At 45.6% G+C, this 143,540-nt stretch overlaps 2 protein-coding genes across 2 annotated transcripts in view; one reads left to right on the top strand and one right to left on the bottom strand.

Moving 5' to 3' along the window:
- p2ry10 (P2Y receptor family member 10) overlaps positions 1–5,821 on the bottom strand; it is a 10,526-nt gene extending 4,705 nt beyond the window's left edge. Inside the window, exons 1-2 of the mRNA XM_055927900.1 lie at positions 5,537–5,821; positions 4,966–5,127 (exon numbers count right to left, since the gene is read on the bottom strand). The gene's annotated coding sequence lies outside the window, so the exon portion shown is untranslated. The remainder of the gene's footprint in view (positions 1–4,965; positions 5,128–5,536) is intronic.
- Positions 5,822–46,177: 40,356 nt separating this feature from the next.
- LOC129858566 (lysophosphatidic acid receptor 4-like) lies at positions 46,178–122,001 on the top strand. Its single transcript, XM_055927899.1, has 5 exons — positions 46,178–46,636; positions 118,529–118,955; positions 119,143–119,433; positions 120,201–120,427; positions 120,686–122,001. The coding sequence occupies exons 2-5, from the start codon at positions 118,671–118,673 to the stop codon at positions 121,038–121,040; spliced, it is 1,158 nt and encodes a 385-aa protein (XP_055783874.1). The 5' UTR covers positions 46,178–46,636; positions 118,529–118,670; the 3' UTR covers positions 121,041–122,001.
- Positions 122,002–143,540: the final 21,539 nt, after the last annotated feature.

Raw genomic sequence — 143,540 nt, 5'->3', positions numbered from 1 at the left:
AAACAGACAGACAGACAGACAGATGATTACACAGATTAAAACACTATCGGACATTTTTCTGAGGACAGCAGCAGACGGTAAAATGTTGTAGCAAGGTAAATCTAACAGCAGCAACAGTTCCTCTGTTATCTACAGAACCATTCTATACTCCCCCCCCTCTTCCCCAGCCTAACCGCCAAGACTGGCCAACTCCCTTCCTGTGTTTATAATCTCAGCATAATAAGAAACGTCCTCTCACTGTCAACTGCGTTTATTTTCAGCAAACTTAACGTGTGAATATTTGTATGAACATAACAAGATTCAACAACTGAGACATAAACTGAACAAGTTCCACAGACATGTGACCAACAGAAATGGAATAATGTGTCCCTGAACAAAGGGGGGGGTCAAATTCAGAAGTAACAGTCAGTATCTGGTGTGGGCACCAGCTGCATTAAGTACTGCAGTGCATCTCCTCCTCATGGACTGCACCAGATTTGCCAGTTCTTGCTATGAGATGTTACCCCACACTTCCACCAAGGCACCTGCAAGTTCCTGGACATTTCTGGGGGGAATGGCCCTAGCCCTCACCCTCCGATCCAATGCACAGAACGAGCAGTATGGCTGGTGGCATTGTCATGCTGGAGGGTCATGTCAGGATGAGCCTGCAGGAATGGTACCACATGAGGGAGGAGGATGTCTTCCCTGTAACGCACAGCGTTGAGATTGCCTGCAACGACAACAAGCTCAGTCCGATGATGCTGTGACACACTGCCCCAGACCACGACGGACCCTCCACCTCGATGATAAATGCGAATCTGCCAGTTCTGTCTGGTCCAGCAACGGTGGGTTTGTGCCCATAGGCGACATTGTTGCCAGTGATGTCTGGTGAGGACCTGCCTTACAACAGGTCTACAAGCCCTCAGTCCAGCCTCTCTCAGCCTATTGCGTACAGTCTGAGTACTGATGGAGGGACTGTGCGTTCCTGGTGTAACTCGGGCAGTTGTTGTTGCCATCCTGTACCTGTCCCACAGGTGTGATGTTCGGATGTACCGATCCTGTGCACGTGTTGTTAGACGTGGTCTGCCACTGCGAGGACGATCAGCTGTCCGTCCTGTCTCCCTGTAGCGCTGTCTTAGGCGTCTCACAGTACGGACATTGCAGTTTATTGCCCTGGCCACATCTGCAGTCCTCATGCCTCCTTGAAGCATGCCTAAGGCACGTTCACGCAGATGACCAGGGACCCTGGGCATCTTTCTTTTTGGTGTTTTTCAGAGTCAGTAGAAAGGCCTCTTTAGTGTCCTATGTTTTCATAACTGTGACCTTAATTGCCTACTGCCTGTAAGCTGTTAGTGTCTTAGCGACCGTTCCACAGGTGCATGTTCATTCATTGTTTATGGTTCATTGAACAAGCATGGGAAACAGTGTTTAAACCCTTTACAATGAAGATCTGTGAAGTTATTTGGATTTTTACGAATTATCTTTGAAAGACAGGGTCCTGAAATAGGGACGTTTCTTTTTTCCTGAGTATATATGAGAGAGAGAGAATATTCCACGATCTTTCCACCAAACATACCCAGAACATGGTTGCCATGCTATCAGAATCTAATATATTTATGTTCTAGATATGTTTCATGGGAACCTTTATGTGTATCAGTTGTCAGGACGTCGTCTGATGTTCCCAAAGAAACCCCCTTCCCCCATAAAATCTTTCATATCACACCCCGTTACCTTTACCCAGCCAATCAGCACCCTGATTGGTGAACCACTGATCCATTAATAGCTTTCAGTAATTCCTGATCAACATGTCCTGATCAATACCTCACCTGGTATTTGAACTCACATCCTCTAAGTTCACGGCAGGTTTTACTGCCTTACATACTGCCTCACCATGTTCCTGTCAGGTATCGGTTCATTTTAATATTCTGTCATCATTGACTTGTTTCATCAATATAAGGTCTTTCAGTATAGTTGTATAATGTTGGTGGTGGTAACCTGTTTAAATGATACTCCTGAATCACTATGATCAATACAAGGTTTTATTAAGTTTTCTTTTGAGATTAACTTCAAAGTGCATTCAGCCTATTGCTTAAACCCATCACATTGTTACATCTACATAAGTCCCTCGGGAGAAGGGGTTTGCTTCTGGACAGGGCCTAACTATACTGGCCCAATGAGCACAGGAGGGCTTAGGGTTTGCTTTGGGACAGGGCCTAACTATACTGGCCCAATGAGCACAGGAGGGCTTAGAGTTTGCTTTGGGACAGGGCCTAACTATACCAACCCAATGAGCACAGGAGGGCTTAGGGTTTGCTTTGGGACAGGACCTAACTATACCAACCCAATGAGCACAGGAGGGCTTAGGGTTTGCTTCAGGACACAGGCCTAACTATACTGGCCCAATGAGCACAGGAGGGCTTAGGGGTTGCTTCTGGACAGGGCCTAACTATACTGGCCCAATGAGCACAGGAGGGCTTAGGGGTTGCTTCAGGACAGGGCCTAACTATACTGGCCCAATGAGCACAGGAGGGCTTAGGGTTTGCTTTGGGACAGGGCATAACTATACTGGCCCAATGAGCACAAGAGGGCTTAGGGTTTGCTTTGGGACAGGACCTAACTAAACTGGCCCAATGAGCACAGGAGGGCTTAGGGTTTGCTTTGGGACATGGCCTAACTATACTGGCCCAATGAGCACAGGAGGGCTTAGGGTTTGCTTTGGGACATGGCCTAACTATACTGGCCCAATGAGCACAAGAGGGCTTAGGGTTTGCTTCAGGACATGGCCTAACTATACTGGCCCAATGAGCACAGGAGGGCTTAGGGTTTGCTTCAGGACAGGGCCTAACTATACTGGCCCAATGAGCACAGGAGGGCTTAGGGTTTGCTTCAGGACACAGGCCTAACTATACTGGCCCAATGAGCACAGGAGGGCTTAGGGTTTGCTTTGGGACGATCATATCAATGATGAGAGAAGAGTCTAATTGAAACCTGACAAGGCCATGGTTGCGTAGCAGGAAGATCTGAATGCCGTGAACTAAGAGGTTGTGAGTTCAAATCCCAGGTGAGGACTGTACAGGGCTACCACAGGAGAAGAGGGGAAGGACTGTTTAACTTTGAAGTAAATAATCATTTCTGTATAAATGAACATGCACAGTGTAATCAAATATATACGTTGAAAGCACTGTGTGTGTCCCAAACTCTGCCACCAGACAAAGAGCTGTGAATGAATCAGTGGTTCACCAATCTCGGCCTTGATTGGCTCTGCAACAGTGACAATGTGTGATTATTTTATTTTGGGGGTGGAGAAAGATTCTTTGGGACCATCAGGTGACGCCCTGACAACAGATACACAGAAATGTTCCAAGTCCCATGAAACGTGTCTAGAACATCAATATTTTACATTCTGTGAACATGGCGACCACGTTCTGGATAAGTTCTATTTGACATTAAGGGAATGGTCCCTTAGGAACAGTCCTTGCACATCACCGGGACATTCATATAAAAACGTTAGTTAATGAGACTCTTAAAACTTATTCAGGATTGGTGTCCCGTCCACGGACGGAAGAGCTAACGTATGCTAATGCACATAGACATATCTGATATGGGCAGAAAGCTTAAATTCTTGTTAATCGAACTGTACTGTACAATTTACAGTAGCTATTACAGTGAAAGAATACCATGCTATTGTTTGAGGAGCACAGTTATGAACATGAAAAGTTATTAATATACAAATTAGGCACATTTGGGCAGTCTTGATACAACATTTTGAACCGAAATGAAATGGTTCATTGGATCAGTCTAAAACTGTGCACATACACTGCTGCCATCTAGTGCCCAACATCTAAATTGCAGCTGGGCTGGATTAATACATTATGGCCTTTCTCTTGCGTTTCAAAGATGATGGTACAAAAAAATACAAAAGAACATTTTTTTTTTCTTTGTATTATCTTTTACCAGATCTATTGTGTTATATTCTCCAACATTCCTTTCACATTTCCACAAACTTCAAAGTGTTTCATTTCAAATGGTACCAAGAATATGCATATCCTTACTTCAGGGCCTGAGCTACAGGCAGTTAGATTTGGGCGTGTCATTTTAGAAGAATATTGAATGAAAGGGGCGGATCCTTATTAAGGGAACATTCTCAAAATTTGTGAGGACGTTTGTTGTTAGCTGTTGTATGACAGTTGAATCAGGACACTAAAACCTCTATACACAATCAGTACTGTCTAGTCACATAGTCCAAGACCTGACCAACACACTGTGATCTACAATCAGTTATGTGACAATATAGATGTAACTACATGGCTCTAACCATAACCAGAATACAGCACAGCTCTACATGAACCCCTTTTCCTACTACAATACGAGACAAAACACATTGGGATTGATCATTTTAAAGTTCCTCATCTTCTTTGTCTTTGTGGATGACATTCATAATACTTTCCAACGTCTTTTCTCTACTGTGTCAAACCAACCAACCAACCTCTTAGGTTCTGACAGAACACCTCTCAACCCCTTTCTGACCCTGTGTCAACCCAACCAACCAACCTCTTAGGTTCTGACAGAACACCTCTCAACCCCTTTCTGACCCTGTGTCAACCCAACCAACCAACCTCTTAGGTTCTGACAGAACACCTCTCAGCCCCTTTCTGTCCCTGTGTCTTAGGATACAGACAAAGATAAAGTCTAGACTTAAATCACGCTCAGTAGGTATGTTTACAGAAGACCTGGAAAGACTTCTACTGGTGTAAAAGCTCAACATGCTCAGTGGGTATGTTTACAGAAGACCTGGAAAGACTTCTACTGGTCTAAAAGCTCAACATGCTCAGTGGGTATGTTTACAGAAGACCTGGAAAGACTTCTACTGGTCTAAAAGCTCAACATGCTCAGTGGGTATGTTTACAGAAGACCTGGAAAGACTTCTACTGGTCTAAAAGCTCAACATGCTCACTAGTTGTGTTTACAGAAGACCTATAGGTTTACCTCTAGTTCCACCAGGTAGGTTGCCTCTCCAGGTGAGTCAGTCTGATGAGGTGCAGGTAGAGGTGAGGTGAGAGGTCAGTTCAGAGCCCAGAGGATGACGTCAGCAGATTGGTGTGAAACAACTGTAGAACAACTGACAGGTCCTCTCGTCTGTTGCTGTCACTGCAGGAGGCAACAGTTTATGTCATGCATGGCTTCCTGTGTGTCTAAATGTGACAGTAGCTGTTCTGATGTCCCATGCCGTAGGAGCGTGTTGTCGGTCGCTAATTTCTGGTGCAGAGCAGCTTTAACAGCGGTGTCGAGGGTTGTGTGGCGCGGTCTGTGTGTGTGTGCTTGTGTGTGTGTGTGAGCGCGCACATGCATGCATGCATTTTTTGTGTAGGAAGTGGCTATCAGGGTTCTCGGGTTTTGCCCGTCTGTGAAACTACCATTGGTTACGTCAGTCAGACCTTAGCAACACCTTAACACAACACTACACACTGCTGGGGCAGACCCTAGCAACACCTTAACACAACACTACACACTGCTGGGGCGGGGCGTGCGCCTGTAAGAACAGAGAGATCGTTGTTACCTTCATTCAGGTGTAGCACTTTGAGCTTCAGTCCAGGTGAGAGCAGAACACAGAGTGGGAATCCCCTCCACGTCAACTACACCCAGTCACTAACTACAACACACCCTGATCCACCAGTCACGAACAGCCTTCTCTGAGTCACACAGATCCTATCTGACAGAGAGACAGATAGCTGTAGAGGGTTAGGGTTAGAGAAAACTGTACAAAACGGTTCTTTACTTCCTCTTATGAAATAAGCTACTTCCCTTTTCCAACTGTCTTTATCAACTATTAAAACTGACATAGATGACTGCCTGTCTGCTTCTTATTTCAGTTTATCACACTATATATCTCACTATAGTCCCTACACTGACAACTACACTGGCAACTACACTGGCAACTACACTGACAACTACACTGACAACTACACTGACAACTACACTGACAACTACACTGACAACCACACTGGCAACTACACTGGCAACTACACTGACAACTACACTGACAACTACACTGACAACTACACTGACAACTACACTGACAACTACTCTGACAACTACACTGACAACTACACTGACAACTACACTGACAACTACACTGGCAACTACACGGACAACTACACTGACAACTACACTGGCAACTACACTGGCAACTACACTGGCAACTACACTGACAACTACACTGACAACGACACTGACAACTACACTGACAACTACACTGACAACTACACTGACAACTACACTGACAACTACACTGACAACTACACTGACAACTACACTGACAACTACACTGACAACTACTCTGACCCAGTGACAGAGGCTGCTTCTCAACTCTCAAAAGTTGATTCCTCTCCTCTCTCCTCTTCTCTGCTCGTCCTCTCCTGTCTCCTCTACTCTTCTCTCCTAAGCTGTGTTTGAATACCCATACTAACATACTATATACTACATACTTAATGAGTATATACTACATGCCATATACTATTTGTTAATTTTTGTATGCTGTAAATGAATGGTATCCTTTCAGTTGACCGTTCTAGAGCTTTGCCTGTATTCTGGAAGTTGATGCTGTTGCTATGCAACCTCTTGCTAGCTAGTTAGCTTAACAAATGACTAGTTAGATATTTTACGACTTCGGGTGTGTTCTTAAATTCAATTTGGAGTACCAGAGTGCGCTTGTAAATTCAGAGTGTTGTCAGATTGTCTGTTTGTAAATTCAGAGCGTTTGGCTCTCGGAGCGCACCCTGGATGCTCTGGCCGACGAGTACGGTTGATTTGAGTGTTTTGACCTTACAACGGCAGTCAAGCACCCAAGCTGACGTTGGATAGCTTGCTAGCTACTTCCATACACAAATTAATCCACTCTGACCATTTTACTCGCCCTAGCAGAGCTGGTTAGGCAGTTTTCATTTTATTCAGAGCCTTGGTGAATGTAACTGTGCTGCTGGCAACAATTTAAGTACGCTTTTTTGCCGACGTTTAATGACACTGACCATATTCAACGGGTGTTGAGCGCTGGTACACATATTCCCGTCATTTTCTGTGCTCTGGTACACTGAGACGAGCTCTGAAATCGGAGTAGATAGCCAGAGCGAATTTAAGAAACACTCGAATCTCCATTGAGACGGCGACTATACCATTTAGCTAAACTAAGAATGACGGGAATAATCAAGTCAATAAAACGTTAAGTAGTTAGTTAGCCTAGAGTTAATATACTGGCAAGTTTGATGTATATAAGTAGCCAACTAGTGTTAGGTAGCTAGCTAACATAACGGTACATACTGCTGTAATGCTATGTGGTTCATAAGGACAGTGTAGCTAACAAATTGTCAGCCAACATAACGTGTAAGGTAACGTACTTGAATTCATTACTTTGTTACATTGATCAACATTTTCATTTTTGACAACTACACTGGCAACTACACTGACACTGTAGTTGCCATTTTCTTAATATTTGTCATAATTAGTTAAAGCATTGAATTTGTATCTGCTGTCATTGTCCTTTGGCTGCATATTTCCCGCCCTTTTCGTAAAATTTTCATTTTTCTTTCCAAGATGGCATAGCAGTCAGACGTCCTTTGTCCTCGTCTTGTCGTGTCCCGTGTATATATATATATTTACATATTTTCATATTTTCTTCGCATATCTTTTTAACCTGTTAAGGCTAGGGGGTGCTGTTGTCACTATTTATGGTAATCGTGTAATTTTTGAAACGGTTTCCTAAAAAATTCTTGATCGTACAATATGCATATTATTATTATTATTGGATAGAAAACAGTCTATAGTTTCTATAGGAGTTGAAATTTTGTCTCTAAGTGGAACAGAACCCATTCTACAGCAATTTCCCTGACATGGAGTCAGATTTCAGAAATTTTGGCCACTGTTCTGGAGTCAGTTTTAAGGCCAATGTTATTCCTATGAGTATACGGACACTGCTTACGTCTTCCCCTGGATGCCTTTACGTGATGACGATTTGAATGGGGTCGATTGCGCAATCACAGGCACTATAAATAAAAAAACCTTGTAGCTAGTAACTCTTTTGCAGCTGCGTCTTGCGCCTAGAGGACACCGACCCGCACTTGTTCCAAGCATTAGTGTGGCGAGTAATCTTTCTCAGGTCATGTTTCTACTCGTTATAGGAGTTAAAAACATCATAAGGTAGTTAATTTAAAGCGTTTTATAGCAATTTATATCCGTTTAGTGCGATTTTGGGACATTTATTTCTGAAACGCTGTGAATAGCTGGGCACGCTTTCAGTTCATGCTGAACGCAGTTGGCATTTCCACATGGCAAGAGGACAGCTTTCCACCAAAAGACGATTAGACCCAAGAAAGGATCCTTTGCCCAAGATACTGATGGAGAACAGCTCAAAGTCGGAACAATTTATTATGATAAATCGTGTTTCTGTCGAAAAATGTTAGTGGCTTAGGATGCCATGTTTTTTGACGTAGCTTCGCTTGGTGCAAACTGTATTGAAAAGTAAGGATAATTTAAAAAATGTAATTCCGCGATTGTATTAAGAATTAAATTGTCTATCAATCGCTGTCCACCCTATATTTTTTAGTCACGTTTATGAGTATTTATGTATACGACTAGATCACTGTCTAATGTGGCGCAGGACATTTTCTCACCAGCTGGGCTACATTTCACATTGTCTAACCATGATTTTGGTGGCTAAATATGCTAAATATGCACATTTTCGAACAAACTGTATATGTATGTTGTAATGTGATGTTACAGGGGTGTCATCTGAAGAATTCTGAGAAGGTTAGTGAAAAAAATAATATATTTTGGCGATGTTTACGTTATCGCTCTCTTTGGCTAGAATCAATGCTGGGGTAATGTTTGCACCTGTGCTATGCTAATATAACGATTTATTGTGTTTTCGCTGTAAGACACTTAGAAAATCTGAAATATTGTCTGTATTCACAGGATCTGTGTCTTTCGATTAGTGTATGCTGTGTATTTTTACGAAATGTTTGATGATTAGTAGTTAGGTAAACACGTTGCTCATTGTAATTATTCTAGTCCATTTGTGACGGTGGGTGCAATTGTAAACTATGCCATCTACCTGAAATATGCACATTTTTCTAACAAAACCTATCCCATACCATAAATATGTTATCAGACTGTCATCTGATGAGTTTTTTTTCTTGGTTAGGGGCTATAAATATCTTAGTTTAGCCGAATTGGTGATAGCTACTGGTGTTGGTGGACAAATAAAAGATGGTGGATTATGCTAATGTGTTTTTAGCTAATAGATTTACATCTTTACATATTGTGTCTTCCCTGTAAAACATTTAAAAAATCGGACATGTTGGCTGGATTCACAAGATCTGTGTCTTTCATTAGCTGTATTGGACTTTAATGTGTGAAAGTTAAATATTTAAAAAAAAAAAAAAAATTTCATTTCGCGGCTCTGCCTTTTCAGTGGGGGTGGGGGGGGTGTGCCGCTAGCGGCACCCCAGTCCTAGACAGGTTTAATATATATATTTTTTTCTTCTAAAAACTCAACTTCAAAACATTCTCCTGCCTCACTAATATATATTTTTTTAAGTATTATTCACCTCAAATCTGAAATCCACAATAGAAGCTAGCCAGAAGCTAGCCAGAAGCTAACCAGAAGCTAGCCAGAAGCTAGCCAGAAGCTAGCCAGTTCACTGGCTAATTGTTAGTAATCAGCTAACCACGGTTGGCGGTCATCAGCTATCCTTTAGCTCGAAAAGCTATCGTCAGTTTTGTACAATGCAACTCAGGCCAGAGCATACCGGACCTGTTTTCTCTCCATATCCCCAGATTTCTACCGCAAGCTCTGGACATTTACACCTGTATCTTGCAGCTAGCTAGCTGCTATCCGAGTGACTATTGGCTTATGTCGGCCCCGGAGCAAACATAAATTATTCCGGAGCTAGCCAGCTGAAGATTTCCATCAGCCACTCCTGGGCTACAATCACCTATCCGGACCCGTTTTACTGCCGATACGGAGCCCCACCAGTCATCCACGACTGGACTACCAACGTTATCTGCCCGAGGGAGTTATCCAACTGGACCCTCCGTCGCGACATAACCTGAACGCCCATCTGTGGCCCGCTAATCGTTAGCTGTCTTATCAGCTGCTATCTGAATAGGTCTATCGGACAATTTTCTTGGGTCACTCTAACTCTATCTATTTTTCCATTTGGAATGGTCCCCTCTACCACACGGAACCCCACTAATCTACCGACGGAAACGCACGAAACAAAAACAGACCTCCATCCTCTGCTTGCTAACGATAGCCCGGCTAGCTGTCTGAATCGCCGTGACCCCAACCAACCTCTACTCACTGGACCCTTATGATCACTTGATTAACCATGCCTCTCCTTAACCTGTTGGGGATGGGGGCGCTGTTTAGACTATTTATGCTAATGTGGCTAATTTTTTAAACGGCTTCCCACAAAATCCTTGATCGTACAATATGCATATTATTATTATTATTGGATAGAAAACAGTCTATAGTTTCTATAGGAGTTGAAATTTTGTCTCTAAGTGGAACAGAGCCCATTCTACAGCAATTTCCCTGACATGGAGTCAGATTTGAGAAACGTTGGCCACTTTTCTGAAGTCATTTAAAAGGGCACTGTCGTTGCTATGACTATACGGACACTTCTTACGTCTTCCCCTGGATGCCTTTACGTGATGACGATTCCAACGGGCTCGATTGCTCGTTCACAGGCCCTACAAATGAAAAAAACCTTTAGCTAGCAAGTCTTTTCTTGCTGCGTAACGCGCGTGGAAGACACCGACCCTCTCCTGTTCCAAGCGTTAGTTTAGCCTGTTATATTTCTCCGGTCATCTTTTCACTCGTTATAGGAGTTACAAACATCACAAAGTAGTTAATTTAAAGCGTTTTATAGCAATTTATATCCGTTTAGTGCGATTTTGGGACATTTATTTTTGCAACGATGTGAAAAGTTGGGCACGCTTTTCAGTTCATCCCGAACGTAGTTGACATTTCCACATGGCAAGAGGACAGCTTTCCACCAAAAGACGATTTCTCCCAAGAAAGGATCCTTTGCCCAAGATACTGATGGAAGAACAGCTCAAGGTAGGACATTTTTATTATGATAAATCGTGTTTCTGTCGAAACATTTTAGTGGCTTAGGACGCCATGTTTTTTGACGTAGCTTCGCTTGGCGCAAACTGTATTGAAAAGTAAGGATAAATTAAAAAATGTAATAACGCAATTGTATTAAGAATTAAATTGTCTATCAATCCCTGTCCACCCTATATTTTTTAGTCACGTTTATGAGTATTTATGTATAAGAGTAGATCACTGTCTAAGTGGCGCAAGGACGTTTTCTTTACCAGCTTGTCTACATTTCACATTGTCTAACCATGATTTTGGTGGCTAAATATAAACATTTTCGATCAAACTGTATATGCATGTTGTAATGTGATGTTACAGGAGTGTCATCGGAAGAATTCTGAGAAGGTTAGTGAAAAAATTAATATCTTTTGGCGATGTTGACTTTTATCGCTCACTTTGGCTAGAATCAATGCTGGGCTGCTAATTGCTATGTGCTAAGCTAATATAACGATTTATTGTGTTTTCGCTGTAAGACACTTAGAAAATCTGAAATATTGTCTGTATTCACAGGATCTGTGTCTTTCGATTCGTGTATGCTGTGTATTTTTACGAAATGTTTGATGATTAGTAGTTAGGTAAACACGTTGCTCATTGTAATTATTCTAGTCCATTTGTGATGGTGGGTGCAATTGTAAACTATGCCATATACCTGAAATATGCACTTTTTTCTAACAAAACCTATCCCATACCATAAATATGTTATCAGACTGTCATCTAATGAGTTTTTTTGTTGGTTAGGGGCTATAAATATCTTAGTTTAGCCGAATTGGTGATGGCTACTGGTGTTGGTGGACAAATAAAAGATGGTGGATTATGCTAATGTGTTTTTAGGTAATAGATGTACATCTTTACATATTGTGTCTTCCCTGTAAAACATTTTAAAAATCGGAAATGTTGACTGGATTCATAAGATCTGTGTCTTTCATTAGCTGTATTGGACTTTAATGTGTGAAAGTTAAATATTTTAAAAAAATATTTTTTTTGAATTTCGCGGCACTGGTTTTTCAGTGGGGGGGGGGGGGGTGTGCCGCTAGCGCCACGCTGATCCTAGACAGGTTAATGTCAATATGTCAATATGCCTTGTCCATTGCTGTTCTGGTTAGTGTTAGTGTTTATTGGCTTATTTCACTGTAGAGACTCTAGTCCCGCTCACTATAGCATATCCAACCTTTCAGTTCCACCACCCACATATGCGATGACATCACCTGGTTTCAATGATGTTTCTAGAGACAATATCTCTCTCATCATCACTCAATGCCTAGGTTTACCTCCACTGTATTCACATCCTACCATACCTTTGTCTGTACATTATACCTTGAAGCTATTTTATCGCCCCCAGAAACCTGCTCCTTTTACTCTCTGTTCCAGACGTCCCAGACAATCAATTCTCATAGCTTTTAGCCGTACCCTTATCCTACTCCTCCTCTGTTCCTCTGGTGATGTAGAGGTGAATCCAGGCCCTGCAGTGCCTAGCTCCACTCCTATTCCCCAGGCGCTCTCTTTTGATGACTTCTGTAACCGTAATAGCCTCGGTGTCATGCATGTTAACATTAGAAGCCTCCTCCCTAAGTTTGTTTTATTCACTGCTTTAGCACACTCTGCCAACCCGGATGTCCTAGCCGTGTCTGAATCCTGGCTTAGGAAGACCAACAAAAACTCTGAAATCTCCATTCCTAACTACAACATTTTCAGACAAGATAGAACGACCAAAAGGGGCTGTAGTGGCTTCCTTTCCTCTTTCCACTGCCCACTGCCCAAGTAGTGAGCACAGCTGGGGGCAGTGTACGCATACAGTCCACACTCAAGGTTTCCAAACGGACAATATATATAACAAAAAAATGATTCTCCAATCAACTTCAAGCATAGATTACTTGATATGGAAAATACATAATATGACCTGTCTGTCTGTCTGTCTGTCTGTCTGTCTGTCTGTCTGTCTGTCTGCCTGCCTGCCTGCCTGCCTGCCTGCCTGCCTGCCTGTCTGCCTGTCTGTCTGTCTGTCTGTCTGTCTGTCTGTCTGTCTGGTCAAAAAACTATACCGCTGCCGCATCTGGCAAGGACTCCTTCGCCCAACTTCCTGCCTTTATACTAACACACTACACAGTACAATGAACGTGCAAGAGTTGGGGGGGGGGGCAAACTGAGTTACACTGAGTTACACTAACAACAAATGAATATATCTCAATCAGGTAAATATAAATCATAAAGGTACGTACGTAATATTTCATCATATACATGAATATGTAATATATTTACACAAATGTACATGTATGTTTTGTCTTTTATACAATCCAAGTCCAATTCTGCTCTAACAGGGGCGGACTCTCTACTGCAGAGTTCTGTCCTACTATCCAAGTCTGTACCCAAACAATTTGAACTTCTACTTTTAAAAATCCCCCTCTCTAAAAACAAGTCTCTCACCGTTTCCACCTGTTATAGACCACCCTATGCCCCCAGCTGTGCTCTGGATACAATATGTGAACTGATTGCCCCCCATCTATCTTCAGAGCTCGTGCTGCTAGGTGACCTAAACTGGGACATGCTTAACACCTCAGCCGTCCTACAATCTAAGCTTTATGCCCTCAATCTGACACAAATGATCAATGAACCTACCAGGTACCACCCCAAATCCGTAAACATGGGCACCATCATAGATATCATCCTGACCAACTTGCCCTCTAAATACACCTCTGCTGTTTTCAACCAAGATCTCAGCGATCACTGCCTCATTGCATCCGTAATGGATCAGCGGTCAAACGCCCTCCACTCATTTACATTTAAGTCATTTAGCAGACGCTCTTATCCAGAGCGACTTACAAATTGGTGCATTCACCTTATGACATCCAGTGGAACAGCCACTTTACAATAGTGCATCTAAATATTTTAAGGGGGGGGGGGGGGGGGTCAGAAGGATTGCTTTATCCTATCCTAGGTATTCCTTAAAGAGGTGGGGTTTCAGGTGTCTCCGGAAGGTGGTGATTGACTCCGCTGTCCTGGCGTCGTGAGGGAGTTTGTTCCACCATTGGGGTGCCAGAGCAGCGAACAGTTTTGACTGGGCTGAGCGGGAACTGTACTTCCTCAGTGGTAGGTAGGCGAGCAGGCCAGAGGTGGATGAACGCAGTGCCCTTGTTTGGGTGTAGGGCCTGATCAGAGCCTGAAGGTACTGAGGTGCCGTTCCCCTCACAGCTCCGTAGGCAAGCACCATGGTCTTGTAGCGGATGCGAGCTTCAACTGGAAGCCAGTGGAGAGAGCGGAGGAGCGGGGTGACGTGAGAGAACTTGGGAAGGTTGAACACAAGACGGGCTGCGGCGTTCTGGATGAGTTGTAGGGGTTTAATGGCACAGGCAGGGAGCCCAGCCAACAGCGAGTTGCAGTAATCCAGACGGGAGATGACAAGTGCCTGGATTAGGACCTGCGCCGCTTCCTGTGTGAGGCAGGGTCATACTCTGCGGATGTTGTAGAGCATGAACCTACAGGAACGGGCCACCGCCTTGATGTTAGTTGAGAACGACAGGGTGTTGTCCAGGATCACGCCAAGGTTCTTAGCGCTCTGGGAGGAGGACACAATGGAGTTGTCAACCATGATGGCGAGATCATGGAACGGGCAGTCCTTCCCCGGGAGGAAGAGCAGCTCCGTCTTGCCGAGGTTCAGCTTGAGGTGGTGATCCGTCATCCACACTGATATGTCTGCCAGACATGCAGAGATGCGATTCGCCACCTGGTCATCAGAAGGGGGAAAGGAGAAGATTAATTGTGTGTCGTCTGCATAGCAATGATAGGAGAGACCATGTGAGGTTATGACAGAGCCAAGTGACTTGGTGTATAGCGAGAATAGGAGAGGGCCTAGAACAGAGCCCTGGGGGACACCAGTGGTGAGAGCACGTGGTGAGGAGACAGATTCTCGCCACGCCACCTGGTAGGAGCGACCTGTCAGGTAGGACGCAATCCAAGCGTGGGCCGCGCCGGAGATGCCCAACTCAGAGAGGGTGGAGAGAGGGTGGAGAGGACTCATAACTCATCACTGTTAAACGCTCCCTGAAACACTTCAGCGAGCAGGCCTTTCTAATCGACCTGGCCTGGGTATCTGGAAGGATATTGACCTCATCCCGTCAGTAGAGGATGCCTGTTTTTTTTATTTAAATGCCTTCCTCACCATCTTAAATAAGCATGTCCCATTCAAGAAATGTAGAACCAGGAGCAGATATAGCCCTTGGTTCACTCCAGACCTGACTGTCCTTAACCTGTCTAGGATCAGCGTGGCGCTAGCGGCACACCCCCTCCCCCCCACTGAAAAACCAGTGCCGCGAAATTCAAAAAAAATATTTTTTTTAAATATTTAACTTTCACACATTAAAGTCCAATACAGCTAATGAAAGACACAGATCTTGTGAATCCAGTCAACATTTCCGATTTTTAAAATGTTTTACAGGGAAGACACAATATGTAAAGATGTACATCTATTACCTAAAAACACATTAGCATAATCCACCATCTTTTATTTGTCCACCAACACCAGTAGCCATCACCAATTCGGCTAAACTAAGATATTTATAGCCCCTAACCAACAAAAAAACTCATTAGATGACAGTCTGATAACATATTTATGGTATGGGATAGGTTTTGTTAGAAAAAAGTGCATATTTCAGGTAGATGGCATAGTTTACAATTGCACCCACCATCACAAATGGACTAGAATAAATACAATGAGCAACGTGTTTACCTAACTACTAATCATCAAACATTTCGTAAAAATACACAGCATACACGAATCGAAAGACACAGATCCTGTGAATACAGACAATATTTCAGATTTTCTAAGTGTCTTACAGCGAAAACACAATAAATCGTTATATTAGCTTAGCACATAGCAATTAGCAGCCCAGCATTGATTCTAGCCAAAGTGAGCGATAAAAGTCAACATCGCCAAAAGATATTAATTTTTTCACTAACCTTCTCAGAATTCTTCCGATGACACTCCTGTAACATCACATTACAACATGCATATACAGTTTGATCGAAAATGTTTATATTTAGCCACCAAAATCATGGTTAGACAATGTGAAATGTAGACAAGCTGGTAAAGAAAAAGTCCTTGCGCCACTTAGACAGTGATCTACTCTTATACATAAATACTCATAAACGTGACTAAAAAATATAGGGTGGACAGGGATTGATAGACAATTTAATTCTTAATACAATTGCGTTATTACATTTTTTAATTTATCCTTACTTTTCAATACAGTTTGCGCCAAGCGAAGCTACGTCAAAAAACATGGCGTCCTAAGCCACTAAAATGTTTCGACAGAAACACGATTTATCATAATAAAAATGTCCTACCTTGAGCTGTTCTTCCATCAGTATCTTGGGCAAAGGATCCTTTCTTGGGAGAAATCGTCTTTTGGTGGAAAGCTGTCCTCTTGCCATGTGGAAATGTCAACTGCGTTCGGGATGAACTGAAAAGCGTGCCCAACTTTTCACATCGTTGCAAAAATAAATGTCCCAAAATCGCACTAAACGGATATAAATTGCTATAAAACGCTTTAAATTAACTACCTTATGATGTTTTTAACTCCTATAACGAGTGAAAAGATGACCGGAGAAATATAACAGGCTAAACTAACGCTTGGAACAGGTGCGCGCCGGTGTCCTCTAGGCTCATGACGCAGCTCCCAAAGAATGACTAGCTTCAGGGTTTTTTCATTTGTAGGGCCTGTGAACGCGCAATCGACCCCGTTGGAATCGTCATCACGTAAAGGCATCCAGGGGAAGACGTAAGAAGTGTCCCTATAGTCATAGCAACGACAGTGCCCTTTTAACTGACTTCAGAAGAGTGGCCAACATTTCTCAAATCTGACTCCATGTCAGGGAAATTGCTGTAGAATGGGCTCTGTTCCACTTAGAGACAAAATTTCAACTCCTATAGAAACTATAGACTGTTTTCTATCCAATAATAATAATAATATGCATATTGTACGATCAAGGATTTTGTGGGAAGCCGTTTAAAAAATTAGCCAAATTAGCATAAATAGTCTAAACAGCGCCCCCATCCCCAACAGGTTAACCAACAAAAAAACATCCTATGGCCTTTTGCATTAGCATCGAATAGCCCCCGTGATATGCAACTTTTCAGGGAAGTTAGAAACCAATATACACAGGCAGTTAGAAAAGCCAAGGCTAGCTTTTTCAAGCAGAAATTTGCTTCCTGCAACACAATCTTAAAAACGTTCTGGGACACTGTAAAGTCCATGGAGAATAAGAACACCTCCTCCCAGCTGCCCACTGCACTGAAGAAAGGAAACTCTGTCACCACCGATAAATCCACTATAATTGAGCATTTCAATAAGCATTTTTCTACGGCTGGCCATGCTTTCCACCTGGCTATCACCTACCCCGGTCAACAGCCCTGCACCCCCCACAGCAACTCGCCCAAGCCTCCCCCATTTCTCCTTCTCCCAAATCCAGTCAGCTGATGTTCTAAAAGAGCTACAAAATCTGGACCCCTACAAATCAGCTGGGCTTGACAATCTGGACCCTCTCTTTTTAAAATTATCTGCCGAAATTGTTGCAACCCCTATTACTAGCTTGTTCAACCTCTCTTTCGTGTTGTCTGAGATTCCCAAAAGATTGGAAAGCAGCTGCGGTCATCCCCCTCTACACTCTTGACCCAAACTGCTACAGACCTATATCTATACTACCCTGCCTTTCTAAGGTCTTCGAAAGCCAAGTCAACAAACAGATTACCGACCATTTCGAATCCCACCGCACCTTTTCCGCTATGTGATCTGGTTTCAGAGCTGGTCATGGGCGCACCTCAGCCACGCTCAAGGTCCTAAACAATGTCTTAACCGCCATCGATAAGAAACAATACTGTGCAGCCGTATTCATTGACCTGGCCAAGGCCTTCGACTCTGTCAATCACCACATCGTCATCGGCAGACTCGATAGCCTTGGTTTCTCAAATGACTGCCTCGCCTGGTTCACCAACTACTTCTCAGACAGAGTTCAGTGTGTCAAATCGGAGGGCCTGTTGTCCGGACCTCTGGCAGTCTCTATGGGGGTGCCACAGGGTTCAATTCTTTGGTCGACTCTCTTTTCTGTATACATCAATGATGTCGCTCTTGCTGCTGGTGAGTCTCTGATCCACCTCTACGCAGACGACACCATTCTGTATACTTCTGGCCCTTCTTTGGACACTGTGTTAACTAACCTCCAGACGAGCTTCAATGCCATACAACTCTCCTTCCGTAGCCTCCAACTGCTCTTAAATACAAGTAAAACTATATGCGTGCTCTTCAACCGATCGCTGCCTGTACCTGTGTCGAACTGCTTTGCTTTATCTTGGCCAAGTCACAATTGTAAATGAAAACTTGTTCTCAACTTGCCTACCTGGTTAAATAAAGGTGAAATAAATAAATAAAATAAAAAATCTGAAAACGATGTGAAGCCACGCCCATTTCCTGAAGAATTACATTATGTGCCCTTAAGGGAATAGTGTCTTCTGCGTATTTTGGCTAATTTAGTACGACATCCGGAAACTTTTGATATACTATGACCAATAAGCATACTATATTTTCAATTCACGTCACAAATAGTATGGTCAGTGAGGTTAGTATGAATTCGAACACAGCTCTAGTCTTCTCTCCTCTGGCTGCTGCTCTCCTCTCACCACTAGAGGTCAGAGCTGAGCTGTGTGATGTCCCCTCTCATGACTAGAGTTCAGAGCTGAGCTGGGCTGTGTGATGAGTTGTGTGATGTCTCTTCATACCACTAGAGGTCAGAGCTGAGCTGGGGGATGTCTCCTCTCAATTCAATTCAATTCAATTTAAGGGCTTTATTGGCGTGGGAAACATATGTTAACATTGCCAAAGCAAGTGAAGTAGATAATAAACAAATGTGAAATAAACAATAACAATTGACAGTACACATTACACTCACAAAATTCCTTTGAGAAATGAAGAAGTAACACTGTTCAGAATGAGGGTAGAGGGAAGTGTACTCTTTGTTAGAGGCGCGTGACCTGAAGGCACGCTCCACTTTGTTTTCCTCTGGAATTGAACACCATATATCCCGTCTCAATTTTATCGATTATTTACGTAAAAAAATACCTAAAGTTGTATTATAAAAGTAGTTTGAAATGTTTGGACAAAGCTTACAGGTAACTTTTGAGATCTTTTGTCATCACGTTTGAGGGTTGAATATGCGTCTTTGTTTACAATGGTACAATCCTCAGATAATAGCATCGTATGCTTTCGCCGAAAAACCTATTTGAATTCTGACATGTTGGCTGGATTCACAACCAGTATAGACAACAGGTGGAAATTATAGGCAATTAGCAAGACACAGGTCGTCACTTCCTCTTGAATTTGCAGACGTGTTGCTGTGCGTTTTTGTTGCTGTGCGTTTTGTTGCCAACCTTACTTTGCTAGCTGACAACTTTATGTTTTTTTTCTTTCTTTTTAATTACCGTTTATATTTTTAGTTTTCCATCACAACTTTTTTCCCTCATTCAACTTTTTCACTCCGGACGCTTTTTCTGGACATGGTTCGTCAGCACCTTCAACAGCCGAAGCTAAGTAGTAACATTAACATGATGTCTTCTAATTGCAGTCGCTGTACTCATAATATACAGGAGAACGATCGCCTTACGGCGAGGATAGCTGTGCTACAAGCTCATAGACTTAGAACTAATCACCCAACGCTCATACACTGTTTACCAGGGGGCAGGGCTACCAACGTTAAGGCTAATCTGAAGATGGTGCTGGCTAAAGCTAAAACTGGCGAGTGTAGAGAGTATAGAGATATTGTTATCCACGTCGGCACCAACGATGTTAGGATGAAACAGTCAGAGGTCACCAAGTGCAACATACCTTCAGCGTGTAAATCAGCTAGAAAGATGTGTCGGCATCGAGTAATTGTCTCTGGCCCCCTCCCAGTTAGGGGGAGTGACGAGCTCTACAGCAGAGTCTCAGCACTCAATCGCTGGTTGAAAACTGTTTTCTGCCCCTCCCAAAAGATAGAATTTGTAGATAATTGGCCGTCTTTCTGGGACTCACCCACAAACAGGACCAAGCCTGGCCTGTTGAGGAGTGACGGACTCCATCCTAGCTGGAGGGGTGCTCTCATCTTATCTACCAGCATAGACAGGGCTCTAACTCCTCTAGCTCCACAATGAAATAGGGTGCAGGCCAGGCAGCAGGCTGTTAGCCAACCTGCCAGCTTAGTGGAGTCTGCCACTAGCATAGTCAGTGTAGTCAGCTCAGCCATCCCCATTGAGACTGTGTCTGTGCCTCGACCTAGGTTGGGCAAAACTAAACATGGAGGTGTTCGCCTTAGCAATCTCATTAGGATAAAGACCTCCTCCATTCCTGCCATTATTGAAAGAGATCATGATACCTCACATCTCAAAATAGGGTTACTTAATGTTAGATCCCTCACTTCAAAGGCAGTCATAGTCAATGAACTAATCACTGATCATAATCTTGATGTGATTGGCCTGACTGAAACATGGCTTAAGCCTGATGAATTTACTGTGTTAAATGAGGCCTCTCCTCCTGGTTACAATAGTGACCATATCCCCCGTGCATCCCGCAAAGGCGGAGGTGTTGCTAACATTTACGATAGCAAATTTCAATTTACCCCCCCCAAAAAAATGACTTTTTCGTCTTTTGAGCTTCTAGTCATGAAATCTATGCAGCCTACTCAATCACTTTTTATAGCTACTGTTTACAGGCCTCCTGGGCCATATACAGCGTTCCTCTCTGAGTTCCCTGAATTCCTATCGGACCTTGTAGTCATAGCAGATCATATTCTAATTTTTGGTGATTTTAATATTCACATGGAAAAGTCCACAGACCCAGTCCAAAAGTCTTTCGGAGCCATCATCGACTCAGTGGGTTTTGTCCAACATGTCTCTGGACCTACTCACTGCCACAGTCATACTCTGGACCTAGTTTTGTCCCATGGAATAAATGTTGTAGATCTTAATGTTTTTCCACATAATCCTGGACTATTGGACCACCATTTTATTACGTTTGCAATCGCAACAAATATTCTGCTCAGACCCCAACCAAGGAGCATCAAAAGTCATGCTATAAATTCTCAGACAACACAAAAATTCCTTGATGCCCTTCCAGACTCCTTCTGCCTACCCAAGGACGTCAGAGGACAAAAATCAGTTAACCACTTAACTGAGGAACTCAATTTAACCTTGCGCAATACCCTAGATGCAGTTGCACCCCTAAAAACGAAAAACATTTGTCATAAGAAACTAGCTCCCTTGTATACAGAAAATACCCGAGCTCTGAAGCAAGCTTCCAGAAAATTGGAACGGAAATGGTGGAAGTCTTCCCACTAGCTTGGAAAGACAGTACCGTGCAGTACCGAAGAGCCCTCACTGCTGCTCGATCATCCTACTTTTCCAAATTAATTGAGGAAAATAAGAACAATCCTAAAAAAAAATTTGATACTGTTGCAAAGCTAACTAAAAAGCAGCATTACCCAAGAGAGGATGGCTTTCACTTCAGCAGTAAAAAATTCATGAACTTCTTTGAGGAAAAGATCATGATCATTAGAAAGCAAATTACGGACTCCTCTTTAAATCTGCGTATTCCTCCAGGGCTTAGCTGTCCTGGATCTGCACAGCTCTGCCAGGGTCTTGGATCGGGAGAGACACTTATAACATGTTATTCAATAAATCTATGTTTTGTTCGAAAAATGTGCATATTTCAGGTATAAATCATAGTTTACATTGCAGCTACAATCAGAAATTGCCCCGAAAGCAGACAGAATAATTACAGACACCAACGTCAAATAACTAAATACTCATCATAAAACATTTCTGAAAAATACATAGTGTACAGCAATTGAAAGACAGGCATCTTGTGATTCCAGACAATATTTCCGATTTATCAAGTGTTTTACAGCGAAAACACAATATAGCGTTATATTAGCTTACCACAATAGCCAAAAACACAAGCAATTTCCCAGTATCAAAAGTAAGCGATCGTAACAAACAAGCAAAAGAAATATAATTTTTGACTAACCTTGGTTTTCTTCCTCAGATGACAGTCCTATAACATCAGGTTATACATACACTTATGTTTTGTTCGAAAATGTGAATATTTAGAGCTGAAATCAGTGGTTATACATTGTGCTAACGTAACATCTTTTTCCCACTACGTCCGGATTTTTCCTGACACTTTTTCTGACACATATTCTGACCAAATAGCTATTCATAAACATAACTAAAAAATACACGTTGTATAGGAAATGATAGATCCATTAGTTCTTAATGAAATCGCAGTGTTAGAATTCTAAAAATAACTTCATTACGATATGCAGCTTCGGTATAGCTAGAGAACCCAAACGTTGGCCGCCCACAACTAGTTCACATGTACGACAGATATATGAAATAGCATCATAAAATGTTTCTTACTTTTGCTGATCTTTCATCAGAATGTTGGACAAGGGGTCCTTTGTCCAGAACAATCGTTGTTTGGATTTAGAACGGCAACTTTCCCTCTTGATTTAGCACGCGCACTAGCCAAGTGGCACGGATCTCTCCATCGTCAACAAAGTCAGAGAACGGAACACGGCAAAACTCCCGAAAAAAATTCAATAATCTGATGAAACTATATTGAAAAAACATACTTTACGATGATATGGTCACATGTATCAAATAAAATCAAAGCCGGAGATAGTAGTCGTCCATAACGGCAGCTAAACAGAAGGCAATCCCACTGTCCACCTCGCGCTCCCCAGAGTACCGGAAATGAGGGACACGTCATACAAAGAGCCTGTATTCCACTTCAGACCAAGATAAACACAACATTTCTTCTCTCACAGCTTCTTGACATCCAGGGGAAGGTCTATGAAGTCTATGAAGTGCACGTAGACTCTTACGTATCATGCCCATGGATAGGCAGGAAGATAGGCAGACTTTCCACTTCCTGGTCAGGAAGTTTGTGCCAAATGAGTTCTGTTTGACTCACAGATATAATTCAAACGGTTTCAGAAACTAGAGATTGTTTTCTATCCAATAGTAATAATAATATGCATATTTTACGAGCAAGAATTGAGTACGAGGCCGTTTGAAATGGGCACCTTTAATCAGAGCTACTCAATACTGCCCCTGCAGCCATAAAAAGTTAAGTGTTTTAGTACTATATCTCTTGACACAATGATGAAAATAATCATGGCCTCTAAACCTTCAAGCTGCATACTGGACCCACATTCTTTTGTAAAGACTGGAAACCCAAACACGGACAAGTTCTGGCCTGGTTTAGAACTTATCTGTCGGAAAGATATCAGTTTGTCTCTGTGAATGGTTTGTCCTCTGACAAATCAACTGTACATTTCGGTGTTCCTCAAGGTTCCGTTTTAGGACCACTATTGTTTTCACTATATATTTTACCTCTTGGGGATGTTATTCTAAAACATAATGTTAACTTTCACTGCTATGCGGATGACACACAGCTGTACATTTCAATGAAACATGGTGAAGCCCCAAAATTGCCCTCGCTAGAAGCCTGTGTTTCAGACATAAGGAAGTGGATGGCTGAAAACTTTCTACTTTTAAACTCGGACAAAACAGAGATGCTTGTTCCAGGTCCCAAGAAACAAAGAGATCTTCTGTTAAATCTGACAATTAATCTTGATGGTTGTAAAGTCGTCTCAAATAAAACTGTGAAGGACCTCGGCGTTACTCTTCACCCTGATCTCTCTTTTGACGAACATATCAAGACTGTTTCAAGGACAGCTTTTTTCCATCTACGTAACATTGCAAAAATCAGAAATTTTCTGTCCAAAAATGACGCAGAAAAATTAATCCATGCATTTGTTACTTCTAGGTTAGACTACTGCAATGCTCTACCTTCCGGCTACCCGGATAAAGTACTAAATAAACTTCAGTTAGTGCTAAATACGGCTGCTAGAATCCTGACTAGAACCAAGAAATTTGATCATATTACTCCAGTGCTAGCTTCCCTACACTGGCTTCCTGTTAAGGCAAGGGCTGATTTCAAGGTTTTACTGTTAACCTATAAAGCGTTACATGGGCTTGCTCCTACCTATCTTTCCGAGTTGGTCCTGCCGTACATACCTACACGTACGCTACGGTCACAAGACGCAGGCCTCCTAATTGTCCCTAGAATTTCTAAGCAAACAGCTGGAGGCAGGGCTTTCTCCTATAGATCTCCATTTTTATGGAACGGTCTGCCTACCCATGTGAGAGACGCAGACTCGGTCTCAACCTTTAAGTCTTTACTGAAGACTTATCTCTTCAGTAGGTCATATGATTGAGTGTAGTCTGGCCCATGAGTGTGAAGGTGAACGGAAAGGCTCTGGACTAACGAACCGCCCTTGCTGTCTCTGCCTGGCCGGTTACCCTCTCTCCACTGGGATTCTCTGCCTCTAATCCTATTACAGGGGCTGAGTCACTGGCTTACTGGTTCTCTTCCATGCCGTCCCTGGGAGGGGTGCGTCACTTGAGTGGGTTGAGTTACTGACGTGATCTTCCTGTCTGGGTTGGCGCCCCCCCCTTGGTTTGTGCTGTGGTGGAGATCTTTGTGGGCTATACTCTGCCTTGTCTCAGGATTATAAGTTGGTGGTTGAAGATATCCCTCTAGTGGTGTGGGGGCTGTGCTTTGGCAAAGTGGGTGGGGTTATATCCTTCCTGTTTTGCCCTGTCCGGGGGTATCATCGGATGGGGCCACAGTGTCTCCTGACCCCTCCTGTCTCAGCCTCCAGTATTTATGCTGCAGTAGTTTATGTTTCGGGGGGCTAGGGTCAGTTTGTTATATCTGGAGTACTTCTCCTGTCTTATCCAGTGTCCTGTGTGAATTTAAGTATGCTCTCTCTAATTCTCTTCTTCTCTCTTTCTTTCTCTCTCTCGGAGGACCATACGTCAGGACTACCTGGCATGATGACTACTTGCTGTCCCCAGTCCACCTGGCCTTGCTGCTATTCCAGTTTCAACTGTTCTGCCTGCGGTTAGCTGATGTACGAAGGGCTATATAAAATAAACTTGATTTGATTTGATTTGATATAGCTTTAATTTGGTATCTTTCATGTGTGATTTAATGAAAAGTTTGATTTTATAGTAATTTTCATAGTAATTAATTTTAATTTGGCCCTCTGCCTCTGCATTTTCTCAGGCTTTTTGCCAAGTGAGACAGTAGCGTCCTGCCTAAACTCAGATGTTTTGATATAAATATGAACTTTACCGAACAAAACATACATGTATTGTGTAACATGAAGTCCTATGAGTGTCATCTGATGAAGATCATCAAAGGTTAGTGATTCATTTTATCTCTATTTCTGCATTTTGTTACTGCTCTCTTTGGCTGGAAAAATGGCTGTCTTTTTCTGTGACTTGGCTCATACCTAACATAATCGTTTGGTGGGCTTTCGTCGTAAAACCTTTTTCAAATCGGACACTTTGGCTGGATTTACAACAAGTGTACCTTTAAAATGGTGTAAAATACTTGTATTTTTGAGGATTTTAAATGATGGGATTTCTGTTGTTTTGAATTTGGCGCCCTGCAGTTTCACTGGCTGTTGACGAGGTGGGACGCTACCGTCCCACATACCCTGGAGAAGTTAACAGTCTGATGGCCTTGAGATAGAAGCTGTTTTTGACTCTCTCGGTCCCAGCTTTGATGCACCTATACTGACCTCGCCTTCTGGATGATAGCGGGGTGAACAGCCAGTGGCTCGGGTGGTTGATGTCATTGATGATCTTTTTGGCCTTCCTGTGACATCGGGTGGTGTAGGTGTCCTGGAGGGCAGGTAGTTTGCACCCGGTAACGCGTTGGGCACCTCTGGAAAGCCTTTCTTTAGCCCCCTGAGGTTGAAGAGGCTCAGGGGGCTTCTTCACCACACTGTCAGTGTTGGTGGTCTTTTTCGGTTTTAGTGTACGCCAAGGATCTTGAAGCTTTCTTCTTCTCCAATACTGCCCCGTCGATGTAGATAGGAGGGTGCACCCTCTGCTGTTTCCTGAAGTCCACGATCATATCCTTTTGTTTTGTTGATGGTGAGTGAGAGGTGGTTTCCTGACACCACACTCCGACTGCCCTCACCTCCTCCCTGTAGGCTCTCTCGTCATCGTTGGTAATCAAGCCTACTACTGTTGTGTTGTCTGCAAACTTGATGATTGAGTTGGAAGCATGCTTGGCCATGCAGTCATGGGTGAACAGGGAGAACAGAAGGGGGCTGAGCACGCAGCCTTGTGGGGCCCCAGTGTTGAGGATCAGCGGAGTGGAGGTGATGTTTCCTACCTTCACCACCTGGGGGGGCGGCCCGTCAGGAATTCCAGGACCCAGTTGCACAGCGTGGGGTTCAGACCCAGGGCCTCAGAGCGGGGTTCAGACCCAGTGTGCAGAGTAATGGTGCTAGCATCGTCTGTGGATCTATTGGGGCGATAAGCAAATTGAAGTGGGTCTAGGGTGGCAGGTAAGGTAGATGTGATATGATCCTTGACTAGCACTTCAGGATGACAGAGGTGAGTGCTATGGGGCGATTGTCATTAAGTTCAGTTACCTTCGCCTTCTTGGGAACAGGAGCAATGGTGGCCGTCTTGAAGCATGTGGGAACAACAGACTGTAATAGGGAGAGATTGAATATGCCCGTAAATACACCAGCCAGCTGGTCTGCGCATGCTCTGAGGACGCGGCTAGGGAGGCCGTCTGGGCTGGCAGCCTTGCGACGGTTAACACGTTTAAATGTTTTACTCACGTTGGCTACAGTGAAGGAGAGTCCGCAGGTTTTGGTAGCGGGCCGTGTCAGTGGCACTGTATTGTCCTCAAAGCGAGCAAAAAAGTGATTTAGTCTGTCTGGGAGCAAGACATCCTGCTCATCCTGGTACACATGTATTTAGTACTGTATATATGTGGTGGAGAAGTTGTTTGAATGTTAAATGACGAGACAGAGGCATTGATGCGAGTAACCAACTCTGTTCAGTACAATACATCCGGGTATCTCTAGCACACCGGTAAAACACTGGAGTTGCAGTAATTAACATTTACCACCAGATGGCATCACTGTGCCGTCTTACACTCATAACGTCTTCCCTTTAATAAAACAGGAGGTGTCAATTCACTCACAAAACAAACCTAGTAATAATTTCCACAATGAACAGTTTAGTATTTATTTTTTCAGGTAACAACACATTTTGATATTCTCTTCACTTTTATCTCTGTCTGTCAACAATCCCTGATGGGAAACGTGGCACTGTGTTCTCCTCAAAGTGAAGAATGTATTTAGCCTGTCCGGAAGCAAGACGTCGGCCTCGGTGACGTGGCTGGTTTTCCTTTTGTAGCCCGTGATCGTCTGTAGACCCTGCCACATACGTCTCATGTCTGAGCCGTTGAATTGCGACTCCATTTTATCTCTATACTGACGTTTAGCTTGTTTGATTGCCTTGGGGAGTGAATCACTACACTGTTTATATTCTGCCAAATTACCAGTCGCCTTGCCATGGTTAAATGAGGTGGTTCACGCTTTTCATGTCAATCCATCCTTTGCTCTCTTTGCAAATAATATGCACATACATTTATAATGATTCTACACACCTACACACACCCACTCACATGAAAGCTGTTGCTACTCTCTTTATCATATATCCTGTTGCCTAGTCCCGTTACCCCTATACATATCTACCTCCATCACTCCAGTATCCCTGTACATTGTTAATATGGTACTGACCCTGTATATAGTATGATTACCCCTATACATATCTACCTCCATCACTCCAGTATCCCTGTACATTGTTAATATGGTACTGACCCTGTATATAGTCTCCTTCCCCCAATACATATCTACCTCCATCACTCCAGTATCCCTGTACATTGTTAATATGGTACTGACCCTGTATATAGTCACCTTACCCCTATACATATCTACCTCCATCACTCCAGTATCCCTGTACATTGTTAATATGGTACTGACCCTGTATATAGTCTGATTACCCCTATACATATCTACCTCCATCACTCCAGTATCCCTGTACATTGTTAATATGGTACTGACCCTGTATATAGTCACCTTACCCCTATACATATCTACCCCCATCACTCCAGTATCCCTGTACATTGCTAATATGGTACTGACCCTGTATATAGTATGATTACCCCTATACATATCTACCTCCATCACTCCAGTATCCCTGTACATTGTTAATATGGTACTCGACCCTGTATATAGTCACCTTACCCCTATACATATCCACCCCCACATGTAAATATGGTTTTGGAACAGACATTTTCAATATTTGCATTATATTTTAGCCTTCATTACTGATTTATTGTGTATTTCATATTTCCTATTCTTAATTTTTTTCTTTCTAGTAATACATTGTTATTGACTTGCCTTGTTAAATAAAGGTAAATAAAAGAAATACAAATAAATTGATTATTGCATTGTTGGGTTTTGAGTTTGCAAGAAAGGCCTTTCACTGTGCTTGTGACATTAAAATGTGAAACTATACAGATGTCCATGGAGAGATCCTCTCCAACCCTCCCTCTCCTTTCACTGCAGTCAGATACTGATATGATGTCCCAGACAATCACACTCAGAGAGAGAGAGAGGAGACGGGTCTCAGAGACAACAGAGACAGAGAGAAAGAGAGAGAGAAGAGACTGGTCTCAGAGACAACAGAGAGAGAGAGAAGAGACTGGTCTCAGAGACAACAGAGAGAGAGAGAGGAGACGGGTCTCAGAGACAACAGAGACAGAGAGAAGAGACGGGTCTCAGAGACAACAGAGAGAGAGAGAAGAGACGGGTCTCAGAGACAACAGAGACAGAGAGAAGAGACGGGTCTCAGAGACAACAGAGACAGAGAGAGAGAGAGGAGACACGGGTCTCAGAGACAACAGAGACAGAGAGAAGAGACGGGTCTCAGAGACAACAGAGACAGAGAGAAGAGACGGGTCTCAGAGACAACAGAGACAGAGAGAGAGAGGATACACGGGTCTCAGAGACAACAGAGAGAGAGAGAGAGAGGAGACACGGGTCTCAGAGACAACAGAGAGAGAGAGAAGAGACGGGTCTCAGAGACAACAGAGAGAGAGAGAAGAGACGGGTCTCAGAGACAACAGAGAGAGAGAGAAGAGACGGGTCTCAGAGACAACAGAGAGAGAGAGAGGAGACGGGTCTCAGAGACAACAGAGAGAGAGAGAAGAGACTGGTCTCAGAGACAACAGAGACAGAGAGAAGAGACGGGTCTCAGAGACAACAGAGACAGAGAGAAGAGACGGGTCTCAGAGACAACAGAGAGAGAGAGAAGAGACGGGTCTCAGAGACAACAGAGACAGAGAGAGAGAGGAGACACGGGTCTCAGAGACAACAGAGAGAGAGAGAGAGAGAAGAGACGGGTCTCAGAGACAACAGAGAGAGAGAGAGAGAGAAGAGACGGGTCTCAGAGACAACAGAGAGAGAGAGAAGAGACTGGTCTCAGAGACAACAGAGACAGAGAGAAGAGACGGGTCTCAGAGACAACAGAGACAGAGAGAAGAGACGGGTCTCAGAGACAACAGAGAGCGAGAGAAGAGACGGGTCTCAGAGACAACAGAGAGAGAGAGAAGAGACGGGTCTCAGAGACAACAGAGAGAGAGAGAAGAGACGGGTCTCAGAGACAACAGAGAGAGAGAGAAGAGACGGGTCTCAGAGACAACAGAGAGAGAGAGAAGAGACGGGTCTCAGAGACAACAGAGAGAGAGAGAGGAGACGGGTCTCAGAGACAACAGAGAGAGAGAGAAGAGACGGGTCTCAGAGACAACAGAGAGAGAGAGAGAGAGGAGACACGGGTCTCAGAGACAACAGAGAGAGAGAGAGAGAGAAGAGACGGGTCTCAGAGACAACAGAGAGAGAGAGAAGAGACGGGTCTCAGAGACAACAGAGAGAGAGAAGAGACGGGTCTCAGAGACAACAGAGAGAGAGAAGAGACTGGTCTCAGAGACAACAGAGACAGAGAGAAGAGACGGGTCTCAGAGACAACAGAGAGAGAGAGAGAGAGAGAGGAGACTGGTCTCAGAGACAACAGAGAGAGAGAGAAGAGACGGGTCTCAGAGACAACAGAGAGAGAGAGAAGAGACGGGTCTCAGAGACAACAGAGAGAGAGAGAAGAGACGGGTCTCAGAGACAACAGAGACAGAGAGAAGAGACGGGTCTCAGAGACAACAGAGAGAGAGAGAGGAGACGGGTCTCAGAGACAACAGAGAGAGAGAGAAGAGACGGGTCTCAGAGACAACAGAGAGAGAGAGAAGAGACGGGTCTCAGAGACAACAGAGCGAGAGAAGAGACGGGTCTCAGAGACAACAGAGACAGAGAGAAGAGACGGGTCTCAGAGACAACAGAGAGAGAGAGAGAAGAGACGGGTCTCAGAGACAACAGAGACAGAGAGAAGAGACGGGTCTCAGAGACAACAGAGAGAGAGAGAGAGAGGAGACTGGTCTCAGAGACAACAGAGAGAGAGAGAAGAGACGGGTCTCAGAGACAACAGAGAGAGAGAGAAGAGACGGGTCTCAGAGACAACAGAGAGAGAGAGAAGAGACGGGTCTCAGAGACAACAGAGACAGAGAGAAGAGACGGGTCTCAGAGACAACAGAGAGAGAGAGAAGAGACGGGTCTCAGAGACAACAGAGACAGAGAGAAGAGACGGGTCTCAGAGACAACAGAGAGAGAGAGAGGAGACGGGTCTCAGAGACAACAGAGACAGAGAGAAGAGACGGGTCTCAGAGACAACAGAGAGAGAGAGGAGACACGGGTCTCAGAGACAACAGATGTAGGATTACTGGATACACAGTAACACGCACGCACGTGCGTGATCAACAAGTGATCAACAATGTTGTATAATTTCCCAGAATGCTGTAGACTTTACTCTGCAACCTCTCCCCAACAACAACTAGTAAAGGTTATGTGTGTGCGCACGTGTGTGTGTGTGTGTGTGTGTGTGTGTGTGTGTGTGTGTGTGTGTGTGTGTGTGTGTGTGTGTGTGTGTGTGTGTGTGTGTGTGTGTGTGTGTGTGTGTGTGTGTGTGTGTGTGTGTGTGTGTGTGTGTGTGTGTGTGTAAGAGACTTATGCAGCTCTCCAGTGTTGTAGCAGCTTATTAAAGCAGGAACTCATTCAGAGGGACAAGAGACCATTGCTCAAGTCATAACAAGCATTTGGCCCCACAGCTCTACAGCCAGTAGAGTTCTAGCTTGCATCACACTGCTGGCTTACCTCTGAAGCCAAGCAGGGTCGGTCCTGGTCAGTCCCTGGATGGGAGACCAGATGCTAATGGAAGTGGTGTTGGAGGGCCAGTAGAAGGCACTGTGTTTTCTGGTCTTAAATAAAATATCCCACTAATTGGGGACATTGCCCTGTGTAGTGTGCCATATTTCAGATGGGATGTTTAAACGGGTGTACTGACTCTCTGTGGTCACTACAGATCCCATGGCACTTATCGTAAGAGTAGGGGTGTTAACCCTGGTGTCCTGGCTAAATTCCCAATCTGGTCCTCATACGATCATGGCTACCTAATCATCCCCAGCTTCCAACTGGCTCACTCATCCTCTCCCCTGTAACTATTCCCCAGGTTGTTGCTGAGAATGTGTTCTGTAAAATAAGGGTAAATAAATCAACAGGTATCTGCTCTCTCTCTGTCCTCTGGCACAATAATGCAAAATATTTCTTCTTGCTACCCCTCAAGCTGTTTCCACAGCAACAGGAGTGTGCAATAAAACGACAACTTAACTGACTACTATGTCTACATCGTTGCAGACATTTTAGTGAGATTAGGAGCACAGCTAGACACAACGAAAATGTTCTGTGGTCACAAGCAGCTGTAGACCTGGATTAATTCTCTTTCAATATTCAGTACATGTGCTCCGGTCAAACAATTCCTCAGCCTTGCCAACTCATAAGCTAATGGGAATCCATCATTCCTACAAAGACGAGTCACACTCAGACTGAACCCAAAACTATGTCAATCACTCAAAAAAGGTTCCTAAGCCTTCTTTCAACTGTTGCAGAAGTTCTATGACTTAGGTCTGACGGTATGCGGATATCCTTTGCTTGAAATAACTGTGTAACGTATCTTCTGGTACAAACCATAAAGAGTGGCATCGTCACAGCATGCCACCTTAGCAACAAGCCAGTTTGTCAAATGTCTACCCTGCTAGAGCTGCCCCAGTCAACTAAGTGCTGGTATTGTGAAGTGGAAACGTCTAGGAGCAACGACGGTTCAGCTGCGAAGTGGTAGGCCACACAAGCTCACAGAAAAGGCCCGCCGAGTGCTGAAGCGCGTAAAAATCGTCTGTCCTCACTACCGAGTTCCAAACCGAGTTCCAAACTGTCTCTGGAAGCAACTTCAGCACAATAACTGTTCATAGGGAGCTTCATGAAATGGGTTTCCATGGCCGAGCAGCCACACACAAGCCTAAGATCACCATGCGCAATGCCAACTGTCGGCTGGAGTGGTGTAAAGCTCGCCACCATTGGACTCTGGAGCAGTAGAAACGCGTTCTCTGGAGTGATGAATCGCGCTTCACAATCTGGCAGTCCAGCGGACTAATCTGGGTTTGGCGAATGCCAGGAGAATGCTACCTGCCCCAATGCACAGTGCCAACTCTAAAGTTTTTTGGAGGAGGAATAATGGTCTGGGGCTGTTTTTCATGGTTCGGGCTAGGCCCCTTAGTTCCAGTGAAGGGAAATCTTAACGCTACAGCATACAATGACATTCTAGATGATTCTGTGCTTCCAACTTTGTGGCAACAGTTTGTGGAAGGCCCTTTCCTGTTTCAGAATGACAATGCCCCCGTACACAAAGCGGGGTCCATACAGAAATAGTTTGTCGAGATCGGTGTGGAAGAACTTGACTGGGAAACAAAATGGAATGAAAACCGCACACGGAAAAGAGGTTGTGCATTAGAGTTGTTCCTGGCGTTTGTGACCACGACATGCAGATGTTTTGGAAAAAGGTCAAGGCCCAAAACAAAACTGGCAATGACGAAGCTAATAGGCAAAAAGTAGGCGATATAACAGGAATCTCTTGGCAGTTCCAAAACGACGCCAGACAAACAGCCATGCACTGTCAAAGTTACTCGCAGCAGAGTGCTACAAACACACACACTTCTTTGGAAAGGCAACTACTAACAAACCTAGAAACACACCTGATGACAACCCACAGGATATACGCCTGGGAAGGTCGTTCAAGGATGATCTGATAACTATGCCGAAGCAAGATCCAGCCATCCGGGATATTTTTCAGTTCCTGTCCAACCCGGAAAAATTCCCAATAATTCCCAATAAGACTCTCTACTTGACTAGAGGTCAAGGTCACAAGGTCGAAAAGGATCTACTGGTTCATGTCTCTGATGCTTTTACCATCGTTGGGTAGTTCCTCACATGCAATTGCGGGGGTGGGAGGATTGATAACCTTCCCCTGGTCACACATTCAAATTGACCGGGAGGGACCCGCGGAGGCCTAGGGTTAACCCTAACCCTAACCCTAACCCTAACCCCTAACCCTAACCCCTAACCCCTAACCCTAACCCCTAACCCTAACCCTAAACCCTAAACCCTAACCCTAACCCTAACCCCTAACCCTAACCCTAACCCTAACCCCTAACCCTAACCCTAAACCCTAAACCATAAACCCTAACCCTAACACTAACCCTAACCCTAACCCTAAACAGAGAGCAGCAGCAGCGTAAAAAGAGGGGTTGGGGGGGCACAGAATGCATATAGTCCGGGTAGCCATTTGGTTACCTGTTCAGGAGTCTTATGGCTTGGGGGTAAAACCTGTTGAGAAGCCTTTTTGTCCAAGACTACTATTTACCATGCGGTAGTAGAGAGAACAGTCTATGACTGGGGTGGCTGGGGTCATTGACAATTTTTAGGGTCTTCCTCTGACACAGCCTGGTGTAGAGGTCCTGGATGGCAGGCAGCTTAGCCCCAGTTATGTACTGGGCCGCAGCACTACCCTCTGTAGTGCCTTGCGGTCAGATGCCGAGCAATTGCCGTACCAGGCAGTGATGCAGCCAGTCAGGATGCTCTCGATGTTGCATGTGTAGAACCTTTTGTGGACCTCAGGACCCATGACTAATCTTTTTAGTTTCCTGAGGGGGAATAGGCTTTGTTGTGCCCTCTTCACAACTGTCTTGGTGTGTTTGGACCAATCTAGATTGTTGTTGATGTGGACACCAAGGAACTTGAAGCTCTCAACCTGCTCCACTACAGCCCCGTCGATGAGAATGGGGAGGTGCTCGGTCCTCCTTTTCCTGTAGTCCACAATCATCTCCTTAGTCTTGGTTACGTTGAGGGATAGGTTGTTATTCTGGCTCCACCCAGCCAGGTCTCTAACTTCCTCCCTATAGGCTGTCTCGTCGTTGTCGGTGATCAGGCCTTCCACTGTTGTGTCATCGGCAAACTTAATGATGGTGTTAATGATGGAGTCGTGCCTGGCCATGCAGTCATGAGTGAACAGGGAGGGGACTGAACACGCACCCCTTGGAGCTCCAGTGTTGAGGATCAGCGTGGCAGATGTGTTTCTACCTACCCTCACCACCTGGGGGCGGCCCGCCAGGAAGTCCAGGATCCAGTTGCAGAGGGAGGTGTTTAGTCCCAGGATCCTTAGCTTAGTGATGAGCTTTGAGGGCACTATGGTGTTGAACGCTGACCTGTAGTTAATGAATAGCATTCTCACATAGGTGTTCCTTTTGTCCAGGTGGGAAAGGGCAGTGTGGAGTGCAGTAGAGATTGCATCATCCTTGGATATGTTTGGGCGGTATGCAAATTGGAGTGGGTCTAGGGTTTTCTGGGATAATATTGATGTGAGCCATGACCAGCCTTTCAAAGCACTTCATGGCTACAGACTTCAGTGCTACGGGTCGGTATTCATTTAGGCAGGTTACCTTAGTGTTCTTGGGCACAGGCACTATGGTGGTCTGCTTGAAACATGTTGGTATTACAGACTCAATCAGGGACATGTTGAAAATGTCAGTGAAGACACCTGCCAGTTGGTCAGCGCATGCTCGGTGTACACGTCCTGGTAAACCGTCCTGCCCTGCAGCCTTGTGAATGTTGACCTGTTTAAACCCCCACCCCGGACCATTCTTAACATTTGGACATCAGAAACAATGTCCAATCTTTGACATTGGAGCTTTTGGGCAGGCCAAACCCCCTCTAGACAAATAATTCCTTTGGTGGATACTGAAAGGCAGAGAGGGAAAATTCCCTTTAAATTTACGACTGGCTGTTAAGTCATAAAACCGGTCCAACTACCCCCTCTCCTCTCCTGTGGCAGAGAGGGGGTTTGGGGGTCAGCTATCTGTCAACGATGTTCCACCTTTGATACTCACCAAGTCATGACGCTATCAACCCGACTGGTACCACCCAGTCACTGCAACACTGACACAATGATACCCAGACTATAAACCTGACTAGTACCACCCAGTCACTGCAACACTGACACAATGATACCTAGACTATCAACCCAACTAGTACCACCCAGTCACTGCAACACTGACACAATGATACCTAGACTATCAACCCAACTAGTACCACCCAGTCACTGCAACACTGACACAATGATACCTAGACTATCAACCTGACTGGTACCACCCAGTCACTGCAACACTGACACAATGATACCCAGACTATCAACCTGACTGGTACCACCCAGTCACTGCAACACTGACACAATGATACCTAGACTATCAACCTGACTGGTACCACCCAGTCACTGCAACACTGACACAATGATACCCAGACTATCAACCTGACTGGTACCACCCAGTCACTGCAACACTGACACAATGATACCTAGACTATAAACCTGACTGGTACCACCCAGTCACTGCAACACTAACACAATGATACCTAGACTATAAACCTGACTAGTACCACCCAGTCACTGCAACACTGACACAATGATACCTAGACTATCAACCAAACTGGTACCACCTTGGTGAATGCGAAACATTTCGATTTTTTGGTCACACGCTCGTACGTGAATCCATATATATGCGTGATTTGTATATTTATACTTTTTTTGTTTAAATTAAAAAATAAATAATATATTTTAAAAAGTGACGAGTCCATCCAACACATGGAGCCACAGCATAGAACTGGAATACCTGCTCCCATCTATTGTGGTCACCTCCCAGCTCAAAGTGGAATACATGTTCCATTCTATTGTGGTCACCTGCCAGCTCAAAGTGGAATACATGTTCCTTTCTATTGTGGTCACCTGCCAGCTCAAAGTGGAATACATGTTCCATTCTATTGTGGTCACCTGCCAGCTCAAAGTGGAATACATGTTCCTTTCTATTGTGGTCACCTGCCAGCTCAAAGTGGAATACATGTTCCATTCTATTGTGGTCACCTCCCAGCTCAAAGTGGAATACATGTTCCTTTCTATTCTGGTCACCTGCCAGCTCAACGTGGAATACATGTTCCTTTCTATTGTGGTCACCTGCCAGCTCAAAGTGGAATACATGTTCCTTTCTATTGTGGTCACCTCCCAGCTCAAAGTGGAATACATGTTCCTTTCTATTGTGGTCACCTCCCAGCTCAAAGTGGAATAGCTGCTCCTATCTATTGTGGTCACCTCCCAGCTCAAAGTGGAATAGCTGCTCCTATCTATTGTGGTCACCTCCCAGCTCAAAGTGGAATAGCTGCTCCTATCTATTGTGGTCACCTCCCAGCTCAAAGTGGAATAGCTGCTCCTATCTATCGACACTACACATTTAAACGTGTTAACCCTCGCATGGCTGCAGGCCCAGATGGCATATTCAATCAATCCTTATTCCAGTCTGCTGTTCCCACATGCTTCAAGAGGGCCACCATTGTTCCTGTTCTCAAGAAAGCTAAGGTAACTGAGCTAAACGACTACCGCCCCGTAGCACTCACTTCCGTCATCATGAAGTGCTTTGAGAGACTAGTCAAGGACCATATCACCTCCACCCTACCTGACACCCTAGACCCACTCTTATGGCTTGGGGGTAAAACCTGTTGAGAAGCCTTTTTGTCCAAGACTTGGCACTCCAGTACTATTTACCATGCGGTAGTAGAGAGAACAGTCTATGACTGGGGTGGCTGGGGTCATTGACAATTTTTAGGGTCTTCCTCTGACACAGCCTGGTGTAGAGGTCCTGGATGGCAGGCAGCTTAGCCCCAGTTATGTACTGGGCCGCAGCACTACCCTCTGTAGTGCCTTGCGGTCAGATGCCGAGCAATTGCCGTACCAGGCAGTGATGCAGCCAGTCAGGATGCTCTCGATGTTGCATGTGTAGAACCTTTTGTGGACCTCAGGACCCATGACTAATCTTTTTAGTTTCCTGAGGGGGAATAGGCTTTGTTGTGCCCTCTTCACAACTGTCTTGGTGTGTTTGGACCAATCTAGATTGTTGTTGATGTGGACACCAAGGAACTTGAAGCTCTCAACCTGCTCCACTACAGCCCCGTCGATGAGAATGGGGAGGTGCTCGGTCCTCCTTTTCCTGTAGTCCACAATCATCTCCTTAGTCTTGGTTACGTTGAGGGATAGGTTGTTATTCTGGCTCCACCCAGCCAGGTCTCTAACTTCCTCCCTATAGGCTGTCTCGTCGTTGTCGGTGATCAGGCCTTCCACTGTTGTGTCATCGGCAAACTTAATGATGGTGTTAATGATGGAGTCGTGCCTGGCCATGCAGTCATGAGTGAACAGGGAGGGGACTGAACACGCACCCCTTGGGAGCTCCAGTGTTGAGGATCAGCGTGGCAGATGTGTTTCTACCTACCCTCACCACCTGGGGGCGGCCCGCCAGGAAGTCCAGGATCCAGTTGCAGAGGGAGGTGTTTAGTCCCAGGATCCTTAGCTTAGTGATGAGCTTTGAGGGCACTATGGTGTTGAACGCTGACCTGTAGTTAATGAATAGCATTCTCACATAGGTGTTCCTTTTGTCCAGGTGGGAAAGGGCAGTGTGGAGTGCAATAGAGATTGCATCATCCTTGGATATGTTTGGGCGGTATGCAAATTGGAGTGGGTCAAATTGGAGTAGGTTCCATTCTATTGTGGTCACCTGCCAGCTCAAAGTGGAATACATGTTCCTTTCTATTGTGGTCACCTCCCAGCTCAAAGTGGAATAGCTGCTCCTATCTATTGTGGTCACCTCCCAGCTCAAAGTGGAATAGCTGCTCCTATCTATCGACACTACACATTTAAACGTGTTAACCCTCGCATGGCTGCAGGCCCAGATGGCATATTCAATCAATCCTTATTCCAGTCTGCTGTTCCCACATGCTTCAAGAGGGCCACCATTGTTCCTGTTCTCAAGAAAGCTAAGGTAACTGAGCTAAACGACTACCGCCCCGTAGCACTCACTTCCGTCATCATGAAGTGCTTTGAGAGACTAGTCAAGGACCATATCACCTCCACCCTACCTGACACCCTAGACCCACTCCAATTTGCTTACCGACCCAATAGGTCCACAGATGACGCAATCGCAACCACACTGCACATTGCCCTAACCCATCTGGACAAGAGGAATACCTATGTGAGAATGCTGTTCATCGACTACAGCTCAGCATTTAACCTTTCTAGCTCAGGGTTTCCGCTAGCGGAACACCCACAACTATCCACTGAAAAGGCGGCGCGCGAAATTCAAAAATATTTTTTCCGAAATATTTAACTTTCACACATTAACAAGTCCAATACAGCAAATGAAAGATAAACATCTTGTTAATCTACCCATGGTGTCCGATTTAAAAAATGATTTACAGTGAAAGCACAACATATGATTATGTTAGGTCAGAGCCAAGTCACAAACACACACAGCCATTTTTTGAGCCAACAATAGGAGTTAGAAAAAGCAGAAATATAGTTAAAATGAATCACTAACCTTTGATTATCTTCATCAGATGACAGTCATAGGACATCATGTTATACATGTATTGTGTGTTTTGTTCGATAATGTGTATATATATATTAAAACAAATCTCAGTTTACATTGGCGCATTACGTGCAGTAATGTTTTGATTCCAAAACAACCGGTGATTTTGCAGAAATACTCATAATAAACATTGATAAAAGATGCAAGTGTTATTCATAGAATTAAAGATAAACTTATCGTCTATGCAACCGCTGTGTCAGATTTCTAAAAAAAAAATACGGAAAAAGAATAATCTGAGAACGGCGCTCAGAGCACAATCCAGCCAAAGAAATAGCCGCCATTTTCGCGTCAACAGAGGCTACAAAAACAATATAAATATTCACTTACCTTCGAATAACTTCATCAGAAGGCACTCCCAGGATTCCCAGTTCGACAATAAATGACTGAAAAGTTCCATAAAGCCCATCATTTAGCCACTTGTTGTTAGCATGTTCAGCCCAGTAATCCATCTTCATGACGCACGAGCAATCCCTCCAGACAAAAACTCAAAAAGTTCATTTACAGGTCGTAGAAACAAGTCAAATGATGTATGCAATCCATATTTAGGATGTTTTTAACATTAATCATCAATAAGGATCCAACCAGAGAATTTCATTGTCTGAAGAAAGAGCATTGGAACGAGAGGACTCTCTCTCACTCGCCGCGCACAATGAGACCGAGAATTTCTGCAGACCACTCAGTAAAATAGCTCCTCCTTTATAGTAGAATCATATAACATATAACCAGAATCTAAAGATGGTGACATCTAGTGGAAGCTAGGAAGTGTTTGCTTATCCATAACTAAAAGGGATATCATTTGGCACTGCTTTGAAAATCGAGTTCTCACTTCCTGTTTATATTTCTTCTCAGATTTGTCTGCCATATGAGTTCTTTTATACTTACAGACATAATTCAAACAGTTTTAGAAACTTCAGAGTGTTTTCTACACAATAGTAATAATAATATGCATGTATTACCTTCTGGGACAGAGTAGGAGGAAATTCAGTTTGGGCACGCAATTCGTCCAAAGTGAAAATGCTGCCCCCTGTCCCGAACATCCAAACTCGTCATCAAGCTCGAGACACTGGGTCTCGACCCCGCCTTGTGCAACTGGGTACTGGACCTCCTGACGGGCCGCCCCCAGGTGGTGAGGGTAGGTAACAACATCTCAACCCTCTGATCCTCAACACTGGGGCCCCACAAGGGTGCTTTCTGAGCCCTCTCCTGTACTCCCTGTTCACCCACGACTGCGTGGCCATGCACGCCTCCAACTCAATCATCAAGTTTGCGGACGACACTACAGTGGTAGGCTTGATTACCAACAACGACGAGACGGCCTACAGGGAGGAGGTGAGGGCCCTCGTGGTGTGGTGTCAGGAAAATAACCTCACACTCAACGTCAACAAAACAAAGGAGATGATTGTGGACTTCAGGAAACAGCAGAGGGAGCACCCCCCTATCCACATCGACGGGACAGTAGTGGAGAGGGTAGTAAGTTTTAAGTTCCTTGGTGTACACATCACGGACAAACTGAATTGGTCCACCCACACAGACAGCGTTGTGAAGAAGGCGCAGCAGCGCCTCTTCAACCTCAGGAGGCTGAAGAAATTCGGCTTGTCACCAAAAGCACTCACAAACTTCTACAGATGCACAATCGAGAGCATCCTGTCGGGCTGTATCACCGCCTGGTACGGCAACTGCTCTGCCCACAACCGCAGTGCTCTCCAGAGGGTAGTGAGGTCTGCACAACGCATCACCGGGGGCAAACTACCTGCCCTTCCGTACACCTACACCACCCGATGTCACAGGAAGGCCATAAAGATCATCAAGGACAACAACCACCCGAGCCACTGCCTGTTCACCCTGCTATCATCCGGAAGGCGAGGTCAGTAAAGGTGCATCAAAGCAGGGACCGAGAGCCTGAAAAACAGCTTCTATCTCAAGGCCATCAGACTGTTAAACAGCCATCACTAACATTTAGTGGCTGCTGCCAACATACTGACTCAACTCCAGCCATTTTAAAAATGGGAATTGATGGAAATGTATGTAAAAATGTATCACTAGCCACTTTAGACAATGCCACTTAATATAATGTTTACATACCCTACATTACTCATCTCATATGTATATGTATATACTGTACTCTATATCATCTACTGCATCTTGCCATCTTTATGTAATACATGTATCACTAGCCACTTTAAACTTTGCCACTTTATGTTTATATACCCTACATTACTCATCTCATAGGTATATACCGTACTCTATACCATCTACTGCATCTTGCCATCTTTATGTAATACATGTATCACTAGCCACTTTAAACTTTGCCACTTTATGTTTACATGCCCTACATTACTCATCTCATAGGTATATACCGTACTCTATACCATCTACTGCATCTTGCCTATGCCGTTCTGTACCATCACTCATTCATATATCTTTATGTACATATTCTTCATCCCTTTACACTTGTGTGTATGAGGTAGTAGTTGTGGAATTGTTAGGTTAGATTACTCATTGGTTATTACTGCATTGTCGGAACAAGAAGCACAAGCATTTCGCTACACTCGCATTAACATCTGCTAACCATGTGTATGTGACAATATCATTTGATTTGATTTGATTTGAATTACAGAACCAGTCCAAATTTTTATATATACATATTCTCATTCAAGGGTTTTTCTTCCTTTTTTTTTACTATTAATAATAATGGTGAATAATAATGGTGAATAATGGTGAAGACATCAAAACTATGAAATAATGGCCTCCCGGGTAGCGCAGTGGTCTAGGGAACTGCATCGCAGTGCTAGCTGCGCCACCAGAGTCTCTGGGTTTGCGCCCAGGCTGGGCTGGGTTCGCGCCCAGGCTCTGTCGCAGCCGGCCGCAACCGGGAGGTCCGTGGGGCGATGCACAATTGGCATAGCGTCTTCCGGGTTAGGGAGGGTTTGGCCGGTAGGGATATCCTTGTCTCAGTATGTAAAATGTAATAAAATGTATGCACTCTACTGTAAGTCGCTCTGGATAAGAATGTCTAAAATGTAAATAACACATATGGAATCAGGTAGTAACCGAAAACTTGTTAAACAAATCAAAATATATTTCATATTTGAGATTCTTCAAAGTAACCACCCTTTGTCTTGATGACAGCTTTGCACACTCTTGGCATTCTCTCAAACAGCTTCATGAGGTAGTCACCTGGAATGCTTTTCCAACAGTCTTGAAGGAGTTGCCACGTATGCTGAGCACTTGTTGGCTACTTTTTCTTCACTCTGCGGTACAACTCATCCCAAACCATCTCAATTGGCTGGAGGTTGGGTGATTATGGAGGCTGATGCTGATCTGATGCAGCACTCCATCACTCTCCTTCTTGGTCAAATAGCCGTTACAGAGCCTGGAGTTGTGTTTTGAGTCACTGTCAAATTGTCAAAAACGAATTATAGTCCCATTAAACGCAAACCAGATGGGATGGCATGTTGCTGCAGAATTCTGTAGTAGCCATGCTGGTGTCACCAGCAAAGCATCATCACACCTCCTCCTCCATGCTTCACGGTGGGAACCACACATGCGGACATCATCCGTTCACCTACTCTGCATCTCACAAAGACACGGCGGTTGGAATCAAAAATCTCAAATTTGGACTCATCAGACCAAAGGACAGATTTCCACTGGTCTAATGTCCATTGCTTGTGTTTCTTGGCCCAAGAAAGTGTCTTCTTCCTATTGGTGTCCTTTAGTAGTGGTTTCTTTGCAGAAATTCAACCATGAAGTTCTGATTCACACAGTCTCCTCTGAACAGTTGATGTTGAGATGTGTCTGTTACTTCAACTCTGTGAAGCATTAATTTGGGCTGCAATCTGAGGTGCAGTTAATTGCCCATTTCTGAGGCAGGTGACTCTAATGAACTTATCCTCTGCAGCAGAGGTAACTCTAATGAACTTATCCTCTGCAGCAGAGGTAACTCTGGGTCTTCCTTTTCAATCTGAGGCTGGTAACTCTAATGAACTTCTCCTCTGCAGCAGAGGTAACTCTGGGTCTTCCTTTTCAATCTGAGGCTGGTAACTCTAATGAACTTATCCTCTGCAGCAGAGGTAACTCTGGGTCTTCCTTTCCTTTCTGAGACTGGTAACTCTAATGAACTTATCCTCTGCAGCAGAGGTAACTCTGTGTCTTCCATTCCTGTGGCGGTCCTCATGAGAGACAGTTTCATCATAGCGCTTGTTAGTTTTTGCGACTGCACTTGAAGAAACTTTCAAAGCTCTTGAATTTTCTTCATTGACTGACCTTCATGTCTTAAAGTATTGATGGACTGTCATTTCTCTTTGCTTATTTGAGCTGTTCTTGCCATAATATGGACTTTGTCTTTTACCAAATAGGGCTATTTTCTGTATACTAACCCTACCTTGTCACAACACAACTGATTGGCTCAAACGCATTAAAAAGGATATAAATTCCACAAATTAACTTTTAACAAGGCACACATGATCATTGAAATGCATTCCAGGTGACTACCTTATGAAGCTGGTTGAGAGAATGCCAAATAGCATGCAAAGCTGTCATCAAGGCAAAGGCTGGCTACTTTGAAGAATTTGTTTGTTTAACACTTTTTTGGTTACGACATGATTCCATATGTGTTATTTCATAGTTTTGATATCTTCACTATTATTCTACAATGTAGAAAATAGTACAAAAAACGTTTGACTGGTGCTATACGTGTGAACACCTAAGAAAAACACTCCATTGACAGTCCATGTCAATTCAAGGTGGTTTCTTAGGCACTCAGTTACATGTTAGGTGACTTGGTGAGACTTATCAGTAGCTATGTTAGGCTATATTTTGTCCCCTTTCACACCTCATAGCTGTACAATAGTAGGAGAGGACAGGACATCCTGCTCACAAACAGGCACACACACAATGGGAACTGTCTGACACGCAGCTATATATAGCTTTGTGTGTGTGTGTGTGTGTGTGTGTGTGTGTGTGTGTGTGTGTGTGTGTGTGTGTGTGTGTGTGTGTGTGTGTGTGTGTGTGTGTGTGTGTGTGTGTGTGTGTGTGTGTGTAAGAGACTTATGGGAACTGTCTGACACGCAGCTATATATAGCTTTGTGTGTGTGTGTGTGTGTGTGTGTGTGTGTGTGTGTGTGTGTGTGTGTGTGTGTGTGTGTGTGTGTGTGTGTGTGTGTGTGTGTGTGTGTGTGTGTGTGTGTGTGTGTGTGTGTGTGTGTGTAAGAGACTTATGGGAACTGTCTGACACGCAGCTATATATAGCTTTGTGTGTGTGTGTGTGTGTGTGTGTGTGTGTGTGTGTGTGTGTGTGTGTGTGTGTGTGTGTGTGTGTGTGTGTGTGTGTGTGTGTGTGTGTGTGAGTGTGTGTGTGGTCACGTGTAGACTTGGTAAAAACAAATAGATTCAATGGTTGTAAAGATGAGAAGGTCTGTCCGTAACAAAGAGATGCTCTGTTTAACACCACATCCAGAAAGCAGCCTCTAGTTTTGTCTAATCTTGATTATTGTCCAGTCGTGTGGTCCAGTGCTGCAAGGAAAGACCTAGTTAAACTGCAGCTGGTCCCAGAACAGAGTGGCACGTCTTGCTCTTCATTGTAATCAGAGGGCTGATATAAATACTTTGCATGTCAGTCTCTCTCGGCTAAGAGTTGAGGAGAGACTGACTGCATCACCTCTTATTTTTATAGGAAGCATTACGTGTTGAAAATCATAAATTGTTTGCATAATCAATTTACACACATCTCTGACATACACACTTATCTCCACCAGACATGCCACCAGGGGTCTTTTCACAGTCCCCAAATCCAGAACAAATACAAGATTGCAGCCAATGGGTCCGGATACAGCTTTAGAACACAGTTTTACAGTATTAGTACAAATGTGATCAATACGTGTCAATGATTTTGTTCCTGTAGTGTTTGTAAACATCCTGGTAGGTTGATTAATAATCTGAACCAGATTACAGGCACCGGTTACAGTGAGAAGCTTCCTCTTGAGCGGACAGCTTGATGAAAACAAGTCAATATTCAGGTCCCCAAGAAAGTAGACCTCTCTGTTTACATCACATACATTATCAAGAATTTCACACACATTCAAATCTGATCCGGTCCCTGACACATTGTGAGGTAAATCTGTGTCAGAGAGAATGCAGAAGTGTTACAATTCTCTAGAAGAATCTACTTTACTAGCTAATTGAACAAATTCAAGAAAAGCCGTACAATATTCCATAGAGCCATTATTGCATGGAACTCCATCTCATATTGCTCAGATGAACAGAAAACCTGTTGTAAAAACAGACAAAGCAACACCTCACAACACCTCTCCCCTATTTGACCTAGACAGTTTGTGTGTATGCATTGATATGTAGGCTATCTGTGATTATTTTTAATTGATGCTGTTCTTGTCTAGTCATGTTCTGTATTATGTTTCATGTTTCATGTTTCATGTTGACCCCAGGAAGAGTAGCTGCTGTTTTCACAACAGCTAATGGGGATCCTAATAAAATACCCCAAAATACCAGACAATATGGTTGGAAGGATGGTGTGATATGATTTTGATCCGACCAACACTTCATCATGCACTGGACTGTACTACATTATACCAACACTATCCATATCCATACAGCTCCACACTGGTCACTTATTCTTGTAGTCTGGTGGTGTACTTACTGGAGGAAAGGAGGTGAGCATCTATCTCTCCTGATAAACCAACCAGAGTGTTGAGTCTGGATCCGTCAGTCAGTCTGCTATCAGCTCCCTGTCTGGACACGTGACTCTCTCTCTCTCTCTCTCTCTCTCTCTCTCTCTCTCTCTCTCTCTCTCTCTCTCTCTCTCTCTCTCTCTCTCTCTCTCTCTCTTCTCTCTCTCTCTCTCTCTCTCTCTCTCTCTCTCTCTCTCTCTCTCTCTCTCTCTCTCTCTCTCTCTCTCTCTCTCTCTCTCTCTCTCTCTCTCTCTCTCTCTCTCTCTCTCTCTCTCTCTCTCTCTCTCTCTCTCTCTCTCTCTCTCTCTCTCTCTCTCTCTCTCTCTCTCTCTCTCTCTCTCTCCAATTCCTGCCCCTCTTTCTCTCTCTCTCTCTCCCCTGGCCCCCTCTCTCCATCCCTCTCCTGCCCGCCCCTCTCTCTCTCCCAACCATGCCCCTATCTTTCTCCCTCCTGTGCCCCTCTCTCTATCCTTCCCCTGCCCCACTCGCTCACTCCATCTCTCTTTCCTTCCGTCCTTAACGCTAACAATTCCCTATTAAGTGCCCCGCGCGCCTCCAGCGAACGAAGTGCTATTGTCTCGTTTCCTGCGGCCATGCAAGTCGACCTCCAGGCTACCACCGATCGCACACACGCACACAAACACACAAACACACAAAGAAATCCTCCACCGAACTCTACATTCAACTAGACACAGGACCCTGCGCGCTGAATGGGATCCCTTACTCTGTTTTCCGACAAAGTAAAAAATAAACAGCTCTTCTGGATTCGGCAAGTTTGATAAGTTTTAACGACATGACAGAATTCGGGAAACTTTAAAATACTGCGGGAAGTGAAGTTACCGTGGTGAGACCACCCTGCAGAAGGAAAAAGAAACGTCGGTGAACCAGTCTGATTCTATAACGAGGTGAGCTGTCATCATCATCATCATCATCATCATCATCCTCAATAACTCAGATAACTAGTTACCACAGCCACAAAGTAAAATAATACGCTGGGTGTACAAAACATTAGGAAAACATTGCACCTCCTTTTGCTCTCAGAACAGCATCAATTCATCGGGGCATGGACTTTACAAGGTATCTAAAGCGTTCCACAGGGATGCTGGCCCATGTTGACTCCACAGGGATGCTGGTCCATGTTGACTCCACAGGGACGCTGGCCAATGTTGACTCCACAGGGATACTGGCCCATGTTGACTCCACAGGGATGCTGCCCCCATGTTGACTCCACAGGGATGCTGGTCCATGTTGACTCCACAGGGATGCTGGTCCATGTTGACTCCACAGGGACGCTGGCCCCATGTTGACTCCACAGGGATGCTGGTCCATGTTGACTCCACAGGGATGCTGACCCATGTTGACTCCACAGGGATGCTGGCCCCATGTTGACTCCACAGGGATGCTGGTCCATGTTGACTCCACAGGGATGCTGGCCCCATGTTGACTCCACAGGGATGCTGGTCCATGTTGACTCCACAGGGATGCTGACCCATGTTGACTCCACAGGGATGCTGGCCCCATGTTGACTCCACAGGGATGCTGGTCCATGTTGACTCCACAGGGATGCTGGCCCCATGTTGACTCCACAGGGATGCTGGTCCATGTTGACTCCACAGGGATGCTGACCCATGTTGACTCCACAGGGATGCTGCCCCCATGTTGACTCCACAGGGATGCTGGCCCCATGTTGACTCCACAGGGATGCTGGCCCATGTTGACTCCACAGGGATGCTGACCCATGTTGACTCCACAGGGATGCTGGTCCATGTTGACTCCACAGGGACGCTGGCCCATGTTGACTCCACAGGGATGCTGGCCCATGTTGACTCCACAGGGATGCTGGCCCATGTTGACTCCAGGGATGCTGGCCCATGTTGACTCCACAGGGATACTGGCCCATGTTGACCCCACGGGGATGCTGGCCCATGTTGACTCCACAGGGATGCTGGCCCCATGTTGACTCCACAGGGATGCTGGCCCATGTTGACTCCAGGGATGCTGGCCCCATGTTGACTCCACAGGGATGCTGGCCCATGTTGACTCCACAGGGATGCTGGCCCATGTTGACTCCACGGGGATGCTGGCCCATGTTGACTCCACAGGGGTGCTGGCCCATGTTGACTCCACAGGGATGCTGGCCCCATGTTGACTCCACAGGGACGCTGGCCGATGTTGACTCCACTGCAGGAAAGAGCAGGTGTTCCCAATGTTTTGTACACCCAGTGCACAGCAAATTGTAAAAATGAATGAAAAAAAGTGCTTTTTGGTTTAACTTTACAGTTAGCAGTGTGGTTAAGGTGAGTTAAGGTGAGTTAGGGGTATGCATGTGGTTAAGGTGAGTTAGGGGTATGCATGTGGTTAAGGTGAGTTAGGGGGTATGCATGTGGTTAAGGTGAGTTAAGGTGAGTTAGGGGGTATGCATGTGGTTAAGGTGAGTTAGGGGGTATGCATGTGGTTAAGGTGAGTTAGGGGTATGCATGTGGTTAAGGTGAGTTAAGGTGAGTTAGGGGGTATGCATGTGGTTAAGGTGAGTTAGGGGGTATGCATGTGGTTAAGATGAGTTAGGGGTATGCATGTGGTTAAGGTGAGTTAGGGGGTATGCATGTGGTTAAGGTGAGTTAGGGTGAGTTAGGGGTTATGCATGTGGTTAGGGTGAGTTAGGGGGTATGCATGTGGTTAGGGTGAGTTAGGGGTTATGCATGTGGTTAAGGTGAGTTAGGGGTATGCATGTGGTTAAGGTGAGTTAGGGGTATGCATGTGGTTAAGGTGAGTTAGGGGTATGCATGTGGTTAAGGTGAGTTAGGGGTTATGCATGTGGTTAAGGTGAGTTAGGGTTATGCATGTGGTTAAGGTGAGTTAGGGTGAGTTAGGGGTTATGCATGTGGTTAAGGTGAGTTAGGGGTTATGCATGTGGTTAAGGTGAGTTAGGGGTATGCATGTGGTTAAGGTGAGTTAGGGGTTATGCATGTGGTTAAGGTGAGTTAAGGTGAGTTAAGGTGAGTTAGGGGTATGCATGTGGTTAAGGTGAGTTAAGGTGAGTTAAGGTGAGTTAGGGGTATGCATGTGGTTAAGGTGAGTTAGGGGTTATGCATGTGGTTAGGGTGAGTTAGGGGTTATGCATGTGGTTAAGGTGAGTTAGGGGGCATGCATGTGGTTAGGGTGAGTTAGGGGGTATGCATGTGGTTAAGGTGAGTTAGGGGGTATGCATGTGGTTAAGGTGAGTTAGGGGTATGCATGTGGTTAAGGTGAGTTAGGGGGTATGCATGTGGTTAAGGTGAGTTAGGGTGAGTTAGGGGTTATGCATGTGGTTAAGGTGAGTTAGGGGTATGCATGTGGTTAAGGTGAGTTAGGGGTATGCATGTGGTTAAGGTGAGTTAGGGGTTATGCATGTGGTTAAGGTGAGTTAGGGGTTATGCATGTGGTTAAGGTGAGTTAGGGGTTATGCATGTGGTTAAGGTGAGTTAGGGGTTATGCATGTGGTTAAGGTGAGTTAGGGGTATGCATGTGGTTAAGGTGAGTTAGGGGTATGCATGTGGTTAAGGTGAGTTAGGGGTTATGCATGTGGTTAAGGTGAGTTAGGGGTTATGCATGTGGTTAAGGTGAGTTAGGGGTATGCATGTGGTTAAGGTGAGTTAGGGGTTATACATGTGGTTAAGGTGAGTTAGGGGTATGCATGTGGTTAAAGTGAGTTAAGGTGAGTTAGGGGTATGCATGTGGTTAAGGTGAGTTAGGGGTTATGCATGTGGTTAAGGTGAGTTAGGGGTATGCATGTGGTTAAGGTGAGTTAGGGGGTAATGCATGGGGTTAAGGTGAGTTAAGGTGAGTTAGGGGTATGCATGTGGTTAAGGTGAGTTAGGGGTTATGCATGTGGTTAAGGTGAGTTAGGGGGTATGCATGTGGTTAAGGTGAGTTAGGGGTTATGCAAGTGGTTAAGGTGAGTTAGGGGGTATGCATGTGGTTAAGGTGAGTTAGGGTGAGTTAGGGGTATGCATGTGGTTAAGGTGAGTTATGGTGAGTTAGGGGTTATGCATGTGGTTAAGGTGAGTTAGGGGTATGCATGTGGTTAGGGTGAGTTAGGGGTTATGCCTGTGGTTAAGGTGAGTTAAGGTGAGTTAGGGGGTATGCATGTGGTTAGGGTGAGTTAGGGTGAGTTAGGGGTTATGCATGTGGTTAAGGTGAGTTAAGGTGAGTTAGGGGGTATGCATGTGGTTAAGGTGAGTTAAGGTGAGTAAGGGGTATGCATGTGGTTAAGGTGAGTTAAGGTGAGTTAGGGGTTATGCATGTGGTTAAGGTGAGTTAAGGTGAGTTAGGGGTTATGCATGTGGTTAAGGTGAGTTAAGGCGAGTTAGGGGTTATGCATGTGGTTAAGGTGAGTTAAGGTGAGTTAGGGGGTATGCATGTGGTTAGGGTGAGTTAGGGTGAGTTAGGGGGTATGCATGTGGTTAAGGTGAGTTAAGGTGAGTTAGGGGTATGCATGTGGTTAAGGTGAGTTAAGGTGAGTTAGGGGTTATGCATGTGGTTAAGGTGAGTTAAGGTGAGTTAGGGGGTATGCATGTGGTTAGGGTGAGTTAGGGGGTATGCATGTGGTTAAGGTGAGTTAAGGTGAGTTAGGGGGTATGCATGTGGTTAAGGTGTGTTAGGGTGAGTTAGGGGTTATGCATGTGGTTAAGGTGAGTTAGGGGGTATGCATGTGGTTAAGGTGAGTTAGGGGATATGCATGTGGTTAAGGTGAGTTAGGGGTTATGCATGTGGTTAAGGTGAGTTAGGGGTTATGCATGTGGTTAAGGTGAGTTAGGGGTTATGCATGTGGTTAAGGTGAGTTAGGGGTATGCATGTGGTTAAGGTGAGTTAGGGGTTATGCATGTGGTTAAGGTGAGTTAGGGGTTATGCATGCGGTTAAGGTGAGTTAGGGGTATGCATGTGGTTAGGGTGAGTTAGGGTGAGTTAGGGGTTATGCATGTGGTTAAGGTGAGTTAGGGGTATGCATGTGGTTAGGGTGAGTTAGGGGGTATGCATGTGGTTAAGGTGAGTTAGGGGTTATGCATGTGGTTAAGGTGAGTTAGGGGGTATGCATGTGGTTAAGGTGAGTTAGGGGTTATGCATGTGGTTAAGGTGAGTTAGGGTTATGCATGTGGCTAAGGTGAGTTAGGGTGAGTTAGGGGTTATGCATGTGGTTAAGATGAGTTAGGGGTATGCATGTGGTTAAGGTGAGTTAGGGGCATGCATGTGGTTAAGGTGAGTTAGGGGTTATGCATGTGGTTAAGGTGAGTTAGGGGTTATGCATGTGGTTAAGGTGAGTTAGGGGTTATGCATGTGGTTAAGGTGAGTTAGGGGTTATGCATGTGGTTAAGGTGAGTTAGGGGTTATGCTTGTGGTTAAGGTGAGTTAGGGGTATGCATGTGGTTAAGGTGAGTTAGGGGTATGCATGTGGTTAAGGTGAGTTAGGGGTATGCATGTGGTTAAGGTGAGTTAGGGGTTATGAATGTGGTTAAGGTGAGTTAGGGGTTATGCATGTGGTTAAGGTGAGTTAGGGGGTATGCATGTGGTTAAGGTGAGTTAGGGGTTATACATGTGGTTAAGGTGAGTTAGGGGTATGCATGTGGTTAAAGTGAGTTAAGGTGAGTTAGGGGTATGCATGTGGTTAAGGTGAGTTAGGGGTTATGCATGTGGTTAAGGTGAGTTAGGGGTATGCATGTGGTTAAGGTGTGTTAGGGGGTAATGCATGGGGTTAAGGTGAGTTAAGGTGAGTTAGGGGTATGCATGTGGTTAAGGTGAGTTAGGGGTTATGCATGTGGTTAAGGTGAGTTAGGGGGTATGCATGTGGTTAAGGTGAGTTAGGGGTTATGCAATTGGTTAAGGTGAGTTAGGGGGTATGCATGTGGTTAAGGTGAGTTAGGGTGAGTTAGGGGTATGCATGTGGTTAAGGTGAGTTATGGTGAGTTAGGGGTTATGCATGTGGTTAAGGTGAGTTAGGGGTATGCATGTGGTTAGGGTGAGTTAGGGGTTATGCCTGTGGTTAAGGTGAGTTAAGGTGAGTTAGGGGGTATGCATGTGGTTAGGGTGAGTTAGGGTGAGTTAGGGGTTATGCATGTGGTTAAGGTGAGTTAAGGTGAGTTAGGGGGTATGCATGTGGTTAAGGTGAGTTAAGGTGAGTAAGGGGTATGCATGTGGTTAAGGTGAGTTAAGGTGAGTTAGGGGTTATGCATGTGGTTAAGGTGAGTTAAGGTGAGTTAGGGGTTATGCATGTGGTTAAGGTGAGTTAAGGCGAGTTAGGGGTTATGCATGTGGTTAAGGTGAGTTAAGGTGAGTTAGGGGGTATGCATGTGGTTAGGGTGAGTTAGGGTGAGGTAGGGGGTATGCATGTGGTTAAGGTGAGTTAAGGTGAGTTAGGGGTATGCATGTGGTTAAGGTGAGTTAAGGTGAGTTAGGGGTTATGCATGTGGTTAAGGTGAGTTAAGGTGAGTTAGGGGGTATGCATGTGGTTAGGGTGAGTTAGGGGGTATGCATGTGGTTAAGGTGAGTTAAGGTGAGTTAGGGGGTATGCATGTGGTTAAGGTGTGTTAGGGTGAGTTAGGGGTTATGCATGTGGTTAAGGTGAGTTAGGGGGTATGCATGTGGTTAAGGTGAGTTAGGGGGTATGCATGTGGTTAAGGTGAGTTAGGGGTTATGCATGTGGTTAAGGTGAGTTAGGGGTTATGCATGTGGTTAAGGTGAGTTAGGGGTTATGCATGTGGTTAAGGTGAGTTAGGGGTATGCATGTGGTTAAGGTGTGTTAGGGGTTATGCATGTGGTTAAGGTGAGTTAGGGGTTATGCATGTGGTTAAGGTGAGTTAGGGGTATGCATGTGGTTAGGGTGAGTTAGGGTGAGTTAGGGGTTATGCATGTGGTTAAGGTGAGTTAGGGGTATGCATGTGGTTAGGGTGAGTTAGGGGGTATGCATGTGGTTAAGATGAGTTAGGGGTTATGCATGTGGTTAAGGTGAGTTAGGGGGTATGCATGTGGCTAAGGTGAGTTAGGGGTTATGCATGTGGTTAAGGTGAGTTAGGGTTATGCATGTGGTTAAGGTGAGTTAAGGGTTATGCATGTGGTTAAGGTGAGTTAAGGTGAGTTAGGGGTATGCATGTGGTTAAGGTGAGTTAGGGGTTATGCATGTGGTTAAGGTGAGTTAGGGTTATGCATGTGGTTAAGGTGAGTTAGGGGTATGCATGTGGTTAAGGTGAGTTAGGGGTTATGCATGTGGTTAAGGTGAATTAGGGTTATGCATGTGGTTAAGGTGAGTTAGGGGTATGCATGTGGTTAAGGTGAGTTAGGGGTTATGCATGTGGTTAAGGTGAGTTAGGGGTATGCATGTGGTTAAGGTGAGTTAGGGTGAGTTAGGGGGTATGCATGTGGTTAAGGTGAGTTAAGGTGAGTTAGGGGTATGCATGTTGTTAAGGTGAGTTAGGGTTATGCATGTGGTTAAGGTGAGTTAGGGGTTATGCATGTGGTTAAGGTGAGTTAGGGGTTATGCATGTGGTTAAGGTGAGTTAGGGTGAGTTAGGGGGTAATGCATGTGGTTAAGGTGAGTTAAGGTGAGTTAGGGGTTATGCATGTGGTTAAGGTGAGTTAGGGTGAGTTAGGGGGTAATGCATGTGGTTAAGGTGAGTTAGGGGTTATGCATGTGGTTAAGGTGAGTTAGGGGTATGCATGTGGTTAAGGTGAGTTAAGGTGAGTTAGGGGTATGCATGTGGTTAAGGTGAGTTAGGGGTTATGCATGTGGTTAAGGTGAGTTAAGGGTTATGCATGTGGTTAAGGTGAGTTAAGGTGAGTTAGGGGTATGCATGTGGTTAAGGTGAGTTAGGGGTTATGCATGTGGTTAAGGTGAGTTAGGGGTTATGCATGTGGTTAAGGTGAGTTAGGGTTATGCATGTGGTTAAGGTGAGTTAGGGGTATGCATGTGGTTAAGGTGAGTTAGGGGTTATGCATGTGGTTAAGGTGAATTAGGGTTATGCATGTGGTTAAGGTGAGTTAGGGGTATGCATGTGGTTAAGGTGAGTTAGGGGTTATGCATGTGGTTAAGGTGAGTTAGGGGTATGCATGTGGTTAAGGTGAGTTAGGGTGAGTTAGGGGGTATGCATGTGGTTAAGGTGAGTTAAGGTGAGTTAGGGGTATGCATGTTGTTAAGGTGAGTTAGGGTTATGCATGTGGTTAAGGTGAGTTAGGGGGTATGCATGTGGTTAAGGTGAGTTAGGGGTTATGCATGTGGTTAAGGTGAGTTAGGGTGAGTTAGGGGGTAATGCATGTGGTTAAGGTGAGTTAAGGGTTATGCATGTGGTTAAGGTGAGTTAAGGTGAGTTAGGGGTATGCATGTGGTTAAGGTGAGTTAGGGGTTATGCATGTGGTTAAGGTGAGTTAGGGGTTATGCATGTGGTTAAGGTGAGTTAGGGTTATGCATGTGGTTAAGGTGAGTTAGGGGTATGCATGTGGTTAAGGTGAGTTAGGGGTTATGCATGTGGTTAAGGTGAATTAGGGTTATGCATGTGGTTAAGGTGAGTTAGGGGTATGCATGTGGTTAAGGTGAGTTAGGGGTTATGCATGTGGTTAAGGTGAGTTAGGGGTATGCATGTGGTTAAGGTGAGTTAGGGTGAGTTAGGGGGTATGCATGTGGTTAAGGTGAGTTAAGGTGAGTTAGGGGTATGCATGTTGTTAAGGTGAGTTAGGGTTATGCATGTGGTTAAGGTGAGTTAGGGGTTATGCATGTGGTTAAGGTGAGTTAGGGGTTATGCATGTGGTTAAGGTGAGTTAGGGTGAGTTAGGGGGTAATGCATGTGGTTAAGGTGAGTTAAGGTGAGTTAGGGGTTATGCATGTGGTTAAGGTGAGTTAGGGTGAGTTAGGGGGTAATGCATGTGGTTAAGGTGAGTTAGGGGTTATGCATGTGGTTAAGGTGAGTTAGGGGTATGCATGTGGTTAAGGTGAGTTAAGGTGAGTTAGGGGTATGCATGTGGTTAAGGTGAGTTAGGGGTTATGCATGTGGTTAAGGTGAGTTAGGGGGTATGCATGTGGTTAAGGTGAGTTAGGGGGTATGCATGTGGTTAAGGTGAGTTAGGGGTTATGCATGTGGTTAAGTTGAGTTAGGGTGAGTTAGGGGTTATGCATGTGGTTAAGGTGAGTTAAGGGTATGCATGTGGTTAGGGTGAGTTAGGGGTTATGCATGTGGTTAAGGTGAGTTAGGGGTATGCATGTGGTTAAGGTGAGTTAGGGTAATGCATGTGGTTAAGGTGAGTTAGGGGGTATGCATGTGGTTAAGGTGAGTTAGGGGTTATGCATGTGGTTAGGGTGAGTTAGGGGGTATGCATGTGGTTAAGGTGAGTTAGGGTAATGCATGTGGTTAAGGTGAGTTAGGGGGTATGCATGTGGTTAAGGTGAGTTAGGGGTTATGCATGTGGTTAAGGTGAGTTAGGGTTATACATGTGGTTAAGGTGAGGTAGGGGTTATGTATGTGGTTAAAGTGAGTTAGGGGTATGCATGTGGTTAAGGTGAGTTAGGGTAATGCATGTGGTTAAGGTGAGTTAGGGTTATACATGTGGTTAAGGTGAGGTAGGGGTTATGTATGTGGTTAAGGTGAGTTAGGGGTATGCATGTGGTTAGGGTGAGTTAGGGGGTATGCATGTGGTTAAGGTGAGTTAGGGTAATGCATGTGGTTAAGGTGAGTTAAGGTGAGTTAGGGGTTATGCATGTGGTTAAGGTGAGTTAGGGGTTATGAATGTGGTTAAGGTGAGTTAAGGTGAGTTAGGGGTTATGCATGTGGTTAAGGTGAGTTAAGGTGAGTTAGGGGGTATGCATGTGGTTAAGGTGAGTTAGGGTGAGTTAGGGGTTATGCATGTGGTTAAGGTGAGTTAGGGGTATGCATGTGGTTAAGGTGAGTTAGGGTGAGTTAGGGGTTATGCATGTGGTTAAGGTGAGTTAGGGTGAGTTAGGGGTTATGCATGTGGTTAAGGTGAGTTAGGGGTGTGCATGTGGTTAAGGTGAGTTAGGGGTATGCATGTGGTTAAGGTGAGTTAGGGGTTATGCATGTGGTTAAGGTGAGTTAGGGGTTATGCATGTGGTTAAGGTGAGTTAGGGGTATGCATGTGGTTAGGGTGAGTTAGGGTGAGTTAGGGGTTATGCATGTGGTTAAGGTGAGTTAGGGGTATGCATGTGGTTAGGGTGAGTTAGGGGGTATGCATGTGGTTAAGATGAGTTAGGGGTTATGCATGTGGTTAAGGTAAGTTAGGGGGTATGCATGTGGTTAAGGTGAGTTAGGGGTTATGCATGTGGTTAAGGTGAGTTAAGGTGAGTTAGGGGTTATGCATGTGGTTAAGGTGAGTTAAGGTGAGTTAGGGGGTATGCATGTGGTTAGGGTGAGTTAGGGGGTATGCATGTGGTTAAGGTGAGTTAAGGTGAGTTAGGGGGTATGCATGTGGTTAAGGTGTGTTAGGGTGAGTTAGGGGTTATGCATGTGGTTAAGGTGAGTTAGGGGGTATGCATGTGGTTAAGGTGAGTTAGGGGGTATGCATGTGGTTAAGGTGAGTTAGGGGTTATGCATGTGGTTAAGGTGAGTTAGGGGTTATGCATGTGGTTAAGGTGAGTTAGGGGTTATGCATGTGGTTAAGGTGAGTTAGGGGTATGCATGTGGTTAAGGTGTGTTAGGGGTTATGCATGTGGTTAAGGTGAGTTAGGGGTTATGCATGTGGTTAAGGTGAGTTAGGGGTATGCATGTGGTTAGGGTGAGTTAGGGTGAGTTAGGGGTTATGCATGTGGTTAAGGTGAGTTAGGGGTATGCATGTGGTTAGGGTGAGTTAGGGGGTATGCATGTGGCTAAGGTGAGTTAGGGGTTATGCATGTGGTTAAGGTGAGTTAGGGTTATGCATGTGGTTAAGGTGAGTTAAGGGTTATGCATGTGGTTAAGGTGAGTTAAGGTGAGTTAGGGGTATGCATGTGGTTAAGGTGAGTTAGGGGTTATGCATGTGGTTAAGGTGAGTTAGGGGTTATGCATGTGGTTAAGGTGAGTTAGGGTTATGCATGTGGTTAAGGTGAGTTAGGGGTATGCATGTGGTTAAGGTGAGTTAGGGGTTATGCATGTGGTTAAGGTGAATTAGGGTTATGCATGTGGTTAAGGTGAGTTAGGGGTATGCATGTGGTTAAGGTGAGTTAGGGGTTATGCATGTGGTTAAGGTGAGTTAGGGGTATGCATGTGGTTAAGGTGAGTTAGGGTGAGTTAGGGGGTATGCATGTGGTTAAGGTGAGTTAAGGTGAGTTAGGGGTATGCATGTTGTTAAGGTGAGTTAGGGTTATGCATGTGGTTAAGGTGAGTTAGGGGTTATGCATGTGGTTAAGGTGAGTTAGGGGTTATGCATGTGGTTAAGGTGAGTTAGGGTGAGTTAGGGGGTAATGCATGTGGTTAAGGTGAGTTAAGGTGAGTTAGGGGTTATGCATGTGGTTAAGGTGAGTTAGGGTGAGTTAGGGGGTAATGCATGTGGTTAAGGTGAGTTAGGGGTTATGCATGTGGTTAAGGTGAGTTAGGGGTATGCATGTGGTTAAGGTGAGTTAAGGTGAGTTAGGGGTATGCATGTGGTTAAGGTGAGTTAGGGGTTATGCATGTGGTTAAGGTGAGTTAAGGGTTATGCATGTGGTTAAGGTGAGTTAAGGTGAGTTAGGGGGTATGCATGTGGTTAAGGTGAGTTAGGGGTTATGCATGTGGTTAAGGTGAGTTAGGGGTTATGCATGTGGTTAAGGTGAGTTAGGGTTATGCATGTGGTTAAGGTGAGTTAGGGGTATGCATGTGGTTAAGGTGAGTTAGGGGTTATGCATGTGGTTAAGGTGAATTAGGGTTATGCATGTGGTTAAGGTGAGTTAGGGGTATGCATGTGGTTAAGGTGAGTTAGGGGTTATGCATGTGGTTAAGGTGAGTTAGGGGTATGCATGTGGTTAAGGTGAGTTAGGGTGAGTTAGGGGGTATGCATGTGGTTAAGGTGAGTTAAGGTGAGTTAGGGGTATGCATGTTGTTAAGGTGAGTTAGGGTTATGCATGTGGTTAAGGTGAGTTAGGGGGTATGCATGTGGTTAAGGTGAGTTAGGGGTTATGCATGTGGTTAAGGTGAGTTAGGGTGAGTTAGGGGGTAATGCATGTGGTTAAGGTGAGTTAAGGGTTATGCATGTGGTTAAGGTGAGTTAAGGTGAGTTAGGGGTATGCATGTGGTTAAGGTGAGTTAGGGGTTATGCATGTGGTTAAGGTGAGTTAGGGGTTATGCATGTGGTTAAGGTGAGTTAGGGTTATGCATGTGGTTAAGGTGAGTTAGGGGTATGCATGTGGTTAAGGTGAGTTAGGGGTTATGCATGTGGTTAAGGTGAATTAGGGTTATGCATGTGGTTAAGGTGAGTTAGGGGTATGCATGTGGTTAAGGTGAGTTAGGGGTTATGCATGTGGTTAAGGTGAGTTAGGGGTATGCATGTGGTTAAGGTGAGTTAGGGTGAGTTAGGGGGTATGCATGTGGTTAAGGTGAGTTAAGGTGAGTTAGGGGTATGCATGTTGTTAAGGTGAGTTAGGGTTATGCATGTGGTTAAGGTGAGTTAGGGGTTATGCATGTGGTTAAGGTGAGTTAGGGGTTATGCATGTGGTTAAGGTGAGTTAGGGTGAGTTAGGGGGTAATGCATGTGGTTAAGGTGAGTTAAGGTGAGTTAGGGGTTATGCATGTGGTTAAGGTGAGTTAGGGTGAGTTAGGGGGTAATGCATGTGGTTAAGGTGAGTTAGGGGTTATGCATGTGGTTAAGGTGAGTTAGGGGTATGCATGTGGTTAAGGTGAGTTAAGGTGAGTTAGGGGTATGCATGTGGTTAAGGTGAGTTAGGGGTTATGCATGTGGTTAAGGTGAGTTAGGGGGTATGCATGTGGTTAAGGTGAGTTAGGGGGTATGCATGTGGTTAAGGTGAGTTAGGGGTTATGCATGTGGTTAAGTTGAGTTAGGGTGAGTTAGGGGTTATGCATGTGGTTAAGGTGAGTTAAGGGTATGCATGTGGTTAGGGTGAGTTAGGGGTTATGCATGTGGTTAAGGTGAGTTAGGGGTATGCATGTGGTTAAGGTGAGTTAGGGTAATGCATGTGGTTAAGGTGAGTTAGGGGGTATGCATGTGGTTAAGGTGAGTTAGGGGTTATGCATGTGGTTAGGGTGAGTTAGGGGGTATGCATGTGGTTAAGGTGAGTTAGGGTAATGCATGTGGTTAAGGTGAGTTAGGGGGTATGCATGTGGTTAAGGTGAGTTAGGGGTTATGCATGTGGTTAAGGTGAGTTAGGGTTATACATGTGGTTAAGGTGAGGTAGGGGTTATGTATGTGGTTAAAGTGAGTTAGGGGTATGCATGTGGTTAAGGTGAGTTAGGGTAATGCATGTGGTTAAGGTGAGTTAGGGTTATACATGTGGTTAAGGTGAGGTAGGGGTTATGTATGTGGTTAAGGTGAGTTAGGGGTATGCATGTGGTTAGGGTGAGTTAGGGGGTATGCATGTGGTTAAGGTGAGTTAGGGTAATGCATGTGGTTAAGGTGAGTTAAGGTGAGTTAGGGGTTATGCATGTGGTTAAGGTGAGTTAGGGGTTATGAATGTGGTTAAGGTGAGTTAAGGTGAGTTAGGGGTTATGCATGTGGTTAAGGTGAGTTAAGGTGAGTTAGGGGGTATGCATGTGGTTAAGGTGAGTTAGGGTGAGTTAGGGGTTATGCATGTGGTTAAGGTGAGTTAGGGGTATGCATGTGGTTAAGGTGAGTTAGGGTGAGTTAGGGGTTATGCATGTGGTTAAGGTGAGTTAGGGTGAGTTAGGGGTTATGCATGTGGTTAAGGTGAGTTAGGGGTGTGCATGTGGTTAAGGTGAGTTAGGGGTATGCATGTGGTTAAGGTGAGTTAGGGGTTATGCATGTGGTTAAGGTGAGTTAGGGGTTATGCATGTGGTTAAGGTGAGTTAGGGGTATGCATGTGGTTAGGGTGAGTTAGGGTGAGTTAGGGGTTATGCATGTGGTTAAGGTGAGTTAGGGGTATGCATGTGGTTAGGGTGAGTTAGGGGGTATGCATGTGGTTAAGATGAGTTAGGGGTTATGCATGTGGTTAAGGTAAGTTAGGGGGTATGCATGTGGTTAAGGTGAGTTAGGGGTTATGCATGTGGTTAAGGTGAGTTAAGGGTTATGCATGTGGTTAAGGTGAGTTAAGGTGAGTTAGGGGTATGCATGTGGTTAAGGTGAGTTAGGGGTTACGCATGTGGTTAAGGTGAGTTAGGGGTTATGCATGTGGTTAAGGTGAGTTAGGGTTATGCATGTGGTTAAGGTGAGTTAGGGGTATGCATGTGGTTAAGGTGAGTTAGGGGTTATGCATGTGGTTAAGGTGAATTAGGGTTATGCATGTGGTTAAGGTGAGTTAGGGGTATGCATGTGGTTAAGGTGAGTTAGGGGTTATGCATGTGGTTAAGGTGAGTTAGGGGTATGCATGTGGTTAAGGTGAGTTAGGGTGAGTTAGGGGGTATGCATGTGGTTAAGGTGAGTTAAGGTGAGTTAGGGGTATGCATGTTGTTAAGGTGAGTTAGGGTTATGCATGTGGTTAAGGTGAGTTAGGGGTTATGCATGTGGTTAAGGTGAGTTAGGGGTTATGCATGTGGTTAAGGTGAGTTAGGGTGAGTTAGGGGGTAATGCATGTGGTTAAGGTGAGTTAAGGTGAGTTAGGGGTTATGCATGTGGTTAAGGTGAGTTAGGGGGTAATGCATGTGGTTAAGGTGAGTTAGGGGTTATGCATGTGGTTAAGGTGAGTTAGGGGTATGCATGTGGTTAAGGTGAGTTAAGGTGAGTTAGGGGTATGCATGTGGTTAAGGTGAGTTAGGGGTTATGCATGTGGTTAAGGTGAGTTAGGGGGTATGCATGTGGTTAAGGTGAGTTAGGGGGTATGCATGTGGTTAAGGTGAGTTAGGGGTTATGCATGTGGTTAAGTTGAGTTAGGGTGAGTTAGGGGTTATGCATGTGGTTAAGGTGAGTTAAGGGTATGCATGTGGTTAGGGTGAGTTAGGGGTTATGCATGTGGTTAAGGTGAGTTAGGGGTATGCATGTGGTTAAGGTGAGTTAGGGTAATGCATGTGGTTAAGGTGAGTTAGGGGGTATGCATGTGGTTAAGGTGAGTTAGGGGTTATGCATGTGGTTAGGGTGAGTTAGGGGGTATGCATGTGGTTAAGGTGAGTTAGGGTAATGCATGTGGTTAAGGTGAGTTAGGGGGTATGCATGTGGTTAAGGTGAGTTAGGGGTTATGTATGTGGTTAAGGTGAGTTAGGGTAATGCATGTGGTTAAGGTGAGTTGAGGTGAGTTAGGGGTTATGCATGTGGTTAAGGTGAGTTAGGGGTTATGAATGTGGTTAAGGTGAGTTAAGGTGAGTTAGGGGTTATGCATGTGGTTAAGGTGAGTTAAGGTGAGTTAGGGGGTATGCATGTGGTTAAGGTGAGTTAGGGTGAGTTAGGGGTTATGCATGTGGTTAAGGTGAGTTAGGGGTATGCATGTGGTTAAGGTGAGTTAGGGTGAGTTAGGGGTTATGCATGTGGTTAAGGTGAGTTAGGGTGAGTTAGGGGTTATGCATGTGGTTAAGGTGAGTTAGGGGTATGCATGTGGTTAAGGTGAGTTAGGGTGAGTTAGGGGTATGCATGTGGTTAAGGTGAGTTAGGGTGAGTTAGGGGTAATGCATGTGGTTATGGTGAGTTAGGGGGTAATGCATGTGGTTAAGGTGAGTTAGGGGTATGCATGTGGTTAAGGTGAGTTAGGGTGAGTTAGGGGTATGCATGTGGTTAAGGTGAGTTAGGGTGAGTTAGGGGTAATGCATGTGGTTAAGGTGAGTTAGGGGTATGCATTTGGTTAAGGTGAGTTAGGGGTATGCATGTGGTTTGGGTGAGTTAGGGGTTATGCATGTGGTTAAGGTGAGTTAGGGGATATGCATGTGGTTAAGGTGAGTTAGGGGTATGCATGTGGTTAAGGTGAGTTAGGGGTATGCATGTGGTTTGGGTGAGTTAGGGGTTATGCAGGTGGTTAAGGTGAGCTAGGGGTTATGCATGTGGTTAAGGTGAGTTAGGGGTTATGCATGTGGTTAAGGTGAGTTAGGGGTATGCATGTGGTTAAGGTGAGTTAGGGGTTATGCATGTGGTTAAGGTGAGTTAGGTGTATGCATGTGGTTAAGGTGAGTTAGGGGATATGCATGTGGTTAAGGTGAGTTAGGGGTATGCATGTGGTTAAGGTGTGTTAGGGGTTATGCATGTGGTTAAGGTGAGTTAGGGTGAGTTAGGGGGTATGCATGTGGTTAAGGTGAGTTAGGGGTTATGCATGTGGTTAAGGTGAGTTAGGGGTTATGCATGTGGTTAAGGTGAGTTAAGGGTATGCATGTGGTTAAGGTGAGTTAGGGGTTATGCATGTGGTTAAGGTGAGTTAGGGGTATGCATGTGGTTTGGGTGAGTTAGGGGTTATGCAGGTGGTTAAGGTGAGCTAGGGGTTATGCATGTGGTTAAGGTGAGTTAGGGGTTATGCATGTGGTTAAGGTGAGTTAGGGGTATGCATGTGGTTAAGGTGAGTTAGGGGTTATGCATGTGGTTAAGGTGAGTTAGGGGTATGCATGTGGTTAAGGTGTGTTAGGGGTTATGCATGTAGTTAAGGTGAGTTAGGGGGTATGCATGTGGTTAAGGTGAGTTAGGGGATATGCATGTGGTTAAGGTGAGTTAGGGGTTATGCATGTGGTTAAGGTGAGTTAGGGGTATGCATGTGGTTTGGGTGAGTTAGGGGTTATGCAGGTGGTTAAGGTGAGCTAGGGGTTATGCATGTGGTTAAGGTGAGTTAGGGGTATGCATGTGGTTAAGGTGAGTTAAGGTGAGTTAGGGGTTATGCATGTGGTTAAGGTGAGTTAAGGTGAGTTAGGGGGTATGCATGTGGTTAGGGTGAGTTAGGGGGTATGCATGTGGTTAAGGTGAGTTAAGGTGAGTTAGGGGGTATGCATGTGGTTAAGGTGTGTTAGGGTGAGTTAGGGGTTATGCATGTGGTTAAGGTGAGTTAGGGGGTATGCATGTGGTTAAGGTGAGTTAGGGGGTATGCATGTGGTTAAGGTGAGTTAGGGGTTATGCATGTGGTTAAGGTGAGTTAGGGGTTATGCATGTGGTTAAGGTGAGTTAGGGGTATGCATGTGGTTAGGGTGAGTTAGGGTAAGTTAGGGGTTATGCATGTGGTTAAGGTGAGTTAGGGGTATGCATGTGGTTAGGGTGAGTTAGGGGGTATGCATGTGGTTAGGGTGAGTTAGGGGTTATGCATGTGGTTAAGGTGAGTTAGGGGGTATGCATGTGGTTAAGGTGAGTTAGGGGTTATGCATGTGGTTAAGGTGAGTTAGGGTTATGCATGTGGTTAAGGTGAGTTAAGGGTTATGCATGTGGTTAAGGTGAGTTAAGGTGAGTTAGGGGTATGCATGTGGTTAAGGTGAGTTAGGGGTTATGCATGTGGTTAAGGTGAGTTAGGGGTTATGCATGTGGTTAAGGTGAGTTAGGGTTATGCATGTGGTTAAGGTGAGTTAGGGGTATGCATGTGGTTAAGGTGAGTTAGGGGTTATGCATGTGGTTAAGGTGAATTAGGGTTATGCATGTGGTTAAGGTGAGTTAGGGGTATGCATGTGGTTAAGGTGAGTTAGGGGTTATGCATGTGGTTAAGGTGAGTTAGGGGTATGCATGTGGTTAAGGTGAGTTAGGGTGAGTTAGGGAGTATGCATGTGGTTAAGGTGAGTTAAGGTGAGTTAGGGGTATGAATGTTGTTAAGGTGAGTTAGGGTTATGCATGTGGTTAAGGTGAGTTAGGGGTTATGCATGTGGTTAAGGTGAGTTAGGGGTTATGCATGTGGTTAAGGTGAGTTAGGGTGAGTTAGGGGGTAATGCATGTGGTTAAGGTGAGTTAAGGTGAGTTAGGGGTTATGCATGTGGTTAAGGTGAGTTAGGGTGAGTTAGGGGGTAATGCATGTGGTTAAGGTGAGTTAGGGGTTATGCATGTGGTTAAGGTGAGTTAGGGGTATGCATGTGGTTAAGGTGAGTTAAGGTGAGTTAGGGGTATGCATGTGGTTAAGGTGAGTTAGGGGTTATGCATGTGGTTAAGGTGAGTTAGGGGGTATGCATGTGGTTAAGGTGAGTTAGGGGGTATGCATGTGGTTAAGGTGAGTTAGGGGTTATGCATGTGGTTAAGTTGAGTTAGGGTGAGTTAGGGGTTATGCATGTGGTTAAGGTGAGTTAAGGGTATGCATGTGGTTAGGGTGAGTTAGGGGTTATGCATGTGGTTAAGGTGAGTTAGGGGTATGCATGTGGTTAAGGTGAGTTAGGGTAATGCATGTGGTTAAGGTGAGTTAGGGGGTATGCATGTGGTTAAGGTGAGTTAGGGGTTATGCATGTGGTTAGGGTGAGTTAGGGGGTATGCATGTGGTTAAGGTGAGTTAGGGTAATGCATGTGGTTAAGGTGAGTAAGGGGGTATGCATGTGGTTAAGGTGAGTTAGGGGTTATGTATGTGGTTAAGGTGAGTTAGGGGTTATGTATGTGGTTAAGGTGAGTTAGGGGTTATGCATGTGGTTAAGGTGAGTTAGGGTTATACATGTGGTTAAGGTGAGGTAGGGGTTATGTATGTGGTTAAGGTGAGTTAGGGGTATGCATGTGGTTAAGGTGAGTTAGGGTAATGCATGTGGTTAGGGTGAGTTAGGGGGTATGCATGTGGTTAAGGTGAGTTAGGGTAATGCATGTGGTTAAGGTGAGTTAAGGTGAGTTAGGGGTTATGCATGTGGTTAAGGTGAGTTAGGGGTTATGAATGTGGTTAAGGTGAGTTAAGGTGAGTTAGGGGTTATGCATGTGGTTAAGGTGAGTTAAGGTGAGTTAGGGGGTATGCATGTGGTTAAGGTGAGTTAGGGTGAGTTAGGGGGTATGCATGTGGTTAAGGTGAGTTAGGGGTTATGCATGTGGTTAAGGTGAGTTAGGGGGTATACATGTGGTTAAGGTGAGTTAGGGGTATGCATGTGGTTAAGGTGAGTTAGGGGTATGCATGTGGTTAAGGTGAGTTAGGGGTGTGCATGTGGTTTGGGTGAGTTAGGGGTTATGCAGGTGGTTAAGGTGAGCTAGGGGTTATGCATGTGGTTAAGGTGAGTTAGGGGTTATGCATGTGGTTAAGGTGAGTTAGGGGTTATGCATGTGGTTAAGGTGAGTTAGGGGTTATGCATGTGGTTAAGGTGAGTTAGGGGTATGCATGTGGTTAAGGTGAGTTAGGGGTTATGCATGTGTTTAAGGTGAGTTAGGGGTATGCATGTGGTTTGGGTGAGTTAGGGGTTATGCAGGTGGTTAAGGTGAGTTAGGGGTATGCATGTGGTTAAGGTGAGTTAGGGGTATGCATGTGGTTAAGGTGAGTTAGGGGTTATGCATGTGGTTAAGGTGAGTTAGGGGTATGCATGTGGTTTGGGTGAGTTAGTGGTTATGCAGGTGGTTAAGGTGAGTTAGGGGTATGCATGTGGTTAAGGTGAAATAGGGGTTATGCATGTGGTTAAGGTGAGTTAGGGGTATGCATGTGGTTAAGGTGAGTTAAGGTGAGTTAGGGGTTATGCATGTGGTTAAGGTGAGTTAGGGGTATGCATGTGGTTAAGGTGAGTTAGGGTGAGTTAGGGGTAATGCATGTGGTTAAGGTGAGTTAGGGGTATGCATGTGGTTAAGGTGTGTTATGGGTTATGCATGTGGTTAGGGTGAGTTAGGGGGTATGCATGTGGATAAGGTGAGCTAGGGGTTATGCATGTGGTTAAGGTGAGTTAGGGGTTATGCATGTGGTTAAGGTGAGCTAGGGGTTATGCATGTGGTTAAGGTGAGTTAGGGGTTATGCATGTGGTTAAGGTGAGTTAGGGGTTATGCATGTGGTTAAGGTGAGTTAGGGGTATGCATGTGGTTGAGGTGAGTTAGGGGTTATGCATGTGGTTAAGGTGAGTTAGGGGTATGCATGTGGTTAAGGTGAGTTAGGGGTTATGCATGTGGTTAAGGTGAGTTAGGGGTTATGCATGTGGTTAAGGTGAGTTAGGGGTATGCATGTGGTTTGGTTGAGTTAGGGGTTATGCAGGTGGTTAAGGTGAGCTAGGGGTTATGCATGTGGTTAAGGTGTGTTAGGGGTTATGCATGTGGTTAAGGTGAGTTAAGGTGAGTTAGGGGGTATGCATGTGGTTAAGGTGAGTTAGGGGATATGCATGTGGTTAAGGTGAGTTAGGGGTTATGCATGTGGTTAAGGTGAGTTAGGTGTATGCATGTGGTTTGGGTGAGTTAGGGGTTATGCAGGTGGTTAAGGTGAGCTAGGGGTTATGCATGTGGTTAAGGTGAGTTAGGGTTTATGCATGTGGTTAAGGTGAGTTAGGGGTATGCATGTGGTTAAGGTGAGTTAGGGGTTATGCATGTGGTTAAGGTGAATTAGGGGTATGCATGTGGTTAAGGTGAGTTAGGGGTTATGCATGTGGTTAAGGTGAGTTAGGGGTATGCATGTGGTTAAGGTGTGTTAGGGGTTATGCATGTGGTTAAGATGAGTTAAGGTGAGTTAGGGGGTATGCATGTGGTTAAGGTGAGTTAGGGGATATGCATGTGGTTAAGGTGAGTTAGGGGTTATGCATGTGGTTAAGGTGAGTTAGGGGTATGCATGTGGTTTGGGTGAGTTAGGGGTTATGCAGGTGGTTAAGGTGAGCTAGGGGTTATGCATGTGGTTAAGGTGAGTTAGGGGTTATGCATGTGGTTAAGGTGAGTTAGGGGTATGCATGTGGTTAAGGTGAGTTAGGGGTTATGCATGTGGTTAAGGTGAGTTAGGGGTATGCATGTGGTTAAGGTGAGTTAGGGGTTATGCATGTGGTTAAGGTGAGTTAGGGGTATGCATGTGGTTTGGGTGAGTTAGGGGTTATGCAGGTGGTTAAGGTGAGTTAGGGGTATGCATGTGGTTAAGGTGAGTTAGGGGTATGCATGTGGTTAAGGTGAGTTAGGGGTTATGCATGTGGTTAAGGTGAGTTAGGGGTATGCATGTGGTTTGGGTGAGTTAGTGTTTATGCAGGTGGTTAAGGTGAGTTAGGGGTATGCATGTGGTTAAGGTGAAATAGGGGTTATGCATGTGGTTAAGGTGAGTTAGGGGTATGCATGTGGTTAAGATGAGTTAAGGTGAGTTAGGGGGTATGCATGTGGTTAAGGTGAGTTAGGGGATATGCATGTGGTTAAGGTGAGTTAGGGGTTATGCATGTGGTTAAGGTGAGTTAGGGGTATGCATGTGGTTTGGGTGAGTTAGGGGTTATGCAGGTGGTTAAGGTGAGCTAGGGGTTATGCATGTGGTTAAGGTGAGTTAGGGGTTATGCATGTGGTTAAGGTGAGTTAGGGGTATGCATGTGGTTAAGGTGAGTTAGGGGTTATGCATGTGGTTAAGGTGAGTTAGGGGTATGCATGTGGTTAAGGTGAGTTAGGGGTTATGCATGTATTTAAGGTGAGTTAGGGGTATGCATGTGGTTTGGGTGAGTTAGGGGTTATGCAGGTGGTTAAGGTGAGTTAGGGGTATGCATGTGGTTAAGGTGAGTTAGGGGTATGCATGTGGTTAAGGTGAGTTAGGGGTTATGCATGTGGTTAAGGTGAGTTAGGGGTATGCATGTGGTTTGGGTGAGTTAGTGGTTATGCAGGTGGTTAAGGTGAGTTAGGGGTATGCATGTGGTTAAGGTGAAATAGGGGTTATGCATGTGGTTAAGGTGAGTTAGGGGTATGCATGTGGTTAAGGTGAGTTAAGGTGAGTTAGGGGTTATGCATGTGGTTAAGGTGAGTTAGGGGTATGCATGTGGTTAAGGTGAGTTAGGGTGAGTTAGGGGTAATGCATGTGGTTAAGGTGAGTTAGGGGGTATGCATGTGGTTAAGGTGTGTTATGGGTTATGCATGTGGTTAGGGTGAGTTAGGGGGTATGCATGTGGATAAGGTGAGCTAGGGGTTATGCATGTGGTTAAGGTGAGTTAGGGGTTATGCATGTGGTTAAGGTGAGCTAGGGGTTATGCATGTGGTTAAGGTGAGTTAGGGGTTATGCATGTGGTTAAGGTGAGTTAGGGGTTATGCATGTGGTTAAGGTGAGTTAGGGGTATGCATGTGGTTGAGGTGAGTTAGGGGTTATGCATGTGGTTAAGGTGAGTTAGGGGTATGCATGTGGTTAAGGTGAGTTAGGGGTTATGCATGTGGTTAAGGTGAGTTAGGGGTTATGCATGTGGTTAAGGTGAGTTAGGGGTATGCATGTGGTTTGGTTGAGTTAGGGGTTATGCAGGTGGTTAAGGTGAGCTAGGGGTTATGCATGTGGTTAAGGTGTGTTAGGGGTTATGCATGTGGTTAAGGTGAGTTAAGGTGAGTTAGGGGTTATGCATGTGGTTAAGGTGAGTTAGGTGTATGCATGTGGTTTGGGTGAGTTAGGGGTTATGCAGGTGGTTAAGGTGAGCTAGGGGTTATGCATGTGGTTAAGGTGAGTTAGGGTTTATGCATGTGGTTAAGGTGAGTTAGGGGTATGCATGTGGTTAAGGTGAGTTAGGGGTTATGCATGTGGTTAAGGTGAGTTAGGGGTATGCATGTGGTTAAGGTGAGTTAGGGGTTATGCATGTGGTTAAGGTGAGTTAGGGGTATGCATGTGGTTAAGGTGTGTTAGGGGTTATGCATGTGGTTAAGATGAGTTAAGGTGAGTTAGGGGGTATGCATGTGGTTAAGGTGAGTTAGGGGATATGCATGTGGTTAAGGTGAGTTAGGGGTTATGCATGTGGTTAAGGTGAGTTAGGGGTATGCATGTGGTTTGGGTGAGTTAGGGGTTATGCAGGTGGTTAAGGTGAGCTAGGGGTTATGCATGTGGTTAAGGTGAGTTAGGGGTTATGCATGTGGTTAAGGTGAGTTAGGGGTATGCATGTGGTTAAGGTGAGTTAGGGGTTATGCATGTGGTTAAGGTGAGTTAGGGGTATGCATGTGGTTAAGGTGAGTTAGGGGTTATGCATGTGGTTAAGGTGAGTTAGGGGTATGCATGTGGTTTGGGTGAGTTAGGGGTTATGCAGGTGGTTAAGGTGAGTTAGGGGTATGCATGTGGTTAAGGTGAAATAGGGGTTATGCATGTGGTTAAGGTGAGTTAGGGGTATGCATGTGGTTAAGGTGAGTTAAGGTGAGTTAGGGGTTATGCATGTGGTTAAGGTGAGTTAGGGGTTATGCATGTGGTTAAGGTGAGTTAAGGTGAGTTAGGGGTTAGGCATGTGGTTAAGGTGAGTTAGGGTGAGTTAGGGGGTATGCATGTGGTTAAGGTGAGTTAGGGGTTATGCATGTGGTTAAGGTGAGTTAGGGGTATGCATGTGGTTAAGGTGAGTTAAGGTGAGTTAGGGGGTATGCATGTGGTTAAGGTGAGTTAGGGGTTATGCATGTGGTTAAGGTGAGTTAGGGGTATGCATGTGGTTAAGGTGAGTTAAGGTGAGTTAGGGGTTATGCATGTGGTTAAGGTGAGTTAAGGTGAGTTAGGGGTTATGCATGTGGTTAAGGTGAGTTAGGGTGAGTTAGGGGTTATGCATGTGGTTAAGGTGAGTTAGGGGTTATGCATGTGGTTAAGGTGAGTTAGGGGTTATGCATGTGGCTAAGGTGAGTTAGGGTGAGTTAGGGGTATGCATGTGGTTAAGGTGAGTTAGGGTGAGGTAGGGGTATGCATGTGGTTAAGGTGAGTTAGGGTGAGTTAGGGGGTATGCATGTGGTTAAGGTGAGTTAGGGGTATGCATGTGGTTAAGGTGAGTTAGGGGTATGCATGTGGTTAAGGTGAGTTAGGGTTATGTATGTGGTTAAGGTGAGTTAGGGGTTATGCATGTGGTTAAGGTGAGTTAGGGTGAGTTAGGGGTATGCATGTGGTTAAGGTGAGTTAGGGGTTATGCATGTGGTTAAGGTGAGTTAGGGGGTATGCATGTGGTTAAGGTGAGTTAGGGGTATGCATGTGGTTAAGGTGTGTTAGGGGTATGCATGTGGTTAAGGTGTGTTAGGGGTATGCATGTGGTTAAGGTGAGTTAGGGGTTATGCATGTGGTTAAGGTGAGTTAGGGTGAGTTAGGGGTTATGCATGTGGTTAAGGTGAGTTAGGGGGTATGCATGTGGTTAAGGTGAGTTAGGGTTATGCATGTGGTTAAGGTGAGTTAGGGGGTATGCATGTAGTTAAGGTGAGTTAGGGTTATGCATGTGGTTAAGGTGTGTTAGGGGTATGCATGTGGTTAAGGTGAGTTAGGGTTATGCATGTGGTTAAGGTGAGTTAGGGTTATGCATGTGGTTAAGGTGAGTTAGGGGTTATGCATGTGGTTAAGGTGAGTTAGGGTGAGTTAGGGGTATGCATGTGGTTTGGGTGAGTTAGGGGTTATGCAGGTGGTTAAGGTGAGCTAGGGGTTATGCATGTGGTTAAGGTGAGTTAGGGGTTATGCATGTGGTTAAGGTGAGTTAGGGGTATGCATGTGGTTAAGGTGAGTTAGGGGTTATGCATGTGGTTAAGGTGAGTTAGGGGTATGCATGTGGTTAAGGTGAGTTAGGGGTTATGCATGTGGTTAAGGTGAGTTAGGGGTATGCATGTGGTTTGGGTGAGTTAGGGGTTATGCAGGTGGTTAAGGTGAGTTAGGGGTATGCATGTGGTTAAGGTGAAATAGGGGTTATGCATGTGGTTAAGGTGAGTTAGGGGTATGCATGTGGTTAAGGTGAGTTAAGGTGAGTTAGGGGTTATGCATGTGGTTAAGGTGAGTTAGGGGTTATGCATGTGGTTAAGGTGAGTTAAGGTGAGTTAGGGGTTAGGCATGTGGTTAAGGTGAGTTAGGGTGAGTTAGGGGGTATGCATGTGGTTAAGGTGAGTTAGGGGTTATGCATGTGGTTAAGGTGAGTTAGGGGTATGCATGTGGTTAAGGTGAGTTAAGGTGAGTTAGGGGGTATGCATGTGGTTAAGGTGAGTTAGGGGTTATGCATGTGGTTAAGGTGAGTTAGGGGTATGCATGTGGTTAAGGTGAGTTAGGGGTATGCATGTGGTTAAGGTGAGTTAAGGTGAGTTAGGGGGTATGCATGTGGTTAAGGTGAGTTAGGGGGTATGCATGTGGTTAGGGTGAGTTAGGGGTTATGCATGTGGTTAAGGTGAGTTAGGGGGTATGCATGTGGTTAAGGTGAGTTAGGGGTATGCATGTGGTTAAGGTGAGTTAGGGGTTATGCATGTGGTTAAGGTGAGTTAGGGGTATGCATGTGGTTAAGGTGAGTTAGGGAGTATGCATGTGGTTAGGGTGAGTTAGGGGTTATGCATGTGGTTAAGGTGAGTTAGGGGGTATGCATGTGGTTAAGGTGAGTTAGGGGTTATGCATGTGGTTAAGGTGAGTTAGGGGTATGCATGTGGTTAAGGTGAGTTAGGGGTATGCATGTGGTTAAGGTGAGTTAGGGGTTATGCATGTGGTTAAGGTGAGTTAGGGGGTAGGCATGTGGTTAAGGTGAGTTAAGGGTATGCATGTGGTTAAGGTGAGTTAGGGGTGAGTTAGGGGTTATGCATGTGGTTAAGGTGAGTTAGGGTTTATGCATGTGGTTAAGGTGAGTTAGGGGTATGCATGTGGTTAAGGTGAGTTAGGGGTATGCATGTGGTTAAGGTGAGTTAGGGTGAGTTAGGGGTTATGCATGTGGTTAAGGTGAGTTAGGGGTATGCATGTGGTTAAGATGAGTTAGGGTGAGTTAGGGGTTATGCATGTGGTTAAGGTGAGTTAGGGGGTATGCATGTGGTTAAGGTGAGTTAGGGGTATGCATGTGGTTAAGGTGAGTTAGGGGTTATGCATGTGGTTAAGGTGAGTTAGGGGTATGCATGTGGTTAAGGTGAGTTAGGGGGTATGCATGTGGTTAGGGTGAGTTAGGGGTTATGCATGTGGTTAAGGTGAGTTAGGGGGTATGCATGTGGTTAAGGTGAGTTAGGGGTTATGCATTTGGTTAAGGTGAGTTAGGGGTATGCATGTGGTTAAGGTGAGTTAGGGGTATGCATGTGGTTAAGGTGAGTTAGGGGTTATGCATGTGGTTAAGGTGAGTTAGGGGGTATGCATGTGTTTAAGGTGAGTTAAGGGTATGCATGTGGTTAAGGTGAGTTAGGGGTGAGTTAGGGGTTATGCATGTGGTTAAGGTGAGTTAGGGGTTATGCATGTGGTTAAGTTGAGTTAGGGGTATGCATGTGGTTAAGGTGAGTTAGGGGTATGCATGTGATTAAGGTGAGTTAGGGTGAGTTAGGGGTTATGCATGTGGTTAAGGTGAGTTAGGGGGTATGCATGTGGTTAAGGTGAGTTAGGGGGTATGCATGTGGTTAAGGTGAGTTAGGGGTATGCATGTGGTTAAGGTGAGTTAAGGTGAGTTAGGGGGTATGCATGTGGTTAACGTGAGTTAGGGTGAGTTAGGGGGTATGCATGTGGTTAAGGTGAGTTAGGGGGTATGCATGTGGTTAAGGTGAGTTAGGGTGAGTTAGGGGTTATGCATGTGGTTAAGGTGAGTTAGGGGTACGCATGTGGTTAAGGTGAGTTAAGGTGAGTTAGGGGTTATGCATGTGGTTAAGGTGAGTTAGGGGTATGCATGTGATTAAGGTGAGTTAGGGGTTATACATGTGGTTAAGGTGAGTTAGGGGGTATGCATGTGGTTAAGGTGAGTTAGGGTGAGTTAGGGGTATGCATGTGGTTAAGGTGAATTAGGGTGAGTTAGGGGGTATGCATGTGGTTAAGGTGAGTTAGGGGGTATGCATGTGGTTAAGGTGAGTTAGGGTGAGTTAGGGGTTATGCATGTGGTTAAGGTCAGTTAGGGGTATGCATGTGGTTAAGGTGAGTTAGGGGTATGCATGTGGTTAAGTTGAGTTAGGGGTATGCATGTGGTTAAGGTGAGTTAGGGTGAGTTAGGGGTTATGCATGTGGTTAAGGTGAGTTAGGGTTATGCATGTGGTTAAGGTCAGTTAGGGGTATGCATGTGGTTAAGGTGAGTTAGGGGTATGCATGTGGTTAAGGTGAGTTAGGGGGTATGCATGTGGTTAAGGTGAGTTAGGGGTATGCATGTGGTTAAGGTGAGTTAGGGGTATGCATGTGGTTAAGGTGAGTTAAGGTGAGTTAGGGGTTATGCATGTGGTTAAGGTGAGTTAGGGGTTATGCATGTGGTTAAGGTGAGTTAGGGGTATGCATGTGGTCAAGGTGAGTTAGGGGTATGCATGTGGTTAGGGTGAGTTACGGGTTATGCATGTGGTTAAGGTGAGTTAGGGGTATGCATGTGGTTAAGGTGAGTTAGGGTGAGTTAGGGGTATGCATGTGGTTAAGGTGAGTTAGGGGTTATGCATGTGGTTAAGGTGAGTTAGGGGGTATGCATGTGGTTAAGGTGAGTTAGGGGTTATGCATGTGGTTAAGGTGAGTTAGGGGGTATGCATGTGGTTAAGGTGAGTTAGGGGGTATGCATGTGGTTAAGGTGAGTTAGGGTGAGTTAGGGTGAGTTAGGGTGAGTTAGGGGTATGCATGTGGTTAAGGTGTGTTAGGGTGAGTTAGGGGTATGCATGTGGTTAAGGTGAGTTAGGGTGAGTTAGGGGTTATGCATGTGGTTAAGGTGAGTTAGGGGGTATGCATGTGGTTAAGGTGAGTTAAGGTGAGTTAGGGGTATGCATGTGGTTAAGGTGAGTTAGGGGTTATGCATGTGGTTAAGGTGAGTTAGGGGTATGCATGTGGTTAAGGTGAGTTAGGGGTTATGCATGTGGTTAAGGTGAGTTAGGGGGTATGCATGTGGTTAAGGTGAGTTAGGGTGAGTTAGGGGGTATGCATGTGGTTAAGGTGAGTTAGGGGTTATGCATGTGGTTACGGTGAGTTAGGGGGTATGCATGTGGTTAAGGTGAGTTAGGGGTATGCATGTGGTTAAGGTGAGTTAAGGTGAGTTAGGGGTTATGCATGTGGTTAGGGTGAGTTAGGGGATATGCATGTGGTTAAGGTGAGTTAGGGGGTATGCATGTGGTTAAGGTGAGTTAGGGTGAGTTAGGGGTATGCATGTGGTTAGGTGAGTTAGGGGTGAGTTAAGGGTTATGCATGTGGTTAAGGTGAGTTAGGGGTTATGCATGTGGTTAAGGTGAGTTAGGGTGAGTTAGGGGTATGCATGTGGTTAGGTGAGTTAAGGTGAGTTAGGGGTTATGCATGTGGTTAGGGTGAGTTAGGGTGAGTTAGGGGTTATGCATGTGGTTAAGGTGAGTTAGGGTGAGTTAGGGGGTATGCATGTGGTTTGGGTGAGATAGGGGGTATGCATGTGGTTAAGGTGAGTTAGGGGTGAGTTAGGGGGTATGCATGTGGTTAAGGTGAGTTAAGGTGAGTTAGGGGTTATGCATGTGGTTAAGGTGAGTTAGGGTGAGTTAGGGGGTATGCATGTGGTTAAGGTGAGTTAGGGGTTATGCATGTGGTTAAGGTGAGTTAGGGGGTATACATGTGGTTAAGGTGAGTTAGGGGTATGCATGTGGTTAAGGTGAGTTAGGGGTATGCATGTGGTTAAGGTGAGTTAGGGGTATGCATGTGGTTAAGGTGAGTTAAGGGTATGCATGTGATTAAGGTGAGTTATGGGTTATACATGTGGTTAAGGTGAGTTAGGGGGTATGCATGTGGTTAAGGTGAGTTAGGGGTATGCATGTGGTTAAGGTGAGTTAGGGGGTATGCATGTGGTTAAGGTGAGTTAGGGTGAGTTAGGGGTATGCATGTGGTTAAGGTGAGTTAGGGGTATGCATGTGGTCAAGGTGAGTTAGGGGTATGCATGTGGTTAGGGTGAGTTAGGGGTTATGCATGTGGTTAAGGTGAGTTAGGGGTTATGCATGTGGTTAAGGTGAGTTAGGGTGAGTTAGGGGTTATGCATGCGGTTAAGGTGAGTTAGGGGTATGCATGTGGTTAAGGTGAGTTAGGGTGAGTTAGGGGTATGCATGTGGTTAAGGTGAGTTAGGGGTTATGCATGTGGTTAAGGTGAGTTAGGGGGTATGCATGTGGTTAAGGTGAGTTAGGGGTTATGCATGTGGTTAAGGTGAGTTAGGGGGTATGCATGTGGTTAAGGTGAGTTAGGGGGTATGCATGTGGTTAAGGTGAGTTAGGGTGAGTTAGGGTGAGTTAGGGGTATGCATGTGGTTAAGGTGTGTTAGGGTGAGTTAGGGGTATGCATGTGGTTAAGGTGAGTTAGGGTGAGTTAGGGGTTATGCATGTGGTTAAGGTGAGTTAGGGGGTATGCATGTGGTTAAGGTGAGTTAGGGGTTATGCATGTGGTTAAGGTGAGTTAGGGGTATGCATGTGGTTAAGGTGAGTTAGGGGTTATGCATATGGTTAAGGTGAGTTAGGGGGTATGCATGTGGTTAAGGTGAGTTAGGGTGAGTTAGGGGGTATGCATGTGGTTAAGGTGAGTTAGGGGTTATGCATGTGGTTACGGTGAGTTAGGGGTATGCATGTGGTTAAGGTGAGTTAAGGTGAGTTAGGGGTTATGCATGTGGTTAGGGTGAGTTAGGGGATATGCATGTGGTTAAGGTGAGTTAGGGGGTATGCATGTGGTTAAGGTGAGTTAGGGTGAGTTAGGGGTATGCATGTGTTTAGGTGAGTTAGGGGTGAGTTAAGGGTTATGCATGTGGTTAAGGTGAGTTAGGGGTTATGCATGTGGTTAAGATGAGTTAGGGTGAGTTAGGGGTATGCATGTGGTTAGGTGAGTTAAGGTGAGTTAGGGGTTATGCATGTGGTTAGGGTGAGTTAGGGTGAGTTAGGGGTTATGCATGTGGTTAAGGTGAGTTAGGGTGAGTTAGGGGGTATGCATGTGGTTTGGGTGAGTTAGGGGGTATGCATGTGGTTAAGGTGAGTTAGGGGTGAGTTAGGGGGTATGCATGTGGTTAAGGTGAGTTAAGGTGAGTTAGGGGTTATGCATGTGGTTAAGGTGAGTTAGGGTGAGTTAGGGGGTATGCATGTGGTTAAGGTGAGTTAGGGGTTATGCATGTGGTTAAGGTGAGGTAGGGGGTATACATGTGGTTAAGGTGAGTTAGGGGTATGCATGTGGTTAAGGTGAGTTAGGGGTATGCATGTGGTTAAGGTGAGTTAGGGTGAGTTAGGGGTTATGCATGTGGTTAAGGTGAGTTAGGGGTTATGCATGTGGTTAAGGTGAGTTAGGGTTATGCATGTGGTTAGGGTGAGTTAGGGGTATGCATGTGGTTAAGGTGAGTTAGGCGTTATGCATGTGGTTGAGGTGAGTTAGGGGTATGCATGTGGTTAAGGTGAGTTAGGGGGTATGCATGTGGTTAGGGTGAGTTAGGGGTTATGCATGTGGTTAAGGTGAGTTAGGGGGTATGCATGTGGTTAAGGTGAGTTAGGGGTATGCATGTGGTTAAGGTGAGTTAGGGGTTATGCATGTGGTTAAGGTGAGTTAGGGGTATGCATGTGGTTAAGGTGAGTTAGGGAGTATGCATGTGGTTAGGGTGAGTTAGGGGTTATGCATGTGGTTAAGGTGAGTTAGGGGGTATGCATGTGGTTAAGGTGAGTTAGGGGTTATGCATGTGGTTAAGGTGAGTTAGGGGTATGCATGTGGTTAAGGTGAGTTAGGGGTATGCATGTGGTTAAGGTGAGTTAGGGGTTATGCATGTGGTTAAGGTGAGTTAGGGGGTAGGCATGTGGTTAAGGTGAGTTAAGGGTATGCATGTGGTTAAGGTGAGTTAGGGGTGAGTTAGGGGTTATGCATGTGGTTAAGGTGAGTTAGGGTTTATGCATGTGGTTAAGGTGAGTTAGGGGTATGCATGTGGTTAAGGTGAGTTAGGGGTATGCATGTGGTTAAGGTGAGTTAGGGTGAGTTAGGGGTTATGCATGTGGTTAAGGTGAGTTAGGGGTATGCATGTGGTTAAGATGAGTTAGGGTGAGTTAGGGGTTATGCATGTGGTTAAGGTGAGTTAGGGGGTATGCATGTGGTTAAGGTGAGTTAGGGGTATGCATGTGGTTAAGGTGAGTTAGGGGTTATGCATGTGGTTAAGGTGAGTTAGGGGTATGCATGTGGTTAAGGTGAGTTAGGGGGTATGCATGTGGTTAGGGTGAGTTAGGGGTTATGCATGTGGTTAAGGTGAGTTAGGGGGTATGCATGTGGTTAAGGTGAGTTAGGGGTTATGCATTTGGTTAAGGTGAGTTAGGGGTATGCATGTGGTTAAGGTGAGTTAGGGGTATGCATGTGGTTAAGGTGAGTTAGGGGTTATGCATGTGGTTAAGGTGAGTTAGGGGGTATGCATGTGTTTAAGGTGAGTTAAGGGTATGCATGTGGTTAAGGTGAGTTAGGGGTGAGTTAGGGGTTATGCATGTGGTTAAGGTGAGTTAGGGGTTATGCATGTGGTTAAGTTGAGTTAGGGGTATGCATGTGGTTAAGGTGAGTTAGGGGTATGCATGTGATTAAGGTGAGTTAGGGTGAGTTAGGGGTTATGCATGTGGTTAAGGTGAGTTAGGGGGTATGCATGTGGTTAAGGTGAGTTAGGGGGTATGCATGTGGTTAAGGTGAGTTAGGGGTATGCATGTGGTTAAGGTGAGTTAAGGTGAGTTAGGGGGTATGCATGTGGTTAACGTGAGTTAGGGTGAGTTAGGGGGTATGCATGTGGTTAAGGTGAGTTAGGGGGTATGCATGTGGTTAAGGTGAGTTAGGGTGAGTTAGGGGTTATGCATGTGGTTAAGGTGAGTTAGGGGTACGCATGTGGTTAAGGTGAGTTAAGGTGAGTTAGGGGTTATGCATGTGGTTAAGGTGAGTTAGGGGTATGCATGTGATTAAGGTGAGTTAGGGGTTATACATGTGGTTAAGGTGAGTTAGGGGGTATGCATGTGGTTAAGGTGAGTTAGGGTGAGTTAGGGGTATGCATGTGGTTAAGGTGAATTAGGGTGAGTTAGGGGGTATGCATGTGGTTAAGGTGAGTTAGGGGGTATGCATGTGGTTAAGGTGAGTTAGGGTGAGTTAGGGGTTATGCATGTGGTTAAGGTCAGTTAGGGGTATGCATGTGGTTAAGGTGAGTTAGGGGTATGCATGTGGTTAAGTTGAGTTAGGGGTATGCATGTGGTTAAGGTGAGTTAGGGTGAGTTAGGGGTTATGCATGTGGTTAAGGTGAGTTAGGGTTATGCATGTGGTTAAGGTCAGTTAGGGGTATGCATGTGGTTAAGGTGAGTTAGGGGTATGCATGTGGTTAAGGTGAGTTAGGGGGTATGCATGTGGTTAAGGTGAGTTAGGGGTATGCATGTGGTTAAGGTGAGTTAGGGGTATGCATGTGGTTAAGGTGAGTTAAGGTGAGTTAGGGGTTATGCATGTGGTTAAGGTGAGTTAGGGGTTATGCATGTGGTTAAGGTGAGTTAGGGGTATGCATGTGGTCAAGGTGAGTTAGGGGTATGCATGTGGTTAGGGTGAGTTACGGGTTATGCATGTGGTTAAGGTGAGTTAGGGGTATGCATGTGGTTAAGGTGAGTTAGGGTGAGTTAGGGATATGCATGTGGTTAAGGTGAGTTAGGGGTTATGCATGTGGTTAAGGTGAGTTAGGGGGTATGCATGTGGTTAAGGTGAGTTAGGGGTTATGCATGTGGTTAAGGTGAGTTAGGGGGTATGCATGTGGTTAAGGTGAGTTAGGGGGTATGCATGTGGTTAAGGTGAGTTAGGGTGAGTTAGGGTGAGTTAGGGTGAGTTAGGGGTATGCATGTGGTTAAGGTGTGTTAGGGTGAGTTAGGGGTATGCATGTGGTTAAGGTGAGTTAGGGTGAGTTAGGGGTTATGCATGTGGTTAAGGTGAGTTAGGGGGTATGCATGTGGTTAAGGTGAGTTAAGGTGAGTTAGGGGTATGCATGTGGTTAAGGTGAGTTAGGGGTTATGCATGTGGTTAAGGTGAGTTAGGGGTATGCATGTGGTTAAGGTGAGTTAGGGGTTATGCATGTGGTTAAGGTGAGTTAGGGGGTATGCATGTGGTTAAGGTGAGTTAGGGTGAGTTAGGGGGTATGCATGTGGTTAAGGTGAGTTAGGGGTTATGCATGTGGTTACGGTGAGTTAGGGGGTATGCATGTGGTTAAGGTGAGTTAGGGGTATGCATGTGGTTAAGGTGAGTTAAGGTGAGTTAGGGGTTATGCATGTGGTTAGGGTGAGTTAGGGGATATGCATGTGGTTAAGGTGAGTTAGGGGGTATGCATGTGGTTAAGGTGAGTTAGGGTGAGTTAGGGGTATGCATGTGGTTAGGTGAGTTAGGGGTGAGTTAAGGGTTATGCATGTGGTTAAGGTGAGTTAGGGGTTATGCATGTGGTTAAGGTGAGTTAGGGTGAGTTAGGGGTATGCATGTGGTTAGGTGAGTTAAGGTGAGTTAGGGGTTATGCATGTGGTTAGGGTGAGTTAGGGTGAGTTAGGGGTTATGCATGTGGTTAAGGTGAGTTAGGGTGAGTTAGGGGGTATGCATGTGGTTTGGGTGAGATAGGGGGTATGCATGTGGTTAAGGTGAGTTAGGGGTGAGTTAGGGGGTATGCATGTGGTTAAGGTGAGTTAAGGTGAGTTAGGGGTTATGCATGTGGTTAAGGTGAGTTAGGGTGAGTTAGGGGGTATGCATGTGGTTAAGGTGAGTTAGGGGTTATGCATGTGGTTAAGGTGAGTTAGGGGGTATACATGTGGTTAAGGTGAGTTAGGGGTATGCATGTGGTTAAGGTGAGTTAGGGGTATGCATGTGGTTAAGGTGAGTTAGGGGTATGCATGTGGTTAAGGTGAGTTAAGGGTATGCATGTGATTAAGGTGAGTTATGGGTTATACATGTGGTTAAGGTGAGTTAGGGGGTATGCATGTGGTTAAGGTGAGTTAGGGGTATGCATGTGGTTAAGGTGAGTTAGGGGGTATGCATGTGGTTAAGGTGAGTTAGGGTGAGTTAGGGGTATGCATGTGGTTAAGGTGAGTTAGGGGTATGCATGTGGTCAAGGTGAGTTAGGGGTATGCATGTGGTTAGGGTGAGTTAGGGGTTATGCATGTGGTTAAGGTGAGTTAGGGGTTATGCATGTGGTTAAGGTGAGTTAGGGTGAGTTAGGGGTTATGCATGCGGTTAAGGTGAGTTAGGGGTATGCATGTGGTTAAGGTGAGTTAGGGTGAGTTAGGGGTATGCATGTGGTTAAGGTGAGTTAGGGGTTATGCATGTGGTTAAGGTGAGTTAGGGGGTATGCATGTGGTTAAGGTGAGTTAGGGGTTATGCATGTGGTTAAGGTGAGTTAGGGGGTATGCATGTGGTTAAGGTGAGTTAGGGGGTATGCATGTGGTTAAGGTGAGTTAGGGTGAGTTAGGGTGAGTTAGGGGTATGCATGTGGTTAAGGTGTGTTAGGGTGAGTTAGGGGTATGCATGTGGTTAAGGTGAGTTAGGGTGAGTTAGGGGTTATGCATGTGGTTAAGGTGAGTTAGGGGGTATGCATGTGGTTAAGGTGAGTTAAGGTGAGTTAGGGGTATGCATGTGGTTAAGGTGAGTTAGGGGTTATGCATGTGGTTAAGGTGAGTTAGGGGTATGCATGTGGTTAAGGTGAGTTAGGGGTTATGCATATGGTTAAGGTGAGTTAGGGGGTATGCATGTGGTTAAGGTGAGTTAGGGTGAGTTAGGGGGTATGCATGTGGTTAAGGTGAGTTAGGGGTTATGCATGTGGTTACGGTGAGTTAGGGGTATGCATGTGGTTAAGGTGAGTTAAGGTGAGTTAGGGGTTATGCATGTGGTTAGGGTGAGTTAGGGGATATGCATGTGGTTAAGGTGAGTTAGGGGGTATGCATGTGGTTAAGGTGAGTTAGGGTGAGTTAGGGGTATGCATGTGTTTAGGTGAGTTAGGGGTGAGTTAAGGGTTATGCATGTGGTTAAGGTGAGTTAGGGGTTATGCATGTGGTTAAGATGAGTTAGGGTGAGTTAGGGGTATGCATGTGGTTAGGTGAGTTAAGGTGAGTTAGGGGTTATGCATGTGGTTAGGGTGAGTTAGGGTGAGTTAGGGGTTATGCATGTGGTTAAGGTGAGTTAGGGTGAGTTAGGGGGTATGCATGTGGTTTGGGTGAGTTAGGGGGTATGCATGTGGTTAAGGTGAGTTAGGGGTGAGTTAGGGGGTATGCATGTGGTTAAGGTGAGTTAAGGTGAGTTAGGGGTTATGCATGTGGTTAAGGTGAGTTAGGGTGAGTTAGGGGGTATGCATGTGGTTAAGGTGAGTTAGGGGTTATGCATGTGGTTAAGGTGAGGTAGGGGGTATACATGTGGTTAAGGTGAGTTAGGGGTATGCATGTGGTTAAGGTGAGTTAGGGGTATGCATGTGGTTAAGGTGAGTTAGGGGTATGCATGTGGTTAAGGTGAGTTAAGGGTATGCATGTGGTTAAGGTGAGTTAGGGGTTATACATGTGGTTAAGGTGAGTTAGGGGGTATGCATTTGGTTAAGGTGAGTTAGGGGTATGCATGTGGTTAAGGTGAGTTAGGGGTTATACATGTGGTTAAGGTGAGTTAGGGGGTATGCATGTGGTTAAGGTGAGTTAGGGGTATGCATGTGGTTAAGGTGAGTTAGGGTGAGTTAGGGGGTATGCATGTGGTTAAGGTGAGTTAGGGGTTATGCATGTGGTTACGGTGAGTTAGGGCGTATGCATGTGGTTAAGGTGAGTTAGGGGTATGCATGTGGTTAAGGTGAGTTAAGGTGAGTTAGGGGTTATGCATGTGGTTAGGGTGAGTTCGGGGATATGCATGTGGTTAAGGTGAGTTAGGGGGTATGCATGTGGTTAAGGTGAGTTAGGGTGAGTTAGGAGTATGCATGTGGTTAGGTGAGTTAGGGGTGAGTTAAGGGTTATGCATGTGGTTAAGGTGAGTTAGGGGTTATGCATGTGGTTAAGGTGAGTTAGGGTGAGTTAGGGGTATGCATGTGGTTAGGTGAGTTAGGGGTTATGCATGTGGTTAAGGTGAGTTAGGGGTTATGCATGTGGTTAAGGTGAGTTAGGGTGAGTTAGGGGTTATGCATGCGTTTAAGGTGAGTTAGGGGTATGCATGTGGTTAAGGTGAGTTAGGGTGAGTTAGGGGTATGCATGTGGTTAAGGTGAGTTAGGGGTTATGCATGTGGTTAAGGTGAGTTAGGGGGTATGCATGTGGTTAAGGTGAGTTAGGGGTTATGCATGTGGTTAAGGTGAGTTAGGGGGTATGCATGTGGTTAAGGTGAGTTAGGGGGTATGCATGTGGTTAAGGTGAGTTAGGGTGAGTTAGGGTGAGTTAGGGGTATGCATGTGGTTAAGGTGTGTTAGGGTGAGTTAGGGGTATGCATGTGGTTAAGGTGAGTTAGGGTGAGTTAGGGGTTATGCATGTGGTTAAGGTGAGTTAGGGGGTATGCATGTGGTTAAGGTGAGTTAAGGTGAGTTAGGGGTATGCATGTGGTTAAGGTGAGTTAGGGGTTATGCATGTGGTTAAGGTGAGTTAGGGGTTATGCATGTGGTTAAGGTGAGTTAGGGGTTATGCATGTGGTTAAGGTGAGTTAGGGGGTATGCATGTGGTTAAGGTGAGTTAGGGTGAGTTAGGGGGTATGCATGTGGTTAAGGTGAGTTAGGGGTTATGCATGTGGTTACGGTGAGTTAGGGGGTATGCATGTGGTTAAGGTGAGTTAGGGGTATGCATGTGGTTAAGGTGAGTTAAGGTGAGTTAGGGGTTATGCATGTGGTTAGGGTGAGTTAGGGGATATGCATGTGGTTAAGGTGAGTTAGGGGGTATGCATGTGGTTAAGGTGAGTTAGGGTGAGTTAGGGGTATGCATGTGGTTAGGTGAGTTAGGGGTGAGTTAAGGGTTATGCATGTGGTTAAGGTGAGTTAGGGGTTATGCATGTGGTTAAGGTGAGTTAGGGTGAGTTAGGGGTATGCATGTGGTTAGGTGAGTTAAGGTGAGTTAGGGGTTATGCATGTGGTTAGGGTGAGTTAGGGTGAGTTAGGGGTTATGCATGTGGTTAAGGTGAGTTAGGGTGAGTTAGGGGGTATGCATGTGGTTTGGGTGAGTTAGGGGGTATGCATGTGGTTAAGGTGAGTTAGGGGTGAGTTAGGGGGTATGCATGTGGTTAAGGTGAGTTAAGGTGAGTTAGGGGTTATGCATGTGGTTAAGGTGAGTTAGGGTGAGTTGGGGGGTATGCATGTGGTTAAGGTGAGTTAGGGGTTATGCATGTGGTTAAGGTGAGTTAGGGGGTATACATGTGGTTAAGGTGAGTTAGGGGTATGCATGTGGTTAAGGTGAGTTAGGGGTATGCATGTGGTTAAGGTGAGTTAGGGGTATGCATGTGGTTAAGGTGAGTTAAGGGTATGCATGTGGTTAAGGTGAGTTAGGGGTTATACATGTGGTTAAGGTGAGTTAGGGGGTATGCATGTGGTTAAGGTGAGTTAGGGGTATGCATGTGGTTAAGGTGAGTTAGGGGTTATACATGTGGTTAAGGTGAGTTAGGGGGTATGCATGTGGTTAAGGTGAGTTAGGGGTATGCATGTGGTTAAGGTGAGTTAGGGTGAGTTAGGGGGTATGCATGTGGTTAAGGTGAGTTAGGGGTTATGCATGTGGTTACGGTGAGTTAGGGCGTATGCATGTGGTTAAGGTGAGTTAGGGGTATGCATGTGGTTAAGGTGAGTTAAGGTGAGTTAGGGGTTATGCATGTGGTTAGGGTGAGTTAGGGGATATGCATGTGGTTAAGGTGAGTTAGGGGGTATGCATGTGGTTAAGGTGAGTTAGGGTGAGTTAGGGGTATGCATGTGGTTAGGTGAGTTAGGGGTGAGTTAAGGGTTATGCATGTGGTTAAGGTGAGTTAGGGGTTATGCATGTGGTTAAGGTGAGTTAGGGTGAGTTAGGGGTATGCATGTGGTTAGGTGAGTTAAGGTGAGTTAGGGGTTATGCATGTGGTTAGGGTGAGTTAGGGTGAGTTAGGGGTTATGCATGTGGTTAAGGTATGTTAGGGTGAGTTAGGGGGTATGCATGTGGTTTGGGTGAGTTAGGGGGTATGCATGTGGTTAAGGTGAGTTAGGGGTGAGTTAGGGGGTATGCATGTGGTTAAGGTGAGTTAAGGTGAGTTAGGGGTTATGCATGTGGTTAAGGTGAGTTAGGGTGAGTTAGGGGGTATGCATGTGGTTAAGGTGAGTTAGGGGTTATGCATGTGGTTAAGGTGAGTTAGGGGGTATACATGTGGTTAAGGTGAGTTAGGGGTATGCATGTGGTTAAGGTGAGTTAGGGGTATGCATGTGGTTAAGGTGAGTTAGGGGTATGCATGTGTTTAAGGTGAGTTAAGGGTATGCATGTGGTTAAGGTGAGTTAGGGGTTATACATGTGGTTAAGGTGAGTTAGGGGGTATGCATGTGGTTAAGGTGAGTTAGGGGTATGCATGTGGTTAAGGTGAGTTAGGGGTTATACATGTAGTTAAGGTGAGTTAGGGGGTATGCATGTGGTTAAGGTGAGTTAGGGTGAGTTAGGGGTATGCATGTGGTTAAGGTGAGTTAGGGTGAGTTAGGGGTATGCATGTGGTTAAGGTGAGTTAGGGGGTATGCATGTGGTTAAGGTGAGTTAGGGGGTATGCATGTGGTTAAGGTGAGTTAGGGGTTATGCATGTGGTTAAGGTGAGTTAGGGGTATGCATGTGGTTAAGGTGAGTTAGGGGTATGCATGTGGTTAAGGTGAGTTAGGGGTATGCATGTGGTTAAGGTGAGTTAGGGGTATGCATGTGGTTAAGGTGAGTTAGGGGTATGCATGTGGTTAAGGTGAGTTAGGGTGAGTTAGGGTGAGTTAGGGGTTATGCATGTGGTTAAGGTGAGTTAGGGTGAGTTAGGGGTTATGCATGTGGTTAAGGTGAGTTAGGGGGTATGCATGTGGTTAAGGTGAGTTAGGGGTTATGCATGTGGTTAAGGTGAGTTAAGGTGACTTAGGGGGCATGCATGTTGTTAAGGTGAGTTAGGGTGAGTTAGGGGTTATGCATGTGGTTAAGGTGAGTTAGGGGGTATGCATGTGGTTAAGGTGAGTTAGGGGTTATGCATGTGGTTAAGGTGAGTTAAGGTGACTTAGGTTAGTTATTTAGGGGTATGCATGTGGTTAAGGTGAGTTAGGGTGAGTTAGGGTGAGTTAGGGGTTATGCATGTGGTTAAGGTGAGTTAGGTTGAGTTAGGGGTTATGCATGTGGTTAAGGTGAGTTAGGGGGTATGCATGTGGTTAAGGTGAGTCATGTTGTTAAGGTGAGTTAGGGTGAGTTAGGGGTTATGCATGTGGTTAAGGTGAGTTAGGGGGTATGCATGTGGTTAAGGTGAGTTAGGGGTTGAGCATGCATAACCCCTAACTCACCTTAACCACATGCATACCCCCTAACTCACCTTAACCACATGCATAACCCCTAACTCACCCTAACTCACCTTAACCACATGCATAACCCCTAACTCACCCTAACTAACCCTAACTCACCTTAACCACATGCATACCCCTAACTCACCTTAACCACATGCATACCCCTAACTAAGGTGAGTTAGGGGTATGCATGTGGTTAAGGTGAGTTAAGGGTTATGCATGTGGTTAAGGTGTGTTAAGGTGAGTTAGGGGTTATGCATGTGGTTAAGGTGAGTTAGGGGGTATGCATGTGGTTAAGGTGAGTTAGGGGTTATGCATGTGGTTAAGGTGAGTTAAGGTTAGTTAGGGGTTGTGCATGTGGTTAAGGTGAGTTAGGGTGAGTTAGGGTGAGTTAGGGGTATGCATGTGGTTAAGGTGAGTTAGGGTGAGTTAGGGTGAGTTAGGGGTTATGCATGTGGTTAAGGTGAGTTAGGGGGTATGCATGTGGTTAAGGTGAGTTAGGGGTTATGCATGTGGTTAAGGTGAGTTAAGGTGAGTTAGGGGGCATGCATGTGGTTAAGGTGAGTTAGGGGTTATGCATGTGGTTAAGGTGAGTTAGGGGTATGCATGTCGTTAGGGTGAGTTAGGGGTTATGCATGTGGTTAAGGTGAGCCAGGGGTAATGCATGTGGTTAAGGTGAGTTAGGGGGTATGCATGTGGTTAAGGTGAGTTAGGGGGTATGCATGTGGTTAAGGTGAGCTAGGGGTTATGCATGTGGTTAAGGTGATTTAGGGTGAGTTAGGGTGAGTTAGGGGTATGCATGTGGTTAAGGTGAGTTAGGGTGAGTTAGGGTGAGTTAGGGGTTATGCATGTGGTTAAGGTGAGTTAAGGTGAGTTAGGGTGAGTTAGGGGTTATGCATGTGGTTAAGGTGTGTTAGGGTGAGTTAGGGGTTATGCATGTGGTTAAGGTGTGTTAGGGGGTATGCATGTGGTTAAGGTGGGTTAGGGGTATGCATGTGGTTAGGGTGAGTTAGGGGTTATGCATGTGGTTAAGGTGAGTTAGGGTGAGTTAGGGGTTATGCATGCGGTTAAGGTGAGTTAGGGGTATGCATGTGGTTAAGGTGAGTTAGGGTGAGTTAGGGTTTATGCATGTGGTTAAGGTGAGTTAGGGGTTATGCATGTGGTTAAGGTGATTTAGGGGGTATGCATGTGGTTAAGGTGAGTTAGGGGTTATGCATGTGGTTAAGGTGAGTTAGGGGGTATGCATGTTGTTAAGGTGAGTTAGGGGGTATGCATGTGGTTAAGGTGAGTTAGGGTGAGTTAGGGTGAGTTAGGGTGAGTTAGGGGTATGCATGTGGTTAAGGTGTGTTAGGGTGAGTTAGGGGTATGCATGTGGTTAAGGTGAGTTAGGGTGAGTTAGGGGTTATGCATGTGGTTAAGGTGAGTTAGGGGGTATGCATGTGGTTAAGGTGAGTTAAGGTGAGTTAGGGGTATGCATGTGGTTAAGGTGAGTTAGGGATGATGCATGTGGTTAAGGTGAGTTAGGGGTATGCATGTGGTTAAGGTGAGTTAGGGGTTATGCATGTGGTTAAGGTGAGTTAGGGGGTATGCATGTGGTTAAGGTGAGTTAGGGTGAGTTAGGGGGTATGCATGTGGTTAAGGTGAGTTAGGGGTTATGCATGTGGTTACGGTGAGTTAGGGGGTATGCATGTGGTTAAGGTGAGTTAGGGGTATGCATGTGGTTAAGGTGAGTTAAGGTGAGTTAGGGGTTATGCATGTGGTTAGGGTGAGTTAGGGGATATGCATGTGGTTAAGGTGAGTTAGGGGGTATGCATGTGGTTAATGTGAGTTAGGGTGAGTTAGGGCTATGCATGTGGTTAGGTGAGTTAGGGGTGAGTTAAGGGTTATGCATGTGGTTAAGGTGAGTTAGGGGTTATGCATGTGGTTAAGGTGAGTTAGGGTGAGTTAGGGGTATGCATGTGGTTAGGTGAGTTAAGGTGAGTTAGGGGTTATGCATGTGGTTAGGGTGAGTTAGGGTGAGTTAGGGGTTATGCATGTGGTTAAGGTGAGTTAGGGTGAGTTAGGGGGTATGCATGTGGTTTGGGTGAGTTAGGGGGTATGCATGTGGTTAAGGTGAGTTAGGGGTGAGTTAGGGGGTATGCATGTGGTTAAGGTGAGTTAAGGTGAGTTAGGGGTTATGCATGTGGTTAAGGTGAGTTAGGGTGAGTTAGGGGGTATGCATGTGGTTAAGGTGAGTTAGGGGTTATGCATGTGGTTAAGGTGAGTTAGGGGGTATACATGTGGTTAAGGTGAGTTAGGGGTATGCATGTGGTTAAGGTGAGTTAGGGGTATGCATGTGGTTAAGGTGAGTTAGGGGTATGCATGTGGTTAAGGTGAGTTAAGGGTATGCATGTGGTTAAGGTGAGTTAGGGGTTATACATGTGGTTAAGGTGAGTTAGGGGGTATGCATGTGGTTAAGGTGAGTTAGGGTGAGTTAGGGGTATGCATGTGGTTAAGGTGAGTTAGGGTGAGTTAGGGGGTATGCATGTGGTTAAGGTGAGTTAGGGGTTATGCGTGTGGTTACGGTGAGTTAGGGGGTATGCATGTGGTTAAGGTGAGTTAGGGGTATGCATGTGGTTAAGGTGAGTTAAGGTGAGTTAGGGGTTATGCATGTGGTTAGGGTGAGTTAGGGGATATGCATGTGGTTAAGGTGAGTTAGGGGGTGTGCATGTGGTTAAGGTGAGTTAGGGTGAGTTAGGGGTATGCATGTGGTTAGGTGAGTTAGGGGTGAGTTAAGGGTTATGCATGTGGTTAAGGTGAGTTAGGGGTTATGCATGTGGTTAAGGTGAGTTAGGGTGAGTTAGGGGTATGCATGTGGTTAGGTGAGTTAAGGTGAGTTAGGGGTTATGCATGTGGTTAGGGTGAGTTAGGGTGAGTTAGGGGTTATGCATGTGGTTAAGGTGAGTTAGGGTGAGTTAGGGGGTATGCATGTGGTTTGGGTGAGTTAGGGGGTATGCATGTGGTTAAGGTGAGTTAGGGGTGAGTTAGGGGTTATGCATGTGGTTAAGGTGAGTTAGGGTGAGTTAGGGGGTATGCATGTGGTTAAGGTGAGTTAGGGGTTATGCATGTGGTTAAGGTGAGTTAGGGGGTATACATGTGGTTAAGGTGAGTTAGGGGTATGCATGTGGTTAAGGTGAGTTAGGGGTATGCATGTGGTTAAGGTGAGTTAAGGGTATGCATGTGGTTAAGGTGAGTTAGGGGTTATACATGTGGTTAAGGTGAGTTAGGGGGTATGCATGTGGTTAAGGTGAGTTAGGGGTATGCATGTGGTTAAGGTGAGTTAGGGGTTATACATGTGGTTAAGGTGAGTTAGGGGGTATGCATGTGGTTAAGGTGAGTTAGGGTGAGTTAGGGGTATGCATGTGGTTAAGGTGAGTTAGGGTGAGTTAGGGGTATGCATGTGGTTAAGGTGAGTTAGGGGGTATGCATGTGGTTAAGGTGAGTTAGGGGGTATGCATGTGGTTAAGGTGAGTTAGGGGTTATGCATGTGGTTAAGGTGAGTTAGGGGTATGCATGTGGTTAAGGTGAGTTAGGGGTATGCATGTGGTTAAGGTGAGTTAGGGGTATGCATGTGGTTAAGGTGAGTTAGGGGTATGCATGTGGTTAAGGTGAGTTAGGGGTATGCATGTGGTTAAGGTGAGTTAGGGTGAGTTAGGGTGAGTTAGGGGTTATGCATGTGGTTAAGGTGAGTTAGGGTGAGTTAGGGGTTATGCATGTGGTTAAGGTGAGTTAGGGGGTATGCATGTGGTTAAGGTGAGTTAGGGGTTATGCATGTGGTTAAGGTGAGTTAAGGTGAGTTAGGGGGCATGCATGTTGTTAAGGTGAGTTAGGGGTATGCATGTGGTTAAGGTGAGTTAAGGGTTATGCATGTGGTTAAGGTGTGTTAAGGTGAGTTAGGGGTTATGCATGTGGTTAAGGTGAGTTAGGGGGTATGCATGTGGTTAAGGTGAGTTAAGGTTAGTTAGGGATTGTGCATGTGGTTAAGGTGAGTTAGGGTGAGTTAGGGTGAGTTAGGGGTATGCATGTGGTTAAGGTGAGTTAGGGTGAGTTAGGGTGAGTTAGGGGTTATGCATGTGGTTAAGGTGAGTTAGGGGGTATGCATGTGGTTAAGGTGAGTTAGGGGTTATGCATGTGGTTAAGGTGAGTTAAGGTGAGTTAGGGGGCATGCATGTGGTTAAGGTGAGTTAGGGATTATGCATGTGGTTAAGGTGAGTTAGGGGTTATGCATGTGGTTAAGGTGAGTTAGGGGTATGCATGTCGTTAGGGTGAGTTAGGGGTTATGCATGTGGTTAAGGTGAGCTAGGGGTAATGCATTTGGTTAAGGTGAGTTAGGGGGTATGCATGTGGTTAAGGTGAGTTAGGGGGTATGCATGTGGTTAAGGTGATTTAGGGTGAGTTAGGGTGAGTTAGGGGTATGCATGTGGTTAAGGTGAGTTAGGGTGAGTTAGGGTGAGTTAGGGGTTATGCATGTGGTTAAGGTGAGTTAGGGTGAGTTAGGGGTTATGCATGTGGTTAAGGTGAGTTAGGGGGTATGCATGTGGTTAAGGTGAGTTAAGGTGAGTTAGGGTGAGTTAGGGGTTATGTATGTGGTTAAGGTGAGTTAGGGGTATGCATGTGGTTAAGGTGAGTTAGGGGTTATGCATGTGGTTAAGGTGAGTTAGGGGGTATGCATGTGGTTAAGGTGAGTTAGGGGTATGCATGTGGTTAAGGTGAGTTAGGGGGTATGCATGTGGTTAAGGTGAGTTAGGGGTATGCATGTGGTTAAGGTGAGTTAGGGGGTATGCATGTGGTTAAGGTGAGTTAGGGTGAGTTAGGGGTTATGCATGTGGTTAGGGTGAGTTAGGGTGAGTTAGGGGGTATGCCTGTGGTTAAGGTGAGTTAGGGTGAGATAGGGGTATGCATGTGGTTAAGGTGAGTTAGGGGTTATGCATGTGGTTAAGTTGAGTTAGGGTGAGATAGGGGTATGCGTGTGGTTAAGGTGAGTTAGGGGTATGCATGTGGTTAAGGTGAGTTAGGGGTTATGCATGTGGTTAAGGTGAGTTAGGGGTTATGCATGTGGTTAAGGTGAGTTAGGGGGTGTGCATGTGGTTAAGGTGAGTTAGGGTGAGTTAGGGGTATGCATGTGGTTAAGGTGAGTTAAGGTGAGTTAGGGTGAGTTAGGGGTTATGTATGTGGTTAAGGTGAGTTAGGGGTATGCATGTGGTTAAGGTGAGTTAGGGGTATGCATGTGGTTAAGGTGAGTTAGGGGGTATGCATGTGGTTAAGGTGAGTTAGGGGTATGCATGTGGTTAAGGTGAGTTAGGGGGTATGCATGTGGTTAAGGTGAGTTAGGGTGAGTTAGGGGTTATGCATGTGGTTAGGGTGAGTTAGGGTGAGTTAGGGGGTATGCCTGTGGTTAAGGTGAGTTAGGGTGAGATAGGGGTATGCATGTGGTTAAGGTGAGTTAGGGGTTATGCATGTGGTTAAGGTGAGTTAGGGTGAGATAGGGGTATGCGTGTGGTTAAGGTGAGTTAGGGGTATGCATGTGGTTAAGGTGAGTTAGGGGTTATGCATGTGGTTAAGGTGAGTTAGGGGTTATGCATGTGGTTAAGGTGAGTTAGGGGGTGTGCATGTGGTTAAGGTGAGTTAGGGTGAGTTAGGGGTATGCATGTGGTTAGGTGAGTTAGGGGTGAGTTAAGGGTTATGCATGTGGTTAAGGTGAGTTAGGGGTTATGCATGTGGTTAAGGTGAGTTAGGGTGAGTTAGGGGTTTGCATGTGGTTAGGTGAGTTAAGGTGAGTTAGGGGTTATGCATGTGGTTAGGGTGAGTTAGGGTGAGTTAGGGGTTATGCATGTGGTTAAGGTGAGTTAGGGTGAGTTAGGGGGTATGCATGTGGTTTGGGTGAGTTAGGGGGTATGCATGTGGTTAAGGTGAGTTAGGGGTGAGTTAGGGGGTATGCATGTGGTTAAGGTGAGTTAAGGTGAGTTAGGGGTTATGCATGTGGTTAAGGTGAGTTAGGGTGAGTTAGGGGGTATGCATGTGGTTAAGGTGAGTTAGGGGTTATGCATGTGGTTAAGGTGAGTTAGGGGGTATACATGTGGTTAAGGTGAGTTAGGGGTATGCATGTGGTTAAGGTGAGTTAGGGGTATGCATGTGGTTAAGGTGAGTTAGGGGTATGCATGTGGTTAAGGTGAGTTAAGGGTATGCATGTGGTTAAGGTGAGTTAGGGGTTATACATGTGGTTAAGGTGAGTTAGGGGGTATGCATGTGGTTAAGGTGAGTTAGGGGTATGCATGTGGTTAAGGTGAGTTAGGGGTTATACATGTGGTTAAGGTGAGTTAGGGGGTATGCATGTGGTTAAGGTGAGTTAGGGTGAGTTAGGGGTATGCATGTGGTTAAGGTGAGTTAGGGTGAGTTAGGGGTATGCATGTGGTTAAGGTGAGTTAGGGGGTATGCATGTGGTTAAGGTGAGTTAGGGGGTATGCATGTGGTTAAGGTGAGTTAGGGGTTATGCATGTGGTTAAGGTGAGTTAGGGGTATGCATGTGGTTAAGGTGAGTTAGGGGTATGCATGTGGTTAAGGTGAGTTAGGGGTATGCATGTGGTTAAGGTGAGTTAGGGGTATGCATGTGGTTAAGGTGAGTTAGGGGTATGCATGTGGTTAAGGTGAGTTAGGGTGAGTTAGGGTGAGTTAGGGGTTATGCATGTGGTTAAGGTGAGTTAGGGTGAGTTAGGGGTTATGCATGTGGTTAAGGTGAGTTAGGGGGTATGCATGTGGTTAAGGTGAGTTAGGGGTTATGCATGTGGTTAAGGTGAGTTAAGGTGAGTTAGGGGGCATGCATGTTGTTAAGGTGAGTTAGGGGTATGCATGTGGTTAAGGTGAGTTAAGGGTTATGCATGTGGTTAAGGTGTGTTAAGGTGAGTTAGGGGTTATGCATGTGGTTAAGGTGAGTTAGGGGGTATGCATGTGGTTAAGGTGAGTTAAGGTTAGTTAGGGGTTGTGCATGTGGTTAAGGTGAGTTAGGGTGAGTTAGGGTGAGTTAGGGGTATGCATGTGGTTAAGGTGAGTTAGGGTGAGTTAGGGTGAGTTAGGGGTTATGCATGTGGTTAAGGTGAGTTAGGGGGTATGCATGTGGTTAAGGTGAGTTAGGGGTTATGCATGTGGTTAAGGTGAGTTAAGGTGAGTTAGGGGGCATGCATGTGGTTAAGGTGAGTTAGGGATTATGCATGTGGTTAAGGTGAGTTAGGGGTTATGCATGTGGTTAAGGTGAGTTAGGGGTATGCATGTCGTTAGGGTGAGTTAGGGGTTATGCATGTGGTTAAGGTGAGCTAGGGGTAATGCATTTGGTTAAGGTGAGTTAGGGGGTATGCATGTGGTTAAGGTGAGTTAGGGGGTATGCATGTGGTTAAGGTGATTTAGGGTGAGTTAGGGTGAGTTAGGGGTATGCATGTGGTTAAGGTGAGTTAGGGTGAGTTAGGGTGAGTTAGGGGTTATGCATGTGGTTAAGGTGAGTTAAGGTGAGTTAGGGTGAGTTAGGGGTTATGCATGTGGTTAAGGTGAGTTAGGGTGAGTTAGGGGTTATGCATGTGGTTAAGGTGAGTTAGGGGGTATGCATGTGGTTAAGGTGAGTTAAGGTGAGTTAGGGTGAGTTAGGGGTTATGTATGTGGTTAAGGTGAGTTAGGGGTATGCATGTGGTTAAGGTGAGTTAGGGGTTATGCATGTGGTTAAGGTGAGTTAGGGGGTATGCATGTGGTTAAGGTGAGTTAGGGGTATGCATGTGGTTAAGGTGAGTTAGGGGGTATGCATGTGGTTAAGGTGAGTTAGGGGTATGCATGTGGTTAAGGTGAGTTAGGGGGTATGCATGTGGTTAAGGTGAGTTAGGGTGAGTTAGGGGTTATGCATGTGGTTAGGGTGAGTTAGGGTGAGTTAGGGGGTATGCCTGTGGTTAAGGTGAGTTAGGGTGAGATAGGGGTATGCATGTGGTTAAGGTGAGTTAGGGGTTATGCATGTGGTTAAGGTGAGTTAGGGTGAGATAGGGGTATGCGTGTGGTTAAGGTGAGTTAGGGGTATGCATGTGGTTAAGGTGAGTTAGGGGTTATGCATGTGGTTAAGGTGAGTTAGGGGTTATGCATGTGGTTAAGGTGAGTTAGGGGTATGCATGTGGTTAAGGTGAGTGAGGGGTTATGCATGTGGTTAAGGTGAGTTAGGGGTATGCATGTGGTTAAGGTGAGTTAGGGGTTATACATGTGGTTAAGGTGAGTTAGGGGGTATGCATGTGGTTAAGGTGAGTTAGGGGGTATGCATGTGGTTAAGGTGAGTTAGGGTGAGTTAGGGGTTATGCATGTGGTTAAGGTGAGTTAGGGGGTATGCATGTGGTTAAGGTGAGTTAGGGGTATGCATGTGGTTAAGGTGAGTTAGGGTGAGTTAGGGGTTATGCATGTGGTTAGGGTGAGTTAGAGTGAGTTAGGGGGTTTGCCTGTGGTTAAGGTGAGTTAGGGTGAGATAGGGGTATGCATGTGGTTAAGGTGAGTTAGGGGTTATGCATGTGGTTAAGGTGAGTTAGGGTGAGATAGGGGTATGCATGTGGTTAAGGTGAGTTAGGGGTTATGCATGTGGTTAAGGTGAGTTAGGGGTATGCATGTGGTTAAGGTGAGTTAGGGGTTATGCATGTGGTTAAGGTGAGTTAGGGGGTATGCATGTGGTTAAGGTGAGTTAGGGGGTATGCATGTGGTTAAGGTGAGTTAGGGTGAGTTAGGGGTTATGCATGTGGTTAAGGTGAGTTAGGGTGAGTTAGGGGGTATGCATGTGGTTAAGGTGAGTTAGGGGGTATGCATGTGGTTAAGGTGAGTTAGGGGTTATGCATGTGGTTAAGGTGAGTTAGGGTTAAGCATGTGGCTAAGGTGAGTTAGGGGGTATGCATGTGGTTAAGGTGAGTTAGAGGTATGCATGTGGTTAAGGTGAGTTAGGGGGTATGCATGTGGTTAAGGTGAGTTAAGGTGAGTTAGGGGTTATGCATGTGGTTAAGGTGAGTTAGGGGTATGCATGTGGTTAAGGTGAGTTAGGGTGAGTTAGGGGTTATGCATGTGGTTAAGGTGAATTAGGGGGTATGCATGTGGTTAAGGTGAGTTAGGGGTTATGCATGTGGTTAAGGTGAGTTAGGGGTTATGCATGTGGTTAAGGTGAGTTAGGGGTATGCATGTGGTTAAGGTGAGTTAGGGTGAGTTAGGGGTTATGCATGTGGTTAAGGTGAGTTAGGGGGTATGCATGTGGTTAAGGTGAGTTAGGGTTATGCATGTGGTTAAGGTGAGTTAGGGGTATGCATGTGGTTAAGGTGAGTTAGGGGTTATGCATGTGGTTAAGGTGTGTTAGGGGTATGCATGTGGTTAAGATGAGTTAGGGGTTATGCATGTGGTTAAGGTGAGTTAGGGGTATGCATGTGGTTAAGGTGAGTTAGGGGTTATGCATGTGGTTAAGGTGAGTTAGGGGTTATGCATGTGGTTAAGGTGAGTTAGGGGTATGCATGTGGTTAAGGTGAGTTAGGGGGTATGCATGTGGTTAAGGTGAGTTAGGGGTATGCATGTGGTTAAGGTGAGTTAGGGGATATGCATGTGGTTAAGGTGAGTTAGGGGTTATGCATGTGGTTAAGGTGAGTTAGGGGTATGCATGTGGTTAAGGTGAGTTAGGGGTATGCATGTGGTTAAGGTGAGTTAGGGGTGAGTTAGGGGGTATGCATGTGGTTAAGGTGAGTTAGGGGTATGCATGTGGTTAAGGTAAATTAGGGGTATGCATGTGGTTAAGGTGAGTTAGGGGGTATGCATGTGGTTAAGGTGAGTTAGGGGGTATGCATGTGGTTAAGGTGAGTTAGGGGTATGCATGTGGTTAAGGTGAGTTAGGGGTTATGCATGTGGTTAAGGTGAGTTAGGGGTTATGCATGTGGTTAAGGTGAGTTAAGGTGAGTTAGGGGTTATGCATGTGGTTAAGGTGAGTTAGAGGTATGCATGTGGTTAAGGTGAGTTAGGGGGTATGCATGTGGTTAAGGTGAGTTAAGGTGAGTTAGGGGTTATGCATGTGGTTAAGGTGAGTTAGGGGTATGCATGTGGTTAAGGTGAGTTAGGGTGAGTTAGGGGTTATGCATGTGGTTAAGGTGAGTTAGGGGGTATGCATGTGGTTAAGGTGAGTTAGGGGTTATGCATGTGGTTAAGGTGAGTTAGGGGTTATGCATGTGGTTAAGGTGAGTTAGGGGTATGCATGTGGTTAAGGTAAATTAGGGTGAGTTAGGGGTTATGCATGTGTTTAAGGTGAGTTAGGGGGTATGCATGTGGTTAAGGTGAGTTAGGGTTATGCATGTGGTTAAGGTGAGTTAGGGGTATGCATGTGGTTAAGGTGAGTTAGGGGTTATGCATGTGGTTAAGGTGTGTTAGGGGTATGCATGTGGTTAAGGTGAGTTAGGGGTATGCATGTGGTTAAGGTAAATTAGGGTGAGTTAGGGGTTATGCATGTGGTTAAGATGAGTTAGGGGTTATGCGTGTGGTTAAGTTGAGTTAGGGGTATGCATGTGGTTAAGGTGAGTTAGGGGTTATGCATGTGGTTAAGGTGAGTTAGGGGTTATGCATGTGGTTAAGGTGAGTTAGGGGTATGCATGTGGTTAAGGTGAGTTAGGGGGTATGCATGTGGTTAAGATGAGTTAAGGGGTATGCATGTGGTTAAGGTGAGTTAGGGGGTATGCATGTGGTTAAGGTGAGTTAGGGGTATGCATGTGGTTAAGGTGAGTTAGGGGTTATGCATGTGGTTAAGGTGAGTTAGGGGTTATGCATGTGGTTAAGGTGAGTTAGGGGGTATGCATGTGGTTAAGGTGAGTTAGGGGGTATGCATGTGGTTAAGGTGAGTTAGGGTGAGTTAGGGGTTATGCATGTGGTTAAGGTGAGTTAGGGGTTATGCATGTGGTTAAGGTGAGTTAGGGGTATGCATGTGGTTAAGGTGAGTTAGGGGGTATGCATTTGGTTAAGGTGAGTTAGGGGGTATGCATTTGGTTAAGGTGAGTTAGGGGGTATGCATGTGGTTAAGGTGAGTTAGGGGTATGCATGTGGTTAAGGTGAGTTAGGGTGAGTTAGGGTTATGCATGTGGTTAAGGTGAGTTAGGGTTATGCATGTGGTTAAGGTGAGTTAAGGTGAGTTAGGGGTTATACATGTGGTTAAGGTGAGTTAGGGGTATGCATGTGGGTAAGGTGGGTTAGGGGTTATGCATGTGGTTAAGGTTATTTAGGGGGTATGCATGTGGTTAAGGTGAGTTAGGGGTATGCATGTGGTTAAGGTGAGTTAGGGTGAGTTAGGGGTATGCATGTGGTTAAGGTGAGTTAGGAGTTATGCATGTGGTTAAGGTGAGTTAGGGGGTATGCATGTGGTTAAGGTGAGTTAGGGGTTATGCATGTGGTTAAGGTGAGTTAGGGTGAGTTAGGGTTATGCATGTGGTTAAGGCGAGTTAGGGTTATGCATGTGGTTAAGGTGAGTTAAGGTGAGTTAGGGGTTATGCATGTGGTTAAGGTGAGTTAGGGTGAGTTAGGGGTTATATATGTGGTTAAGGTGAGTTAGGGGTTATGCATGTGGTTAAGGTGAGTTAGGGGGTAGCATGTGGTTAAGGTGAGTTAGGGGGTATGCATGTGGTTAAGGTGAGTTAAGGTGAGTTAGGGGTTATGCATGTGATTAAGGTGAGTTAGGGTGAGTTAGGGGTATGCATGTGGTTAAGGTGAGTTAGGGGTATGCATGTGGTTAAGGTGAGTTAGGGTGAGTTAGGGGTTATGCATGTGGTTAAGGTGAGTTAGGGGTATGCATGTGGTTAAGGTGAGTTAGGGGTGAGTTAGGGGGTATGCATGTGGTTAAGGTGAGTTAGGGGTGAGTTAGGGGGTATGCATGTGGTTAAGGTGAGTTAGGGGGTATGCATGTGGTTAAGGTGAGTTAAGGTGAGTTAAGGGGTATGCATGTGGTTAAGGTGAGTTAGGGGGTATGCATTTGGTTAAGGTGAGTTAGGGGGCATGCATGTGGTTAAGGTGAGTTAGGGGTATGCATGTGGTTAAGGTGAGTTAGGGGTATGCATGTGGTTAAGGTGGGTTAGGGGGTATGCATGTGGTTAAGGTGAGTTAGGGGGTATGCATGTGGTTAAGGTGAGTTAGGGTGAGTTAGGGGGTATGCATGTGGTTAAGGTGAGTTAGGGGTATGCATGTGGTTAAGGTGAGTTAGGGGTATGCATGTGGTTAAGGTGAGTTAGGGTGAGTTAGGGTGAGTTAGGGGTTATGCATGTGGTTAAGGTGAGTTAGGGGTTATGCATGTGGTTAAGGTGGGTTAGGGGTTATGCATGTGGTTAAGGTGAGTTAAGGTGAGTTAGGGGGCATGCATGTTGTTAAGGTGAGTTAGGGGTATGCATGTGGTTAAGGTGAGTTAAGGGTTATGCATGTGGTTAAGGTGAGTTTAGGTGAGTTAGGGGTATGCATGTGGTTAAGGTGGGTTAGGGGGTATGCATGTGGTTAAGGTGAGTTAGGGGGTATGCATGTGGTTAAGGTGAGTTAGGGTGAGTTAGGGGGTATGCATGTGGTTAAGGTGAGTTAGGGGTTATGCATGTGGTTAAGGTGAGTTAGGGGGTATGCATGTGGTTAAGGTGAGTTAGGGGTTATGCATGTGGTTAAGGTGAGTTAGGGTGAGTTAGGGTTATGCATGTGGTTAAGGCGAGTTAGGGTTATGCATGTGGTTAAGGTGAGTTAAGGTGAGTTAGGGGTTATGCATGTGGTTAATTAAGGTGAGTTAGGGTGAGTTAGGGGTTATATATGTGGTTAAGGTGAGTTAGGGGTTATGCATGTGGTTAAGGTGAGTTAGGGGGTAGCATGTGGTTAAGGTGAGTTAGGGGGTATGCATGTGGTTAAGGTGAGTTAAGGTGAGTTAGGGGTTATGCATGTGATTAAGGTGAGTTAGGGTGAGTTAGGGGTATGCATGTGGTTAAGGTGAGTTAGGGGTATGCATGTGGTTAAGGTGAGTTAGGGTGAGTTAGGGGTTATGCATGTGGTTAAGGTGAGTTAGGGGTATGCATGTGGTTAAGGTGAGTTAGGGGTGAGTTAGGGGGTATGCATGTGGTTAAGGTGAGTTAGGGGTGAGTTAGGGGGTATGCATGTGGTTAAGGTGAGTTAGGGGGTATGCATGTGGTTAAGGTGAGTTAAGGTGAGTTAGGGGGTATGCATGTGGTTAAGGTGAGTTAGGGGGTATGCATTTGGTTAAGGTGAGTTAGGGGGCATGCATGTGGTTAAGGTGAGTTAGGGGTATGCATGTGGTTAAGGTGAGTTAGGGGTATGCATGTGGTTAAGGTGGGTTAGGGGGTATGCATGTGGTTAAGGTGAGTTAGGGGGTATGCATGTGGTTAAGGTGAGTTAGGGTGAGTTAGGGGGTATGCATGTGGTTAAGGTGAGTTAGGGTTATGCATGTGGTTAAGGTGAGTTAGGGGTATGCATGTGGTTAAGGTGAGTTAGGGTGAGTTAGGGTGAGTTAGGGGTTATGCATGTGGTTAAGGTGAGTTAGGGGTTATGCATGTGGTTAAGGTGAGATAGGGGGTATGCATGTGGTTAAGGTGAGCTAGGGGTTATGCATGTGGTTAGGTGAGCTAGGGGTTATGCATGTGGTTAAGGTGAGTTAGGGGTATGCATGTGGTTAGGTGAGCTAGGGGTTATGCATGTGGTTAAGGTGAGATAGGGGTTATGCATGTGGTTAAGGTGAGTTAAGGTGAGTTAGGGGGCATGCATGTTGTTAAGGTGAGTTAGGGGTATGCATGTGGTTAAGGTGAGTTAAGGGTTATGCATGTGGTTAAGGTGAGTTTAGGTGAGTTAGGGGTATGCATGTGGTTAAGGTGGGTTAGGGGGTATGCATGTGGTTAAGGTGAGTTAGGGGTGAGTTAGGGGGTATGCATGTGGTTAAGGTGAGTTAGGGGGTATGCATGTGGTTAAGGTGAGTTAGGGTGAGTTAGGGGGTATGCATGTGGTTAAGGTGAGTTAGGGGTATGCATGTGGTTAAGGTGAGTTAGGGGTATGCATGTGGTTAAGGTGAGTTAGGGTGAGTTAGGGTGAGTTAGGGGTTATGCATGTGGTTAAGGTGAGTTAGGGGTTATGCATGTGTTTTTTTTTAATTTTATTTAACCTTTATTTAACCAGGTAGGCAAATTGAGAACACGTTCTCATTTACAATTGCGACCTGGCCAAGATAAAGCAAAGCAGTTCGACACATACAACAACACATAGTTACACATGGAGTAAAAACAAACATATAGTCAATAATACAGTGAAAAAAAATAAGTCTATATACAATGTGAGCAAGTGAGGTGAGATAAGGGAGGTGAAGGCAAACAGATATATGTATAAATAAATCAAATATAAAAAGGCCATGGAGGCGAAGTGAGTACAACACAGCAAGTAAAATAAAAACTAAAAAAACACTGGAATGGTTGGTTTGCATTGGAAGAAAGTGCAAAGTAGAGACAGAAATAATGGGGTGCAAAGGAGCAAAATAAATTAATAAATAAATACAGTAGGTAAAGAGGTAGTTGTTTGGGCTAAATTGTAGATGGGTTATGTACAGGTGCAGTAATCTATGAGCTGCTCTGACAGCTGGTGCTTAAAGCTAGTGAGGGAGATAGGTGTTTCCAGTTTCAGAGATTTTTGTAGTTCGTTCCAGTCATTGGCAGCAGAGAACTGGAAGGAGAGGCGTCCAAAGGAAGAATTGGTTTTGGGGGTGACTAGAGAGATATACCTGCTGGAGCGCGTGCTACAGGTAGGTGCTGCTATGGTGACCAGCGAGCTGAGATAAGGGGGGACTTTACCTAGCAGGGTCTTGTAGATGACCTGGAACCAGTGGGTTTGGCGACGAGTATGAAGCGAGGGCCAGCCAACGAGAGTGTACAGGTCGCAGTGGTGGGTAGTATATGGGGCTTTGGTGACAAAACGGATGGCACTGTGATAGACTGCATCCAATTTATTGAGTAGGGTTTTGGAGGCTATTTTGTAAATGACATCACCGAAGTCGAGGATTGGTAGGATGGTCAGTTTTACAAGGGTATGTTTGGCAGCATGAGTAAAGGATGCTTTGTTGCGGAATAGGAAGCCAATTCTAGATTTGACTTTGGATTGGAGATGTTTGATGTGGGTCTGGAAGGAGAGTTTACAGTCTAACCAGACACCTAGGTATTTGTAGTTGTCCACATATTCTAAGTCAGAGCCGTCCAAAGTAGTGATGTTGGACAGGCGGGCAGGAGCAGGCAGCGATCGGTTGAAGAGCATGCATTTGGTTTTACTTGTATTTAAGAGCAGTTGGAGGCCACGGAAGGAGAGTTGTATGGCATTGAAGCTCGCCTGGAGGGTTGTTAACACAGTGTCAAAAGAAGGGCCAGAAGTATACAGAATAGTGTCGTCTGCGTAGAGGTGGATCAGAGAATCACCAGCAGCAAGAGCGACATCATTGATGTAAACAGAGAAGAGGGTCGGTCCAAGAATTGAACCCTGTGGCACCCCCATAGAGACTGCCAGAGGCCCGGACAACAGACCCTCCGATTTGACACACTGAACTCTATCAGAGAAGTAGTTGGTGAACCAGGCGAGACAATCATTAGAGAAACCAAGGCTGTGGAGTCTGCCAATGAGGATGTGGTGATTGACAGAGTCAAAAGCCTTGGCCAGGTCAATGAATACGGCTGCACAGTACTGTTTCCTATCGATGGCGGTTACGATATCGTTTATGACCTTGAGCGTGGCTGAGGTGCACCCATGACCAGCTCTGAAACCAGATTGCATAGCGGAGAAGGTGTGGTGTGATTCGAAATGGTCGGTAATCTGTTTGTTGACTTGGCTTTCGAAGACCTTAGAAAGGCAGGGTAGGATAGATATAGGTCTGTAGCAGTTAGGGTCAAGGGTGTCCCCCCCTTTGAAGAGGGGGATAACCGCAGCTGCTTTCCAATCTTTGGGGATCTCAGACGACACGAAAGAGAGGTTGAAGAGGCTAGTAATAGGGGTGGCAACAATTTCAGCAGATAGTTTTAGAAAGAAAGGGTCCAGATTATCTAGCCCGGCTGATTTGTAAGGGTCCAGATTTTGCAGCTCATTAAGAACATCAGCTGACTGTATTTGGGAGAAAGAGAAATGGGGAAGGCTTGGGCGAGTAGCAGAGGGGAGGGCAGTGCTGTTGTCCGGGGTAGGGGTAGCCAGGTGGAAAGCATGGCCAGCCGTAGAAAAATGCTTATTGAAATTCTCAATTATAGTGGATTTGTCGGTGGTGACAGTGTTTCCTATCTTCAGAGCGGTTGGAAGCTGGGAGGAGGTGTTCTTATTCTCCATGGACTTTACGGTGTCCCAGAACTTTTTTGAATTTGTGTTGCAGGAAGCAAATTTCTGCTTGAAAAAGCTAGCCTTGGCTGTTCTAACTGCCTGTGTATATTGGTTTCTGGCTTCCCTGAAAAGTTGCATATCACGGGGGCTGTTCGATGCTAATGCAGAACGCCATAGGATGTTTTTCTGATGGTTAAGGGCAGTCAGGTCAGGAGAGAACCAAGGGCTATATCTGTTCCTGGTTCTAAATTTCTTGAATGGGGCATGCTTATTCAAGATGGTGAGGAGGGCATTTAAAAAAAATGACCAGGCATCCTCTACTGACGGGATGAGATCAATATCCTTCCAGGATATCCCGGCCAGGTCGATTAGGAAGGCCTGCTCGCTGAAGTGTTTCAGGGAGCGTTTGACAGTGATGAGTGGAGGTCGTTTGACCGCTGACCCATTACGGATGCAGGCAATGAGGCAGTGATCGCTGAGATCTTGGTTGAAAACAGCAGAGGTGTATTTGGAGGGCAAGTTTGTTAGGATGATATCTATGAGGGTACCCGTGTTTACGGAATTGGGGTGGTACCTGGTAGGTTCATTGATAATTTGTGTGAGATTGAGGGCATCAAGCTTAGATTGTAGGGTGGCTGGGGTGTTGAGCATGTTCAAATTTAGGTCGCCTAGCAGCACGAGCTCTGAAGATAGATGGGGGGCAATCAGTTCACATATAGTGTCCAGAGCACAGCTGGGGGCAGAGGGTGGTCTATAGCAGGCGGCAACGGTGAGAGACTTGTTTTTAGAAAGGTGGATTTTTAAAAGTAGAAGTTCAAATTGTTTGGGAACAGACCTGGATAGTATAACAGAACTCTGCAGGCAGTCTTTGCAGTAGATTGCAACACCGCCCCCTTTGGCCGTTCTATCTTGTCTGAAAATATTGTAATTGGGGATAAAAATGTCTGAATTTTTGGTGGTCTTTCTAAGCCAGGATTCAGACACGGCTAAAACATCCGGGTTGGTAGAGTGTGCTAAAGCAGTGAACAAAACAAACTTAGGGAGGAGGCTTCTAATGTTAACATGCATGAAGCCAAGGCTATTACGGTTACAGAAGTCATCAAAAGAGAGCGCCTGGGGAATAGGAGTGGAGCCAGGTACTGCAGGGCCTGGATTCACCTCTACATCACCAGAGGAACAGAGGAGAAGTAGGATAATGGTACGGCTAAAAGCTATGAGAATTGGTCGCCTAGAGCTACTAGAGCAGAGAGTAAAAGGAAGTTTCTGGGGGCGATAAAATAGTTTAAAGGAATAATGTACAGACAAAGGTATGGTAGGATGTGAATACAGTGGAGGTAAACCTAGGTATTGAGTGATGATGAGAGAGATCTTGTCTCTAGAAACATCATTGAAACCAGGTGATGTCATCGCATATGTGGGTGGTGGAACTGATAGGTTGGATATGGTATAGAGAGCAGGGCTAGAATCTCTACAGTGAAATAAGCCAATAAACACTAACCAGAACAGCAATGGACAAGGCATATTTACATTAAGGAGAGGCATGCTTAATCGAGTGATCAGTAAGGGTCCAGTGAGTAGAGGTTGGTTGGGGTCGTGGCGATCCAGACAGCTGGCCGGGTATATGGCTATCGGTAGCAGCATAGGATGGAGGTCTGTTTGTAGATACCTCGTGCGTTTCCGTCGGTAGGTTCCGTGTAGTGGGGTTTTGTTCAGATAGCAGCCGATAGGACAGCTAACGATTAGCGGGCCTCAGGTGAGCGTTCAGGTAACGTCGGGACGGATTTGCCGGTTGGATACATCCCTCGGGCAGATAACGTCGGCAGTCAGTCGTGAAGGCCCGGTGGGGTTCCGTATCTGCAGCAGCAACAAAAGAAACGGGTCCGGATGGTGATGGAACTCCTCAGCTGGCTAGCTCCAGCATGATTTGAGTTTGCTCCGGGGTCGACGTAAGCCAATAGTCACACGGTATGCAGCTAGCTAGCTGCGAAATCAAGGTGCAAGTGTCCAGAGCCTGCGGTTGGAATCCGGGGAAACTGGGAGAAAAAAAGTCCCGGAATGCTCCGGTCCGAGTCGCGTTGCACAAAAGTGCCGGTAGATTATCGAGCTAAAGGAATAGCTGATGACCGCAAAACGTGGGCAGCTGAAACACCAACGCTAGCTAGCAAACCGGCTAATTTCGGGGCAGCTACAGATTAGCTTCTGGCTAGCTATCGGAGTAGCTTCTGGTTAGCTATCAGGCTAGCTTCTGAATTAGCCCCTGGCTATCTTCCACGATGGATTTTCAGATTGAGGTAAATATTACTTATTGTAATTGGTGAAGCGGGTTGCAGGAAAGCTTTTGCAGGAAAGCTTTTGTAGTTGAGTTCTTGGATAATAAAATAAATAAAAGATATGTGAAGAAAAGGTGTAAATATATATATATATACAGGACACGACAAGACAATACGGAAAAGACGTCTGAACTGCTAAGCCATTTAACCTGGGCGAGGTTAAGGTGGTTAAGGTGAGATAGGGGGTATGCATGTGGTTAAGGTGAGTTAGGGGTTATGCATGTGGTTAAGGTGAGTTAAGGTGAGTTAGGGGGCATGCATGTTGTTAAGGTGAGTTAGGGGTATGCATGTGGTTAAGGTGAGTTAAGGGTTATGCATGTGGTTAAGGTGAGTTAGGGGGTATGCATGTGGTTAAGGTGAGTTAGGGGTTATGCATGTGGTTAAGGTGAGTTAAGGTGAGTTAGGGGTTATGCATGTGGTTAAGGTGAGTTAGGGTGAGTTAGGGTGAGTTAGGGGTATGCATGTGGTTAAGGTGAGTTAGGGTGAGTTAGGGTGAGTTAGGGGTTATGCATGTGGTTAAGGTGAGTTAGGGGGTATGCATGTGGTTAAGGTGAGTTAGGGGTTATGCATGTGGTTAAGGTGAGTTAGGGTGAGTTAGGGGTATGCATGTGGTTAAGGTGAGTTAAGGTGAGTTAGGGGGCATGCATGTGGTTAAGGTGAGTTAGGGGTTATGCATGTGGTTAAGGTGAGTTAGGGTGAGTTAGGGGTATGCATGTGGTTAAGGTGAGTTAGGGGGTATGCATGTGGTTAAGGTGAGTTAGGGGTTATGCATGTGGTTAAGGTGAGTTAGGGGTATGCATGTCGTTAGAGTGAGTTAGGGGTTATGCATGTGGTTAAGGTGAGCTAGGGGTTATGCATGTGGTTAAGGTGAGTTAGGGGGTATGCATGTGGTTAAGGTGAGTTAGGGGGTATGCATGTGGTTAAGGTGAGTTAGGGGTTATGCATGTGGTTAAGGTGAGTTAGGGGTTATGCATGTGGTTAAGGTGAGTTAGGGGGTATGCATGTGGTTAAGGTGAGCTAGCGGTTATGCATGTGGTTAAGGTGATTCAGGGTGAGTTAGGGTGAGTTAGGGGTATGCATGTGGTTAAGGTGAGTTAGGGTGAGTTAGGGGTTATGCATGTGGTTAAGGTGAGTTAAGGTGAGTTAGGGTGAGTTAGGGGTTATGCATGTGGTTAAGGTGAGTTAGGGTGAGTTAGGGGTTATGCATGTGGTTAAGGTGAGTTAGGGGGTATGCATGTGGTTAAGGTGAGTTAAGGTGAGTTAGGGTGAGTTAGGGGTTATGCATGTGGTTAAGGTGAGTTAAGGTGAGTTAGGGTGAGTTAGGGGTTATGCATGTGGTTAAGGTGAGTTAGGGTGAGTTAGGGGTATGCATGTGGTTAAGGTGAGTTAGGGGTTATGCATGTGGTTAAGGTGAGTTAGGGGTATGCATGTGGTTAAGGTGAGTTAGGGTTATGCATATGGTTAAGGTGAGTTAAGGTGAGTTAGGGGTTATGCATGTGGTTAAGGTGAGTTAGGGTGAGTTAGGGGTATGCATGTGGTTAAGGTGAGTTAGGGGATATGCATGTGGTTAAGTTGAGTTAGGGGTATGCATGTGGTTAAGGTGAGTTAGGGGGTATGCATGTGGTTAAGGTGAGTTAGGGGTTATGCATGTGGTTAAGGTGAGTTAAGGGTTATGCATGTGGTTAGGGTGAGTTAGGGTGAGTTAGGGGTTATGCATGTGGTTAAGGTGAGTTCAGGTGAGTTAGGGGTTATGCATGTGGTTAAGGTGAGTTAGGGTGAGTTAGGGGTATGCATGTGGTTAAGGTGAGTTAGGGGTTATGCATGTGGTTAAGTTGAGTTAGGGGTATGCATGTGGTTAAGGTGAGTTAGGGGGTATGCATGTGGTTAAGGTGAGTTAGGGGTTATGCATGTGGTTAAGGTGAGTTAGGGGTTATGCATGTGGTTAGGGTGAATTAGAGTGAGTTAGGGGTTATGCATGTGGTTAAGGTGAGTTAAGGTGAGTTAGGGGTTATGCATGTGGTTAAGGTGAGTTAGGGGTATGCATGTGGTTAATGTGAGTTAGGGGTTATGCATGTGGTTAAGGTGAGTTAAGGTGAGTTAGGGGGTATGCATGTGGTTAAGGTGAGTTAGGGGTTATGCATGTGGTTAAGGTGAGTTAGGGTGAGTTAGGGTGAGTTAGGGTGAGTTAGGGGTATGCATGTGGTTAAGGTGTGTTAGGGTGAGTTAGGGGTATGCATGTGGTTAAGGTGAGTTAAGGGGTATGCATGTGGTTAAGGTGAGTTAAGGTGAGTTAGGGGTATGCATGTGGTTAAGGTGAGTTAGGGGTTATGCATGTGGTTAAGGTGAGTTAAGGTGAGTTAGGGGTATGCATGTGGTTAAGGTGAGTTAGGGGTTATGCATGTGGTTAAGTTGAGTTAGGGGTATGCATGTGGTTAAGGTGAGTTAGGGGGTATGCATGTGGTTAAGGTGAGTTAGGGGTTATGCATGTGGTTAAGGTGAGTTAGGGGTTATGCATGTGGTTAGGGTGAATTAGGGTGAGTTAGGGGTTATGCATGTGGTTAAGGTGAGTTAAGGTGAGTTAGGGGTTATGTATGTGGTTAAGGTGAGTTAGGGGTATGCATGTGGTTAATGTGAGTTAGGGGTTATGCATGTGGTTAAGGTGAGTTAAGGTGAGTTAGGGGGTATGCATGTGGTTAAGGTGAGTTAGGGGTTATGCATGTGGTTAAGGTGAGTTAGGGTGAGTTAGGGTGAGTTAGGGTGAGTTAGGGGTATGCATGTGGTTAAGGTGTGTTAGGGTGAGTTAGGGGTATGCATGTGGTTAAGGTGAGTTAGGGTGAGTTAGGGGTATGCATGTGGTTAAGGTGAGTTAAGGGGTATGCATGTGGTTAAGGTGAGTTAAGGTGAGTTAGGGGTATGCATGTGGTTAAGGTGAGTTAGGGGTTATGCATGTGGTTGAGGTGAGTTAGGGGGTATGCATGTGGTTAAGGTGAGTTAGGGGTTATGCATGTGGTTAAGGTGAGTTAGGGGGTATGCATGTGGTTAAGGTGAGTTAGGGTGAGTTAGGGGGTATGCATGTGGTTAAGGTGAGTTAGGGGTATGCATGTGGTTAAGGTGAGTTTGGGGTTATGCATGTGGTTAAGGTGAGTTAGGGGTATGCATGTGGTTAAGGTGAGTTAGGGGTATGCATGTGGTTAAGGTGAGTTAGGGGGTATGCATGTGGTTAAGGTGAGTTAGGGGTATGCATGTGGTTAAGGTGAGTTAAGGGTTATGCATGTGGTTAAGGTGAGTTAGGGGGTATGCATGTGGTTAAGGTGAGTTAGGGGTTATGCATGTGGTTAAGGTGAGTTAAGGTGAGTTAGGGGTTATGCATGTGGTTAAGGTGAGTTAGGGTGAGTTAGGGTGAGTTAGGGGTATGCATGTGGTTAAGGTGAGTTAGGGGTTATGCATGTGGTTAAGGTGAGTTAGGGGTATGCATGTCGTTAGAGTGAGTTAGGGGTTATGCATGTGGTTAAGGTGAGCTAGGGGTTATGCATGTGGTTAAGGTGAGTTAGGGGGTATGCATGTGGTTAAGGTGAGTTAGGGGGTATGCATGTGGTTAAGGTGAGTTAGGGGTTATGCATGTGGTTAAGGTGAGTTAGGGGTTATGCATGTGGTTAAGGTGAGTTAGGGGGTATGCATGTGGTTAAGGTGAGCTAGGGGTTATGCATGTGGTTAAGGTGATTCAGGGTGAGTTAGGGTGAGTTAGGGGTATGCATGTGGTTAAGGTGAGTTAGGGTGAGTTAGGGGTTATGCATGTGGTTAAGGTGAGTTAAGGTGAGTTAGGGTGAGTTAGGGGTTATGCATGTGGTTAAGGTGAGTTAGGGTGAGTTAGGGGTTATGCATGTGGTTAAGGTGAGTTAGGGGGTATGCATGTGGTTAAGGTGAGTTAAGGTGAGTTAGGGTGAGTTAGGGGTTATGCATGTGGTTAAGGTGAGTTAAGGTGAGTTAGGGTGAGTTAGGGGTTATGCATGTGGTTAAGGTGAGTTAGGGTGAGTTAGGGGTATGCATGTGGTTAAGGTGAGTTAGGGGTTATGCATGTGGTTAAGGTGAGTTAGGGGTATGCATGTGGTTAAGGTGAGTTAGGGTTATGCATATGGTTAAGGTGAGTTAAGGTGAGTTAGGGGTTATGCATGTGGTTAAGGTGAGTTAGGGTGAGTTAGGGGTATGCATGTGGTTAAGGTGAGTTAGGGGTTATGCATGTGGTTAAGTTGAGTTAGGGGTATGCATGTGGTTAAGGTGAGTTAGGGGGTATGCATGTGGTTAAGGTGAGTTAGGGGTTATGCATGTGGTTAAGGTGAGTTAAGGGTTATGCATGTGGTTAGGGTGAGTTAGGGTGAGTTAGGGGTTATGCATGTGGTTAAGGTGAGTTCAGGTGAGTTAGGGGTTATGCATGTGGTTAAGGTGAGTTAGGGTGAGTTAGGGGTATGCATGTGGTTAAGGTGAGTTAGGGGTTATGCATGTGGTTAAGTTGAGTTAGGGGTATGCATGTGGTTAAGGTGAGTTAGGGGGTATGCATGTGGTTAAGGTGAGTTAGGGGTTATGCATGTGGTTAAGGTGAGTTAGGGGTTATGCATGTGGTTAGGGTGAATTAGGGTGAGTTAGGGGTTATGCATGTGGTTAAGGTGAGTTAAGGTGAGTTAGGGGTTATGCATGTGGTTAAGGTGAGTTAGGGGTATGCATGTGGTTAATGTGAGTTAGGGGTTATGCATGTGGTTAAGGTGAGTTAAGGTGAGTTAGGGGGTATGCATGTGGTTAAGGTGAGTTAGGGGTTATGCATGTGGTTAAGGTGAGTTAGGGTGAGTTAGGGTGAGTTAGGGTGAGTTAGGGGTATGCATGTGGTTAAGGTGTGTTAGGGTGAGTTAGGGGTATGCATGTGGTTAAGGTGAGTTAAGGGGTATGCATGTGGTTAAGGTGAGTTAAGGTGAGTTAGGGGTATGCATGTGGTTAAGGTGAGTTAGGGGTTATGCATGTGGTTAAGGTGAGTTAAGGTGAGTTAGGGGTATGCATGTGGTTAAGGTGAGTTAGGGGTTATGCATGTGGTTAAGTTGAGTTAGGGGTATGCATGTGGTTAAGGTGAGTTAGGGGGTATGCATGTGGTTAAGGTGAGTTAGGGGTTATGCATGTGGTTAAGGTGAGTTAGGGGTTATGCATGTGGTTAGGGTGAATTAGGGTGAGTTAGGGGTTATGCATGTGGTTAAGGTGAGTTAAGGTGAGTTAGGGGTTATGCATGTGGTTAAGGTGAGTTAGGGGTATGCATGTGGTTAATGTGAGTTAGGGGTTATGCATGTGGTTAAGGTGAGTTAAGGTGAGTTAGGGGGTATGCATGTGGTTAAGGTGAGTTAGGGGTTATGCATGTGGTTAAGGTGAGTTAGGGTGAGTTAGGGTGAGTTAGGGTGAGTTAGGGGTATGCATGTGGTTAAGGTGTGTTAGGGTGAGTTAGGGGTATGCATGTGGTTAAGGTGAGTTAGGGTGAGTTAGGGGTATGCATGTGGTTAAGGTGAGTTAAGGGGTATGCATGTGGTTAAGGTGAGTTAAGGTGAGTTAGGGGTATGCATGTGGTTAAGGTGAGTTAGGGGTTATGCATGTGGTTGAGGTGAGTTAGGGGGTATGCATGTGGTTAAGGTGAGTTAGGGGTTATGCATGTGGTTAAGGTGAGTTAGGGGGTATGCATGTGGTTAAGGTGAGTTAGGGTGAGTTAGGGGGTATGCATGTGGTTAAGGTGAGTTAGGGGTATGCATGTGGTTAAGGTGAGTTAGGGGTTATGCATGTGGTTAAGGTGAGTTAGGGGTATGCATGTGGTTAAGGTGAGTTAGGGGTATGCATGTGGTTAAGGTGAGTTAGGGGGTATGCATGTGGTTAAGGTGAGTTAGGGGTATGCATGTGGTTAAGGTGAGTTAAGGGTTATGCATGTGGTTAAGGTGAGTTAGGGGGTATGCATGTGGTTAAGGTGAGTTAGGGGTTATGCATGTGGTTAAGGTGAGTTAAGGTGAGTTAGGGGTTATGCATGTGGTTAAGGTGAGTTAGGGTGAGTTAGGGTGAGTTAGGGGTATGCATGTGGTTAAGGTGAGTTAGGGATTATGCATGTGGTTAAGGTGAGTTAGGGGTATGCATGTCGTTAGAGTGAGTTAGGGGTTATGCATGTGGTTAAGGTGAGCTAGGGGTTATGCATGTGGTTAAGGTGAGTTAGGGGGTATGCATGTGGTTAAGGTGAGTTAGGGGGTATGCATGTGGTTAAGGTGAGTTAGGGGTTATGCATGTGGTTAAGGTGAGTTAGGGGTTATGCATGTGGTTAAGGTGAGTTAGGGGGTATGCATGTGGTTAAGGTGAGCTAGGGGTTATGCATGTGGTTAAGGTGATTCAGGGTGAGTTAGGGTGAGTTAGGGGTATGCATGTGGTTAAGGTGAGTTAGGGTGAGTTAGGGGTTATGCATGTGGTTAAGGTGAGTTAAGGTGAGTTAGGGTGAGTTAGGGGTTATGCATGTGGTTAAGGTGAGTTAGGGTGAGTTAGGGGTTATGCATGTGGTTAAGGTGAGTTAGGGGGTATGCATGTGGTTAAGGTGAGTTAAGGTGAGTTAGGGTGAGTTAGGGGTTATGCATGTGGTTAAGGTGAGTTAAGGTGAGTTAGGGTGAGTTAGGGGTTATGCATGTGGTTAAGGTGAGTTAGGGTGAGTTAGGGGTATGCATGTGGTTAAGGTGAGTTAGGGGTTATGCATGTGGTTAAGGTGAGTTAGGGGTATGCATGTGGTTAAGGTGAGTTAGGGTTATGCATATGGTTAAGGTGAGTTAAGGTGAGTTAGGGGTTATGCATGTGGTTAAGGTGAGTTAGGGTGAGTTAGGGGTATGCATGTGGTTAAGGTGAGTTAGGGGTTATGCATGTGGTTAAGTTGAGTTAGGGGTATGCATGTGGTTAAGGTGAGTTAGGGGGTATGCATGTGGTTAAGGTGAGTTAGGGGATATGCATGTGGTTAAGGTGAGTTAAGGGTTATGCATGTGGTTAGGGTGAGTTAGGGTGAGTTAGGGGTTATGCATGTGGTTAAGGTGAGTTCAGGTGAGTTAGGGGTTATGCATGTGGTTAAGGTGAGTTAGGGTGAGTTAGGGGATATGCATGTGGTTAAGGTGAGTTAGGGGGTATGCATGTGGTTAAGGTGAGTTAGGGGTTATGCATGTGGTTAAGGTGAGTTAGGGGTTATGCATGTGGTTAGGGTGAATTAGGGTGAGTTAGGGGTTATGCATGTGGTTAAGGTGAGTTAAGGTGAGTTAGGGGTTATGCATGTGGTTAAGGTGAGTTAGGGGTATGCATGTGGTTAATGTGAGTTAGGGGTTATGCATGTGGTTAAGGTGAGTTAAGGTGAGTTAGGGGGTATGCATGTGGTTAAGGTGAGTTAGGGGTTATGCATGTGGTTGAGGTGAGTTAGGGTGAGTTAGGGTGAGTTAGGGTGAGTTAGGGGTATGCATGTGGTTAAGGTGTGTTAGGGTGAGTTAGGGGTATGCATGTGGTTAAGGTGAGTTAAGGGGTATGCATGTGGTTAAGGTGAGTTAAGGTGAGTTAGGGGTATGCATGTGGTTAAGGTGAGTTAGGGGTTATGCATGTGGTTAAGGTGAGTTAGGGTGAGTTAGGGGTATGCATGTGGTTAAGGTGAGTTAGGGGTTATGCATGTGGTTAAGTTGAGTTAGGGGTATGCATGTGGTTAAGGTGAGTTAGGGGGTATGCATGTGGTTAAGGTGAGTTAGGGGTTATGCATGTGGTTAGGGTGAGTTAGGGGTTATGCATGTGGTTAGGGTGAATTAGGGTGAGTTAGGGGTTATGCATGTGGTTAAGGTGAGTTAAGGTGAGTTAGGGGTTATGCATGTGGTTAAGGTGAGTTAGGGGTATGCATGTGGTTAATGTGAGTTAGGGTTTATGCATGTGGTTAAGGTGAGTTAAGGTGAGTTAGGGGGTATGCATGTGGTTAAGGTGAGTTAGGGGTTATGCATGTGGTTAAGGTGAGTTAGGGTGAGTTAGGGTGAGTTAGGGTGAGTTAGGGGTATGCATGTGGTTAAGGTGTGTTAGGGTGAGTTAGGGGTATGCATGTGGTTAAGGTGAGTTAGGGTGAGTTAGGGGTATGCATGTGGTTAAGGTGAGTTAAGGGGTATGCATGTGGTTAAGGTGAGTTAAGGTGAGTTAGGGGTATGCATGTGGTTAAGGTGAGTTAGGGGTTATGCATGTGGTTGAGGTGAGTTAGGGGGTATGCATGTGGTTAAGGTGAGTTAGGGGTTATGCATGTGGTTAAGGTGAGTTAGGGGGTATGCATGTGGTTAAGGTGAGTTAGGGTGAGTTAGGGGGTATGCATGTGGTTAAGGTGAGTTAGGGGTATGCATGTGGTTAAGGTGAGTTAGGGGTTATGCATGTGGTTAAGGTGAGTTAGGGGTATGCATGTGGTTAAGGTGAGTTAGGGGTATGCATGTGGTTAAGGTGAGTTAGGGGGTTTGCATGTGGTTAAGGTGAGTTAGGGGTATGCATGTGGTTAAGGTGAGTTAAGGGTTATGCATGTGGTGAAGGTGAGTTAGGGGGTATGCATGTGGTTAAGGTGAGTTAGGGGTTATGCATGTGGTTAAGGTGAGTTAAGGTGAGTTAGGGGTTATGCATGTGGTTAAGGTGAGTTAGGGTGAGTTAGGGTGAGTTAGGGGTATGCATGTGGTTAAGGTGAGTTAGGGTGAGTTAGGGTGAGTTAGGGGTTATGCATGTGGTTAAGGTGAGTTAGGGGGTATGCATGTGGTTAAGGTGAGTTAGGGGTTATGCATGTGGTTAAGGTGAGTTAAGGTGAGTTAGGGGGCATGCATGTGGTTAAGGTGAGTTAGGGGTTATGCATGTGGTTAAGGTGAGTTAGGGTGAGTTAGGGGTATGCATGTGGTTAAGGTGAGTTAGGGGGTATGCATGTGGTTAAGGTGAGTTAGGGGTTATGCATGTGGTTAAGGTGAGTTAGGGGTATGCATGTCGTTAGAGTGAGTTAGGGGTTATGCATGTGGTTAAGGTGAGCTAGGGGTTATGCATGTGGTTAAGGTGAGTTAGGGGGTATGCATGTGGTTAAGGTGAGTTAGGGGGTATGCATGTGGTTAAGGTGAGTTAGGGGTTATGCATGTGGTTAAGGTGAGTTAGGGGTTATGCATGTGGTTAAGGTGAGTTAGGGGGTATGCATGTGGTTAAGGTGAGCTAGGGGTTATGCATGTGGTTAAGGTGATTCAGGGTGAGTTAGGGTGAGTTAGGGGTATGCATGTGGTTAAGGTGAGTTAGGGTGAGTTAGGGGTTATGCATGTGGTTAAGGTGAGTTAAGGTGAGTTAGGGTGAGTTAGGGGTTATGCATGTGGTTAAGGTGAGTTAGGGTGAGTTAGGGGTTATGCATGTGGTTAAGGTGAGTTAGGGGGTATGCATGTGGTTAAGGTGAGTTAAGGTGAGTTAGGGTGAGTTAGGGGTTATGCATGTGGTTAAGGTGAGTTAAGGTGAGTTAGGGTGAGTTAGGGGTTATGCATGTGGTTAAGGTGAGTTAGGGTGAGTTAGGGGTATGCATGTGGTTAAGGTGAGTTAGGGGTTATGCATGTGGTTAAGGTGAGTTAGGGGTATGCATGTGGTTAAGGTGAGTTAGGGTTATGCATATGGTTAAGGTGAGTTAAGGTGAGTTAGGGGTTATGCATGTGGTTAAGGTGAGTTAGGGTGAGTTAGGGGTATGCATGTGGTTAAGGTGAGTTAGGGGTTATGCATGTGGTTAAGTTGAGTTAGGGGTATGCATGTGGTTAAGGTGAGTTAGGGGGTATGCATGTGGTTAAGGTGAGTTAGGGGTTATGCATGTGGTTAAGGTGAGTTAGGGGTTATGCATGTGGTTAGGGTGAGTTAGGGTGAGTTAGGGGTTATGCATGTGGTTAAGGTGAGTTAGGGTGAGTTAGGGGTATGCATGTGGTTAAGGTGAGTTAGGGGTTATGCATGTGGTTAAGTTGAGTTAGGGGTATGCATGTGGTTAAGGTGAGTTAGGGGGTATGCATGTGGTTAAGGTGAGTTAGGGGTTATGCATGTGGTTAAGGTGAGTTAGGGGTTATGCATGTGGTTAGGGTGAATTAGGGTGAGTTAGGGGTTATGCATGTGGTTAAGGTGAGTTAAGGTGAGTTAGGGGTTATGCATGTGGTTAAGGTGAGTTAGGGGTATGCATGTGGTTAATGTGAGTTAGGGGTTATGCATGTGGTTAAGGTGAGTTAAGGTGAGTTAGGGGGTATGCATGTGGTTAAGGTGAGTTAGGGGTTATGCATGTGGTTAAGGTGAGTTAGGGTGAGTTAGGGTGAGTTAGGGTGAGTTAGGGGTATGCATGTGGTTAAGGTGTGTTAGGGTGAGTTAGGGGTATGCATGTGGTTAAGGTGAGTTAGGGTGAGTTAGGGGTATGCATGTGGTTAAGGTGAGTTAAGGGGTATGCATGTGGTTAAGGTGAGTTAAGGTGAGTTAGGGGTATGCATGTGGTTAAGGTGAGTTAGGGGTTATGCATGTGGTTGAGGTGAGTTAGGGGGTATGCATGTGGTTAAGGTGAGTTAGGGGTTATGCATGTGGTTAAGGTGAGTTAGGGGGTATGCATGTGGTTAAGGTGAGTTAGGGTGAGTTAGGGGGTATGCATGTGGTTAAGGTGAGTTAGGGGTATGCATGTGGTTAAGGTGAGTTAGGGGTTATGCATGTGGTTAAGGTGAGTTAGGGGTATGCATGTTGTTAAGGTGAGTTAGGGGTATGCATGTGGTTAAGGTGAGTTAGGGGGTATGCATGTGGTTAAGGTGAGTTAGGGGTATGCATGTGGTTAAGGTGAGTCAGGGGTTATGCATGTGGTTAAGGTGAGTTAGGGGTTATGCATGTGGTTAAGGTGAGTTAGGGGGTATGCATGTGGTTAAGGTGAGTTAGGGGTATGCATGTGGTTAAGGTGAGTTAAGGTGAGTTAGGGGTTATGCATGTGGTTAGGGTGAGTTAGGGGATATGCATGTGGTTAAGGTGAGTTAGGGGGTATGCATGTGGTTAAGGTGAGTTAGGGTGAGTTAGGGGTATGCATGTGGATAGGTGAGTTAGGGGTGAGTTAAGGGTTATGCATGTGGTTAAGGTGAGTTAGGGGGTTATGCATGTGGTTAGGGTGAGTTAGGGGTATGCATGTGGTTAAGGTGAGTTAGGGGTATGCATGTGGTTAAGGTGAGTTAGGGGTATGCATGTGGTTAAGGTGAGTTAGGGGTTATACATGTGGTTAAGGTGAGTTAGGGGGTATGCATGTGGTTAAGGTGAGTTAGGGGTTATACATGTGGTTAAGGTGAGTTAGGGGGTATGCATGTGGTTAAGGTGAGTTAGGGGTATGCATGTGGTTCAGGTGAGTTAGGGGTTATGCATGTGGTTAAGGTGAGTTAGGGGTTATGCATGTGGTTAAGGTGAGTTAGGGGTATGCATGTGGTTAAGGTGAGTTAGGGGTTATGCATGTGGTTAGGGTGAGTTAGGGGATATGCATGTGGTTAAGGTGAGTTAGGGGTTATGCATGTGGTTAAGGTGAGTTAGGGGTATGCATGTGGTTAAGGTGAGTTAAGGTGAGTTAGGGGGTATGCATGTGGTTAAGGTGAGGTAAGGTGAGTTAGGGGGTATGCATGTGGTTAAGGTGAGTTAGGGGGTATGCATGTGGTTAAGGTGAGTTAGGGGTATGCATGTGGTTAAGGTGAGTTAGGGGTATGCATGTGGTTAAGGTGAGTTAGGGGTATGCATGTGGTTAAGGTGAGTTAGGGGTATGCATGTGGTTAAGGTGAGTTAGGGGTATGCATGTGGTTAAGGTGAGTTAGGGGTATGCATGTGGTTAAGGTGAGTTAGGGTGAGTTAGGGGTTATGCATGTGGTTAAGGTGAGTTAGGGGTATGCATGTGGTTAAGGTGAGTTAGGGTGAGTTAGGGGTTATGCATGTGGTTAAGGTGAGTTAGGGGGTATGCATGTGGTTAAGGTGAGTTAGGGGTTATGCATGTGGTTAAGGTGAGTTAAGGTGAGTTAGGGGTTATGCATGTGGTTAAGGTGAGTTAGGGGGTATGCATGTGGTTAAGGTGAGTTAGGGGGTTATGCATGTGGTTAGGGTGAGTTAGGGGTATGCATGTGGTTAAGGTGAGTTAGGGGTATGCATGTGGTTAAGGTGAGTTAGGGGTATGCATGTGGTTAAGGTGAGTTAGGGGTTATACATGTGGTTAAGGTGAGTTAGGGGGTATGCATGTGGCTAAGGTGAGTTAGGGGTTATACATGTGGTTAAGGTGAGTTAGGGGTTATGCATGTGGTTAAGGTGAGTTAGGGGTATGCATGTGGTTCAGGTGAGTTAGGGGTTATGCATGTGGTTAAGGTGAGTTAGGGGTTATGCATGTGGTTAAGGTGAGTTAGGGGTATGCATGTGGTTAAGGTGAGTTAGGGGTTATGCATGTGGTTAGGGTGAGTTAGGGGATATGCATGTGGTTAAGGTGAGTTAGGGGTTATGCATGTGGTTAAGGTGAGTTAGGGGTATGCATGTGGTTAAGGTGAGTTAAGGTGAGTTAGGGGGTATGCATGTGGTTAAGGTGAGGTAAGGTGAGTTAGGGGGTATGCATGTGGTTAAGGTGAGTTAGGGGGTATGCATGTGGTTAAGGTGAGTTAGGGGTTAGCATGTGGTTAAGGTGAGTTAGGGGTATGCATGTGGTTAAGGTGAGTTAGGGGTATGCATGTGGTTAAGGTGAGTTAGGGGTATGCATGTGGTTAAGGTGAGTTAGGGGTATGCATGTGGTTAAGGTGAGTTAGGGGTATGCATGTGGTTAAGGTGAGTTAGGGTGAGTTAGGGGTTATGCATGTGGTTAAGGTGAGTTAGGGGGTATGCATGTGAGTTAGGGTGAGTTAGGGGTATGCATGTGGTTAAGGTGAGTTAAGGTGAGTTAGGGGTTATGCATGTGGTTAAGGTGAGTTAGGGTGAGTTAGGGGTTATGCATGTGGTTAAGGTGAGTTAGGGGGTATGCATGTGGTTAAGGTGAGTTAGGGGTTATGCATGTGGTTAAGGTGAGTTAAGGTGAGTTAGGGGTTATGCATGTGGTTAAGGTGAGTTAGGGGGTATGCATGTGGTTAAGGTGAGTTAGGGGTTATGCATGTGGTTAAGGTGAGTTAAGGTGAGTTAGGGGTTATGCATGTGGTTAAGGTGAGTTAAGGTGAGTTAGGGGTATGCATGTGGTTAAGGTGAGTTAGGGTGAGTTAGGGTGAGTTAGGGGTTATGCATGTGGTTAAGGTGAGTTAGGGGGTATGCATGTGGTTAAGGTGAGTTAGGGGTTATGCATGTGGTTAAGGTGAGTTAAGGTGAGTTAGGGGGCATGCATGTGGTTAAGGTGAGTTAGGGGTTATGCATGTGGTTAAGGTGAGTTAGGTGTTATGCATGTGGTTAAGGTGAGTTAGGGGTTATGCATGTGGTTAAGGTGAGTTAGGGTGAGTTAGGGGTTATGCATGTGGTTAAGGTGAGCTAGGGGTTATGCATTTGGTTAAGGTGAGTTAGGGGGTATGCATGTGGTTAAGGTGAGTTAGGGGGTATGCATGTGGTTAAGGTGAGCTAGGGGTTATGCATGTGGTTAAGGTGATTTAGGGTGAGTTAGGGTGAGTTAGGGGTATGCATGTGGTTAAGGTAAGTTAGGGTGAGTTAGGGTGAGTTAGGGGTTATGCATGTGGTTAAGGTGAGTTAAGGTGAGTTAGGGGGTATGCATGTGGTTAAGGTGAGTTAGGGGTATGCATGTGGTTAAGGTGAGTTAAGGTGAGTTAGGGGGTATGCATGTGGTTAAGGTGAGTTAGGGGTATGCATGTGGTTAAGGTGAGTTAGGGGTATGCATGTGGTTAAGGTGAGTTAAGGTGAGTTAGGGGGTATGCATGTGGTTAAGGTGAGTTAAGGTGAGTTAGGGGGTATGCATGTGGTTAAGGTGAGTTAAGGTGAGTTAGGGGTTATGCATGTGGTTAAGGTGAGTTAAGGTGAGTTAGGGGGTATGCATGTGGTTAAGGTGAGTTAGGGGTATGCATGTGGTTAAGGTGAGTTAAGGTGAGTTAGGGGTATGCATGTGGTTAAGGTGAGTTAGGGGTATGCATGTGGTTAAGGTGAGTTAGGGGGTATGCATGTGGTTAAGGTGAGTTAGGGGTATACATGTGGTTAAGGTGAGTTTTAATCTGATTTTACGAAGAGAAATAGACGGGATGCATGACTTTGCGGCTGTGGTAACTAGTGACGACCCAGATAATCAGTCACTGAATCAAAAATACTGTTGTCATTTACTTTTTTAACTGTTGTGATTGGTTATAAAAACTTGATTGAAAATGAGTCTCATAAGTTATAGCGCCAGCAGCTCTCTCTTTCCCTTGTTAGACTAGGACTAGGTCTAGGAGCACGTCGTGAAATCAATGACAGATGGTTCCTGACCTGTCACTCCTACAGTCTAATCTGTTTATAGTTTTAACCCCCATAATAACACTGGAATCATGGAGAAAAGAGACAGGCATGGGGGAAGATTATCCGATTATCAGCTTGACACTTTGACATGATACATTCTACATGGCATGGTCTGTCTGTCTGTCTGTCTGTCTGTCTGTCTGTCTGTCTGTCTGTCTGTCTGTCTGTCTGTCTGTCTGTCTGTCTGTCTGTCTGAGTTGTAGTATCTATAGTATGACTGACAGAAAGACACAGCTGTATTGGTCTGGTATCTGTAGTATTATGCTAACAGACTTATTTATTCCTGTCTGCAGGGGGAGCGACCAGCCCATATACACACACACACATAGTGTCAACATCTTTGGGAGTGTGTGTGTGTGATCATGATGTCCTGGAGGGGGCTTGCCTGGTGGACTCCCCACTGATCTCCCCAGAGACCTCCACCCCGGCCTCAGCATGGCTGGTCTGGTGCTGAATGAGACAGGCATGGAGGACTGTGGGATAGATGACAGCTTTAAGTATGACCTGTACAGCGTGGTCTACAGCGTGGTGTTTGTCCTGGGGCTCTCCACCAACTGTGCTGCTCTCTTTGTGTTCTGCTTCCGGATGAAGCTACGCAACGAGACCACGCTGTTCATGACTAACCTGGCGTTGTCAGACCTTGTGCTTGTATTCACGCTGCCTTTCAAGGTCTACTACAACGTCAACCCACACTGGCCCTTTGGAGACGAACTCTGCAAGGTAGTTACTACTTTCTAGTCCTTTTCACTGTGTGAACTGTTCTGTCATTGCACAGGTGTTTGGCTGTATATGAGTTTCTGTCTAATACGTCCATTCCACCCCCCAAGTGTCAGGCAATGAATGAATGAATTAATCAATTAGTAAATTAATTAATCAATTAACTAGCCAATCTTTCTCCATCCCCCAGGTATCAGGAACAGCCTTCATCACCAATATCTACGGCTCCATGCTGTTCCTCACCTGCATCAGCGTGGACCGCTTTCTGGCCATCGTCTACCCCTTCCGATCGCGCTCAGTCCGCACGCGGAGGAACGCAGGCCTGGTGTGTGCTGCGGTCTGGCTCACCATCGTGGGTGGAGGGATATCGGTCACCTTCTTTTCCACGATCAACCAGGCGAACCGCGTTACGGCCTGCTTTGAGGGATTTTCCAAGAGCACCTGGAAAACATACCTCTCCAAGATCACTATCTTTATAGAGGTGAGGAGAGAGAGAGAGAGAGAGGGAGGGGGGGAGGGAGAGAGGGAGGGAGGCAGGGAGAGAGGGAGGGAGGGAGGGAGGCAGGCAGGCAGGGAGGGAGAGAGAGAGAGGCAGGGAGGGAGAGAGAGAGAGGCAGGGAGGGAGTGCGAGAGAGAGAGAGGGAGGCAGGGAGGGAGGGCGAGAGGGAGGCAGGGAGGGAGGGCAAGAGGGAGGTAGGGAGGGAGGGCGAGAGGGAGGCAGGGAGGGAGGGCGAGAGGGAGGCAGGGAGGGAGGGTGAGAGAGAGAGGGCGAGAGGGAGGCAGGGAGGGAGGGCGAGAGGGAGGCAGGGAGGGAGAGAGAGAGGGAGGCAGGGAGGGAGGGCGAGAGGGAGGCAGGGAGGGAGGGCGAGAGGGAGGCAGGGAGGAGAGAGAGAGGGAGGCAGGGAGGGAGGGCGAGAGGGAGGCAGGGAGGGAGGGTGAGAGAGAAGCAGGGGGGGAGTGGGAGGGAGGGATAGAGAGAGAGAAAGATTCTCTTCAATCACCTGGAAGACTCACCTGGAATCACCTGGATTCAATCAGAAACCACTTTAGCGTGCACTTAAAGGTCATCTCCAATTCAACCGACATCTGACCTTTATTAAGATCCGTGGGAATGCGATAATTTTGCCTTTGAAAGCCATCTTGTCTTCAAACACGATGGGATTGAATCCCGGCCTTACCTCTCACAGTGTGTGTATCATATTATTAGTGTGTGTCGTGTATGTGCTAAGCACTTTCTGTCCTCTCCAGATCGTAGGTTTTCTCCTCCCGCTCATGACCAACCTGGTGTGTTCCTCTCTGGTGCTGAGAACCCTCCGTCGCCCAGGGACCATCGGCTGCAACAGCAAGCGCCGGGTCCTTCGTATGATCCTCGTCCACCTGGCCATCTTCATCGTCTGTTTCGTCCCCTACAACTCCATCCTCTTCCTCTATGCCATGGTGCGGACCCAGGCTCTGACCAATTGTAATCTGGAGAGGTATAAGTAATTGCATTTTAGCACTTATGCTTTAACAATCAATCAATATATCAATCAATATATCAATCAATATATCAATCAAGATGTCATTTTTTATAAAAGTGCACTTATTCAACGTTCTTGTAAATATCCTCTGAAATGTGTTGTTGCTGTTTGTAGATATGTGATTTAGTCTGTCTGTGTATGTACAGTATGGTGTTAGTTGCTAAATGACTTGCCTCATTGAGGCCATTCATAAGCGTTTTTCTGAATGTGAAGGTTTGTCCGGACGCTGTACCCCATCACCCTGTGTCTGGCCACACTCAACTGCTGCCTAGACCCAGTGGTGTACTACTTTACCTCTGAGTCCTTCCAGAAGAGTCTCACCACAGGGGGGAAGGGAGGGGTCCGGGCTGAGAGCATCCCCCGCAGCGACACACACCTGAGTAGTGAGGCAGAGACGCAGCAGGACACAGGGACACAGACCAGGGATGGGAGACCGTGGAGAGACACACGGGACTGGACAGTCACCAGGAGAGACTCACAAGAAGCATCACTCACTAGAAACACACAGGACGCACACGCTCTCGCCAGCAACGGGAAAGATACAGGAGTGAATGAGACTCAGTTCTGACACTGCAGGAGAGACAGGGAGAAATAGAGAGAGAAAGAGAGAGAGAGAGGAAGAGAGAGCGAGAGGAAGAGAGAGAGGAAGAGAGAGAGAGAGGAAGAGAGAGAGCACGCCTCTGTGAAGCACGCCTCTGGTTCATGCAGCGTGCCAGAGCAGATCTTCCACAGTCGGGAGAAATAGTAATGCATATTAATAGATTTTAATTGCATGCAAATAAAGGTTGCTTCGCTACCACTCCCACAACAGAAGCACAATCATGGTCTCGGATTGGCAGGTGGAGGACTTCTGTGAGAGGTCGCTGTTATGCCCGACTTCAACAATAAACCAACGAGGAAGTCTGTTGCAGAGAACTGTTGACTGGGTGAATAGGGTCAATATCAGGGGGTGTCTTTATCTAGATATTTACGGATATGTGACATGTTATTAGATATAAGGATATGCTCCAGATACACGTGTCCTTCATTTCATATACGAAGCTAGGATATTCTCCATAACAGTTTCTACATGCATCCAATCAGGACCTCCTCTCCCTGCTACCGTATGAGTCCGAGGAGATATCTGGGGTGAGATATGCTCAAGATACTCACCGGATGCACCTGCTTTGTTGAATATTCCGGAAAGGGTATGTGTCAACACGCTGACTTACAGTATCTAAACTTAGGAACGAATCCACATATTTTCAGAAATGTACCACATCTGCAGTCATTACCTGATCATGCCAGGTCGCAGTTGTAAATGAGAACTTGTTCTCAACTAGCCTACCTGGTTACATAAAGGTGAACTGGTCTACCTGGTTAAATAAAGGTGAACTGGTCTACCTGGTTAAATAAAGGTGATCTGGTCTACCTGGTTAAATACAGGTGATCTGGTCTACCTGGTTAAATACAGGTGATCTGGTCTACCTGGTTAAATACAGGTGATCTGGTCTACCTGGTTAAATAAAGGTGATCTGGCCTACCTGGTTAAATACAGGTGATCTGGTCTACCTGGTTAAATAAAGGTGATCTGGCCTACCTGGTTAAATACAGGTGATCTGGTCTACCTGGTTAAATACAGGTGATCTGGTCTACCTGGTTAAATACAGGTGATCTGGTCTACCTGGTTAAATACAGGTGATCTGGTCTACCTGGTTAAATAAAGGTGATCTGGTCTACCTGGTTAAATACAGGTGATCTGGTCTACCTGGTTAAATAAAGGTGATCTGGCCTACCTGGTTAAATACAGGTGATCTGGTCTACCTGGTTAAATACAGGTGATCTGGTCTACCTGGTTAAATACAGGTGATCTGGTCTACCTGGTTAAATACAGGTGATCTGGTCTACCTGGTTAAATAAAGGTGATCTGGTCTACCTGGTTAAATACAGGTGATCTGGTCTACCTGGTTAAATAAAGGTGATCTGGCCTACCTGGTTAAATACAGGTGATCTGGTCTACCTGGTTAAATACAGGTGATCTGGTCTACCTGGTTAAATACAGGTGATCTGGTCTACCTGGTTAAATACAGGTGATCTGGTCTACCTGGTTAAATAAAGGTGATCTGGTCTACCTGGTTAAATACAGGTGATCTGGTCTACCTGGTTAAATAAAGGTGATCTGGCCTACCTGGTTAAATACAGGTGATCTGGTCTACCTGGTTAAATACAGGTGATCTGGTCTACCTGGTTAAATACAGGTGATCTGGTCTACCTGGTTAAATAAAGGTGAAATAAAAATAAAACTAAAAATATATTTACTGTATTTCTAAAAAAAAAAGTATCATCATTTAAATATCCTTACACGTGATGTGAATCGTGGATATTTTTATGTTTCATCCTCATGTCTGATTGAAATGGGCTAAATCTGACTCATGAAATGTCCAGCGTCCAAATTATTTTACCTGTTCAGGTGCCCAATATTATTTTGCTTCTTCCCATGAAGGTGACATATCTGAGTAGACGCACCAAACTCAGAAGTAGGAAAGTGGGAAAGCAAACATTGTCATATTTCATCCAAGTTGCTATTTTCAAAGCACATCTCTGCTATTTCTGTTTCAAAACCCAGAATAGCAAACCCAGAATAGCAAACCCGGAATAGCAAACCCGGAATAGCAAACCCGGAATAGCAAACCCGGAATAGCAAACCCGGAATAGCAAACCCGGAATAGCAAACCCGGAATAGCAAACCCGGAATAGCAAACCCGGAATAGCAAACCCGGAATAGCAAACCCGGAATAGCAAACCCAGAATAGGAAACCCAGAATAGCAAACCCAGAATAGCAAACCCAGAATAGCAAACCCAGAATAGCAAACCCAGAATAGCAAACATAGAGCTTCGAATCACAACACTTTTTCTGTAAAGAGGAAGTAGCTCAATCTTTGCTGAACATTTATTTTATATATCAGAAAATCTAAGTTGCACACTCTCAATAACCCTGTTTGTTATGGATCGTTATGTCAAGCAAAGCTCTTAACCGTACCAGTCTGCTTCTTATTCACTTTGTCTGAACTGTGCGTTACAGAAATTAAGAACTTGGACTCGTGGAAAGGACCTGATTCTGCTTTGTGGAATCTCTGCTCCCTGTGATGTGATTTAGTCTGTCTGGTGTATGTATGGTGCTAACCCAGAATAGAATATTTTAGGATTCGTGGAAAGGACCTGATTCTGCTTTGTGGAATCTCTGCTCCCTGTGATTTCCTGAAACAATGTTTCGTCACTCAGCTCTTCATCTACTGCTTCTTCTCAACTTCAAGAGAACAAGATTGAAGAAGAAGTGAAGATGGACTTGAACTGAACTTGATGTTGATTTACATAAAGATCCTTAAGGTCTTGAATTTGACCCTGCGGTTGTTTTGTTCCAGACTTAGCAGTCTCTGAGAAACAAACACAAACACATAGCTGGCCAGATTAGAGAAGGAGAGAGAGAGGTGGAGGGATGGAGAGAAGGAGAGAGAGAGGTAAATCTTGAGTTACAGCCTGAGCTTTAGGGATTAACATGGTGCTTGAGGAGGTCAGTTGGCTGTGATGATGAGGCCTTTAGTAAGAGACAAGCTGAATGTTCCTGACTGTTAGGGATGTGATGAATGTTCCTGACTGTTAGGGATGTAATTATTATTCCTGACTGTTAGGGTTGTAATTATTATTCCTGAATGTTAGGGTTGTAATTATTATTCCTGAATGTTAGGGATGTAATGAATGTTCCTGACTCTTAGGGTTGTAATGAATGTTCCCTTCTTTTAGGGTTGTAATGAATGTTCCTGACTCTTAGGGTTGTAATGAATGTTCCTGAGTATAAGGGATGTAATGAATGTTCCTGACTGTTAGGGATGTAATGAATGTTCCCTTCTTTTAGGGTTGTAATGAATGTTCCTGACTCTTAGGGTTGTAATGAATGTTCCTGAGTGTTAGGGTTGTAATAAATGTTCCTGACCTGGCAGTTCTAGGGGTTTTGTTCCAGCCCAGGTTCTTAGGCCGGAATTCAATCCCATCATGGGTTATAGGCATTGTGGCTTTTAAATACATTCCCATTGACCCGACATATGTAGCATTTACCGTGAAAGAGATCTCCCTGGATGCAGGAACATTGTCCACGCCCTCACGGAAATCTAGTTAGCGTTAGCATGATAAAAACGTTTAACTTCTCTAGGATAGGGTGCAGCATTTTCATGTTTGGATGAAAAGCATACCCAAATTGAACTGCCAGCTACTCGTCCCCAGAAGATAAGATATGCATATTGTTAGATCTAGATAGAAAACACTCTGAAGTTTCTAAAACTGTTTGAATCATGTCTGTGAGTATAACAGAACTTATGTAGCAGGCGAAACCCCGAGGACAAACCATTCAGATTTTCTTTTTTTTGAGGTCAATCTCTATTCAATGGTTTTTCATTGGGAATACAGATTTCTAATTGACCTTCGTGCAGTTCCTACCGCTTCCACTGGATATCAACAGTCTTTAGAAATTAGTTGAGGGTTTTTCCTTTGTGTAATGAAGAAGTACGGCCATTTTGAATCAGGGAAGATCATCAAAGGTAAGTAAATATTTATAATGCTCTTTCTGACTTTGTTGACTCCACAACATGGCGGATATCTCTTTGGCTTGTTTGGGCTCTGAGCGCTGTACTCAGATTATTGCATGGTGTGCTTTTTCGGTAAAGCTTTTTTGGAAATCTGACACAGCGGTTGCATTAATGCAGCTGGTGGCCACACCAGATACTGACTGTTACTTTTGATTTTGACGCCCCTTTGTTCAGGGACACATTATTCAATTTATGTTAGTCGCATGTCTGTGGAACTTGTTCAGTTATTGTCTCAGTTGTTGAATTTTGTTATGTTCATACAAATATTTACACAAATATTTATTTGCTGAAAATAAATGCAGTTGACAGTTCTTTTTTTGCTGAGTTTAGGTTGGGCAAAACTAAACATGGCAGTGTTCACTTTAGCTCACTGGAATAAAGACCACGTCCATTCCTGCCATTATTTTAGGATTTGTGATAATACCTCACATCTCAAAATAGGACTACTTTATGTTAGATCCCTCACTTCCAAGGCAGTTATAGTCAATGAACTAATCACTGATCATAATCTTGATGTGATTGACCTGACTGAAAAATGGCTCAAGCCTGATGAATTTACTGTGTTAACCTAGTTACACTAGTGACCATATCCTCCCGCAAAGGCAGAGGTGTTACTAAAATTTGACAGCAAATTTCTATTTACAAAACAAATAGACTGCATTTTAGTTTTTTGAGCTTCTAGTAATGAAATGTATGCAGCCTGCTCAATCCCTTTTTGTAGCTACAGTTTACAGGCCTCCTGGGCCGTATACAGCGTTCCTCACTGAGTTCCCTGAATTCCTATCGGACCTCGTAGTCATGGCAGATAATATTCAAATTTTTGGTGATTTAAATATTTACATGGAAAAGTCCACAGACCCACTCCAAAAGGCTTTCGGAGCCATCATCGACTCATTTGGTTTTGTCCTACATGTCTCGGGACCTACTCATTGCCACGGTCATACTCTGGATCTAGTTTTGTCCTGCAGAGTAGATATTGTGGATCTAAATGTTTTTCCTCATAATCCTGGATTATTGGACACCCTCTCACATCGCAACAAATCATTCGCCCAGACCCCAACCAAGGATTATCAAAAGCTCTATTCATTTCCGGACAACCCAAAGATTCCTAGATGCCCCTCCAGGCTCCCTCCACCTATCCAAGGACATCGGAGTACAAAAATCTTGCGTGATACCCTAGATGCAGTCACAAGAAATTCTCTCCCTGGTATACAGAAAATACCCTGAAGCAAGTGTGGAAGGACCACCAGAGGGCAGGCTGGGCTCACGGATGGTAGCCCAACAAGGCATGGGAGACAAGGTAACCAGAGGCAATTAAGCACAGCTGACACTACTAATGAGATATTCTCCTTCCCCTATAAGAGAGAGTATGGAACCAGCAGAGAGGGGAACTATCTCTGGAAGATGGCCACCGAGACAGAGGAGCTGTCTATGAAGAACCATTAAGACGGTGACAATCCCGTGACATTTGTTGTAGTTTAAAGACAATCATATTGTGTTCCTGTTTGATCTGGAGAAGAAGATGTATGTTTTTTTTCCCCTTGGGAGAGTTTCATTGATTCTGTTGGAGTGTTTGTGTTGACCAAATGCCCTCAATATAGACCTGTGTTAAATCAAGAAAACCTACTCCTGACTCGTTTGTTCCACCTTCCCGCTTTAGAGTGACGCGCAATTACTTGGTCCGCTCACACAAGCTTCCATAAAATATCCGAGCCCTGAAGCAAGCTTCCATGAAATACCAGAGCCCTGAAGCAAGCTTCCATAAAATACCCGAGCCCTGAAGCAAGCTTCCATGAAATACCCGAGCCCTGAAGCAAGCTTCCATAAAATACCCGAGCCCTGAAGCAAGCTTCCATGAAATACCCGAGCCCTGAAGCAAGCTTCCATAAAATACCCGAGCCTTGAAGCAAGCTTCCATAAAATACCCGAGCCCTGAAGCAAGCTTCCAGAAAATACCCGAGCCCTGAAGCAAGCTTCCGGAAAATGGCTGAGCCCTGAAGCAAGCTTGTTACATGCAGTGTCCTACGCTGGCCACTAGGAGTCGCCAACCATTCATATGATAGTTACCAGACAGTTCAGTTGAACCTTTATTCACATACTGGTATAAGACACTGAACAATAATAAATACATCTCATCAGAACACATAAATACATACAATATATACACACTTAGTAATAACCATACACTCAGTGGCCAGTTTATTAGGTACACCACCCCGTTCACGATAATGGTTTGCTCTTACAGACAGTTTGAGTTTATTTATATTTTTACAGGAACTGTGCACATTAATCAATGTTTCAGTAAAAGTGTCGGTTTTAGCTAATTTTCAACCTCAGTCCCTGGGCTGGTTATTAAAAACAATTCCAATAACAATACAGACAAACAATGAGCAGTGGCCACATGCAGAGCAACATAGAACCAGCAACACGTAGCATGCAGAGCAACATAGAACCAGCAACACGTAGCATGCAGAGCAACATAGAACCAGCAACACGTAGCATGCAGAGCAACATAGAACCAGCAACCCGTAGCATGCAGAGCAACATAGAACCAGCAACACGTAGCATGCAGACAGAGTAACATAGAACCAGCAACACGTAGCATGCAGACAGAGTAACATAGAACCAGCAACCCGTAGCATGCAGACAGAGCAGCAAAGGACAAGACACACGTAGCATGCAGACAGAAAAATTGCACAAATAGCAACAAAACTAAATCCATAAAAGCAACCTCAATTCTACAGATAACATGTAGAGACAATACACACCTCACCAGCTACAGACAACATGGAGAGACAATACACACCTCACCAGCTAAAGACAACATGGAGAGACAATACACACCTCACCAGCTACAGACAACATGGAGAGACAATACACACCTCATCAGCTACAGACAACATGGAGAGACAATACACACCTCACCAGCTACAGACAACATGGAGAGACAATACACACCTCATCAGCTACAGACAACATGGAGAGACAATACACACCTCACCAGCTACAGACAACATGGAGAGACAATACACACCTCACCAGCTACAGACAACATGGAGAGAGAATACACACCTCACCAGCTACAGATAACATGGAGAGACAATACACACCTCACCAGCTACAGACAACATGGAGAGACAATACACACCTCACCAGCTACAGATAACATGGAGAGACAATACACACCTCACCAGCTACAGACAACATGGAGAGACAATACACACCTCACCAGCTACAGATAACATGGAGACGATACACACCTCACCAGCTACAGACAACATGGAGAGACAATACACACCTCACCAGCTACAGATAACAAGGAGAGACAATACACACCTCACCAGCTACAGACAACATGGAGAGACAATACACACCTCACCAGCTACAGATAACATGTAGAGACAATACACACCTCATCAGCTACAGATAACATGGAGACAATACACACCTCACCAGCTACAGATAACATGTAGAGACAATACACACCTCACCAGCTACAGATAACAAGGAGAGACAATACACACCTCACCAGCTACAGACAACATGGAGAGACAATACACACCTCACCAGCTACAGATAACATGTAGAGACAATACACACCTCACCAGCTACAGATAACATGGAGAGACAATACACACCTCACCAGCTACAGATAACATGGAGAGACAATACACACCTCACCAGCTACAGATAACATGGAGAGACAAGACACACCTCACCAGCTACAGACAACATGGAGAGACAATACACACCTCACCAGCTACAGATAACATGGAGACAATACACACCTCACCAGCTACAGACAACATGTAGAGACAATACACACCTCACCAGCTACAGACAACATGGAGAGACAATACACACCTCACCAGCTACAGATAACATGGAGACAATACACACCTCACCAGCTACAGACAACATGGAGAGACAATACACACCTCACCAGCTACAGATAACAAGGAGAGACAATACACACCTCACCAGCTACAGACAACATGGAGAGACAATACACACCTCACCAGCTACAGATAACATGGAGAGACAATACACACCTCACCAGCTACAGACAACATGGAGAGACAATACACACCTCACCAGCTACAGATAACATGGAGACAATACACACCTCACCAGCTACAGACAACATGGAGAGACAATACACACCTCACCAGCTACAGATAACATGGAGAGACAATACACACCTCACCAGCTACAGATAACATGGAGACAATAAACACCTCACCAGCTACAGACAACATGGAGAGACAATACACACCTCACCAGCTACAGATAACATGTAGAGACAATACACACCTCACCAGCTACAGACAACATGGAGAGACAATACACACCTCACCAGCTACAGACAACATGGAGACAATACACACCTCACCAGCTACAGATAACATGGAAAGACAATACACACCTCACCAGCTACAGACAACATGGAGACAATACACACCTCACCAGCTACAGATAACATGGAGAGACAATACACACCTCACCAGCTACAGATAACATGGAGAGACAATACACACCTCACCAGCTACAGATAACATGGAGAGACAATACACACCTCACCAGCTACAGACAACATGGAGAGACAATACACACCTCACCAGCTACAGATAACATGGAGAGACAATACACACCTCACCAGCTACAGATAACATGGAGAGACAATACACACCTCACCAGCTACAGACAACATGTAGAGACAATACACACCTCACCAGCTACAGACAACATGGAGAGACAATACACACCTCACCAGCTACAGACAACATGGAGAGACAATACACACCTCACCAGCTACAGACAACATGGAGAGACAATACACACCTCATCAGCTACAGACAACATGGAGAGACAATACACACCTCACCAGCTACAGACAACATGGAGAGACAATACACACCTCACCAGCTACAGATAACATGGAGAGACAATACACACCTCACCAGCTACAGACAACATGGAGACAATACACACCTCACCAGCTACAGATAACATGGAGAGACAATACACACCTCACCAGCTACAGATAACATGTAGAGACAATACACACCTCACCAGCTAAAGACAACATGGAGACAATACACACCTCACCAGCTACAGATAACATGGAGAGACAATACACACCTCACCAGCTACAGACAACATGTAGAGACAATACACACCTCACCAGCTATAGATAACATGTAGAGACAATACACACCTCACCAGCTACAGACAACATGGAGACAATACAGACCTCACCAGCTACAGACAACATGTAGAGACAATACACACCTCACCAGCTACAGATAACATGTAGAGACAATACACACCTCACCAGCTACAGATAACATGTAGAGACAATACACACCTCACCAGCTACAGATAACATGGAGAGACAATACACACCTCACCAGCTACAGATAACATGGAGACAATACACACCTCACCAGCTACAGATAACATGTAGAGACAATACACACCTCACCAGCTACAGACAACATGGAGAGACAATACACACCTCACCAGCTACAGATAACATGTAGAGACAATACACACCTCACCAGCTACAGACAACATGTAGAGACAATACACACCTCACCAGCTACAGATAACATGTAGAGACAATACACACCTCACCAGCTACAGACAACATGTAGAGACAATACACACCTCACCAGCTACAGACAACATGTAGAGACAATACACACCTCACCAGCTACAGATAACATGTAGAGACAATACACACCTCACCAGCTACAGATAACATGTAGAGACAATACACACCTCACCAGCTACAGACAACATGGAGACAATACACACCTCACCAGCTACAGATAACATGTAGAGACAATACACACCTCACCAGCTACAGACAACATGGAGACAATACACACCTCACCAGCTACAGATAACATGGAGAGACAATACACACCTCACCAGCTACAGACAACATGTAGAGACAATACACACCTCACCAGCTACAGATAACATGTAGAGACAATACACACCTCACCAGCTACAGACAACATGGAGACAATACACACCTCACCAGCTACAGATAACATGGAGAGACAATACACACCTCACCAGCTACAGACAACATGTAGAGACAATACACACCTCACCAGCTACAGATAACATGTAGAGACAATACACACCTCACCAGCTACAGATAACATGGAGAGACAATACACACCTCACCAGCTACAGACAACATGGAGACAATACACACCTCACCAGCTACAGACAACATGTAGAGACAATACACACCTCACCAGCTACAGACAACATGGAGACAATACACACCTCACCAGCTACAGATAACATGGAGAGACAATACACACCTCACCAGCTACAGATAACATGTAGAGACAATACACACCTCACCAGCTACAGATAACATGGAGAGACAATACACACCTCACCAGCTACAGATAACAAGGAGAGACAATACACACCTCACCAGCTACAGACAACATGGAGAGACAATACACACCTCACCAGCTACAGACAACATGGAGAGACAATACACACCTCACCAGCTACAGATAACATGGAGAGACAATACACACCTCACCAGCTACAGATAACATGGAGACAATACACACCTCACCAGCTACAGACAACATGGAGAGACAATACACACCTCATCAGCTACAGACAACATGTAGAGACAATACACACCTCACCAGCTACAGACAACATGGAGAGACAATACACACCTCACCAGCTACAGACAACATGGAGAGACAATACACACCTCACCAGCTACAGATAACATGGAGAGACAATACACACCTCACCAGCTACAGATAACATGGAGAGACAATACACACCTGACCAGCTACAGATAACATGGAGACAATACACACCTCACCAGCTACAGACAACATGGAGAGACAATACACACCTCACCAGCTACAGATAACATGGAGGCAATACACACCTCACCAGCTACAGACAACATGGAGAGACAATACACACCTCACCAGCTACAGATAACATGGAGAGACAATACACACCTCACCAGCTACAGACAACATGGAGAGACAATACACACCTCACCAGCTACAGATAACCTGTAGAGACAATACACACCTCACCAGCTACAGATAACATGGAGAGACAATACACACCTCACCAGCTACAGACAACATGGAGAGACAATACACACCTGACCAGCTACAGATAACATGGAGAGACAATACACACCTCACCAGCTACAGACAACATGGAGAGACAATACACACCTCACCAGCTACAGACAACATGGAGAGACAATACACACCTCACCAGCTACAGACAACATGTAGAGACAATACACACCTCACCAGCTACAGACAACATGGAGAGACAATACACACCTCACCAGCTACAGACAACATGGAGAGACAATACACACCTCACCAGCTACAGACAACATGGAGAGACAATACACACCTCACCAGCTACAGACAACATGGAGAGACAATACACACCTCACCAGCTACAGACAACATGGAGAGACAATACACACCTCACCAGCTACAGATAACAAGGAGAGACAATACACACCTCACCAGCTACAGACAACATGTAGAGACAATACACACCTCATCAGCTACAGATAACATGGAGACAATACACACCTCACCAGCTACAGATAACATGGAGAGACAATACACACCTCACCAGCTACAGACAACATGGAGAGACAATACACACCTCACCAGCTACAGACAACATGGAGAGACAATACACACCTCACCAGCTACAGACAACATGGAGAGACAATACACACCTCACCAGCTACAGACAACATGGAGAGACAATACACACCTCACCAGCTACAGACAACATGGAGAGACAATACACACCTCACCAGCTACAGATAACATGGAGAGACAATACACACCTCACCAGCTACAGACAACATGGAGAGACAATACACACCTCACCAGCTACAGATAACATGGAGACAATACACACCTCACCAGCTACAGATAACATGTAGAGACAATACACACCTCACCAGCTACAGATAACATGGAGAGACAATACACACCTCACCAGCTACAGACAACATGGAGACAATACACACCTCACCAGCTACAGATAACATGGAGAGACAATACACACCTCACCAGCTACAGATAACATGGAGAGACAATACACACCTCACCAGCTACAGACAACATGTAGAGACAATACACACCTCACCAGCTACAGATAACATGTAGAGACAATACACACCTCACCAGCTACAGACAACATGGAGACAATACACACCTCACCAGCTACAGATAACATGGAGAGACAATACACACCTCACCAGCTACAGATAACATGGAGACAATACACACCTCACCAGCTACAGATAACATGTAGAGACAATACACACCTCACCAGCTACAGACAACATGGAGAGACAATACACACCTCACCAGCTACAGATAACATGTAGAGACAATACACACCTCACCAGCTACAGACAACATGTAGAGACAATACACACCTCACCAGCTACAGATAACATGTAGAGACAATACACACCTCACCAGCTACAGATAACATGTAGAGACAATACACACCTCACCAGCTACAGACAACATGTAGAGACAATACACACCTCACCAGCTACAGACAACATGTAGAGACAATACACACCTCACCAGCTACAGATAACATGTAGAGACAATACACACCTCACCAGCTACAGATAACATGTAGAGACAATACACACCTCACCAGCTACAGATAACATGTAGAGACAATACACACCTCACCAGCTACAGACAACATGGAGACAATACACACCTCACCAGCTACAGATAACATGGAGAGACAATACACACCTCACCAGCTACAGACAACATGGAGACAATACACACCTCACCAGCTACAGACAACATGGAGACAATACACACCTCACCAGCTACAGATAACATGGAGAGACAATGCACAGCTATGTCGTCATGTTTACTAGTCTGATTGGTCTTTAGCCGTGTCGTCATGTTTACTAGTCTGATTGGTCTTTAGCCGTGTCGTCATGTTTACTAGTCTGATTGGCCTTTAGCCGTGTCGTCATGTTTACTAATCTGATTGGCCTTTAGCCATGTCTTTATGTTTACTAGTCTGATTGGTCTTTAGCCATGTCTTCATGCATTTTGTGAAGGTTTGATATGTGGTGCAGTTGTGTGTGTCTGATGGCAGTGTATTCCAGACATGGGAAGCTCTCACAGAGAAAGCGGATTTACTAAAGGTGCTTTTCCTTAAGGGAACTATACAGTCACCTCTCATGGCAGACCTTGAGGATCTGCTGCCATATGTTTGGGTTTTCTGTTTAACTAAAGTACTGAGTGGAGGGGGAGGAGTCAGGCCATTTAGGATCTGGAATACAAGACATGCGTCAGTGTATTGCACAAGATTTCCCCAACTCAGGAGCTCATGCTTTCTGAGGATGTAACAGTGATGATGGCTATTGGGCTTCCTGTCAAGCACTTTGAGAGCCTGTTTGTAGACAGACTGAATGGGTTTTAATGCTGTACAGCAAGCTTGGGCCCAACTAGTCAAGCAGTATGTTACGTGGGGGAGTATCATAGCATTAAAGTACAGTTTTGCTACCTCTGTAGTCAAACAATTTTGGATGAATCGCTAGGTTGAATTCGGTTATCTGAATTACCTTTTTCACCTGCTTTTTAAAAGAGAGGTTGGAATCAAGTATGATGCCAAGGTACTTCAAATGATATACCACTTGGAGCTTCTCCCCTGACACATAGACATCTGGCTCCGTAGCATCTGTTGTCCTCTTCGTGAACAATATGCAGACTCTTTTATTTCACATTGAGATGCAAACACGAGTCACTGAGCCACTTTGTAACCTGGACCATTACAGTAGTGAGTCACTGAGCCACTTTGTAACCTGGACCATTACAGTAGTGAGTCACTGAGCCACTTTGTAACCTGGACCATTACAGTAGTGAGTCACTGAGCCACTTTGTAACCTGGACTATTACAGAAGTGAGTCACTGAGCCACTTTGTAACCTGGACCATTACAGTAGTGAGTCACTGAGCCACTTTGTAACCTGGACTATTACAGAAGTGAGTCACTGAGCCACTTTGTAACCTGGACCATTACAGTAGTGAGTCACTGAGCCACTTTGTAACCTGGACCATTACAGTAGTGAGTCACTGAGCCACTTTGTAACCTGGACCATTACAGTAGTGAGTTACGGAGCCACTTTGTAACCTGGACCATTACAGTAGTGAGTTCTTGTGCAGCTTGTTGTTTACTCTTTGCATGCACATATATCACTGTATTATTTGCACACGTTTGATATTCAGACAGAAGACAGATCATTAATGTACAGGCTGAACAGGAGGTGCCCCGGAATTGACCCTTGGGGAACGCCCACATCATTGCTAAGAGTGGGCGACAGCTCATTGCTCACTCTGACACACTGAGTTCTGCCTTCAAGGTAGGATTTCATCCATCTCAAGGCATCGGGGAAAAGATTGTGTTGTGATGAGAATCTCATGGTTAACTGTATCAAAAGACTTCTTTGGGTCTAGAAATACAGCCCCAACAACTTCCCCTTTGTCCATCTTGGCCTTCACATTTTCCAGAAGAAAGCAGTTGGCCGTTTTTGGGGAGTATTTTCCTCTCAAGCCAAACTGCATGGAGTGTAATGTGAAGGGGCTGTTGTTGAGGTGGGCAGTTGTTCTGCTACAAACTTTTCAGCAACCTTCGACACCAAAGGTAGCATACTAATGAACCTGTAGTTACTCATGTCAGCAGGTTCATTGATTTAAAGATGGCCGTTATTATGGCCGACTTCCAGACCCTTGGAAACACCCCGAGACCAATAGATGTGTTGGTGACCTTAGGAATGGGGCCCATGAGTGACTCTTTGTAGTTTTTAAGAAAGGTAGAGTCCAGCCCAAACACATCGTTGGCTTTTGAGTTCTTTAGTGAGCTAATCACCTTGTTCACCTCTGACTCAGAAACCTCCCTTATGGTGAAGACAGGTTGAGTGTCATTTACTAGCAGTGAGCCCAAGAAACCACAGATCAATTTAGTCACATGGCTGTGGCTTGCTATATAAAGTTAGTCACATGGCTGTGGCTTGCTATATAAAGTTAGTCACATGGCTGTGGCTTGCTATATAAAGTTAGTCACATGGCTTGCTATATAAAGTTAGTCACATGGCTGTGGCTTGCTATATAAAGTTAGTCACATGGCTTGCTATATAAAGTTAGTCACATGGCTGTGGCTTGCTATATAAAGTTAGTCACATGGCTTGCTATATAAAGTTAGTCACATGGCCGTGGCTTGCTATATAAAGTTAGTCACATGGCTGTGGCTTGCTATATAAAGTTAGTCACATGGCTGTGGCTTGCTATATAAAGTTAGTCACATGGCCGTGGCTTGCTATATAAAGTTAGTCACATGGCTTGCTATATAAAGTTAGTCACATGGCTTGCTATATAAAGTTAGTCACATGGCTTGCTATATAAAGTTAGTCACATGGCTTGCTATATAAAGTTAGTCACATGGCTTGCTATATAAAGTTAATCACATGGCCGTGGCTTGCTATATAAAGTTAGTCACATGGCTGTGGCTTGCTATATAAAGTTAGTCACATGGCTTGCTATATAAAGTTAGTCACATGGCTGTGGCTTGCTATATAAAGTTAGTCACATGGCTGTGGCTTGCTATATAAAGTTAGTCACATGGCTGTGGCTTGCTATATAAAGTTAGTCACATGGCTGTGGCTTGCTATATAAAGTTAGTCACATGGCTTGCTATATAAAGCAGGCAGACAGGCGATGTGGCATTCAGTTACTGTTTGATTGAACATTAGATTGGGAAAAACCAGTGACCTAAGTAACTTTGAGCGTGGTATGATCGCCGGTGCCAGGTTCGCCGGTTCCAGTTTCCCAGAAACCAGCCTCCTAGGGATTTTCACATATGACAGTGTCTAGGGTTTACTGAGAATAGTGCTACAAATAAATAACATCCCGTCATTGGCCAGTCCTGTGGGCGAAAACAGCTCGTTGATGAGAGAGGTTGAAGGAGACAAACACCGTGCAAGCTAACAGGTGGGCCACAAAAAGCTAACAGGTGGGCCACAAAAAGCTAACAGGTGGGCCACAAAAAGCTAACAGGTGGGCCACAAAAAGCTAACAGGTGGGCCACAAAAAGCTAACAGGTGGGCCACAAAAAGCTAACAGGTGGGCCACAAAAAGCTAACAGGTGGGCCACAAAAAGCTAACAGGTGGGCCACAAAAAGCTAACAGGTGGGCCACAAAAAGCTAACAGGTGGGCCACAAAAAGCTAACAGGTGGGCCACAAAAAGCTAACAGGTGGGTCACAAAAAGCTAACAGGTCACAAAAAGCTAACAGGTGGGTCACAAAAAGCTAACAGGTCACAAAAAGCTAACAGGTGGGTCACAAAAAGCTAACAGGTCACAAAAAGCTAACAGGTGGGTCACAAAAAGCTAACAGGTGGGCCACAAAAAGCTAACAGGTGGGTCACAAAAAGCTAACAGGTCACAAAAAGGCAAATGCTTTACAACAAAGCAGTCCATGGCCCCATCCTGCCTGCTGTCAACGGTACAGGCTGGTGGGGGTGGTGTCAACGGTACAAGCTGGTGGGGGTGGTGTAATGGTGCCTGGTGTCAACGGTACAGGCTGGTGGGGGTGGTGTAATGGTGCCTGCTGTCAACGGTACAGGCTGGTGGGGGTGGTGTAATGGTGCCTGGTGTCAACGGTACAGGCTGGTGGGGGTGGTGTAATGGTGCCTGGTGTCAACAGTACAGGCTGGTGGGGGTGGTGTAATGGTGCCTGGTGTCAACGGTACAGGCTGGTGGGGGTGGTGTAATGGTGCCTGGTGTCAACGGTACAGGCTGGTGGGGGTGGTGTAATGGTGCCTGGTGTCAACGGTACAGGCTGGTGGGGGTGGTGGTGGTGTAATGGTGCCTGCTGTCAATGGTACAGGCTGGTGGGGGTGGTGTCAACGGTACAGGCTGGTAGGGGTGGTGTAATGGTGCCTGGTGTCAACGGTACAGGCTGGTGGGGGTGGTGTAATGGTGCTTTGTGTCAACGGTACAGGCTGGTGGGGGTGGTGTAATGGTGCTTTGTGTCAACGGTATAGGCTGGTGGGGATGGTGTAATGGTGCCTGGTGTCAACGGTACAGGCTGGTGGGGGTGGTGTAATGGTGCCTGGTGTCAACATTACAGGCTGGTGGGGGTGGTGTAATGGTGCCTGGTGTCAACAGTACAGGCTGGTGGGGGTGGTGTCAACGGTACAGGCTGGTGGGGGTGGTGTAATGGTGCCTGGTGTCAAAGGTACAGGTTGGTGGGGGTGGTGTAATGGTGCCTGGTGTCAACGGTACAGGCTGGTGGGGGTGGTGTAATGGTGCCTGGTGTCAACGGTACAGGCTGGTGGGGGTGGTGTAATGGTGCCTGGTGTCAACGGTACAGGCTGGTAGGGGTGGTGTAATGGTGCCTGGTGTCAACGGTACAGGCTGGTGGGGGTGGTGTCAACGGTACAGGCTGGTGGGGGTGGTGTAATGGTGCCTGGTGTCAACGGTACAGGCTGGTGGGGGTGGTGTAATGGTGCCTGGTGTCAACGGTACAGGCTGGTGGGGGTGGTGGTGGTGTAATGGTGCCTGCTGTCAATGGTACAGGCTGGTGGGGGTGGTGTCAACGGTACAGGCTGGTAGGGGTGGTGTAATGGTGCCTGGTGTCAACGGTACAGGCTGGTGGGGGTGGTGTAATGGTGCTTTGTGTCAACGGTACAGGCTGGTGGGGGTGGTGTAATGGTGCTTTGTGTCAACGGTATAGGCTGGTGGGGATGGTGTAATGGTGCCTGGTGTCAACGGTACAGGCTGGTGGGGGTGGTGTAATGGTGCCTGGTGTCAACAGTACAGGCTGGTGGGGGTGGTGTAATGGTGCCTGGTGTCAACAGTACAGGCTGGTGGGGGTGGTGTCAACGGTACAGGCTGGTGGGGGTGGTGTAATGGTGCCTGGTGTCAAAGGTACAGGTTGGTGGGGGTGGTGTAATGGTGCCTGGTGTCAACGGTACAGGCTGGTGGGGGTGGTGTAATGGTGCCTGGTGTCAACGGTACAGGCTGGTGGGGGTGGTGTAATGGTGCCTGGTGTCAACGGTACAGGCTGGTAGGGGTGGTGTAATGGTGCCTGGTGTCAACGGTACAGGCTGGTGGGGGTGGTGTCAACGGTACAGGCTGGTGGGGGTGGTGTAATGGTGCCTGGTGTCAACAGTACAGGCTGGTGGGGGTGGTGTAATGGTGCCTGGTGTCAACGGTACAGGCTGGTGGGGGTGGTGTAATGGTGCCTGGTGTCAACGGTATAGGCTGGTGGGGGTGGTGTTATGGTGCCTGGTGTCAACAGTACAGGCTGGTGGGGGTGGTGTAATGGTTCCTGCTGTCAATGGTACAGGCTGGTGGGGGTGGTGGTGTAATGGTGCCTGGTGTCAACGGTACAGGCTGGTGGGGGTGGTGTAATGGTGCCTGGTGTCAACGGTACAGGCTGGTGGGGGTGGTGTAATGGTGCCTGGTGTCAACGGTACAGGCTGGTGGGGGTGGTGGTGGTGTAATGGTGCCTGCTGTCAATGGTACAGGCTGGTGGGGGTGGTGTAATGGTGCCTGGTGTCAACGGTACAGGCTGGTGGGGGTGGTGTAATGGTGCCTGGTGTCAACGGTACAGGTTGGTGGGGGTGGTGTAATGGTGCCTGCTGTCAATGGTACAGGCTGGTGGGGGTGGTGTAATGGTGCCTGGTGTCAACGGTACAGGCTGGTGGGGGTGGTGGTGTAATGGTGCCTGGTGTCAACAGTACAGGCTGGTGGGGGTGGTGTAACGGTGCCTGGTGTCAACAGTACAGGCTGGTGGGGGTGGTGGTGTAATGGTGCCTGGTGTCAACGGTACAGGCTGGTGGGGGTGGTGTCAACGGTACAGGCTGGTGGGGGTGGTGTAATGGTGCCTGGTGTCAACGGTACAGGCTGGTGGGGGTGGTGTAATGGTCCCTGGTGTCAACGGTACAGGCTGGTGGGGGTGGTGTAATGGTGCCTGGTGTCAACAGTACAGGCTGGTGGGGGTGGTGTAATGGTGGGGGGAATGTTGTCCTGGCACACGCTAGGTCCCTTGATACAAACTGAGCAACGTTTTAATGAGACACCTTGAAGAACCCATGTGAGTGGGCGTGGCCGTTTATACTTACAAGACCATCAATGTGTCTGGCTGGGTGACTACAGGAGAGATTATACAATGTATCTGGCTGGGTGACTACAGGAGAGATTATACAATGTATCTGGCTGGGTGACTACAGGAGAGATTATACAATGTATCTGGCTGGGTGACTACAGGAGAGATTATACAATGTGTCTGGCTGGGTGACTACAGGAGAGATTATACAATGTATCTGGCTGGGTGACTACAGGAGAGATTATACAATGTATCTGGCTGGATGACTACAGGAGAGATTATACAATGTATCTGGCTGGGTGACTACAGGAGAGATTATACAATGTATCTGGCTGGGTGACTACAGGAGAGATTATACAATGTATCTGGCTGGGTGACTACAGGAGAGATTATACAATGTATCTGGCTGGGTGACTACAGGAGAGATTATACAATGTATCTGGCTGGGTGACTACAGGAGAGATTATACAATGTATCTGGCTGGGTGACTACAGGAGAGATTATACAATGTGTCTGGCTGGGTGACTACAGGAGAGATTATACAATGTATCTGGCTGGGTGACTACAGGAGAGATTATACAATGTATCTGGCTGGGTGACTACAGGAGAGATTATACAATGTATCTGGCTGGGTGACTACAGGAGAGATTATACAATGTATCTGGCTGGGTGACTACAGGAGAGATTATACAATGTATCTGGCTGGGTGACTACAGGAGAGATTATACAATGTATCTGGCTGGGTGACTACAGGAGAGATTATACAATGTGTCTGGCTGGGTGACTACAGGAGAGATTATACAATGTATCTGGCTGGGTGACTACAGGAGAGATTATACAATGTATCTGGCTGGGTGACTACAGGAGAGATTGTACAATGTATCTGGCTGGGTGACTACAGGAGAGATTATACAATGTATCTGGCTGGGTGACTACAGGAGAGATTATACAATGTATCTGGCTGGGTGACTACAGGAGAGATTATACAATGTATCTGGCTGGGTGACTACAGGAGAGATTATACAATGTATCTGGCTGGATGACTACAGGAGAGATTATACAATGTATCTGGCTGGGTGACTACAGGAGAGATCATACAATGTATCTGGCTGGGTGACTACAGGAGAGATTATACAATGTATCTGGCTGGGTGACTACAGGAGAGATTATACAATGTATCTGGCTGGAGAACTACAGGAGAGATTATACAATGTATCTAGCTGGGTGACTACAGGAGAGATTATACAATGTATCTGGCTGGGTGACTACAGGAGAGATTATACAATGTATCTGGCTGGGTGACTACAGGAAAGATTATACAATGTATCTGGCTGGGTGACTACAGGAGAGATTATACAATGTATCTGGCTGGGTGACTACAGGAGAGATTATACAATGTATCTGGCTGGGTGACTACAGGAGAGATTATACAATGTATCTGGCTGGGTGACTACAGGAGAGATTATACAATGTATCTGGCTGGGGGACTACAGGAGAGATTATACAATGTATCTGGCTGGGTGACTACAGGAGAGATTATACAATGTATCTGGCTGGGTGACTACAGGAGAGATTATACAATGTATCTGGCTGGGTGACTACAGGAGAGATTATACAATGTATCTGGCTGGGTGACTACAGGAGAGATTATACAATGTATCTGGCTGGGTGACTACAGGAGAGATTATACAATGTATCTGGCTGGGTGACTATAGGAGAGATTATACAATGTATCTGGCTGGAGAACTACAGGAGAGATTACACAATGTAACTGGCTAGAGGACTACAGGAGAGATTACACAATGTAACTGGCTAGAGGACTACAGGAGAGATTACACAATGTAACTGGCTAGAGGACTACAGGAGAGATTACACAATGTAACTGGCTAGAGGACTACAGGAGAGATTACACAATGTAACTGGCTAGAGGACTACAGGAGAGATTATACAATGTATCTGGCTGGGTGACTACAGGAGAGATTATACAATGTATCTGGCTGGGTGACTACAGGAGAGATTATACAATGTATCTGGCTGGGTGACTACAGGAGAGATTATACAATGTATCTGGCTGGGTGACTACAGGAGAGATTATACAATGTATCTGGCTGGGTGACTACAGGAGAGATTATACAATGTATCTGGCTGGGTGACTACAGGAGAGATTATACAATGTATCTGGCTGGGTGACTACAGGAGAGATTATACAATGTATCTGGCTGGGTGACTACAGGAGAGATTATACAATGTATCTGGCTGGAGGACTACATGAGAGATTATACAATGTATCTGGCTGGGTGACTACAGGAGAGATTATACAATGTATCTGGCTGGGTGACTACAGGAGAGATTATACAATATATCTGGCTGGGTGACTACAGGAGAGATTATACAATGTATCTGGCTGGGTGACTACAGGAGAGATTATACAATGTATCTGGCTGGGTGACTACAGGAGAGATTATACAATGTATCTGGCTGGGTGACTACAGGAGAGATTATATAATGTATCTGGCTGGGTGACTACAGGAGAGATTATACAATGTATCTGGCTGGGTGACTACAGGAGAGATTATACAATGTATCTGGCTGGGTGACTACAGGAGAGATTATACAATGTATCTGGCTGGGGGACTACAGGAGAGATTATACAATGTATCTGGCTGGGTGACTATAGGAGAGATTATACAATGTATCTGGCTGGGTGACTACAGGAGAGATTATACAATGTATCTGGCTGGATGACTACAGGAGCGAGAAATATGGATGAGCTGTTCTCAATGGAAGAGTTCTGAAATATTATTTCTCGGGCAAAATGTGACTGTGAGTATGTCATATTCATCAAACTCGGTGGAAATGACTGTAGGCCACACAAAGGGGACAGCCCTGGTGCATCAGATGAGATCTGATCTGGAGGTGTCTGATCTGGAGAATGTCCCCCGGGAGAACGGTGGTCAACTCTGACATCACACAGTGGAGGAGTTGGATGTTCCAGCGGGAGGAGACCAGGCTGGTACACAGCAAGTCACCAAGCAATGATGCTGATATTGTTATTTGAACCTGGTGCAGTGTGTGGAGTCCCCTGACTATGTTTTACTCCCGGATAGCGATTTCAGATTTTCTGTGAACACACTGAAAAGTAATTTGACACCCATGTTGATCAGTCAGCACACATTTGGATTATAAATGTCAAGACGGCAGGAGAGTGAGTTTATGCCGGAGCGGGCATTTATTCGACAAAT

The sequence above is a fragment of the Salvelinus fontinalis genome, chromosome 6, assembly GCF_029448725.1.
Source record: "Salvelinus fontinalis isolate EN_2023a chromosome 6, ASM2944872v1, whole genome shotgun sequence".
Taxonomy (NCBI): Eukaryota; Metazoa; Chordata; class Actinopteri; order Salmoniformes; family Salmonidae; genus Salvelinus; species Salvelinus fontinalis.
The sequence above is the reverse complement of the archived record's forward strand: the minus strand, read 5'-3'. Positions and strand labels throughout refer to the sequence as shown.

Bases quoted from the DNA above. Each gene is read 5' to 3' on its own strand.
- LOC129858566 (XM_055927899.1), top strand. From the start codon at position 118,671: ATGGCTGGTCTGGTGCTGAATGAGACAGGCATGGAGGACTGTGGGATA. The intron at 118,956-119,142 runs GTAGTTACTACT...TCCATCCCCCAG, and splicing joins TTGGAGACGAACTCTGCAAG to GTATCAGGAACAGCCTTCAT. The intron at 120,428-120,685 runs GTATAAGTAATT...CTGAATGTGAAG, and splicing joins ACCAATTGTAATCTGGAGAG to GTTTGTCCGGACGCTGTACC.